The sequence below is a fragment of the Hyperoodon ampullatus genome (genome assembly GCF_949752795.1).
Source record: "Hyperoodon ampullatus genome assembly, chromosome: 1".
NCBI lineage: Eukaryota > Metazoa > Chordata > Mammalia > Artiodactyla > Ziphiidae > Hyperoodon > Hyperoodon ampullatus.
The window spans coordinates 195,202,368-195,346,546 of NC_136914.1; the positions used below are offsets into that span (position 1 = coordinate 195,202,368).

Here is a 144,179-nt window from a genome sequence, read left to right on the forward strand (position 1 = left end):
CAAAAGACAACTGTTTGGACTGCAGCAAATGCCTTTGATACACAACTGGCTTCAAAAACTTTAATTTGGGTTCAACATATATTACTATATTAAAAATGAGTTCCAACCTAACAGCAAGATTAAGATTAAGTAAGCCACTAGGTAGCCTCCATTAAGACCCCCGGCAAGAATGACAGCATTAAAAGGCAACATTAGGGCCTTCCCTGGTGGCGCAGTGGTTAACAATCCACCTCCCAATACAGGGGACACGGGTTTGAGCCCTAGTCCAGGAAGATCCCACATGCCTTGGAGCAACTAAGTCCACATGCCACAACTACTGAGCCTGTGCTCTAGAGCCCGTGAGCCACAACTGCTAAGCCCACATGCCACAGCTACCGAAGCCCGCGCGCCTAGAGCCCGTGCTCTGCAACGAGAAGCCACTGCAATGAGAAGCCCATGCACCACAACGAAGAGTAACTCCTGCTCGCCGGAACTAGAGAAAGCCCGCGCGCAGCAACGAAGACCCAACACAGCCAAAAATAAATAAATAAATATATTATGTTTTTAAAGGCAACAGTAAAAAAAGTTCCATGTGTACCACAGAGGATGCCTAAGCTCCCTCCTGTAAGGCTCTACCAGGAGGGAGGGAGAAGGTTGGAATTCTAGTGATGGATTCCACTAAGTGGGAGCAAAAACCAAAGGCTATTTATTTTGGTTCCGTTGCCATTGCTTATACCCAACTCCCTCTACTGTGTTTGTCCCAGCTAGTTTGATCTAGGGGAACCAAGGGTTACAAATGATTAAAATGCAGTGATGATGATGATGATGATGATGAAGCAAGCTCTAAAACTTCTGTTCAATCCACAACCAGAGTCAGGAAATGAAATACAGCTCGCTTTGGTAGGACAAACCGTCTTATTCTGTGGGAGGTGAAAATTTCATTATAATTAAGATAACCACCCTCAACTATATGTTACATTCTGTACTTTTTTCAGGGTTTAATTTCCCTTGTCCAGATTTTCACTTGCTTAGAGGAAAAAAAAAATGATCACAGTCCATCACAGGCATGTATATAACTCATTTGGACATTGAAGCTATGTCTGTTTAATATTCCTGGTGTGGTTAAGAGAAAAGAGATGGATTTTTTTTCTATGAATCAAACATAAAAATTAACCCAACTACTTTTAGACATCTGTACACCAGATCAAGGACAGCTATAAATTTCTAAGCTGGCAATGCTCCCTAATCAAATATCGTGACTTCCTGAGGAAGTAAAAGCTAAAAGAAACAGTAGAGACGTTTTCAAACAAGACCCATCCTCAGCAATCCATATTCAATAGGTACAGTCTGCCTTTACCTACAGCATATCTATCAATATGTCATATGACAATCTGATTCTCACCTTCTGGAGAACTGAAGGAAATGACCAGGAACTCCTCCTCTGATGATGAATTTCTCAACAGCTTGCCTGTCTGTATCTATACTGATGAGATCACATGTCTATGCATCTCAGCTCCCTCATCAGCATTTTATTTATTGCAAATGTTCTCCAATATGCACCAAAGAGCAAGCAAGCAAGTAGTGACATTTAGATGACAAGCTAGTGCTAACTCAAATGTTTTTCCGGACATCTATTTGATATTTTTAACCTGTCGAAGTCAAAATCTTGGAAGTAATACAGGGACATTATCATACAACTTCATAATAAGGCACAGAATTGTCAGTGTTTCACATTCTGATAAACTGGAGAGATGTTTAGCAATTACAGCATATCTTGTAATTTTGTTCATAATTTAAAACAGTGACTAAAATCACAGAAGGTAAAAGCTGGAAAAGCCATTAGATGTTATCTAGTCCTTTGTAGTTCTTGAACTGGCAGCACTAGCTCTTCTTGTCAGCTTGTTAAAAATGCAAAATATCACAAGCCACTAGAGACCTACTAAACCAGAATTTGCAGTTTTAACAAGATCCCCAGGTGAGCTAGTTCCCTCATCTTACTTATAAGAAAACTGAAGAGCACTTGTCCAAGATTATACAGCAAAAAGTTACAATTCGGACTTAGCTCTTAACTCCCAGTCTTTGTCCACCTCAGCACCCTGATATCCAAACAAACAGTTAAGGTCCAGACACCACACCACACATGTTGGCTACAAAGAGGAATACACCAGAGCCCTTGCTCTGAAGGAACCCACACTTATGACAGAGATGAAAACAAGACATTATTTTTTAAGTGTGGTGACAAAGTTATCCCCAGGGAACTACGGCAGTAATAAAAGGGGCATCTAACTCAGTCCAGGAGGGGAGACAGGAAAGACAGTAGGTGAGTAGAAGCATGCCAAATAAAAGGAAGGGGAGACCTGAGCAAAAGAATGGTGGTGAAGAAAAGAATGTGAGGCATTCAGCGGAAAAACAAGAGCTTGATGTTAACAGAACTACAACCAGAACTTCCACTGAAAGATCATGGACTTTTATCTAGGCCTAAATTGCAGGTCTGCAAAAACAAATTCCCAAATAGATCAATTATAAATTCCTGTACCAAGAGTAAAACTTTTACGCAAATAATCTTTTATTCAGATGACCCTTTGCAGTCTTTTTTCTCAAGTCTCTAAGTGTTTCACAGCTGATTTAATAGAAGATTGAGCAAGTTTACTCTGCTGTTTGCTCCCTACCCACCCCCATAGCCCGAGACATATTTAAAGTTAGACCTGATCCATTTCTAATTTCTAAATGGATGACCTATAAACCTGAACAGGCAAATGATTGGGCTAATAGTCAAATTATAAATCAAAACCTCCCTTCTGTGGAATCCATCCATCCACTACCAAAATCATAGGCGGAAGTGAAGCTTACCCATGGCACTCCTGAATGTGGAGGAGGTACCCAGAGAGAAAATGCCTCAAATCAGAACCACTCCACAAACACCCTTTCTTCCCTGTACAAGGCAGAGGTTAGTAAAACAGAATAGCAAGGCAGTGGTGATATTAGCCCTTGGATGTCTCACTATAAGACCACATATTCCCCAATACTATTCATGTTACTTGACCTAAAAAATGACATGTCTCAGGGAACCATCTACCCCAGCGGGCCCCAACCTTTTTGGAACCAGGGACCAGTTTCGTGGAAAACAATTTTCTATAGACGGGGGTGGGGGTTGTGGGGGTGGGAATGGTTCAGGCGGTAATTCGAGCGATGCGGAGCGATGCAGAGCAATGGGGAGCGATGGGGAGCGATGGGGAGTGGCAGATGAAGCTTTGTTTGCTGGCCCGCTGCTCACCTCCTGCTGTGCGGCCCGGGTCCTAACAGGCCTTGGACTGGTACCGGTCCCCTGATCTACTCCATGGCTCTTCACTTACAGGACCAGTGTATCTCACTTTATGCGCCAGATAGATCATAAAGGTGGGTATAAACTAAAATCCTGTCAATTAAGCCTTACTTACCCACGATGTGATGCTCTGCCTTTGTTCCAGGCAGCATATCAGCTGTTCTAACTCTGTGCCCTCTGGAAAGGAGTTTACAATTAAAAAAAAAACCCTTAAATGAACAAGGGTTATTTTAATTTAAAGGAATCCTACAGCAGTATCATTTTAGAGAAAAGAGCTTTTGCAAATTTTGTTTTAGGTTTGGTACATACATATCAATGGTTGTTCATTCCAAAAGTGACAAGCTTAGCTATGAACAATTTATAGAGACTTTATGAAGGTTTAAACAAATTAACAAAACCTCCATTTTATACCTCTCGCCACAGTTAACTACAGTTTTCTTACAGTTGTAGTTTGGGGGCCGAGGGTGTTTCATAAGCATCGTTCTTCCACAGGTAACTTTCAGGCTGTTAGAAAATGTGAGATAGATGCCACTGTAGAAAACTAATCCTAACAACCACTCATGGAGGGGATATGGAGATATGTGTATATGTATAGCTGATTCACTTTGCTGTACAGCAGAAACTAACACAACATTGTAAAGCAATTATATTCCAATAAAGATATTTTTAAAAAATCGCTCGCATTTTAAAAGTGTCATATGCTTTATAAACTGCTCATTGAATCTTTCCATTCTCCGTAAGTGGCAGGTCACAGAAGCTGTTCGTGGCCATTCTCCTCAATCCCAGATGAGGAAACAAAAGCTCAGTGATTAAGTGACTTGTCCAAGGTCATTCACACAACTGATTTGTGGCAAAGCTGGGATAATGAGGAAGCATGGGAAGGGGAGGAGCAGAAGGTGATGCTTAAGGAAATGACATATGGCTTTCTTCCCCAGCTCCCCGTTATCACCCCCTCAGCCCTTCCCTGACCCCATTCTCCTCCCTTACAATCCCAAATAATAAAAACAAGGAAACAAAAATTAAAATAGGTCAAAATCATGCTCTAAGATTTTTCAGTTTTTCACTCATTCCTCCCTATATAAAATAGAGAGAGGTAGTGGTAGGAGCCTGGAAGAATATTTCCGATCTGCCAAAGTAGTCCCTGGGCTGAGAACTATATTATCTACTTCGCTAATAAAAAATAAAAAGGAAAATATATGGTGGGTTTAAATGTACAGCAGGTTTAAAGAGAGAATTGTCTCTCTGTAAAGAATTGTCTCATGGATGAAAGGGAATACGAAAATAATATTACAGTAGACATGGTAAGATTACATGTGATTTTTCAGAAGCATATATTAAGCCATAGGAATAAGGGAAAAAAGAGAAAGTCATATAATCATCTTGGTATGTGCAGAAAAAGTATTTAAATTCAATAACCATTCATGTCTTTAAAAAAATGTCAGCAAACTAGAAACAGAAGAGAATTCCTTCAACTAGAAAAAACTACAAAAACCACAGTAATTGCCATACACGATGATAAAATAATGCATTCATTCTCCATCCCTACAAAAAAGATGCCACTATCACCTCTTCTATTAAGCACTGTACTGGTAATTATGACCAGTCTGGTAATGCAAGAAAAAAAAAAAGATGAGAAAGGAAGGGGGAAAAAAACTAACATTACTCACAGGTGACATCATTGGGCACATAGAAAATCCCAAGAATCTACCGACAACTTCCACTTCTGCGTAGGATATAATAGGTCGTGGCAACCTGATTCAGCTTCAATAACTAGAGAAAGCCACAAAAAATTTAAAAATCACATTTTCATAGATGTTGGAGAGTTGTGGAAGCAATGAGGAGTGGATAAACTGGAATTCCAGAGGGGAGAGCCCTCTGAGGTGAGTGGATGATCATCACCTATTCTCTTCTCTGGAGGTATCTGCCAATTCTGGGTGCAGACTAAAGATCATACTTGACCCAAGAAGAAGGACTCTACTAAGGGAAGAGAAACAAACAAGGCTCTGGTGGGTGCATGAGCTTGGTTTAACAGATTAAAGCCCCAAGATGCCCCAAATTCACAGCTGATTTTTGCCACAGGAGGTTTTCTGAAATACCAACCAGAATGGTTAAAATGAAAAGAATAAAAAACACCAGTGGGGCTTCCCTGGTGGCACAGTGGTTGAGAGTCTGCCTGCCGATGCAGGGGACACGGGTTCGTGCCCCAGTCCGGGAAGATCCCACATGCCGCGGAGCAGCTGGGCCCGTGAGCCATGGTCACTGAGCCTGCGCATCCGGAGCCTGTGCTCCGCAATGGGAGAGGCCACAGCAGTGAGAGGCCTGCGTACTGCAAAAAAAACAAAAAAACAAAAACACACACCAGTGATAGAGAAGTCAGAGGGCAACCCAAACTCTCATACACTGCCAATGAGGATGCAAACTGGCATAACTATTTTCCAAAACTGGCAGTATATACTAAAGCTGACAATATGACCTAACAGTTCATGTATTAGCTATATACCCCATATAAATGCATTTATATGTTCATAGCAATACTATTCATAATAGCCAAAACTAGAAAAGATCAAATGTCCATGAGCAATGAAAAGGTAAATACACTGTGATATATTCACACAATGGAATAGTATACAACAATGAAAATGAATAATCTAGAACAAAGAACAAAAATAAGGACGAATCTCACTAATGTAAGGTTGAGTGAAAGAAGTCAGATGCTAAAGAGTAAATAGTTTTTCTCCCATTTAAATAAAGTGCAAGAATAAGTAAAATCAAGCTATGCTTTATGTCAGGATGGTGGTTACCCTTGGGGGTAGTGGGTAGTGAACAGAAGAAAACATGAGGGGGGCTTCTGAGATGCTGACCATGTGCTGGTTATACAGGTATGTTCACAGAGGTATGGTCAGTTTGTGAAAATTCATCAAGCTGAACACATGATACATTTCGATTAAAAGTTTTTTAAAATAGAGTTTTTGAAAATATAAAACATAGTAAAATAAAAGAGGAGAGAGATAAATGCATTACTCAAGGCTATAAAGATCATCCATCAAAAGTCATCCTGGAGGGACTTCACTGGTGGCGCAGTGGTTAAGAATCCACCTGCCAACGCAGGGGACACAGGTTCGAGCCCTGGTCCGGGAAGATCCCACATGCTGCAGGAGCAACTAAGCCCGTGCTTCACAACTACTGAGCCTGCTCTCTAGAGCCTGCGAGCCATAACTACTGAGCCTGTGCTCCACAACAAGAGAAGCCACCGCAATGAGAAGACCACACACCGCAAGGAAGAGTGTAGCCCCTGCTCGCCGCAACTAAAGAAAAGGCCACACGTAGCAATGAAGACTCAACACAGCCAAAAATAAATAAGTAAAATAAAAAAATAAATCTATTAAAAACAAAAGTCATCCTGGAAATAGTACCACTTAGACACTGAGAAGTAGCTATCCATATCAAACAGGTGCTAAACTAAGAAGGCTCAGAAGAAATAACAGTCCAATTAACATAATAATTATCTAAACCTTCTCAGGTGTGTCCTGAGACAATTATTTCTTTTTTTTTTTTTTTTTTTTTGCGGTACGCGGGCCTCTCTCTCACTGTTGTGGCCTCTCCCGTTGCGGAGCACAGGCTCCGGACACACAGGCTCAGCGGCCATGGCTCACAGGCCTAGCCGCTCTGCAGCATGTGGGATCTTCCCGGACCAGGGCACAAACCCATGTCCCTTGCATCAACAGGCAGGCTCCCAACCACTGCGCCACCAGGGAAGCCCTGAGACAATTATTTCTGTTGATGTCCTCTTGGCCACAAGAACTAGGAGACCCATGTAATAAGCACAGCATGAGTCAACTGAGTCAATAATATGTTAAATCATTTAACAAGTCTTTACTCACTATGTATGATTTGAAGGCTAGCTTTTAGTAATTACTTTAGACCCCAGTAAAGATTTCAAGATAAAACTTGACACTCCCAGAAACCAATTAAGAGTGACAAGCAATAAATGTGATCCAAATAAAAGCAAAATGATTAAACTTCAAATAAATAAATTCTCCCATCAATAATTTTCAACATTTACATTAAACAACAACTTCTAACCCAGGATTTTTTTTTAACATCTTTATTGGAGTATAATTGCTCTACAATGGTGTGTTAGTTTCTGCTGTATAAGAAAGTGAATCAGCTATATGTATACATATATCCCCATATCCCCTCCCTCTTGCGTCTCCCTCCCACCCTCCCTATCCCACCCCTCTAGGTGGTCACAAAGCACTGAGCTGATCTCCCTGTGCTATGTGGCTGCTTCCCACTAGCTATCTATTTTACATTTGGTAGCGTATAAATGTCCATGCCATTCTCTCACTTTGTCACAGCTTACCCTTCCCCCTCCTGTGTCCTCAAGTCCATTCTCTATGTGTGTCTTTATTCCTGTCCTGCCCCTAGGTTCTTCAGAACCTTTTTTTGTTTTTTTTAGATTCCATATATATGTGTTAGCATATGGTATTTGTTTTTCTCTTTCTCACTTACTTCACTCTGTATGATAGACTCTAGGTCCATCCACCTCACTACAAATAACTCGATTTCATTTCTTTTTATGGCTGAGTAATATTCCATTGTATATATGAGCCACATCTTCTTTATCCATTCATTAGTCGATGGACACTTAGGTTGCTTCCATGTCCTGGTTATTATAAATAGAGCTGCAATGAACATTGTGGTACATGACTCTTTTTGAATTATGGTTTTCTCAGGGTATATGCCCAGTAGTGGGATTGCCGGGTCATATGGTAGTTCTATTTTTAGTTTTTTAAGGAACCTCCATACTGTTCTCCATAGTGGCTGTATCAATTTACATTCCCACCACTAACCCAAGATTTGAATTAGACAGGTTCTTTTATTTTAAAACAAAAAAAGAATACTACATAAAGTGAACATTTCCTCAAACTCAGAATTAATTTTACACATGGGTCATCTTCCTCATAGACTCTCCATGACCTCAGAATAGCAAGGACAGTTCAAAGATCCCTATCATGGTCTCTAAAGATTAATTCGAATCACAGTCTAGGAAGAGTTATCAATCTGTAAATAATTCTCTCAAGACAGCCCTCCAAGGAAAGCAAACCGCAAACACTCATATTCTGTACAGAGTGGTGAATCTCCATGTGAGGGCTCAGTTCCACTGACATGTACACCCAAGTTCTGACAGAAAGAGAATCCTGCCCTCTTCAGATAATGCTGGTTCAGAAAGCTTGACCTGTACTCTGCCTTAGTATGATTCTCCATGCCAGTACTGACTCAATGACCACTTCCAGACAATGTTCAGTAATTATATACCTTCACCTTTACCAAATGACCCCTATGCTGCTCAGATCCTGGATCCTATTGAACTCTTGGTCAAATGGCTTTGGGGCCTCATCTGGTACTGCCAATCAAGAGTCACATGAAGTGTTCATATGGGTGCATTAAACTGACAGAGGTACCTAAAGTTGCATCAGACTTGGACAGCCTTTACAGCTTTTCTCCTGTAAAATAGGTATAAGTAAACTTCACCCAGGCAGTGTCTGGTTCATAGTAGGCACCCACAAATGGTAACCTTATAATCATCACCATTGTTATGTTCCTAGGGTGGCGAGAAGCAAACAGACCACCTCAACAGTCACCATGTTATTACTGGCATTCTTAACATATACTCATGCAAATTCCAGTTGTATAATGTCATCTCCAGGATGGCCTGGTAATAGGATGGTACTTTATAAGACTATCAGAAAAACAGGCAAATAATGATCCCTTTATAATTGCTGTAGGCAAGCCACTGTTTATAGTCAGTGGTTCTCAACAGAACCACGTGCTTCCCAAGGGGACATTTGTCAGTGTGTCACAAATGAATTGTCACAACTGAAAGGTACAACTGGCAACTAGCGAGTAGAAGCCAGGGATGCTGCTAAGCATCCTACAATGCACAGGATAACGTTCATGACAAAATTATCTGGCCAAAAACGTCAACAGTGCTCAGGATGAAAGACCCTAGTTTATAGTTCTGACTTCATCATCCAAAAAATAATGGATAACTGCAACCAGTTTAATCCACTTAAAATAAAACCAGGAGATAGACTCATCAAAACACAGAAAGCTGTTATCTATTAAACTCCCACCTATTTATTTTTATTTTTTAAAATTTATTTATTTTTGGCTGCATTGTGTCTTTGTTGCTGTGCGCGGGCTTTCTCTAGCTGCAGCGAGCGGGGGCTACTCTTCCTTGAGGTGTGCGTGCTTCTCATTTGGTGGCTTCACTTGTTGCAGAGCATGGGCTCTAGGTGTGGGCCTCAGTAGCTGTGGCATGAGGGCTCAGTAGCTGTAGCTCACGAGCTCTGGAGCACAGGCTCAGTAGTTGTGGCGAACGGGCTTAGTTGCTCCGCGGCATGTGGGATCTTCCCGGACCAGGGCTTGAACCCGTGTCCCTGCATTGGCAGGCGGATTCTTAACCACTGCACCACCAGGTAAGTCCTACCTATTTATTTTTAAAAATCTGAACCAGAAAAGGCTTAAATGAAGAGAGGGGGAAAACTGATAATGAAGGAGAAAGAGAGAGGTTTGTAGAAACCTTGTCCTTGAGTAAGCAATCTAGTACACAAGTAAAGGGATCTGCCTTAGAAGGAGCACAGCCAGGGTACTGGGACAGACTCTCACTGAATGCTCAGTCAGCATTTTACACAGCATAAACTCTTCGTAGGGATTATACCTTCAACAAACCCCTTAGGTAGATCCTATTATTCCCGTTTTTCCTGGATGGGGAAATTAAACCTCATAAAGTTATTTGGCTAGGGCCATACACGCATTAAATAAAAGGACTAAGATTTAAACCCAAGTCTTTAGACACCAAAGCACCATGCTCTTCTTAATCATTCCATCAAGTTAAAAAGCTTATCTTATGTACAGAGACTAAATCCCTGGAAGGATACTCACAGAAATGTTCAGTATGGTTATCTATGGATAGTAAACTATTAGTTGGTCTCTATTTGTACTTTTCAGGTCAGTACAGAAAGAATCTTTGAAAAGATAAAACTTAATGGACTTGAACGTACTAGTCTCTGCTTAGTAAACTTATAAGCCCAAAGTGAACTTTTTGTTACTGTTGTTAACTTGCATCAGCAACATCACAATACAACAAGCTGATTAATGAAGAAAAAACCTGAGCTCCATTTCCATTCACTGTTGCTGCTGACAACTTGGTTCCCTTAAGAAACTAGTTTGTTGGCTCACAACTTGGGCAATTTCCAAACAAATTTTTTTGGACGGTTTGTGATGTGAGGTAAAAGCTTTAAGCAGACAATGGAACAGAACCCACAGCCTAATTCCGGAACCTACTTTCTCAATTGCTGACCTAATGTGGTTTGGCCCAATGTTGCTGTCAATTTTAGGATTCATTTGTTTCTTTCTACAAACAGAATAAGAATTTTAGGTAGTTTCATAGGTAAGAGCCTAGATTCTGATGACTTTTTTTTTTTAATTGCAGATGCTGTTCTATTTAGATAAAGACTTTAAAAAAACTTAACCCTCAAGCCCCATCTAGGTGGCTGCCTACAACTTTGAAATAAACCCCTGTTGTTGCATCCAAAAATAAAATACATAACACTTTCTTCTCCTCTTCATAGCAATGGTGGCATTGTTACTGTTATTAGTCCACATTTATTGAACACTTAACTATATGATGGAGACATATACATTACATGCATTTCCTCATTTCATTCTCACCACAAACTTGTAAGGTAGATACTATTATTGTCCCCATTTTGCTGATGAGGGGAAAGGCTTGAACAGGGCAGTAACGATCACCAGGCCACACAGAGGTGAATGGCAGAGTCCAGGCATTGTGGCTCCAGGATCCCAATAGCAATGCGAGCCAAAGAATAATTATCTGCATTCTCGCCTAGTCCCAAAAGGATGTGTATCAGGATGGAATCTTCCCCAATACTATGACCAATCCATAAAAGCAACGTTCAAATATCCAAGACTATTAGGTAAAAGAGCAAACTCACTTTGTGTTGCCTCAGCAGGCAAAACTAAGTTTAATGGTGGAAGGTGGAAGGAGAGCTACTGATGCTCATGTAACCGATGAACAGTTAGAATAGTCGTCACTGACTAGGTCGTGTCAGAAGCACCTGACCACCTAGTATTAAAGTAGAGGCTTGAATACTATTCATAATGTGATTCCCAAACTATTTTTTTTAAAAAGAAAATATGCTTTCCTCTACTGAAATCTTACAGAAGTGTAAATCATAAACTAAACTACTCTGGTTCAAGAGGAGCAGAGGAAGTCAGAGTCCCCACCTCACCATCTCAGGGCCCCTCAGTGGCAGTGATACTGTCAAGCATTCCCAAGACTCCGACAGTACAGTTCAGAAGTTAATACAGAATCCCAGCATGGATGAATCTTGAAGACGTTATGTTAAGTGAAGTAAACTAGTCACCAAAGGACAAAGACTGTTTGATTCCACTTATATGTGATATCTAGAGTAGTCAAATTCAGAGACAGAAAGTAGAAGGGTAGTTGCCAGGGGCTGAGGGGAAGGGGGAATGGGAAATTACTGTTTGCCGGATACAGAGTTTCAGTTTGGGAAAATGAAAAAGTTCTGGAGATGGATGGTGGTGATGGTTGCGCAACAATGTAATTACACTGATGTGATACAGTTAGTGCCACTGAACTGTACACTTAAAAATGGTTAAAATGGTAAACTTTATGTATATTTCACAATTAAAAACAATAAAAAACCATTAAAATCAGTCAGGATCTTAGTGTGCAAAATAAAATAAAAATACTAACAAAAGAAACGAACTGGGGCTTCCCTGGTGGCGCAGTGGTTGAGAGTCCGCCTGCCGGTGCAGGGGACACAGGTTCGTGCCCCAGTCTGGGAGGATCCCACATGCCGCGGAGCGGCTGGGCCCGTGAGCCATGGCCGCTGGGCCTGCGCGTCCGGAGCCTGTGCTTCGCGACGGGAGAGGCCACAGCAGTGAGAGGCCCGCGTACCGCACACAAAAAAAAAAAAAAAAAGAAAAAAAAGAAACGAACTGTATTAGAAATGAACATAATCATACTGAAGAGGGTGGGAAAGAAATGAACTAACTTGAGACTTCCCTGGTGGCTCAGTGGTTAAGAATCTGACTGCCAATGCAGGGGACATGGATTTGAACCCTAGTCCAGGAAGATCCCACATGCCGCGGAGCAACTCAGCCCGTGCGCCACAACTACTGAGCCTGAGCTCTAGAGCTTGTGAGCCATAACTACTGAGCCCACGTGATGCAACTACTGAGGCCCGCGCACCTAGAGCCCGTGCTCCGCAACAAGATAAGCCACCACAAGGAGAAGCCCACGCACCACAATGAAGAGTAGCCCACGCTCACTGCACGTAGAGAAAGCCCGCATGCAGCGACGAAGACCCAATGCAGCCAAAAATAAATAAAGTAATTAAAAAAAAAAGAAATGAACTAACTTTAACTGGAAAATAGTATTTTGACTGGATACAATAAAGACAGAAATTACTGTACATAAATGTTATGATATAGTTATCAAAAGTGTTTCTTACAGAGGTGTAGGCTAGCAATTATGAAAGCACTTTATATGTATACCAGAACTGATCAAATAAGTAAATAAATTGTAGATAATGAAATCCAGTGTACTCGTTGTTAGAGGAAGAAACTATAAATAGGGAAAAAGAAAAGACTAAAATAAGCTTTGTAATAGGAATCAGAGATATCAATACAAACTCATGATTTGGAGTATATCTATCCAGATTTAGAAACATAAATATGTTTATGTGTGGGTATATCTAGACTATCCACTAAACACAATGATACCTCAGTGACCGTAAGTACATCTAGTGTCCAGACTGTGATCCCTAAACATCACTTTCCAATAAAAAGAATCAAGTAGTTGATTTCAGGGCTAGGGCAAAGAAAATACGAAATGAGTCTGAAACACCGTATAGTGCCAGAAGTAAAGAAGTTCTCTAAAAAAGATGGGGGCTTATTGAAAGTACACAGGAGCCAACCCAAAGGCGTTCCTAATGGCCAAAGCTAGAACAATTTGTTCAACACATAAATAATGATAGCAATGAATTTTAACCTGTAGAGTAAAACAAGTATCTGTGAATCCATACTGAAAGAAATAAGTAAATAAGTAAACAAATGAGGGAGAAAAACAGTTCTCCCTCACAGAATTTCAATTAATAAATAAAGAGGGAAATAATCATCACTAAGTGCAGTACTAACTGCTGCAGAGATCTACTGGTGGATGCTAAAAAGTAAGGTAAAAAAGGATTTGCACAGTCCCAAAGTATCTCCTCCAAGATATTTATCAACTACAAAGGTAAAGATACTAATTTATTGTTCTTGATAATTATACAATGATTAAGTATAGGGGAAGTGTACTATTTCTGCAACTTTTCTGTAAGTCTAAAATTATTTCAAAATAAAAAGCTTTTTAAAAATTAAAAATACATCTGTATCCAGACCCTCTGTCCCCACCAAAAAAAAAGAAAAGTTAATGCATTGGGATGTCTACACTACATTATAGATGTGTAAGAGCCAGGATTCTATGCTACTAGAAGGCCAAAGGTAGAAAAAAACAAAACTAAATTAAACTAAATAAATGTTTATCAAAGGTTTTCCTAAGAATATGGGCACATACGTTTTTCGTTTTTCTTCTCCCGTATCCCAGGACCGTCAAGCAAAAGTTCTCAGTACTGGGCATTTAAAGCACTTGTTTTATTTTTATTTCTTTTATTTTATAATTACTCATATAATAAAAGAAACAAAGTTATCTATGCTAGTTATATATAGTTTTTTTTTAAGTATGAGGAAATACAAATTACCTAGATTCCACCATCTAAAGATAAACACATTTTTAATGTACCTCCTTCTAGAAAATGTGCTTATATACTTTTCCCACATAAATGGTTACAAATTTAAGTCCAACAACCCTCTCTGCACCTATGACTTCCTATTCAAACAGCACCTGTTTTACAGCCACCAACCAGAAAACCCCTAGGAAAAAAGACAAGATAGTGTTGTTTTTGAGGACATGGTTACCCAAACCCTTTTCCATCACTTTCTGTTCCCTGAATTTTATAGACAACATACAAAGTTAGGCCTTGTACTCGGCTCTATTTACAAACTTTAGGGTATTTAAAATAAAGGCTAATGCAAATTTCAAAATATCCCCATTCCTGAGTGGGGTGAGGAGAGTAGAATTGCTCTTGGTGGCCCAGCATGGTAGTTGAGGCCCAAGCAGGGTTAAGGAGGCATGCATACTTTTGAGAAAACAGCCTCAAGTGGGGTGTCAAAGCTCTCACAGAATAAAAAGGGCAACGACTCCTGGGGCAGCCCAACACAGGGTGACAGTGCCCAGGAAGCACCTCAAAGGGAAGGGGGCGGCAGCAATGATGAGATGTTGGTTACATCTAGCGGGATGGATTAAATAAGTGTATTTATTAAGAATAATAAGGGGCTTCTCTGGTGGTGCAGTGGTTGAGAATCCGCCTGCCGATGCAGGGGACATGGGTTCGTGCCCTGGTCTGGGAAGATCCCACATGCTGCGGAGCGGCTAGGCCCGTGAGCCATGGCCGCTGAGCCTGCGCGTCCGGAGCCTGTGCTCCGCAACGGGAGAGGCCACAACAGTGAGAGGCCCGCGTTCCGCCAAAAAAAAAAAAAAAAAAAAAAAAAAGAATAATAAGAACCAGGGTCCTCACTATCAGGGCAAAGAATTACAAACACCGAAAGGAAAAAAGCTAAAATGAACTTTGTAGTCTTTGATTGGAATTGGAGGTTATCTGTATGGCTCATGGTTTTCAATATACACATATAGACAGACAGGAAATAAATACAGATGTTAACGTGGGTCTGTGTACAGAATATCTGTCTATATCTATGTATCTGTATCTATATCAAATACCTATTTATGTATATACATGTACCTCTGGCTCTGTCTAATAAGAGGGCCTGGAAGTAGCCATCTTCCTCCTCTTCCTCCCCAAACAGCAGATGAGTACATTTAGCACCTAGAACTTGGTTTCTAAATTTTATTCTCCACTAAAAGGAACCAGGGTTCCTTGGAGAAATGGTTGATTACAGGACTGGGACAGGGAAATGAGATGATGAGCCTGGTATATCTCATTGTGCCAAAAAATAAAAAAATACCAAAAGAAAGATGGATGTTAAATGGATCCAGGAGCCAGCTTGAAAGGGTCCCCACTGCCCATGTGTGGGACAATCTGAGCATCAGATTAAATCACAATAGTAACAGAGTAAAACTCTTTAAATAAAACAGGACAACACAAGTCTATACTGATATAAATAAATAAAATGAATAAGTTGAAAGTTTGACGAGGAAATTACAGTTACATAGTTTTAAAGTATCTCCCCTGAAGATATTTATAGCAAAGGGAAAAGAGTAATTTTACCCTGGAGAAGCCTGGGAGGAACTATCTTAAAGTGATCGAAGTAAATATAGCCAATAAAGGACAAAACTGAGTGTCAACTGATAGGATGCAATGAAAACATACACTGCATCGATTTTGTGATATTTCTGCCAAAGCTGGGTAACCTACATTTGATCATGAGGAATAATCAGAAAAACCCAAATTATGGACATTCTAAAAGTAACCGGTCTATAAATTCTAGAAGAGTCAAGGTCATAAAATGCTTTGGCTGTAGAACTTCCCTTCTGAAGAGACTAAAGAGACACGACAACTAAAGACAATACTAATTCTGAAATGAATCCTTTCATTAAGGTATCCTTCAGCAAAGGATAAAACTGGACAACTGGTGATATTTGAATGGGATCTGCGATTTAAATGGCAGTAATGAATCGATGTTAATTTTCTGATTTTAACGATCATATTGCGGTTATATAGGAGAATGTCCTTGTTTACAGGAAATCACACTAAAGAATTAGGGAGTGACAGGGCATCAAATTGGCAGCTTACTGTCAAATGGTTAAAGAAAAAACTCTGTTTAATATATTTGCAATATTTTCAATGCCAAGTATGAGACTGTTTTTAAAATACATCTCTTTTTTTAAAATTAATTAATTTATTTTTAGCTGCATTGGGTCTTCGTTGCTGTGCGTGGGCTTTCTCTCTAGTTGCGGTGAGTGGGGGCTACTATTCCTTGTGGCGCGCAGGCTTCTCATTGCAGTGGCTTCTGTTGTTGCAGCGCATGTGCTCTAGATGCGTGGGCTTCAGTAGCTGTGGTGTGCGGGCTCTAAAGCGCAGGCTCAATAGTTGTGGTGCATGGGCTTAGTTGCTCTGCGGCATGTGGGATCTTCCCAGACCAGGGCTCGAACCCATGTCCCCTGCATTGGCAGGCGAATTCTTAACCACTGTGCCACCAGGAAAGCCCAAAATACATTTCTTCATACCTATTCATAATGAGGTCAAAAAACTAGGAACAGAAGGGAACTTCCTCAACCTGATAAAAGGTATCTATGAAAGAGCCACAGCTGGCAACATAATTAAAGGTGAAAGACTGTTTTCACACTAAGATCAAGAACAAGACAAGGATGTCCACTCTTGCCATTTCTATTCAACACTGTACTTGAAAGTTCTAGCCAGGCCAATTAGACAAGAAAATGAAATAAAAGGAATCCAAATTGGAAAGGAAGAAGTAAAACTAGCTCTTTTCACAGAAGACATAATCTTGTATATAGAAAACAAAAAATCAACTGTACTTCTCTATAATAGCAATGAACAAACTAAAATTGAAATAAGAAAACAAGTCCCTTTACAATAGCATCAAAAAATGAAACAGAAATAAATTTAACAAGGAAGTAGAAAACATATACAGTGAAAATGCTGTTGTAAGTAATTAAAGGAGATCTAAATAAATGGAAAGAACTCCATATTCATGGATTAGAAGATTTAATATCTTTAAGATAGCAATACTCCCCACAGAGATCAAAATCCCATCTGGTTGCTTCTTTGCAGATATTGACAAGCTCATCCTAAAATTTGTATGGAAATGCAAGGGACCCAGGATAGTCAAAACAATCTTGAAAAATGAGAATGAAGATGGAGGACTCACACCTCCTGACTTCAAAACTTACAATAAAGCTATAGTAATCAAAGTAGTGTGGTCTGGATAAGGACAGACTTACATATTAATAGAATAGATTGAAACCCTCACCCTTACAATCAACTGATTTCTGACAAGGATACCAAAACAATTCAATGGGGGAAAGAACAGTCTTTCCAACAAATGATGCTGGGACAATCAGACATCCACATGCAAAAAGATGAAGCTGGACTCCTACCTTACACCATACACAAAAATTAACTCAAAACAGATCAAAGGCCTAAATGTAAGAGCTAGAACAATAAAACTCTTAGAAGGAAACATAAGGGTAAATCTTTATGACCTTGGATTAGGCAGTGGCTTCTTAGGTATGAACTCAAAAGCATAAGCAGTTTAAAAAATGATAAATTAAACTTGATAAAAATTTTAAACTTTGTGCTTCACGGACTTCCCTGGTGGTCCAGTGTTAAAGAATCCGCCTTCCAATGCAGGGGACGAGGGTTTGATCGTTGGTCAGGGCACTAAGATCCCACATGCCATGGGGCAACTAAGCCCGCGTGCCACATCTACTGAGCCCATGTGCCACAAACTACAGAGCCCACATGCTCTAGAGCCCACACGCCACAACTAGAGAGAGAAAACCCGTACACCACAACTAGAGAGAAGCCTGTGTGCCGCAACAAAGATCCTGCGTGCCACAACTAAGACCCAACGCAGCCAAAACTAAAAAATACATAAGTAAAACTTTGATTTTTCAGTATACGCAATCAATCAATGTGTGATATACCATATTAATAAATTGAAGAATAAAAAACCATATGATCATCTCAATAGATGCAGAAGAAGCTTTTGACAAAATTCAACACCCATTTATGATAAAAACTCTCCAGAAAGTGGGCATAGAGGGAACCTACCTCAACATAATAAAGGCCACATACAACAAACCCACAGCAAACATCATTCTCAATGGTGAAAAACTGAAAGCATTTCCTCTAAGATCAGGAACAAGACAAGGATGTCCACTCTTGCCACTATTATTCATCATAGTTTTGGAAGTCCTAGCCACAGCAATCAGAGAAGAAAAAGAAATAAAAGAAATCCAAATTGGAAAAGAAGAAGTAACACTGTTACTGTTTGCAGATGACATGATACTATACATAGAGAATTCTAAAGATGCCAGCAGGAAACTACTAGAGCTAATCAATGAATGTGGTAAAGTTGCAGGATACAAAATTAATGCACAGAAATCTCTGGCATTCCTATAACAATGAAAGATCAGAAAGAGAAATTAAGGAAACATTCACCACTGCAACAAAAAGAATAAAATACCTGGGAATAAAACCTACCCAAGGAGGTAAAAGACCTGTACTCAGAAAACTGTAAGACACTGATGAAAGAAATCAAAGATGACACAAACAGATGGAGAGATATATCATGTTCTTGGATTGGAAGAATCAATATTGTGAAAATGACTATACTACCCAAAGCAATCTACAGATTCAATGCAATCCCTATCAAATTACCAGTGGCATTTTTTACAAAACTAGAACAAAAAATCTTAAAATTTGTATGGCGATACAAAAGACCCTGAATAGCTAAAGCAATGTTGAGGGAAAAAAACAGAGCTGGAGGAATCAGAATCCCTGACTTCAGACTATACTACAAAGCTACAGTAATCAAGACAATCTGGTACTGACACAAAAACAGAAATATAGATAAATGGAACAGGATAGAAAGCTCAGAGATAAACCCACGCACTTATGGTAAACTAATCTATGACAAAGGAGGCAAGGATATACTATGGAGAAAAGACAGTCTCTTCAATAAGTTGTGCTAGGAAAACTGGACAGCTACATGTAAAAGAAAGAAATTAGAACACTTCCTAACACCATACACAAAAATAAACTCCAAATGGATTAGAGACCTAAATGTAAGACTGGATACTATAAAACTCTTAGAGGAAAACATAGGAAGAGCACCCTTTGACATAAATCACAGCAAGATCTTTTTTGACCCACCTCCTAGAGTAATGGAAATAAGAACAAAAATAAACAAATGGGACCTAATGAAACTTAAAAGCTTTTGCACAGCAAAGGAAACTATAAACAAGACGAAAAGACAACCCTCAGAATGGGAGAAAATATTTGCAAATGAATCAACAGAGAAAGGATTAATCTCCAAAGTATATAAACAGCTCATGCAGCTCAATATTAAAAAAAAAAAAAACCAATCAAAAAATGGGCAGAAGACCGAAATAGACATTTTTCCAAAATAGGCATAAGATGGCTAAGAGGCACATGAAAAGCTGCTCAACATCACTATTAGAGAAATGCAAATCAAAACTACAATGAGGTATCACTTCACACCAGTTAAAATGGGCATCATCAGAAGAGCTACAAACAACAAATGCTGGAGAGGGTGTGGAGAAAAGGGAACCCTTTGCACTGTCAGTGGGAATGTAAATTGATACAGCCACTATGGAGAACAGTATGGAGGTTCCTTAAAAAACTAAAAATAGAATTACCATATGACCCAGCAATCCCACTACTGGGCATATACCCAGGGAAAACCATAATTCAAAAAGACACATGCACCCCAATGTTCACTGCATCACTATTTACAATAGCCAGGTCATGGAAGCAACCTAAATGTCCATCGACAGACAGAATGGATAAAGAAGATGTGGTACATATATACAATGGAATATTACTCAGCCATAAAAAGGAACTAAATTGAGTCATTTGTAGAGATGTGGATGGACCTAGAGACTGTCATACGGAGTGAAGTAAGTCAGAAAGAGAAAAACATATTATATATTAACGCATATATGTGGAATCTAGAAAAATGGTACAGATGAACCAGTTTGCAAGGCAGAAATAGAGACACAGATGCAGAGAACAAACGTATGGACACCAAGGCGGAAAGCACCGGGAGGTGGGGTGGTGGTGGGATGAATTGGGAGATTGGGATTGACATGTATACACTGATGTGTATAAAATGGATGACTAATAAGAACCTTCTATATAAAAAATAAATAAAATTCAAAAAAAAAAACAAAAAAAGACCTTCCCCTACTCGACCCCAGACAAATGGGAAGGGTGGATTTCTCATGTTCATAGTGCTGAGGGGACTCAAAGGGTCACACTGTGCGGCTCTTGATCTCAAGGAGCGTACAATCCACTATGGGCCAGGCACAGTGCCAGGCACTATGGATAGATACACTAAGGCAGGGAGGGGGCTCATGGTCCAGATGGTAACATAAATATCAATTCAAGAGATATCACTAGGGCTTCCCTGGTGGCGCAGTGGTTGAGAGTCCGCCTGCCGATGCAGGGGACACGGGTTCGTGCCCCGGTCCGGGAAGATCCCACATGCCGCGGAGCGGCTGGGCCCGTGAGCCATGGCTGCTGGGCCTGCGCGTCCGGAGTCTGTGCTCCGCAACGGGAGAGGCCACAACAATGAGAGGCCCACGTACCACCAAAAAAAAAAAAAAAAAGAGATATCACTAGGTAGTGAATAATGGCGGCCAAAAGAATGACAGAGATTGAGTTTTCAATCCATGCTCCTTGACTCATTGGTGGATCATGAAAGCAAACTTAGTGAGTGGTGGATGTGATCAGCATCTTTGTTTTAAACAGTAGAATAGAATGAAAAATAATGAAGCTTATGGCATATATTTCAAATACTGCTTTGTGAAACTTTTCTTTTTCAGTTATATATCAAGTTGCGTGTGTTTCAGTCATGATATAAAATATATTTATTACTGTGGATTACAGACATAAAGTTGAAAACAACTGACTTCACAGGAAAGAGTGATCAATGTACTTATGAGTAGCCAGGGAAAAACACCTTAAAAATACAGGACCCACCACTGAGTAGGTGCTCCAAAAATGTTTACTGGCTGGGCTTCCCTGGTGGCGCAGTGGTTGAGAGTCTGCCTGACAATGCAGGGGACACGGGTTCGTGCCCTGATCTGGGAAGATCCCACATGCCACGGAGCGGCTGGGCCCGTGAGCCATGGCCGCTGAGCCTGCACGTCCGGAGCCTGTGCTCCACAACGGGAGAGGCCACAACAGTGAGAGGCCCGCGTATCGCAAAAAAAAAAAAAAAAAAAAAGTTTACTGGCTGTGCATGCTATAGGACCTTAAGGGAAGGCTAAATAAAGCAAACTCAAAGGCCCTAACAAGCGAGGGGAAATTCATGGGATCAAATGTGGAGGCTGCTCAGGCAATGTATCTTTTATCTGGGATCCGTCCACTTTGCTCCAAGGCCATTGCTGCCATTCTAATGTAGGTCCTTGTCATCTCTGGTCTGGACTCTGGCAAAGGCCTCTAAACTGGTATTCCTTCTCCTCTAGCCCTCTGTACCAGGAAGTAGTGTGTTCGGCTGTAACAGGAATCCCTACCTCAGTGGTTTAAATAAGCAGGGATTTATTATTCACATGTAACAAAAAGTCTGGATGTAGACTGACCAGAGCTTATATAGCAGCTCAAGGGTGTGATGTGAAAACCAAGCTCTTCCTATCTGTCTGCTCTATATCCTTAGCATGAAACCTTCATCCTCATGGTTTCAAGATGACTGCTGTACCTCCAAGCATTGTATCCTTTTCCCAGATAGGAAGAAGAAGAAAGAGTGTAGGACAAAGGAACATATCTTTTTTCAGTAAAACAACAGCCTCCCCTGAGACTACTGAAGTCCACTCAGTAGACCTCCCAATTATATCTCATTAGCCACTTATACTGTCACATGGCTTCCCAAGAGGTTCCTTGTGCCAAGGGAACCAGTTTGCATTTTTGACGGAACACACTGAAGCCTTGAACAAAAAACAGGGTTTTGTTAGTAAAAAAAAAAATGATGACTAGAAGCATCGGCTACATCCCCTTTAACATAGCCCTTGTTTCTAATCTTTCGATGGTTTTCCATTGCTCTTAAGAGCAAATCTGAAATCCTTAACGTTGCTGTTATGGACTGAATTGTGCTCCCCCCCCCAATTCATACATTCATATGACTAAAAGATAAACTAAGGCATATTAAAGATTTTAAGAGTTTATTTGAGCAAAAATTAATTAGAATTGGGCAGTAGCCAATGCAGCAGATACAAAGGAGCTCCAATTATACTAGGCAAAAAAGCTGGTTGGTTATTGTAAGGTCACTTTCCTTTAGGGGATGACAGAGGTCTCTCGGGCAGATTATCTAACTAGTGCTGATCAGACAATTCCTGATTGACTGGTTTAAGAGTCCATTTCTGGGAGAGCCAAAACTGTAATTAAGTCTCAGTTTGATGACATGGGGCTTAGTATAAGCAACTCCATTTTGGGCCTGTTGTCTTGTTTTTTAACATCCCACTACTTCAGAATGTAACTGTATTTGGAGATAGAGCCTTTAAAGAGGTAATTAAGTTAAAATGCCTTTAGGGTGGGCCGTAATCAAATCTGACTAGTGCCCTTATAAGAAGAAATTAGGACATACAGAGACACCAGGGATGCATGGGTACAGAGGAAAAGCCATGTGAGGACACAGAAAAGGCAGCCACCTGCAAACCAAGGAGAGAGTCCTCAGGAGAAAGCAAACTGCCAACACCTCAATCTCAGTCTTCCAGCCTCCATTTCTCCACTGTGAGAAAATAAATTTCTGTTGTTTAAGCCAAAAAAAACCCCACAAAACTTTGTGCTTCAAAGAACACCATTAAGACAACCTACAGAATAGGAGAAAATACTTGCAGATCATATATCTGATAAGAGACATATCTAGAATATATAAGGAACACTTACAACTCAATAACAAGACAACCCAATTGAAAAAAATAGGCAAAGGATCTGAATAGACATTTCTCCAAAGAAGATATATAATACAAATGGATAATAAGCACATGAGAAGATACTCAACATCATTAGCCAGCAGGGAAATACAAATCAAAACTGCAGTGAAATACCATCACATGCAGCAGGACGGCTATAACAAAACACATATATAATAACAAGTGTTAGCAAGGATGTGAAGAAATTGGAACTCTAGTGCAGTGTTGGTAAGAATGTAAAGTGGTACAACTGCTTTAAAAAAGTCTGGCAGTCCCTGAAAAGGTTAAACACCGTTTCCATATGACCTAGCATTTCCATTCCTAGGTACACACCAAGAGAAATGAGAACGTATATCTACACAGAACTTGTACCTGAATATTCACAGCTGTCTTATTCATAATATTTCAAGATTGTAAACAACCCAGATGTCCATCAACTGATTAATGGATAAAATGTGGCATATCCATATAATGGAATATTAATCAGCAATAAAAAGGAATGAAGCACTGACACATGCTACAACATGGATAAACTTTGAAAACATGCTAAGTGAAAGAAGCCAAACACAAAAGACCACATATTGCATGATTCCATTTATATGAAATATTCAGAACAGGCAAATCCTTAGAGACAGAAAGCAAATTAATTGTTGCCAGGGGCTAGAGGAAGAGGGAAATGAGAAGTCAATGCTAAAGGGTAAGGGATTTCTTTTTGAGTGGATAAAGATGTTTAAAATTGACTGTGGTCATGGCTGCAAAACTCTGTGAATATACTAAAAGCTACTTAATGGTATACTTTAAATGAGTGAATTGTATGGTATCAATAAAGCTATTATAAATATATACAGCATTTATATTATTACAACCCCTAATTTGTCCATTACTCTGATATTTGTGGAAAGATATTTTGTGTTTTGCTGAGTCATGATAACATTAGTACCAGTTTGGCTGGTCGATTTATAAGTTTAAGTACAAACAAATACCCATTTTACCTTAGAAAAAAAAAGTCTATTGTTTTAACCATGTATCCAACTGGCCAGACAGCCTTGTCTACTCAGCTCCTAGGAATGGTATCTTCCCAGTGTCAGTGTGCACACCTGCCTTATTCACCTGACCTGATCTACCAGAGACCCTAAGGTAGTCATCTTGTTTCTCTTGGCCTTCCCCACTCTGTTACATTAGACTTACCATCTTCTTGACATTCTGTACACTATACTTTTCGCTTTTCCCCCTCTCTTCTTGTTGGGCATCTCTGGAGATGCCTCACAGATTGGGAGAAGAGACTTGCTACTCCTTTTACGTTTGCCCATCTAGCCCAGGTTGACGGCTCTACCTACTTTCCTAGCAACAAGCTTAATGCTCTTCTACACCCACCCACTCTCACTCCTTCAGCCTTGCCCAGGTTCTAGACTATAAGGTGAATTCAGAGGCAGCAGAGCTACCTGAATTAAATTCAACTTCTTAAGAGATGTGGGATTCTTTTATTTCTCTGTCAACTATATTCAGTTGCCATAAGGATCAAATAACATGATGTGACAATTCTTTGTAAACCATAAACAAAGCAGGGGGTAGTCCTGATTACACAATCATTTCTGTAGCTTCAGAGCAATTTATATGTGTATTTTGCTTCTTTTTTACTATTACCAAAAACTATGACTAAAAACTAGTAAGACTTCTAACCACTTCATAGCAAGGCTCATGAATCTACATGCTTACAAGGCCAAACAGGTAACATAAATGAGCAAATTGTGGTGAGAAGGAATACATGTCCCATATGAAAGGGGAGTAAATCTCAGCTCAGGCCAACTACTGCCAGAGAGTAATGTGGGCCCAGTATCACACATCATGCCACTTTCCCTAAAGGGACTGAACTCTTGGGATTTTTATGTGTTTATACACACTTAAAAAATAACAACTGCAGAGACTTCCCTGGTGGCACAGTGGTTAAGAATCCGCCTGTCAATGCAGGGGACACAGGTTCAATCCCTGGTCCAGGCAGATCCCACATGCTGCAGAGCAGCTAAGCCTGTGTGCCACAACTATTGAGACTGCACTCTAGAGCCCACGAGCAACAACTACTTAGCTCGCGTGCCACAACTACTGAAGCCCAAGTGCCTAGAAGCCATGCTCCTCAACAAGAGAAGCCAGTTTAATGAGAAGCCCACGCACCACAACAGAGACCCAACGCAGTCTAAAATAAATTCAAATAAATAAATAATAAAATAAAAAATAACAACTGCAAAACATATTTGCATGCCACATCCCAGCCTACTGGTCCACAGCCACATACTTTATAGTTGGCCAGAATAACTCTCTAAAATAAAAACAACACAAAGTGAGGAGACAGCAACATTTTAGCACAAGAAAACAAAAGGGACTATACATCAGTAGAAGCCAATGCTGTTCAGAAATCAAAACTTATTGGACTCAGGGATTTTGAAGCTACTTAGTCCAATGCCTAGTAAAAAAAAAAAAAAAGGCCCATGCAAAGTAACCCGTTCAAGATAACAAAACCAACCCACGCCAAAGAGGGCTTTAACTCAGGTCCGATTACTAGACAGTGACTTTTCCACTGCATCACACTGGCTCCCAAGGGAAGACACTTATAGAGAGAATAAGACATTTCATCACGGGATGGCAGTTTGGAGTACAAACTCAGAACCAGGAGTCCAGTTCACTGATATCTTCCTGGAACAGACTCTGAGCTCAAGAATATTTTACCCTAAATTAAATGGTGCCCAATACCTAGCCCCTTCAGATAGTGGCTAATGACGTGTACATGGTGACTTGTATCAGCCATCAGCAGAGCACACAAAAACCACCGAGTAGCCCTAGGGAAGAAGGGAAGGTGGGAAAACTTTCACCAACCAAATAAAGAAGGAAAAAAGAAAGCTAATGTTTGTTTTCATTTCTTCTTGTTTGAAAAGCAAAATCTCAAATGCACTTGCTCCATAAAAACAAATCTTTTAAGTTCAATTAAAAACAAAGGAGGGGGGCTTCCCTGGTGGCGCAGTGGTTGGGAGTCCGCCTGCCGATGCAGGGGACACGGGTTCGTGCCCCGGGCCGGGAAGATCCCATATGCCGCGGAGCGGCTAGGCCTGTGAGCCATGGCTGCTGAGCCTGCACGTCCGGAGCCTGTGCTCCGCAACGGGAGAGGCCACAACAGTGGGAGGCCCGCGTACCACAAAAAAATAAAAAAATAAAAATAAAAAAATAAAAAACCTGTCTAAAAACAAAGGAGGGACTGCCCTGGTGGTCCAGTGGTTAAGACTCCACGCTCCCAAGGCAGGGGCCCCGGGTTCGATCCCTGGTCAGGGAACTAGATCCCGCGTGCCACAACTAAGACCCGGCACAGCCAAATAAATAAATATTTGGGCTTCCCTGGTGGCGCAGTGGTTGAGAGTCCGCCTGCCGATGCAGGGGACGCGGGTTCGTGCCCCAGTCTGGGAGGATCCCACATGCCACGGAGCGGCTGGGCCCGTGGGCCATGGCCGCTGAGCCTGTGTGTCCGGAGCCTGTGCTCCGCGGCGGGAGAGGCCACAGCGGTGAGAGGCCCGCGTACCGCAAAAAAAAAAAAAAAAAGGGATTTCATTCTTTTTTTATGGCTGAGTAATACTACATTTTGTGTGTGTGTGTGTGTGTGTGTGTGTGTGTGTGTGTGTACACTACATCTTTATCCACTCATCTACTGATGGGCACTTAGGTTACTTCCACATCTTGGCTATTGTAAATAATGCTGCAATGATCACAGGACTCCATATATCTTTTTTTTTTTTTTTTTCGGTATGTGGGCCTCTCACTGTTGTGGCCTCTCCCGTTGCGGAGCACAGGCTCCGGACGCACAGGCCCAGCGGCCATGGCTCACGGGCCCAGCCGCTCCGTGGCATGTGGGATCTTCCCAGACCGGGGCACGAACCCGTTTCCCCTGCATCGGCAGGCGGACTCTCAACCACTGCGCTACCAGGGGAGCCCTCCGTATATCTTTTTGAATTAATGTTTTCATTTTCTTCAGATACATACCCAGGAGTGGAATTGCTGGATCATATGATAGTTCTATTTTCAATATTTTGAGGAACCTCCATACTGTTTTCCACAGTGGCTGCACCAGTGTACATCCCCACCAACAGTGCACAAGGGTTCTCTTTTCTCCACATCCTCTCTAACACTTCTTCTTTGTCGTCTTTTTGATAACAGCCATCCTGACAGATGTGAGGTGAGATCTCATTGTGGTTTTGATTTATTTCCCTGATGATTAGTGATGACCATCTTTTCATGTGCCTGTTGGTCATCTTTATGTCTTCTTTGGAAAAATATCTATTAGATTCTCTGCCCATTTTTTGTCTTTTAGATTTTTTTTTTGATGTGGACCATTTTTAAACTCTTTATTGAATTTGTTACAATATTGCTTCTCTTTTATGTTTTGGTTTTTTGGCCCCGAGGCATGTGGGATCTTAGCTCCCCAACCAGGGATCGAACCCACACCCCCTGCACTGGACGGTGAAGTCTTAACCACTGGACTGCCAGGGAAGTCCCTCTCTGCCCATTTTTTGATTGGGTTGTTTATTTTGATGTTGAGTTGTATGAGTTCTTTGTATATTTTGGATACTAACCCCTTATTGGATATATCATTTCATTGTAGCATGATTTACAATAGCCAAGTTATAAAATAATCCAAGTGCACATCAATAGATGAATAAAGATGTGAGAGATACATGTGTGTATGTGTGTGTGTGTGTATGTGTGTGTGTATATATATATATATATATATATCTCAAACAATGGAATATTACTCAACCATAAAAAGGAATGGAATCTTGTCATTTGCAACAACATGGATGGACCTAGAGGGTATTATGTTAAGTGAAATAAGTCAGAGAGACAAATACTGTATGATTTCACTTGTATGTGGAATCTAAAAAACAGAACAAATGAACAAACAAACAAAGAGAATCACAGATACAGAGAACAAACAGGTGGTTGTCAGAGGGGAGGGGGCTAGGGGAGGAGAGAAATAGGTGAGGGAGATTAATAAGTACAAACTCCCAGTTACAAAATAAATGAGTGATGGGTATAAAATGTACAGTGTGGGGAATATATTCAATAATTATGTAATATCTTTGTATGATGAGAGATGGTAACTAAACTTATCATGGTGATCATTTTGAAATGTACAGAAATATCAAATTGTTATATTGTGTATCAGGAACTAACATAGTGTTATAGGTCAATTATACTTCCAGAACAAACAGGGACTTCCCTGGTGGTCCAGTGGTTAAGACTCCTCACTCCCAACACAGAGGCCCCAGGTTCAATCCCTGGTTAGGGAACTAGATCCCACATGCCACAACCAAAGATTCCACATACTGCAACTAAAGATCCCGCATGCAGCAACGAAGACCCCGCAGGCTGCAACTAAAGACCCAGCACAGGCAAATAAATAAATAAAATGTTAAAAAAAAAAAAAGAAAAGAAACTCCTAGAAAAAGAGGTCAGATTTGTGGTTACCAGAGGTGGAGAGATAGGGGAAGGGGGAATTGGATGAAGGCAGTCAAAAGGTACAAACTTCCAGTTATGAGATAAGTAAGTACCGGGAATGTAATGTACAACATGATAAATATAATTAACACTGTTCTATGCTATATATGAAAGCTGTTAAGAGAGTAAATCCAAGAGTTCACATCACGAGGAAAAATATTTTTTTCTATTTCTTTAATTTTGTATCTATATAGATGATGGATGTTCAGTAAACTTACTGTAGTAATCATTTCAGGATGTATGTAAGTCAAATCATTATGATGTGCAGCTAAGACTTACACCATGCTGTATGCCAATTAGATCTCAATAAAACTGCAAGAAAAAAATAAATAAAATGGAAATATGCAAAGAACAATCAAAAGAAAGGGGAGAAAAAGAAAAGTTATATGTCCTTTTTTTGTCAAAGTTCTGCAAAGGGTCTCTTCAAAAGTTTGTTGCTTTAACCATTTGCTAAAATAATCTGTAAAATCATTTAATTCTCAAGTATTTAGAATCCTACAACTCTAGAGCTGGATGGAAGAGTGGAAGCCATTAAGATCATCTTTCTCAATTTTGTAGATTTATTCTACAAATATGTAGATTCATACAAAAATCCAAATCTACACTTTTCTGTTTCGGAAATCATTAGAAGATCTTTAAAAAGTTATCTCCCATGTGCTCTCTTTCTCAAGAAGTTACTGGAATACATGTTTCAAATATACCACGTATCTTTTGAATGAAGGAGCAAACCAAGATAGAACAAAATATGAGATTCAGGAAATTCATTATAGGAGAGAAAAAAAGGGAAATTCCAGGCAACCACTTTACAGCAGGCCTGGAGCAAAACTAGTTCAGACTGCAGCTCAGGGTAAAGTGTCTGGAGGGAAAGTCTCCAAGGAAAAAATATGGAATCAATAGATCATTTAATAAGTTTGGTCATGTGAGAAATTGTACTAAATGGCTGTGGAAGCAACTGGGAAGAAGCAGAAATAAGTAAACAGAAAATGACAAAAGGCAAAAACAAAAATATGAACAAGAAAAGGAATGTAATCAGATTACACTACTTAGCCTGGCAGTGAATAATATTTGCAAAGGCATAATAATATAAATACTGAAGACTGCTATATCCAAAATCTGTGATATAACTAGTTAGGTAAGATGGAGCAAAAAGGAAGGATAAGGGAAGAGAATTAAATCTTTATCTACCGTAAAAACAAATCAACAGATAATGCCTAAAATTAAGAAATCAAGGAATAACAGTATTAGCATATTATTTGGAAATATTAAAATAAATTTCAAAATAAATAGCTTAAAAAGTTGAATGTGGGGACTTCCCTGGCGGTCCAGTGGTTAAGACTCTGCCCTTCCACTGAAGGAGACGCAGGTTCCATCCCTGGTTGGGGAACTAAGATCCCTGCATACAGCGCAGTGCAGCCCAAAAAAAAAAAAAGTTGAATGTGGTTGCCTCTGGGAGCAGGGAACTGCTGTTTTTGCTGTAAACCTTTTAGTACTATTTAACTCTTAAAACTCTGCCTGTATTACTTTGGTAAATATAAAAATTAATTTTTAAAATCAGCCATGTATTAAATAGATTCATTTAAGTTTTCCCTTAAAAGGCAGAATGTTTGATTTTTAGCATATATGTAGTAGGTCATGTGTTCTTCAGAAAAAAAAATCACCAGTGCAAGTACTGAATTCAGAATCTCATTCCTTAAGAAAGTCAATTACACATTAGGTTTGCCCTACAAGCCATTTTTTTTGTATTTAATAGACAGAAGAAAACAAAAACAAAAACAAATGAGTTGCAGGGCCCATTATGCTAGTCTCTGAATTGTTGGATATTTTTTATCCAGTTACTATTGCAAGTAAACTTGGATCCTTTGTGACAAAAAGCTCCATAATAAGCAGTATTATCTTCCTCATAAACTGATCTTGAGTGAGACTTTGTTGCTATACTACAAAGGCAACTATACAGCTATTTAAAAAATTAAAACTATTAAGAGCACTGATTACAAACACTGATATGTATCAGATGAACTGCCAAAGGAATATTCTTTATTATATATCACTTCATAAAACAATTATACAATCTCTACTGCCAGCAACTCAATTATACTAGCATCATGACTCCAACTGATTATGAGAAACTGCCTATTCTCAGAGCCAAAGTACAGCTAGAGAGCAAGGCAAAAATCCCTTCTGAGGTTCTAACAGAGATTAGAGCTTTTAAAAATATAAGGTCTCAGATTCATGGAGTTGGGAGGAACTTGAAAGATGATCTGGTCCAGCACCCACAACCACACGGCCAAGCTCATGGCAGACCAAGACCAGAATCCAGTTGAACTGAGTCTTTGTACAATATGTAGAGCCCTTTTCCACCACACTGTCCTGTCCCTTATGTCCTATCCCTTTTCAAACCAACGTAGTTCCTACGAATAACTCAGACCTGCAAGAAATCTTGGAAATACACTACCACCTCTAATTTCTTTATAAGAAACACACACACAAATACTAATTACTGGCTACACTGACAGGAGAATGGAAATGGCAAACTGTAAGCAAAAACTGAATTATGTCTATGATTAGGGCTTCCTAATTCCAGGAGCCCGTGTCCCTGTCAAATTCATCCAACAAATAATGGACTCCTACTATGTGCCAGACACTGTGCTAGGTGCCAGGGATACCATTACATGGACCCTTGCTCCTTCAGAGCTCCTGGCCCCAAAGATAACTCTACACATCCTAAAATAAAATAGCCTGTAACACTGGGCAAAGGATCATGATGATTTTTTAAAAAATAAATTTATTTATTTTATTTTATTTATTTTTGGCTACGTTGGGTCTTTGAAAGCTGCGCAAGGGCTTTCTCTAGTTATGGCAAGCGGGGGCTACTCTTCGTTTCAGTGCACGGGCTTCTCATTGCGGTGGCTTCTCTTGTTGCAGAGCATGGGCTCTAGGCATGCGGGCTTCAGTAGTTGTGGCACGTGGGCTCAGTACTCGTGGCTTGCGGGCCCTAGAGCGCAGGCTCAGTAGTTGTGGCACACGGGCTTAGCTGCTCTGCGGGATGTGGGATCTTCCCGGACCAGGACTCAAACCCGTGTCCCCTGCATTGGCAGGCGGATTCTTAACCACTGCGCCACCGGGAAGTCCCATCATGATTTTTTAATTGAACTCTTCCCTGAGCTACCAATCCACAAACTGGATCATCATTTTGGTTCTCTTTCTGGATGTTTAAGAACTGCTCAGTCTGGTCCACTGTCCTGAGGGGCCTCGAGTCATCCAACTTCCCAATACAGCCAGCTCTTGAAGTGCCAACCTGACTGCATTGCTGTGCTCTACCACTGCACCTGACCAAACTGTTCTCTTGGTATGTGTTTAGAACACCAGCCACCCACCAGGCAGCACTGACATCTCACCTGCCTGGACTTCTTCCCACTGCCTGCAGCTGAATCTCCCCACAAGAGCCTTCTCTACCCTGGTGGTCCCTCCTAGCTAATTTCAAAGTCACGCAGGCCCAAGTCCTTAGGCCTCTTTGATTCTTCCATCTCCCCCCATACCCAGTCAAAGCTGCTAAATCTTCTTTCACACATATCTTCTGCAGACACTCTCCTTTCCTTGTTATTTGCACTACTACTTTATCCTGTCGAAGTCTGACTGCATTTCAACTGTGCTTCCAAAAATAGCCAGATTAATCGTCCACAATCACAGCTTACGTGTCACTACTACTCAAAAGGTATCTGAGGCTCTCTATTTCCTTTACGATAAAATCTCACTGTGCCTTGATTATACTGTGAATTGAACAATATACACATCTAAGCGTTTGCTAATACCATTCCTTCTATCTAAAATATTCTTTCTCTTCCCCTTCTCTGTTGACCCAAATTTTATATTCCCTTCAAAGGCATTTGCCTACCATATTCTCTGTGAAGCCCTCCCTGATCTCACTGCTGGAAGAGCATTCTGAGCAGAGGGACAACAGTGCAAATAATCTGAGCAAGAGTGAATCAAGCAAGACCAGTGCAACTGGATGAGGTGAGAGCATTTTGGAAACAAAATCAGAGAGGTAATGCAAGGCCAGACGCCACAGGGCCTTCTTAACCGTTATAAGGACTTTAAGTCTGAACAAAATGGGGATCAACTGCAAGGTTTTCTATATTCCCTACAAAGATGTATGACTTGGATTTCAAAAAGATCATGTTGCCAGTGGTGACAAGAGCAGGTTATATGTAGAGTGGCAAGTGCAGAAGCGAGGAAACTGGTTAAGAGGCTATTATAGTAATCTGGGTAAAAGGGTGATTAGAACCAGGGTGGTGGCAGTGAGAAGAGTCTGAACCTGGATGTATATGCTGACTGGATGAGGGCTATGAGAACAATAAAGGAGTTAAGGATGATTCCAAGTTGTTAGCCTAAACAAGTGGAAGAGCAGAGGTGTCATTACCTGAGATAAGGGAGAAGACGGTGGCAGGAGCAGGTTTTGAGGTAGAAGATTTGGTGACAGGTTTTGGACATGATCAGTTTAAGATGTATATCAGGGGCTTCCCTGGTGGCGCAGTGGTTGAGAATCCACCTGCCGTTGAAGGGAACATGGGTTCGAACCCTGGTGCGGGAAGATCCCACATGCCGCGGAGCAACTAAGCCTGTGTGCCACACTACTAAAGCCCGTGTGCCACAACTATTGAAGCCTGCACACCTAGAGCCTGTGCTCCGCAACGAAGGGGAGCCCCCACTTGCCGCTAAAGAAAGCTCGTGCCCATCAACGAAGACCCAAAAAAAGGCACACAAAAAAAGGATGTATATCAGACATACAAAGGAAAATGTTGAGTAGGAAGTTTATTACCTAAATCTGAAATTCAGGGGAGAGGTTCTGGCTAGCGATACACATTTGGGAATTGCCCGAATACAGATCAAGCCAGTTTCATAAAACTTCTGTGATGATGGATATATTCTATATCTGCACTGCCCCATTTGGCAGCCACAAGCCACATATGACTTGAAATGTGGACAGGGTGACTGAGGAACTGAATTGTTAATTTTAGTTAATTTACATTTAAATAAGCACATATGGTAAGTGGCTGCAAATTGGACAAAACACATGTATGTGATTGGATGAGAACCCTGGTGAGTGTAGGTAGAGAAGATTGGGTACTGGGGCAAGCCTACCACATGGATTATTTGTGATAGGAAAAAACAAAACAAAACAAAACAACTCAAATCTCCATCAACAACAGAATAAAAAAATAATTAGTGACATTTTCACATAAGATTGTCTTTCAACAGTGAACACATACATCTATGTGAATGAATCTCAAAAACACTGCTAATTGAAAAAAAGTAACTCAGAGAAGAAAATTTTCCATAAAGGTCAACAGCAGACAAAACTAAACTACTGTTTAGGAATATATTAAGATTGATAAAGCAATAAAGAAAAATCAAGGGAATTAATATCCAGATTCAGGATAACATCATCTCTCCAGGGGAGGTGAGCACAAAGGGCTTCAAAGTTACCAGGAATTTCCTAAACTAGATGGTGGGTACACAGGTGTTCATTTTGTTATTCTTCTTTGTCCTATACACTCTGGCATGTATAATATTAAATAATTAAAAGAGTAAAAAATTATGAGGCAGTATATGGTTAAATGTAAAATGGGTATTTCAAAATATCTTAAAATCATTAAGTTCAGAAAAAGGAAAGATAACTGTGTGGCCTGTATAAGGTCTAAAAAGGACAGGTTGAGTCATATAAAGAAAAGAGGAAAGGGCATTCTAGAATGGGAATCAACAGGTCATGTACAAGAATCAGTAAATTAGTGAGTCTGACCAGAGAAGAATGAAGTTAGGTTGAAAAGTTGGGCTAAGACCAGCTTATCAGATGCTTAAATGCTGGGTCAAGAAGTTTGGACTTGATCTTGAAATAGTGCATAACCACTGGTGGTGTCTAAACAAGACAACGGCAATGATAAGCATCAACTAATAGGAAATAGGAGGCTGGAAAAATCAGTTATAAAACTTGAAGGTGTGAGATGTCAGGGAAGATTTATTATGGCCTGAACTAGGATCCTGATGGATAATCAAGCTTACTCCAAGAAACTTTAAGATGAAAGACTGAAGAGAGTTTGGTCTTGGGAACAGGCAGTGAAGGGAAAAGAGAGATTCATAGATTACTCCAATTTTCAAGTTAAATTGAGAAAATGATAACACCAACATATGCAAAACTAGGAAATTCAACAGAGAAAACCAGTGTTGAAGGAAGACCATTAACTTATTCATAGGATAAATATGTCAAGCAGTGTGATATCTTCCCCTCAGGGAACAGCCTGTGAGTCCTACTTTTTTCTTTCTTTCTTTTTTTTTTTTAGTTACATACTTTTAATAGGCAAAGAGAAAGTATACAGTTCTTTGGGAAGAATAAAAGCTTTTATAGTTTTTAACTCTATAAGAATTTTATAAGTACCATTTTATTTATTTATTTAAAAATTTATTTATTTATTTATTTTTGGCTGCGTTGGGTCTTCATTGCTGTGTGTGGGCTTTCTCTAATTGCGGTGAGTGGGGGCTACTCTTTTTTTTTTTTTTTTTTTTTTGCGGTACGCGGGCCTCTCACTGTTGTGGCCTCTCCCGTTGCTGAGCACAGGCTCCTGACGCGCAGGCTCAGCGGCCATGGCTCACAGGGCCAGCCGCTCCGCGGCATGTGGGATCTTCCCGGACTGGGGCACGAACCCATGTCCCCTGCATCGGCAGGTGGACTCTCAACCACTGCGCCACCAGGGAAGCCCAGGGCTACTCTTCATTGCGGTGTGCAGGCTTCTCATTGTGTTGGCTTCTCTTGTCACGGAGCACGGGCTCTAGGCACGCAGGCTTCATTAGTTGTGGCACGCGGGCTCAGTAGTTGTGGCTCACGGGCTCTAGAGCTCAGGCTCACTAGTTGTGGTGCATGGGCTTAGTTGCTCCGTGGCATGTGGGATCTTCCCGGACCAGGGCTCGAACTCGTGTCCATTGCATTAGCAGGTGGATTCTTAACCACTGTGCCACCAGGGAGGCCCAGTACCATTTTAAAAGAAGAGTACTGTGGGGACTTCCCTGGTGGTCCAGTGGCCAAGACTCCACGGTCCCAATGCAGGGGGCCTGGGTTCCATCCCTGGTCAGGGAACTAGATCCCACAGGCGTACCACAACTAAAGACCCCGCGTGCCTCAACGAAGACCTGGCACAGCCAAATAAATAAATAAATAAATATTTTTAAAAAAAGAAAACAGGAAAACATGATCTACTAATTTTTAAAAAAAGGGTACTGTGATAATAATACTGAGTTGCTTTTCAAAATAAATTCAAAGAAGGAACAGAACACAAAAATGGAGATGTTCAGTGAAAGGTCAGAGGTGAAGGAATGGACGAGTCACTACATGACTGAATGCTCCTTGAGGACAGAATTTATAACTGTCTTTGCATCCCCCATAGCAATGAGCACAGTGAGTGATCACTACAGAACAGACATTCAAGTAAGGCTGAATGAACAGACAGAAGAGTGAGGGCAGACTGAAGACAAGCCAGTTAGGAAGACCCTACCCAAGCCTTCAGAACCCAACATACCTTAGAGGATCTAACCCTATGGAAAGAGAGTTTAGCCTTATCACCCTGGCTGAAAGGTAGGCTGAGCCTCTGGTACCTGTTTAGGAGATCTAAAATACCAACAGGAAAACGGAAAGGAAACCCATTCTCAACGAAACATATACTGAACTTCTGCTCCCCACATTACTCTCTAATGAGACCGTGCCCAACTCTAACCTTTAAGGCAGATAGGCAGAATGTAACTTTTTATGTGTGTGGCTAATACTAAAGATATTCAAGGGCATCCGGTCCTTTCAAATTGTTAAAAGACATTGTTCTGGTTAAAAGTGGTTTAAAAGCCTGAATCTTAATAGGTAGCCCCACCTGGCAAACCACTGTTTCTTAAGCTTGTAGAACAGAGACATGCAAAGTAGAGCTACCCGCAAAGTGAGATGACTGATGCTCAGGTGTTTCAAGTGGTTGCCAGGAACTGGGCTATTACCTCCAGGTTCCCCTAGGTTCACATGGTTCTGCAGAGCTCCCGTTTATCCAATATGGCTGAACAGAGAACAATGAGGCTGCTTTTTAAATGAATTGATCTTATACAAATGCTGTAAGACCACTCCTTTCTCAAGAGGTTAGAACAGGAAACGAATGCCCAAACACTGGCAAAGGCAGTATAAAATAACAGTTAAGAGCTCAGGCTCTGGCACCAGACAGACGCAGGTTAAATCCCAGCTCTTCCAGTAAATAGCTACGTAACCATCTCAGTGAACGCATTCTTCCTACTATGTAGAGTAGAATTGAGTACCTACCTTCCTTAAGATCGGAATATATGGTAACTTCCGGTGTTAGTATGTTCCTTCCTAAAACTACACCCTGAACCCTTTGATTGGACCTGCATATTCCTTACTAGCCTCAGCCACTAATTTTTAGTGTAGAGCTTTCTAAATGGTTGATCTCATTTATTACGCTTTGAGTCTTGAATTTCCCTCTCTGAGAACCACCATATTTTGAAGCTCTGGTTTTTCAACCCACGCCCTGGACTTCATCAATGAAAGTGAAGAACAGTGGCAGAAAACCATAGAGAAAAGTGAATTGTAAGTAGAACATATAAAACTTCTGGTTGTATAAAACTTAAAATTGATGCTTTCTTTAAAATCACAAATTCTGTACACTGGAGATAAGGTGGAGCGAAACACAGCCTATTAGCAACAATTTTAAAAAGTGTTATGACATGAAGGAGGCCCAGGGAGGTACCCCGCCTATGCTCAGCACCTCCACTTCACTTTCTAAACTCAGGGATCTTTTTGCATGTTGTAGTGGATTCTGGGGTGTAGTAGGAAACAGAAGAGGGAAAAGAAGTTCCACAGATTCTTCATTTGCATTTGGCCTCCTTTAGTACCATTACTACTATCCTAGTTCAGGCAGTAAAGACTAAGGCCCAACCAGTTTCTCTGCCTCAGGCCTCTCCACTCTTACAATCCTGCACACAGCTACCAAACTAATTTCCTAAACAACCAGTTTTATTAGATCACTTCCCACCTCAAAAACTCCTAATGGCTCCCTACCTATTATTCACCAGAAAAAGCCCAACTAAAATCCAAAGGTCAAGCTAGCATTATCCTACTTTTATAACACAGGACTTGTTTCCTCCTAATTCCCCCAAGGAAATTCTCTAAGGCTCCGACTAATCTGCTCACTGTCCGCCCAACACAGACAGGCTAACCTGCACACCTAGGTAGGATTACACCCACCTTCTGCCTTTCCTTCAAAGGCCAGCCCAAACCCCCTCCTCTATCTTTGTCCCGCACCATTCTCCTAAAACACATCCTGCCCAGCTTCTGACCCTCTCAGATGGCTACGCTCTCGTGGCATCTCAATCCGCTCCAGCATTTATGAAGGCAGACCATATTACACAGAGGGTCATCACTGTACCCTGCACTTATTAGGTCCCAGATATTTGTTAAACCAGACGAAGAGTTCAAATAATGTACCTAAGTAGGGCAAGACAATACTGCCCATCTTTGCCAATTCCCCTTTATTCACAGTAAAGGGTATTCAGCGTTCGCTACAACGCTGAAAATTTCTAGTACACACAGAGCAGCCAAGTGGAGGGAGCACGCCACCGGATGGCAAAAACCTGCGTCCCATTCCTGGTTTCTGCCACAATCTCTCCTGGGCCTCGGTTGTCCCAGGTGTAAAACAAGGGAGCTGCGGTGAAGGATCCCAGGGTATCTTTCGGCTCCCAAATTCCCTCCCACACTAAAGCCAACATTCGGCTCTCGCTAAGGCGGAGGCAGGCAAACTTTTACACTTCCCGAGGCTGGCATTTCCACAGAGGAGTGGAAACTCAGTCCGCAGAGGAAAAAGCGGAGCTGAGAGGAAGGTGAGAAGCGGTCTCCCTGGACTCGGATCCTTTACCCCATAGCAAGGGACAGTCCGCCTCGGCTTCCCAGTCCCTCACAGGAAGACTCTCCCCAGAGTGGCGCGGCACAGGAAGACTCTCCCCAGAGTGGCGCGGCACAGGAAGACTCTCCCCAGAGTGGCGCGGCCCTGCGAGGCTCCCGAGAGCGGGCCGGGGTGACTGTCCGCGCCCGCGCCCCGCGCCCCCCGCACTTGTGACACACGCCCGCTGACCCCGGGTCACAGCCTCCGTCCGCCCTCACCGCCCGAGGGACACCCTCCTCTCCGGGCAAGGGCCTAGCTCCCGCCCCGCGAGCAGCCCTTCCGGGCCCCGGGCGGCCTCAGTGCGGCCGTCCGGGCCGCAGGCCGGCGGGACAGGCGGCGTGAGGGGCGGCGGCGGCGGCTTTAAGTGCTGAATCACCACTTTGCAACCCGAGCTCCAAACCACCGGGACCCAAGGGCCCCGAGGGCCCAGGCGCTCCGCTCGGCTTACCCACAGAGGCGCTCCGGAGGGGGCAGGCGGGCGCCGAGGACCGAGCGGAAGGTGCTGGACAGCGCGGGGTGCAGCAGCCACGTTAGCCGGTACCACATACCCCAGCGCAGCCCCCGGGACCACAGCAAACGCTTCCTTCTTGCGCCGGAGCCGGCCTTGCTCACTGCGCATGCTCAGTCCGCCGCGCCGCGCCGCCTCCCGGGAGCCTCCGAGCGGCCGCCTCCCCGGGTTTTGCCTGGAGCCCGACAGGGCGGGGACGGAGGGCGGCCAGGACTGGAGCTAGCGGGCGGGACGGAGTCTGGCCGGGGAGCTGTGGGAACCCAGCCATCAGGCTTCCCGGGGCGGGGGGAGACCCGGCCGGCTCACGCCAGGCGCACGCGTGAGGGCGGCGATGTGTATCTGGCTCTATGTTAGCAGGGGTCAGGGGGCTCATGAATACTGTGAGGACACAAGGGACCACGTTTGCGGAGGCGCCCTCATTGGCTGTCGGCCCCGGCAGTGCAGGTGTTGGAACAAGGTCAGCGGATTAGGCGGCCTCGCACAAAACCAGTCGGCGGCGGGCGCGCGGCCCGCGGGCTCCCTCTAGAGCGCGGTGGGGACGTGGACCGCGGGGTACCTGGGAGGAGTTTCCATCCTGGGAAACTAGCAGCCCTTCAGAGAGCAAGGTGGAGATGGGACAGGCCCCAGCAAAACAAGGCTTTCGGGGGTTTACAAATCTAGAATAGAAACTACCGCTCTGTACTACTACTATATATTTTTTTAAAAACATTTATATGTAGTACTACTACTATTGTCAGTGTACTTCAGTCACTGTTTGTAAGACAAGACTTTTTTCCTCCCGATGGCTTTCTGCTGTTTTGCATCCGAAAATAATTTAATAGTTGTTATGAATCGTGACTTTCCGTTACGTTATTTTACAGGGGTCTTTAAAGAAAAGCGAAATTAGGGTCAGCAACTCTCTAGCTTAAGTGCTTTTAGGTTCTTGATGTGGCATACCGGAGATTACAGCCGAAGACAGTGCTGTGAATCCTATTATAGCTTCAAATGGGAATTCAGGAGAAGGATTCCTTAATCAAGTGGTTGCTTCATCAAAGAGGTACTCGGGCATCTTTTTTACCAGTTTCTGCTAAAGGCAAACCTTGGATGGATGAAAACTGAGATAGCAGAGAGAAGGAAGCACTCCTAGTGCAGTGTAAGGTAAAATTTCACAATGTTACTTTCTAGTTCCAGCCCATCTGTATTAGTTTCCTGTGGCCGTCATAACAAATTACCACAAATTTAGTGGCTTAAAACAACAGAAATGTATTCTCTCACAGCCTGGATGCCAGAAGTCCAAATCAGGATGTTGGCAGGGCTGCACTCCCTGCAGAGAAGGTCTTAGGGGAGAATCCGTTCTTTGCCTCTTTCAGCTTTCGTGGCTTGAGGCCATATCACTCCAATGTCTGCCTCCGTCTTTATGTTGCCTTCTCTTCTGTTTTTCTTCTTTTGTCTCTTATTAGGACATTTGTCATTGGATTTAGGGCACAATCAGGTAATCCAGGATGATCTCATCTCATCCTTAACTTAATTACATCTGCAAAGACACTTTTTCCAAATAATATAGCACTTACAGGCTACTGGGTTTAGGACGTAGACATATCTTTTGGGGGGCAGTTATTCACCCCACCTTTCTAGCCTCTACACCTGCCATCCACCAACTCCAATTCACACAGCTGTCACAGCTAATTGATGCTTACAACAATACTAACTTGTCAGTGCTCTTTCAAGCCCTGTTGAAAAGGCATTGCCTTTACAAAACTTTCCTTCAATTCCATTCCTCACATACCCCATTGGAAGTAACACTCTCTGATCTGAGCCGACACTCTCTAAAGGCATTTATTTGACTCTTAACCTTCCATATGGGTAAGAAGCAGTAGATTAGGAATGATGTCTTTATCATTTTTGTATATCATCTGTCAGCAAACACAATGCTTAGGCAATGCTTGTCAAGTGCATGTTTGCTGAATCTTTTTTTTTTTTTTTTTTTTTTTTTGTGGTACGCGGGCCTCTCACTGTTGTGGCCTCTCCCGTTGCGGAGCACAGGCTCCGGATGCGCAGGCTCAGCAGCCATGGCTCACGGGCCCAGCCGCTCCGCGGCATATGGGATCCTCCCAGACCGGGGCACGAACCCGTATCCCCTGCATCGGCAGGCGGACTCTCAACCACTGCGCCACCAGGGAGGCCCTGCTGAATCTTATTAAGCCTCTAGATGTAACTACAATTTATAGGAAATACAGGGGACAAATGTGTTAACTTACACCATAAGGATACAATCAGCAAAGTTTAGAATGTTTGGAACATTACACAACAAATGACTCTATTACTTTGACAAATAAATTGCAAAATAAAAAAGAGGAGGGAGAAGCCTATGGATTAAAAGGGACTTAGAATTGTCAAGCTATGACAAGCTGTTATAAAATTTGAATGAAAATGCAAAGGGCCAGGAAGACCCAAGCCAATCTTGAAGCAGAATCTGAAACACTTACGCTACCAAATTTTTTTCTTTTTTCTTCTTTCTTTTTTGCCACATCATGAGGCTTGTGGGATCTTAGTTCCCTGACCAGGGATTGAACCCGTGCCCTCGGCAGTGAGAGCACAGAGTCCTAACCACTGGACTGCCAGTAAATTCCCACCACGAAATATTAAAAGTTACTATTAAGCTATAATAATTGAGATAATATGTTAATGGCATGAGGGCAGACAAATAGGCCATGTAAAACTATTTAGTAGTATCTACTAAAGCTGCACACATGCGTATGTTATGACCCAGCAATTCCACCTTTAGCTGTATACTCAGAAATGTGAACACACATCCACAAAAATACATGCACTAGAATGTTCATAGCAGCATAATTATTAATAGTCCCAAACTGGAAACAGTTCAAATGCCATCAAGAGTAAAATGCACAGGAAAAGTAAACTGGGGAATAGTCACACAATGGAATACTATACAGTGATAAAAATGAACATACAAAAATTACACTGGACAATATGAATGAATCTCACAAACGTGATGAAAGAAGCCAGACCCAAAAGAGTATATATTATATGAGTCCATGCTCTTTCAAGCCCTATTGAAACCAGACCAAACTAATCTATAGTATTAGAAGTCAGGTTAATGAGTACTCTGGGGTCTGCAGTGACTGAAAGAGAATGCAGGAGCTTGTTTTACATGGGTGTGTTCAGTTTTTGAAAATTGAGCTTATGATTTATATATTTTTTGCAGTACTTCAATAAAATCTTCAAAAACAGATTGTCTTCAAAAATGCAAAGCAAGAAAGGAGACATTAACCAAATGAAATGCTTGGTTCTTGTTTAAATCCTGATTTGAACAAACCATTGTGGAAATGAAATGTTTATGAGACAATTAGAAAAGTAAGAACACTGACTAGAATTTTAATATTAAATAATCAGTTTGGGGGTTATGTTAGTGGCTGTTCACAGCAGCTTTTTTTTTTATAGAGTCCTTTGAAATAATATGATGCTTAGGATTTGGTTCAGAATAATTCCATCTTCAGTGGAAGATGAGGGGAGAGGGGGAATATTGGTTATGAACTGATAATTACTGAAACTGGATAGTGGATGTCTGGGGGATTTATAATACTATTCCCTTTGATTTTGTATATGTTTGAAATTTTCCATGATAAAAAGTTTTATAATGTATATTAGTTTTAAGTACAGTACTATGGTAATAAAATACCTAAAAGCAACTTTAATTTTTTAAAATGTTTATAGATAAGTGACTTATTAATTATAAATTTGTTAAAAGTTTACCTAAATGACTCCTACTTGCTAGTCCTTAATGGTAAATTTGAATTACTTTATGGGCAGTTCTTGAAATATTAATGTAAAAATTTATAAATCATATTTTCCACAGTTAAGACTACTCTTGATTTATCCATTCAACAAATATGGGCCCAGGCCTTGCTTTAGATGTTGAGGATACCTCAGAGAAAAGAGCAACCGGGTTTCTATTCTTGTGGGGTTGATACTATAGTGAGAGAGAGTAAGAAATAAATTAATACGTTTATAAAGTAATTATATAATTTGATTAAAATAATGTTAGAGGGGACTTCCCTGGTGGCACAGTGGTTAAGAATCCGCCTGCCAATGCAGGGGATATGGGTTCAAGCCCTGGTCCAGGAAGATCCCACATGCTGCGGAGCAGCTAAGCCCGTGCGCCACAACTACTGAGCCTGCGCTCTAGAGGCCTCGAGCACAACTACTGAAGCCCACATGCCTAGAGCCCGTGCTCCGCAACAAGAGAAGCCGCCGCAGTGAGAAACCCGCACACCGCAACGAAGAGTAACTCCTGCTTGCTGCAGCTAGAGAAAGCCCGCACGCAGCAACAAAGACCCAAAGCAGCCATAAATAAATAAATACATACATACATACATACATACATACATACGTAAGTAAGTAAATAAATAAATAAATAAATAAAATTAGAGTAACCGCGGTGGATTTTCCTGCTGTCAGCATCACCCAAGTAACAGTTCTAGGACTTCCCCTCCATCAACACTACTGCCCCTCTGGGTAGAGGGAGGTGGCAAAGATCTCACCATCTATGCTGAGGGGGCTTATGCACGTCCTGGGCTGTTGACAACAGGAGTGTGCACATGGGACAGTTTAGGTGGATGCACAGCAAAAGTTCAGAGCATAGGGTTCAGGGTTTGGGCTGCATAGGCAGCTGCCAATGGAGAGCCAGCTTCCATGGCCCTTCTCATTTGCTAACTCTCCACCAGTTCCTCTCCTGGGATTTATATGTGTGTTTGTGTGTGTGTGTGTGTGTGTGTGTGTGTGTGTGTGTTTTAACAGCCCCTGACCTCCATTAGCTTCTTCCTTCTACATCCCTTTCTCTCCATCTGATGTACCCAGATGTTTCTCAACTAGAATTTGAAAGTTGTTGAGGGCAGTCATCTGCTTCTCTCTCTGTCACTGCCTTGCTCAGGGTTCTTCTCAGGGCCTTCCCTTAAGAGCGTAGTTTGAAAATTACACACATTGAATATTGTTTTTTCTCTTTGCACTCCTGCTATAAGAACACTAATTCTCCTGGACACCCTCCGTCTCTAGAGAAAAAGTCCTGAGGTACGGCAGATAAAGGAAAACAGAGAAAGTAAAATTTCAACATCTTCTTTTGCTATGTGGAGAAAGAAGGAAATGGGGTTTCATGAGAAAGACTGGGGGTCTCCTTTAGACAGAGTAGTTGGGGAAGGACTCTCCGAGGAAGTGACAATTAAGTTGTGACTTGAAAGGTAAGAGGGAACCAATTACAAGAACAGGTGAGGGAAAGACTAGACAGCAGAAACATCAATCACAAAGGTTAAGGACAAGAGAGAGTCTGGCATGTTCTGGTACTTGACAGAAGTTCAGAGTACTGGAAACCTTATTTCCCTTTCTCTCCCAATGAATCTTTGCTACTGAGATGCTACTATTAGAACACTATAAATAGTAACGAAAATTTGGATTTGGGAAAACTCAATACTTAAGCATTTCAGGATTTTTTTTTTACAGTTATGTACAGTTCATGAACTGTGATTTTTCCTTGGTTTATAAGCACAAGCAGACATGCTTACTACTTTTTCTCTTTGGCATTCATATCCATAGACATACAATAATTAAACCTAACATGATTCTGGCAACTATGGAAAATGATACCTAAAGTCAATTACTCCTTGACTAGTCACTAAAGAATTGCGTAGATGTTGCTCAAGAGCCTTGAAAGGTCATACAGGGGCTTCCCTGGTGGCGCAGTGGTTGAGAGTCCGCCTGCCGATACCGGGGACACGGGTTCGTGCCCTGGTCCGGGAGGATCCCACATGCCGCGGAGCGGCTGGGCCCGTGAGCCATGGCATCTGAGCCTGCGCATCCGGAGCCTGTGTGCCGCAACAGGAGAGGCCGCAACAGGAGAGGCCGCAACAGGAGATGCCACAGCAGTGACAGGCCCGCATACTGCAGAAAAAAAAAAAGGTCATACAGGTAAAAATATTCATGAACACTTTTTTAGTGCTTGGAAGAATGTTTAAGTTATATTAAATAAAAATTCAGGTTCTGAAACTACATATTTAACTATGATTTCAATTATTAAAAATATAGACATTGGAAAGAAATACATCAAAATATTAATAGTAATCACTAGGTAGTGGCAATCTATTTTATATATATATATATATATATATATATATATATATATATATATATATATATATATATATATAGGAGTTTAAGAAAGAACAGAAAAAAAAAGGAAACCAGTAGAAATATTCAATGGATACTTCAAAATTATTTTCCAGAACTGAAGGAAATGAGTTGCCAGAGTGAAATGATTCACCAAATGTCAGCTCAGTGGGTGAAAATAGATGCACACCAAGTCAGATTATTGCAGAGTTTCAGCATGTTGAAGGGAGAGAGAAGATTATTTAAGGTTCCAGAGAGAGAGAGAGAGAAAATAATAAAGAGGCCACAAACAAATGACTGGGAGTCAGAATGGCTATGGACTTCTCAGCAAGAGCAGAACCTAGAAAACACTGTCTTCAAAGTTCTGGGGCAGCAATGCCCTTGTCCTAATGGTGGCACAAAAGCAGCAGAGTTCCCACTCTTCAGGGGCTATATGCAGTTGCACAATAGGCATATCAGAAGTAACTCATATAAATCAAAGCCTGGAGGGCTCTTCCCACGTGTTTTTCTCTGTGTGAAACCCCTGGACCTTTGCACATCCCAGAGTGTGAGTTGTGGGGGGGATCTGCAATAGTAATCAAGGTTGAAGTTTCCAGGTGGAAGAGGAACTCAGGGTCACCTTTAATATCATTTAAATAAAATAAAGTAATGTGATATTTCTTACACCACCCAAGATCGTGGTTGCAAAATCATATCTGCTATAATAGTTATTAGGGTAAAATTTAAGGACATAAAAATTATAGTAATAATCATAGGTATAAACTAATTACTATGGAAAATCAAATGTTGGTGAGTTGGTGGTTTATAGAAAACACTAAGTTTTCCAGACTACTAATAACTTCCAACAGGTTTCACACAGAAGGTCCAAGATAGTAGCAAACGCCTGCCATCCTTAAATTATTCTTCGAAAAGACCTAGCGTCCGCTTGGAAGGAAATACAGTGAGAACAAAACACAGATTTATATTTCAATAAAATATAATTCTGCACTAGGATAGTAGGATGCCTATTTAAAATGCTTTTCTTTATTGTGAAGGTAAAAATAAAGTTCTGTGAAATGAACAGAAGCACTTTTTTTTTTCAAGGTTTTAAAGACTATTTTTTTTAAGACCAGTTTTAGGTTCACAGGAAAAGCGAGAGAAAGTTTCCGAGATAGCCCATACACTCCCCGACCCCGCACTTGCATAGCCTGCCCTACTATCAACATCCTCCACAAGAAAGGTACATTTCCTACAATTGATGAACCCACATTGAAACATCACTACTACCCAAAGTGCATAGTTTACATTAGAGTTCACTCTTGATGTATATTCTACAGGTTTGGACAAATACATAATGACATGTATCCATCACTATAGTATAATACATAGTATTTTCACTGCCCTAAACATCTTCTGTGCTCTGCCTATTCATCCCTACTTCCCCTCTAACTCCTGGCAACCACTGCTCTTTTTACTGACTCCATAGTTTTGCCTTTTCCAGAATGTCATAGTGTTGGAATTATTCAGTATGTAGCTTTTTCAGATTGGCTTCTTTCTTTTAGTAATACACATTTAAGTTTCCTCCATGTGTTTTCATGGCTTGATAGCTCATTGCTTTTCATGGCTGAACAATATTCAATTCTTTGGATATATCACTTACTAAAAGGATATCTTGGCAGCTTTTAAGTTTTGGCAATTATGAATAAAGCTGCTATAAACATCCACAGGCAGGTTTTTGTGTGGACATAAGTTTTCAGTCTCTTTGGGTATACGCAGTGGTCTGTCGGTACCCACAGGCATTGGTTCCAGGACTCTCGTGGATACCAAAATCTGCAGATGCTCAAGTCCCTTATATAACTTGGTATAGTGTAGGTGGTCCTCCATATTAGCAGGTTCCACATCCTTGGATTCAACCAATCACAGATCAAAAATCGATCTACAGGGCTTCCCTGGTGGCACAGTGGTGAAGAATCCGCTTGCCAATGACGGGGACACGGGTTCAAGCCCTGGTCTGGGAAGATTCCACGTGCTGCCGAGCAACTAAGCCGTGCACCTCAACTACTGAGACTGCACTCTAGAGCCCGTGAGCCACAACTACTGAAGCCCGGGCGCCTAGAGCCCATGCTCCGCAACAAGAGAAGCCACTGCAATGAGAGGCCTGCGCACCACAACGAAGAGTAGCCCCCACTCACTGCAACTAGAGAAAAACCTGCGCGCAGAAACAAAGACCCAAGGCAGCCAAACATTAAAAAAAAAAACTTTTTTTAAGATTAAAAATAAAAATCGATCTACAGGGAATTCCCTGGCAGGCCAGTGGTTAAGACTCCCACTTTCACTGCCACAGGCCCAGGTTCGATCCCTGGTTGGGGAACTAGGATTCCATGGGCTGCATGGTGTGGCCAAAAAAACAAAAAAATGAAACAAAAACAAACAAACAAAAATCGATCTACATCTGTGATCCACTACGAGTTAATTTTTGTGAAGGGTGTAAGGTCTGTGTCTAGAGTCATATTTTTTGCCAGAAGCACTTTCTGTGTTTAAAAATTAATCACTGCAGAGAGAAGATGCAGAAGTACTTCTGTTTCAAATACCAAAAATCAAACTGAAGAATTTTTTTACTGAGATATAATTCACTTACCATAACATTTGCCATTTAAAAGTGTACAATTTAGTGGTTTCTAGTATATTAACAAGGTTGTGCAACCATCACCACTAATTTCAGAATATTTTAATCACCCCTAAAAGAAACACAATCACCATCACCCCAATGCCCCACTCCCCCAGACCCTGGTAACCACTAATCTAATTTCTGTCTTTATGGATTTTCTTATTTTGAACATTTTATTTTTTTTAATTAAAATTATTTATTTATTTGGCCATGTCAGGTCTTAGCTGCAGCATGCGGGGTCTAATTCCCTGACCAGGGATTGAACCCAAGCCCCCTGCACTGGGAATGTGGAGTCTTAGCCACTAGACCACCAGGGAAGTCCTCTGAACATTTTATACAAATGGAATCATACAGTATGTGGTCTTTTGTGTCTGGTTTCTTTCACTTAGCATAATCTTTTCAAGGTTTATCCATGTTGTAGCATGTATCAATACTTTATTCCTTTTTATTGTAGAATAGTAAGTAGTCCATTGCTTAGATGTACCACATTTTTAAAACATCCATTCATCAGTTGATGGTCATGTGGGTTGTTTCCACTTTTTTTCCTATTATGAATAATGCTGCAATTGAATATTTGTGTACAGTTTTTATGTGGACATTTGTTTTCATTTCTACTGAGTGTATACCTAGAAGTGGATTTCCTGGGTCATGTGGTACCTCTCTGTTTAAACTTTTGAGGAACTGCGAGACTGTTTTGCAAAGTGGCTGCACCATTTTGCATTCCCACCAGCAATGTGTGTGGATTCCAATTTCTCCACATCCTTACACTTGTTATTATCCACTTCTAAAAAAATATAGCCATCCTAGTGTATGTGAGGTGGTATCTCCACAATGAGATTTTAAAAGTATTTGTGGAACAATTACTGATTGTAGACTAAATACTGATTGTAGAACAAATATTGATTATTTTAATCAGTGAGTTTTTCAAAGCCCAAAGTTCAGTTATTTCTGAAGTGATTAATGAGTGTAATTAATGAATAATCACTATCTCCTACTCTAGCCATGTTTTATGACTTCACACAAGTATCTATATCAAGTTACACAACCCAGACAATTATACAAATATTGGATGATTGTGTTTGTGATGGATATAAACGGGCTATACAATAAAACCACTGGCAGCTAGAGGGTCCCGTATAACAGCTCACAGCAAGAGAAATCTACTTTTGATAGAGAACACAGTATAGCTACATTAAAATTTTTTTTTTTTTTGCTGCATGGCACGGCATGCGGGATCTTAGTTCCCTGACCACGGATCAAACTGGTGAAAGTGGAAGTGCAGAGTCTTAACCACTGGACTGCCAGGGTAGTCCCTTTCTATATTTAATCTTTTTTTTAATACATTTATTTATTTATGGCTGTGTTGGGTCTTCGTTGCTGCTCGCGGGCTTCTCTAGTTGCGGTGAGCGGGGGCTACTCTTCGTTGCAGTGCATGGGCTTCTCATTGTGGTGGCTTCTCTTGTTGCGGAGCACTAGCTCTAGGCACAAGGGCTTCAGTAGTTGCAGCGCGTGGGCTCAGTAGTTGTGGCTTGCAGGCTCTAGAGCGGAGGCTCAGTAGTTGTGGCACACGGGCTTAGTTGCTCTGCGGCATGTGGGATCTTCCCGGACCAGGGCTCAAACCCGTGTCCCCTACACTGGCAGGCAGATTCTTAACCACTGTGCCACCAGGGAAATCCGCTACATTTAATCTTATTTGGGATATTTGTATTGGCTTGTTTAATCAGCTAACCAAAGCTCTTAAAAAAAATCCATTAGAGTATAAATTCAGGTTCCTTATCAGCATTAAGGCATTTAACAGAACAGCATCAAAATAAATAAGGTATTTTTATGATATCCTTCCTGTAGTAGGCTGAATAACAGTCCCCCCAAAGATATTTATATCCTAATCCTTTTGAATGTTACCTTATGAAACAAAAAAGGACTTTGCAGATGTGATTAAATTAAGGATCTTGAGATGGAGGGAGTATTCTGGATGACCCAGGTAGGCCCTAAACGTAATCACATGTATCCTTATAAGAGAGAAACAGAGGAGATTTGACACAGAAGTGAAAGCATGGAGGTAGATTGGAGTGATGTGCCACAAGCAAAGGAATGCTAGCAGCCACCAGAAGGCTGGAAGGCACATGGAACCGATTCTCCCCTAGAGCCTCCAGAGGGAGCCTGGCCCTGCTGACACCTTGATTTTTTTTTTTTAAGGATGCTCTTTTTTTTTAAATTAATTAATTTATTTATTTTTGGCTGTGTTGGGTCTTTGTTGCTGCCCGCGGGCTTTCTCTGGTTGTGGTGAGAGGAGGCTACTCTTCGTTGTGGTGCACAGGCTTCTCATTGCAGTGGCTTCTCTTGTTGCGGAGCACGGGCTCTAGGCATGCTGGGGCTTCAGTAGTTGTGGCCCATGGGCTCTAGAGGGCAGGTTCAGTCGTTGTGGCACACAGGCTTAGTTGCTCCACGTCATGTGGGATCTTCCCAGACCAGGGCTCGAATCTGTGTCCCCTGTATTGGCAGGAGGATTCTTAACCACTGCCCCACCAGGGAGGTCCCTGACACCTTGATTTTGATCCAGTGAAATCGATTTCAGACTTCTAGCCTCCAGAACTGTGAAAGAATAAATTTCTTTTGTTCTAAACCACCAAGTTTGCTGTGATTTGTTACAGCAGTCATAGGAAACTGATACACCTCTCAAAAAAAATCTGAAATAAAAATACTCAGAATCTGGACTCTATGTATAACCTACCTAGCAATCAAGAGTCAGAGTAGAATAAAAACATTTTCAGAGAAGCAAGTTCTCAAGAAATTTATTTCCTCTGCACTGTTTCTCAGGAAGCTACATGAGTAAATAAGGGAGTAAAGCAAGAAAGAGTACACAAATGAGATCCAGAAAACATGATCTCCAACCCAGGAAACTGGCAAAGGGAATTCCAAGATCCTGCATGCCATACAGCATGGCTAATAAATAAATAAATAGGAAAAAACCAAAAACAAGCCAAGGGAAACCCTAGGATGGCAGCTGGTACAGGCCTAGAGAGTAAGCAGTTCAATTACAAACAACTTGAAACTGATAGATGTCTGTTGTGATTGAATTGGTGGAAAGTCTTACTGAGGGGCTGAAGGAAGAATTAGGAAAATAAGGAAAACTAATCAAACAAAACTGGGCAGTTATTAACTTTAGAATAGACAAAAAGTAAAGGAAACATAATCTCACTAGATTGAAATGCTCAGCTATGAGTAGGCATATAACCTAAACACAGGTCTTTGATTTAACAAAAATTGTAATATTGGGGGTATGGGGAAGGGAAAGCAGAGGGGATAGTAAAGTTTGAGAACTAAATCCTCATCTTCCATAAGAGGAAGTCAATAAATGAAGTCTAAAATTGATTAATCAAAAGGTAACAGTACATACAAATTCTTTACAAAAATGAAAATGTGTAAATGCTAGAAAAGTAGCTAAGTTGAATGTAGTTGTTTCTGGTCTGGAGGGATTGGGGTGAGATAAAGCAGGGAAATAGCTTTTTTTTTTATATAAGCCCTTTAGAAACTACTTAACTTTCAAAATGATGTCCACATTTTAATTTAAGAAAAATAAAATTCAATTAAAAATAATTTATACAAGAAATATACATACTCTTGAAAGAGAGAATGCCAGGTCAAACACATGGCCAATGATATCACACTGGTAGAATTTAGGTTAACTATTCCTAGAGTATTAAAAATAATTTCTAAACATGGGTGAACTTTCAAGAGAGAAGTGTTGACTCACTTGAGTAGTTTAAGCTCCACAGAGACAGTGTAAAATAACATATCAATGACAGCCACCTGCCTAGTGGAACAAAACTCTTACAAATTTCCATAAGACCCTGGCCTTCTCCGTTACATTTAGTCTAGTCTTGAGGGCAGGAACTATAATTCAGCCTATTTCTACAATGCCTGGCTTGTAATAAGCAACTCAATAAGGGTATGATGAAAATAGGATGCAGGTGCACTGACCACATGAAAAAATTAGGTGAATTAGGTGAGGGAGATAGCAGTTAACAATCTGGGATTTGGGATCAGAAAGAATTCTGAGTTCCTTCTCTGTTATTTATTAGCTGTACACTACAGACCATATACTTAGTTGGCCTGTTTATTCATAAAAGAGTGAGAAATACTAGTTTCTGTTTCAAAGTGTTGTTCTGAAGATTAAATAAGATGGTGCACACAAAGTCTTTCATAAAGTCTGACACATGGTAGCCCTAGATAAATGGCAGCTATAACTATTAACAAATGGAGACTCTTGAATTTCTTGCATCAACCCAAATGACAGCTAATGTAAATATTGTTTTTTGTTTTTTTTATTTTTTTGGCCGTGCCACGCGTCTTGTGGAACCTTAGTTCCTGGACAGGGATCTAACCTGGGCCCCAGCAGTGAAAGTGCTTAGTCCTAACCACTAGACTGCCAGGGAATTCCCTAAATATAGTTTAGATATTTACTAATGAGAAAGAAAAGGAGAAGAAATTAACATTTCTTGACCTATTATGTGCCAGGTACTTTACACATGTTATTATTTTAATTCTTACAATAATAGTAATAATTATTATCTCCATTTTACAGATAGGGAAACCAAGGTTGAGAAAGGTTAAGTAATTTCCTACAGGTACTCATATATTTTTTTAGTGACTACTTTGTGTAAGGCTCCATTCAAGACACTGGGAGGGACTTCGCTGGCGGTTAAGACTCCGCGATTCCATTGCAGGGGGCACAGGTTTCATCCCTGGTTGGGGAATATTGAGCAAAACAATCACAGTCCCTGAAGAAACTTTCATTCTAGCAAGGTAGATAGACAATACAGTGACAATGTAATTATAGATTATAGTAAGTGTTATGAAGGAAATAATCAGCATCTTGAGACAGAAAATTAAAGGAGGAATATGTTTTAGATAGAATGGTCAAGAAGGGCATTTTTTTTTTTTTTTTGCGGTATGCGGGCCTCTCACTGTTGTGGCCTCTCCCGTTGCGGAGCACAGGCTCCAGACGTGCAAGCTCAGCGGCCATGGCTCACGGGCCCAGCCGCTCCGCGGCATGTGGGATCTTCCCGGACTGGGGAACGAACCCGTGTCCCCTGCATCGGCAGCCGTACGCTCAACCACTGCGCCACCAGGGAAGCCCAAGAACAGCATTTTTAAAGAGAAAGTTGAGTTGAGATCTGAAGGATGAGAATGGGTAAGCCATGCAAGGAGCCAAACTAGAGAGTTGTAGGGAGATGGTACAGCAAATACAAAGGTCTGGCTGCAGAAAAGAGCTTAGGAGTTCTGGAGCATGGTAGTAAGCTGTGTGGATAGAGGCTGGAGTTGTTTGTACAGGCCCAGGCCAGATCATGAGGGTGTTGGAGCCCATGATAGGCTGCCCCAAAAATGTACCTCAGTGGCATATTGGTGATTTGGAAATAAAGTTACTTAAGAAAGGGTCACTGCCACAGGGGCACTTTAACCCTTCTGTCTCCCTGCGAGCAGGAAATAAACCTCTCATGTGAAAGGTGCACTCCCTGCATCTAGAGGTAAAAGGACACCCTTATCGCCAGAGACAGAGAATTCAAGCAAGAAGCCTATATAAACAGATCTTGTGACTTCTTTAATTTGCTACCCCAAGCCTAAACTCTGTTTAGATTATTTGCTAATTGAGCACCCCAAACTAAGTTTCTCTGTCCTGTCAATTTCTCATAAATTTATTGTTTGTCTAAAAATTACAAGCTGCCTGCTTTGGCCACTTCCTAGGTCCCATTTCTATGAGACCTCCTTGTGCTCCAATTAAAATTAGTTTTTTCTGCCTGTTAATCTGTCTTGTGTCAATTTCATTATTAGTCCAGCAACAAGAATTCAGCATGGGTAAAGGGAGAAATTTTTCCCTTCCTGACAAGGGCCTTACAGAACATGGTAAAGAGTTTGGATTTTATCCTAGGTATACAATGAGAAGCTAATGTAAGGTTATAAAGTACATGAAGGGCATAATCTGTTCGTTTTTAAAAATAGCCTTCCCTTTGCTGAGTGAATGCAGTGGGAATGGAAAAGAGCAGAAGTAGCGAGACCTGTTAAGGAGGTTGTTAAGGACAGTTATTCAGGGAAGAGATAAAAAAGACTTGGAATAGACTGGAGGGCAGAGGTGATAAAAGCAACAGGACTGCACTGGACAGGGAGAAGAAAGGAATCAAAGGTCTGGTTAGCACCACGCGTCTAAATGAGAAAGATTAGGGTGGTGGTAAGGGGGGTAAAGAGTTCTGTTTTGGACAGGTCCATTGTGAGATGCTGGTGAGGCATCTAAGAGGAGCTATCAGTAGACACCTGGCTATGCAGGATGGAGAGGACCATCCATCTAAGCTGTAGATGTAGATGTTTCCTTGGGGGAATGTAGGAGGTTAATAAGCAGAGGAACACTTAAAGGGGCCTGAGAGCTTTCCACCCCACCTGGCTGTCACTTAAGAAACTACAACGTATCTTGGGACTTACCTGGTGGTACAGTAGTTAAGAATCCGCCTGCCAATGCAGGGGACACGGGTTCCAGCCCTGGTCTGGGAAGATCCCACATGCCACAGAGCAACTAAGCCCATGCGCCACAACGACTGAGCCTGCGCTCTAGAGCCCATGAGCCACAACTACTGAGCCCGCACGCCACAACTATTGAAGCCCACACACCTAGACCCCGTGCTCCGCAACGAGAAGCCACTGCGATGAGAAGCCCGTGCACCACAACGAATAGTAGCCCCCGCTCAACGCAACTAGATAAAACCCGCACGCAGCAACGAAAACCCAACGCAGGCAAAAATAAAATTAATTTTTAAAAAAAGAAACTACGATATCTAGGTTCCCGTGACCTAAGTGTGGCCCAGAAGCGCAGTTCCCAGAGCCGACTATGGCACAGGCCCATTATTCATTATTTCCTGGGTCCAGAACCCACATCTAAGCTGGTCGAGTCACCCCAAGCACTGCCAAAACGCCCAGAGTACCCTTACGGAAGCCAGCGGTCACTGCGTGTGAGCCGGACCAGGGTGCGCGGGCTGCCGGGATTTGTAGGCTGACTGGGGCGGGCGTTTGCGGAACCTCCTTGAGACCCTGCCCGACGCTGCGCCACGTAGACAGGGGGAAGCGCGCCCTGAGCCTGCAGCAGTTACTGCAGGATGGCTGTCGGAAAGCGCAAAACTAACTTGTTTTCTTTCTTGGAATCATTTGGGGAGGACGATTTCTCATCAGTTAAAGGATAAATTCCTAGTCCTAAAGTAACATTCAGTGTCCTTTTCATCACGATTTCGTACCCGTGGTAGCCTTAACACTTCCTAATTATTCTTCAAGACTAGTCTGGACGTTTCCTCCGAGAAAGGGGCTTGCTTTGGACCTCTCTCTTCTGTGCTTCCACAGCACTCTCTTACAATTCTCTAATAACAATTACAATCACGGCCAGCCTTCCTGAGCGCTTCCATGTTCTAGTCTAAGCTATTTACCCGCACCACCTCATTAACTCTCACACAGCTCTCTGAGACGGTTGCTATTATTCCCATTTTGAAGATGAGAAAATTTTGGTTTAGAGACGCGATGTAATTGACCAAATTGAGCAAGATGAAGTGTGACATTACTAAGTCCGCCGTCTCTCCCACGAGACTACGAGTTCCAGGAGGGCATGGTCGGATCTGCTATTTACTTTCCCGCGGGCCACGCCCCGGGAGCGGAATCTGGCGATGACACCGCATCCCATGGTGCCTTGCGCGCCTGCGCTGCAATTGGCCCGGAGACTCGGCTCCTTTTTCAAATTGAGGCGCCGAGTCGTTGCTTGGTTTCCTGGGCTTCGGGCGGATACTGGGTTGGTGATTCGAAGGCTCGGGCGGGTGGAGGACAGAGGCAGGGGCCAGTCACAGTCCCTGGTGGAGAGCGATTTCCCCGGCCACGCCAGTACCCGACAGGGGAGGAGGGCACCCGGGTCCGCGCCGGCCGCCGAGCCGCTCCACGCCCCACGGCTCCCGAGTCCGCGACCAGGCCTTGATTTTTCGGCGGGGACCGTCATGGCGTCTCAGCCGAATTCATCTGCGAAGAAGAAAGATGAGAAGGGGAAGAACATCCAAGTGGTGGTGAGATGCAGGTAGGCCGAGCTTGGCAGGATTCCGAGCCCCGGGCTTTGCTGCAGGGCTCCTTCCTGCGCGGTCCGAGGAGAGGGCTTTTGTTTGCAATTTCTGAAGGGACCGGACCTTCCTGTTTCATAGTTATCTGCGTTCTGTTTGATAAAATGACACCAGGTTGCTGTGAGGAGTAAATTAGTATTTTTTCTTTTTTTTTCAGAAGAAAGGAATTTATATCTGAGTTTATAGTTTAAACTGCTATTGAGAAGGAGAATTTGGTCGCCGTTCTTTAGTGAAATGTGTTCTTTTCTAAAAAAACTACTGTCGACAAAGATTTAGGTGTCACTCCTTGCAGTTGGTCCGTTTGGAGATGACTGCACACCTACTTTACAGATGTTTTAACACTTACGTTGGGATTACCATCCTCTCCATCACCTCTAAAAACGTAATCAGTCCCCTCTTCTCTTTATTCTAGATGCAGTATTTCCTTAATCCCTACTAAACAAGTAAACATCACTGTATTTAATTTTTAAAAATTAAGTTGTAGAGTGAGTTTATGTTTTTAAGATCAAGGAGAAAACTTAAGTTCTGCTACATTTCCCAGTGGTTTCCATATCACTTCCCAATTTTAAAATGAGCTAGGAGAGGATGAACATACTTGAGGCCCTCCACAGTTTACTGGTATTTGTGTGTTTTGTATGTCTGTTTTTGCTGCTGTTGTTTTAAAAACTACCAACTATCAGAAACTTTTCTGTAAATCCAAACGTATTCTAAAATTAAAAGGTTATTTAAAAAGTGTATTAACAAACTTTCTTAGGTTATTGCCTACACAGCTTTGGTGACTTGAGTTGTAGATATCAAAGGTAATAGCTAACTTTCTAAAGTAGGCACCAGAGAAGACATTTGGTGGTAACCTTAAGTCTAGCCAATTACATTCTAGTTGCACTCTAGGGCTTCTGCTAATAGTTACTTGTTTTGAAGATTAGAAAAACAGCCTATATTCAAATGCAAATTTTTAGATGATTTCAATCGTTTAGTAAAGTCAAGTGGTATTACCTTTTCTGTGTGGCTTTATTTTCTTTGATTTCATTTTTATTGTTAGTTACAGAATATGTCAGACCTATAAAAAGTTAATAGAGAACAATGAAACAGACATCTGCGTATCCATCACCCAGATTAGAAACAACAATCATTACATCTAGAGTCCCAGCGTATCCCTCCGCATCCCTTTTCTCTACCTCAAGAGTTAAACATTATCCTGAACTTCATGTTTATTATCTCCATACATTTCAAGGCTTAACTTAAAAGAGATTTCTTTTACTTTATCACTAATGAAAAGTGCTTAGGTTGTGTCTAATGTTTACAATAACTTTAGTATAAAGAGATGTTTTTCTTTTCAAGTTAGCCTTTTCTTTTTCAAATAGCCTTCCTAATGCAAATATGTCCTTAAACTTTACTAAATAAACAACTTATGAGGCCCTCGGAGGTTGTCAAATCTTTTCTGTAAAGGGCCCAGATAGTAAATATTTTAGGCTTTGCAGGCCATATGTGGTTTCTGTCACATACTATTCTCTGATTTTTTCCCCCGTTTTTTTTTTTTTTTTAATTTATTAAATTTATTTATTTTTGGCTGCGTTGGGTCTTCGCTGCTGAGCCCACAGGCTTTCTCTAGTTGCGGTGAGCGGGGGCTACACTTCATTGCGGTGTGCGGGCTTCTCATTGTGGTGGCTTCTCTTGTTGTGGAGCACGGACTGTAGGTGCGCAGGCTTCAGTAGTTGTGGCTCACGGGCTCCAGAGTGCAGGCTCAGTAGTTGTGGTGCACGGGCTTAGTTGCTCCGTGTCATGTGGGATCTTCCTGGACCAGGGTTCGAAGCTGTGTCTCTTGCATTGGGAGGCAGATTCTTAACCACTGCGCCACCAGGGAAGCCTTTTTCCCCCAGTTTTAAACTTTTAATTGGCACAGTTTATTGTAGCCTAAGAGATCAGCAAAATTTGAAGAGAGATGACTTCATTACTTGATTACAATGAATACAATCTTTACGATGTTCTTTACTTGTACAACAACTACATGTATATTTATGGGATGAATGAATGGATTTAGCAATTCATTCAAAAAGTCTGCTGGACACGACTTTTTTTTTTAAATCCTCAGTCTTTCTTTACCATTTTGGTTGTTTGAATTTTAATATCGAGGCCAACTAAAATTGATGGGTTTGCTAATGTCATCAGCAGAAACCTTGCAATATCTAATTAAAGAAGTCTGGATAGGAAAATAGTTGCTTAGCAACACTCTTTATTGCAGTGCAAACAGTCCCTTAAGCTGCTCTCTGGGAGCTTTGATAACTCTTAGGAATGTGTGATTTGTGTGAATTTCTACTACTCTGCCCTGACAGCTTGAATGGTATTCATTTGGTAACTTAATCACACATCCAGGCAAGAGGTTAGACCAATTGGAAAAGCTTTAACCACATGAGAGGAATTCATTCCACTTGATACTTTTGTCCTACCTCAGTACAAGTTGGCTTTGACTTAATTTTTTTGAACTTTTAATAATACTGCATACTGTGACTTATGTGCATTGTGTAGGTTTCAGTACACTTGACAAATGACAGCATGACTAGATATTACTTGGAAGTTACTGAGTTAAATTTCCCAGGATCACAAATTTGGTCTTCTGACCAGTCAAACATGCTAGGTGGTGGGGCATGCCAGAGGACACTGAGGTATCCTTCTTAAAGTAAATAGCAACTAGGTTCGTCTAGTAACGAGGGGAAAGATAATTTCCTATTTGGTGTTTCCTGTCACAGTATGTGATAATGAATGGGAAAAATGAACTCAGGTCAAGAGTACACCTTTCCCTTTGGCCCAGATGTGCGTTAAGTATATCAATATCTTATGGATGCTATTCTGTGGACTATGGTTCTTTTTAGCTTTCCCATCATTCCCCTTAGGATGACATTTATTAAGCAGTGTAGTATAACAGATATTTGAGTGCCTACTGTGTGCTAAGCATAGTAGTAGACACTGGGGAAACAATAAATTAAACAGGATTTCTTTCCCTACACTGTGAGGTTGGTACTATTACCAACCTTAATTTTCAAATGAGGAGACAGGCACAAGGGGCCACATTGCCCAAGCAGACTGGATGGAGAGTCCTCACTCTACTGAAATGCCTAAGGAGGCATTTATTATCTTAGATTACTTCACAGGGAGTCTTTTCCGTCACCCATGCCTCTCCCCTATCCCACCCTGTCCCAATTAAGGCCACATTAAACTTTTGCTGTATGTTCCTACCTTTTACGTACCCTTTCTAAACATCACCTCTCTTATAATCACTTGTTTTATGTCACTGTTCCCCACTAGACCTCACAGTGCTGTGAGGACAAACAGTTAATACATGTGAAGCACTTGGAACAGTGAGTACCTGGCACCTAGTAAGCACTCAACGTATTAGTCATTATTTTAATCTGTTTTTTATTTTGTGCCATTTATCCACTGGCAGGTTAATATTTTGAACGCAAATCTGTTATGTTATTTCTACTACATCATAACCTAACTTGACTGGATTCTAAGAACATTGGAAATAGAATTCTAAAAAATAAGTTTGGCATTTTTTACAAGTTAATTCTGTTAGCATCTATTCCAAGAAACTGTCAAAATTGTACATGTCTTTCAAAACTTTTAAAAAAACTAATTTTATTTCTGGGAATTGAAACCCTTAAAATTCTGCTGTCTGCCTTAGCAGTGTCATTTACTCCTCATTTAATCTCTATCACCAACAGTATAGTTAAAACTTCACATTGTTCTTGCCTGAGGTATTAACAAAAATGTCATCAGTAACCAGATAACTAAGAGTTCTTGAATAACCTTGTGTGTTTCTTTTTACAGACCATTTAATTTGGCAGAGCGGAAAGCTAATGCCCATTCTGTAGTAGAATGTGATCACATACGGAAAGAAGTTAGTGTACGAACTGCAGGATTGGCCGACAAAAGCTCAAGGAAAACATATACTTTTGATATGGTACTTACTTCCTAAAATGCTTCTACTTCTTTATTATTCACTAATGTAAAGTTATCTTAGTACACATATTTTCTGTAGGTTCTAGTGTACAGTTACAAATTTCAGTTAATCCTTTAAGTTGTCAAATGGTTTCTAGTAGGCTGAATAAGTTAATATATTAAAAACAAAATTATTAAAGTAATTCTGAAGTTTTTTTTTTTTTAAGAAATGCCTTTTTTTTTTTTTTTTTGGATAGGTTTTTGGAGCATCTACTAAACAAATTGACGTTTATCGAAGTGTCGTTTGTCCAATTCTGGATGAAGTTATTATGGGCTATAACTGCACTATTTTTGCGTGAGTGAAACACTATTTTTCAAATTGATGAAAAGGTTTAGATGCGTGTATTTGTTTTTTTGTTTAACACTTTTGTTAATTTTGACAGATATGGCCAAACTGGCACTGGAAAAACCTTTACAATGGAAGGTGAAAGGTCCCCTAATGAAGAATATACTTGGGAGGAGGTATTTATTGTTTATAACAGACTTCTGTCTCTAAAGTGGCTGAATTATAGCCAAATAAAACTTGGTTGAAGGCCTGTCTTGAAATGGAAAAGATCAGAGTACCCATGTCAAACATGAATTTAGGATAAACTACTACTACAGTAAAATTAAAGTATATGGTATGGCTTTTGTTTAAGAAACATACATTCTTATTGGGAGAGAGAGGAGCAATACATATGGCACAGTTAAGCGATAAGAGAAGGGTCTGTTTCGGAGAGAACAGTTGGAGCAGACTATTGTGGGAAAGTGGAATGTGAGTAGGGCTTGAAGGGGAAAACCTTGCAGTGCGGGAGTTAGTATCATAAAGTTAGCGTACGGGGGAAGCGGTATGGTACTTTATTAATGATGGCTTTGAGTGTTCAAGAAATTAAGATAGCTGTATTATTGGATATTATAGAAAGCACATAGTACATTTCACAAAGATTTCTATCAAATGTGTTTAAATGAGTTTAATGACTAAGTTAATTTTCCATATTATCAACATTTAGGTAGATCCTTTTTTCTAGTGGTTACATACCTGAGGTATTAACTTACTTTATGCATGGATAATAAAGTTATGGAACTGTAATCATAGGAGATATGGAACAGGATTAAAGCACAGTTTCAGAGAGTCATAACAGTTTTATTAAGGATACTTAGACATATGAGAAACAACTTTGTTTTATGTCAGAATTAGAGAATATACTGTTAGATGAACCACTTCTGATTAAAATGATGGTGTTATGTACTCATGAGAAAACTTGGAAAGGATTATTGAAATTGGCTTTATAAGTAGCTTGGTTCAATTGGTTTCTGTGTAATGCTCAGGCATAAAGTGGCTGACAGGAATGACAGATTTGTGGAAGGTGTAAGGAAGAATAATTACTATTAAACAGACTGTTGTAAATGGCTTGGCTTCTCCAACAGGTTAGTTTTTGTTTTGTTTTTAAACCTGTTTTGACATACTTATATTTAAATATACTATAAAGGAGGCCCTTGTTATATGTGTTTTAACTATTGCAGTAAATGGCATTCTTTAAAGTCTTTAATGTTACAATTTCAGGATCCTTTGGCTGGTATAATTCCACGTACTCTTCATCAAATTTTTGAGAAACTTACTGATAATGGTACTGAATTTTCAGTCAAAGTGTCACTGTTGGAAATCTATAATGAAGAGCTTTTTGATCTCCTTAATCCATCTTCTGATGTTTCTGAGAGACTACAGATGTTTGATGATCCCCGTAACAAGGTAACTTCAGTCTTTGAGAATGAAATGTCTCCAAACGTTAATGTGTGATACTTTGGGAAGTCTCTCTCTCTCTCTCTCTCTGTATATATATATATATATATATATATATATATATATATATTAAACCAATCTAATGGATGCTTTTTTGATATTTTGTCAGAGGGGAGTGATAATAAAAGGTTTAGAAGAAATTACAGTACACAACAAGGATGAAGTCTATCAAATTTTGGAGAAGGGGGCAGCAAAAAGAACAACTGCAGCAACTTTGATGAATGCCTACTCTAGGTGAGAAAGCCGTTGTTTCCCTCACCGCTCCATTTCCTTTTTAAGGAGAATTATGAACTTGGGGAATCAAAGTGGGGTGAGTTAAGGTATGTGAGTCACACGTCTAGATTGTATGCTAGATTGTATGCCTTAGTAATTGGCTTGAGATTTATAGGGAGAGCACCGATGTTGGGAGAATGTTGAAAGAAGAACAAAGACAAGTTGAACTTGAGCAGAAGTATTAAGTCTTTTAAAGGAGAAGATTTCTTTTCCCAAATGAAATTATACATGGAAGCCCAGATTAAAATGTGGCTGCTGTAGTTGATTTGGCAGTCGGATGCTCAGAGGCTAACCTCCTCAGCCTTAGGAAGTTTTGCCCTGAGCACTTTTCTGGAGCCTCTCAGGATACTGAGAACACAGTTTGAAAACCCCTGATTTGAGTAAGGATTAGAGGAAAATCAAATGACTTTATATTTTTCCAGCTTTATTGAGGTATAAATGACAAAAATTTTATATATTTAGGTTGTGCAACGTGATTTTTTTTTTTTCCAAATGGCTTCATTTTAATGTAGGAAGACAAATGGTCACTAACACTGGCTTTTAAGAGGAGAAAGGGACATATTTGGTAGTACCCCTTATAGGATGCATCCCAAACTCTCCAAATGCAGTTCACCAAGTCAGAGGTGATTTTTTTTTCTGCTAGTCTTTGAAGGAAACATCAGAATGTAATTGAAAGAGCTATGGATTAGGAATTAGATATTTGTGTTTAGTTCCAGTTCTGCAGTTAACTAAATATGTTACTTCAGGTAGTTAAACTTATCTGAATATCATTTTCCCTGAGCTACAAAATGACTTTTAGGGCTAACTCTCATTTCTTTGCTCTCTTATAGTTGGACATTTCTATAATATGCTATAACGATTATAATTGCAACTCTGTAAAAATATGTATGCATTTAAAGAAAGAAGAAAAATAGCATAAGATGAAAGTAATTAAGATCATGGAATTATGGGTGCTTTTACAATTTTAATTAAATTTTCCTATAATAGCTTTCCATTTAAAAACTTAAGTTATAAACCAATCATAGAATGAAATTTCCATTTTCATTAAATGATTGGTTTATAACTTTATTTAGAATTTGGAGGAATGAAACTTAAGAAAATTACTTTTCTCTGAAATATAAAATTCCTATTATTCTATAAATCTGAATAATTAAGGATTCCCTTTTTTGTACATAGACTGGAATAAAGATCTCTTCTTATGAATGTATGTGATAAAGAGAAGGAAAATGTAATTCACTTTTCCAAAATCAGAGTTGACTTTTGTGTTTAATTGCATTAATTCCATAATCTTCAGTTAGGAATGGGTAAATTATGGTAGGAAAACATGAGATGCATATTATAATTCAAATCTATAGTTTATATTTTTCCATGTGCCCTTCCTCTTTTCTGTTATATAAAATAATTCAAATAATTGTGTAAAAATGATACTTACTGTAAAATTTTCCAAGTAACGTGAAAAGTACAAATGAGGAAATTAAAAATTACCATATGCCAACCATCAATGACATTAACAAACATAATGTCATTTACCAAATGTCATTGATGCAGAAAGGAATGATGTCTTTGTTTGTCTATATGATTTTGATATCTCTCAGATAAAAGTTGAATGTCAATATACAGCATAAGACAGACTTTGGAAAACTTTATAGTCTAGCAGTGATTATCTTGTAGTGTTTTGGTAAACACTGCTGTTTACTAATTTCTGCTGTTCAGTGGAAGGAGCTACCCATCTCTGATGACATTCTCAAAGCAGAGCAATGTACTTTTAGAACAATTGACTTTGAAGGGGAGTAATCAGATGGCTTACCTGGTGCTGTTTGAATTTATGGTAATGACATATTTCAAGTGGTTCCTTTTTTTTAAATTTTTTATATTTTTGGCTGCGTTGGGTCTTAATTGTTGTGCGCGGGCTTTTCTCTAGTTGCGAGGGGGGAGCTACTCTTCGTTGCGGTGCGCAGGCTTCTCATTGCAGTGGCTTCTCTTGTTGCAGAGCACGGGCTCTAGGCGCGCGGGCTCAGTAGTTGGGGCTCTAGGGCTCTAGAGCTCAGGCTCAGTAGTTGTGGTGCACGGGCTTAGTTGCTCCGCAGCATGTGGGATTTTCCTGGACCAGGGCTCAAACCCGTATCCCCTGCATTGGCAGGCGGATTCTTAACCACTGCGCCACCATGGAAGCCCCTCAAGTGGTTCTTATAAATAGAAAGATCGATTGCAAGCCTTCCCTTTTGGGATCTCCCCTGTGGGGGGCAGGTACAAGAAAACAAAAACCTAGCATTCTATTCATCCACTGTCTTCCAAAATCTTATTGGTATCTTCTCTGATACTATCTTTTTCTACCCTGGTGGATTTAGATCTTTCTTTGCTGTTTTCAATATTTTATAGAAAGCAAATAATGTTTTGTATTATAATGACTGGGCAACTTGATCTTGTTTTCTAGTCGTTCCCACTCAGTTTTCTCTGTTACCATACATATGAAAGAAACTACAATTGATGGAGAGGAGCTTGTTAAAATTGGAAAGTTGAACTTGGTAAGCATCAACCTTAATACCACTGTTTCATTCTTTCTTTTTTTTTTCTAGTTTTATTGAGGCATGATTGCCAAATAAAATTAAGTATTTAAAATGTACAGCATGGCAGGATATCCTTTCTCATGGCTGAATAATATTCAAGTGTGTATGTGTGTATCACATCACATCTTCTTTATCTGTTCATTCATCAATGGGTACTTAGGCTGTTTCATACCTTGGTTATTGTGAATAATGCAATGAATGTGGGAGTGCAGATATTTCTTTGAGATAGTGATTTCATTTCCTTTGGATACATACCCAGAAGTGGGATTGCTAGGTCAGATGGTAGTTCTATTCCAATGTTTCATTCTTTATCACCTCATAAAGCAGCTTGAAGGTTTGTATTTATAGACAATATTTTTGTAGTCACTGGGTTATTAGGTTTGTAGTGGATTGTTAATTATAGAAAAATTACTGGCTATTTAATATATTTATGTACAATACAAGAATGAAAGTCTTCTATTCCAAATCCAATAGACTGAGAACTTACTTTTATTTTTAAAATTTAAGGTTGATCTTGCAGGAAGTGAAAACATTGGACGTTCTGGAGCAGTTGACAAGAGAGCTCGGGAAGCTGGAAATATCAATCAATCCCTGTTGACTTTGGGAAGGGTTATTACTGCTCTTGTAGAAAGAACACCTCATGTTCCTTATCGAGAATCTAAACTAACTAGAATCCTCCAGGACTCTCTTGGGGGACGTACAAGAACATCTATAATTGCAACAATTTCTCCTGCATCTCTCAATCTTGAGGTAAGCTCTTTGAAAGGTATCTGGAAGTACAGTAGCTATAATTCTTATTTAATATCACATATTTTTTAAGTTCATCAATTGGCTTCATTCATTCTATACTACAGTAAAAAGAATCTGGACATTGCATGTGGACATGTAGAGGACGACAACACAGGAAAAATTGTCTTTCTCCTTTCTGGCAGTTTTTAATCTTAAAAAACTACTTACTGGGACTTCCTGGGCATGGTGGTTAAGAATCCGCCTGCCAATGCAGGGGACATGGGTTTGAGCCCTGGTCTGGGAAGATCCCACATGTCACGGAGCAACTAAGCCTATGCGCCACAACTACTGAGCCTGTGCTCTACAGCCTGCGTGCCACAACTACTGAGCCTGCGTGCCACAACTAATGAAGCCTGCGCACCTAGAGCCCGTGCCCTGCAACAAGGGAAGCCACCGCAACGAGAAGCTCACACACTGCAACGAAGAGTAACCCCCGCTCGCCGCAACTATAGAAAGCCCGCATGTGGCAACGAAGACCCAATGCAGCCAAAAATTAAAAATAAATAAATAAATAAATAGTTACTTAAGGGGGGTGGTGGGATGAATTGGGAGATTGGGATTGGCATATATACACTACTGTGTATAAAATAGATAACTAATGAGAACCTACTGTAAAGCACAGGGAACTCTACTCAGTGCTCTCTGGTGACCTAAATGGGAAGGAAATCCAAAAAAGAGGGGATATATGTATACATATAGCTGATTCACTTTGCTGTACAGCAGAAACTGACACAACTTTGTAAAGCAGTTATACCCCAATTAAAAAAAAATAAACTAGTTACTTAATTGCATTTTTCCACACAGTCTTCAAAGAAAATTGCTGTGGTCATTAGCAGTGGATGGTCTAATTGAGGACTTAGAAGTGGGTTAAGTGAATGCTACTGTTTTAGAGGCTGCTTAGAGAGCACTGAAGATGGGGTTGGATGTGTGGGAACAGGTAGGAAAACCAAGAGAAACAACAAAGATGGTAAAATCTTTTATTGGGTTATGTGCTTTAAATGGAATTAGGAAAAGCTTTTATAAGGTCTCTAACTCCCCTTTCATTTAAAAAAATATCTTTATTGGGATATAATTCACATACCATAAAATTCACCCATTAAAAGTATATAATTCAGTGATTTTACTATATTCACAGAGCTGTGCAACTATCACCAAAATCTAAGTCTAAACATTTTTAAAAATTCATTAATTTTATTTATTTAGTTTTGGCTGCGTTGGGTCTTCGTTGCTGCACGCAGGCTTTCTCTAGTTGCGGTGAGCCGGGACTCCTCTTTGTTGTGGTGCGTGGGCTTCTCATTGCGGTGGCATCCCTTGTTGAAAATTAGTATTTTCAGTAATTGGCCTTTTCTTTTCATCACAGGAAACTCTGAGTACATTGGAATATGCTCACAGAGCAAAGAACATACTCAATAAGCCTGAAGTTAACCAGAAACTCACCAAAAAAGCTCTGATTAAGGTATTTATGAATTTTTGTGGAGTAATGTAATCTTGTTTGACAAATGTGGAAATGAGGAGCTGAAATAGATAATTGTTAAAAAAAATTTATTAAATTGCCTGTGGTAAGGCTTTTCATCTAATGATTTGAACTAAATACCCTATGTGTTAAAATGTTTTTTCTAATGCTAATATGTTGACTTTACCAGCTCTATCAAGTCAGCAAAATTTAAGTATATAATGGTGCTTCAAGGAAGTTTTAATTAGCAGTTCCCTAATGAATAATGATACTGAGCATCTTTTCACATGTTTATTATCCATCTGTATATCTTTTATGTGAAATGTCTACTAAATCCTTTGCCCAATTTTTAATTGGGTTGTCTTTTTATTAAGTTGTAAAGAGTTGTTCATATCTTCTTGGTACAAGCCCTTTATGAGATTCTTTGTAAATATTTCCTCGCAGTCTGGCTTGTCTTTTCCTTTTCTTGGTAATGGTTTTCTTTTTTTTTTAATTGAAGATTTTATTGAGGTAACTGTAGATTCACATGCAGTTGAAAGAAATAATACAGAGAGAGCCTTTGTACATTTTATCAAACAATATAGTAAAAAATCACCACAGGGATATTGACATTAATAACAACTCACTGATCTTATTCCCCAATTTTCCTTGTATTCACGTGTGTGTGTTTAGTTAATGCTATACAGTTTTGTCATGTGTAGGTTCATGGAGCCACCACCACAGTCAAGATACTGAACAGTTCCATCACAATAAGGATTCTTCATTGCCCTTTTATAATCTTTTCCTTCCCACTTTCACCTCCCCTCCCTAATCTCTGCTATCTACTATCTGTACTCTATTTCTAAACCTTTGCCATTTCAAAAGTGTTATTGAATGGAATCATATAGTATGCAAACTTTTGGGATTGCCTTTTTTTCACTCAGCATAATTCCCTGGAGGTTCACCTGACTTGTGCATATCAATAGATTTTCCTTTTTAGTGCTGAGGAATATTCCATGGTATGTGTATACCATACATACGGTTTGTTGTCAGATTCACCTGTTGAAAGACATATGGGCTGATTTCAATTTTTCACAATTATGAATAAAACTGCGTTGATCATTTGTTTACAGTAATTTGTGTACACATAAATTTTCATTTTTCTGGGATGATTGCCCAAGGGTATAATTGTTGTGTTCTATGGTAATTGAATGATAAGTTTTTAAGGAACTGCCAAGCTGTTTTCCAGAGCAGCTATACCATTTTACATTCCCACTAGCAATGTATGAGTCATCTAGTTTCTCCACATCCTTACCAGCATTTGGTGTTGTAACTATTTTTTATTTTAATCATTCTGATGAGTATGATAGGTAATAAATAATATCTCACTGTGGTTTTAACTTACATTTCTGTACTGGCTAATGATGTTGAACGTCTTTTCATGTCCTTATTTGCTGTTTGTTACCCTCTTTGGTGAAATGTCTGTTCATGTTTTTAGGCCCATTTTCTAATTGGATTATTTGTTGTTGTGGTGGTGGTTTGAAAGTTTTTAATATATTCTACATACTAGTCCTTTGTCACAAACATGGTTTGCAATTATTATCCCCCAGGCTGTACTTGTCTTCTCATCCTCTTCTTATGGGCTTTTGCAGAGCAAGTGTTTATAATTTCGATGTGGTCTAATTTGTCAATTATTTTCTTTTATGCATTGTGTTTTTGGTGTCAATTGCAAGAACTCTTTGCCTACCTCTAGATCCTGAAGATTTTTTCCTTTTTTTTTTTAAATGAAGGTTTTGTATTTCTACATCTCACATTTAATTTCATGATCCATTTTGAGTTGATTTTTGTATAAGGCGTAAGACTTAGATCAAGGTACATTTTTTTCACCTATGGGGTGTCTGGATGGCTTTAGCATTCTTTGTTGAAAAAGCTATGTTTTCTCCATTAAACTGATTTTGCACCATTGTGAAAAATCAGTTGGGTATATTTGTGTGGGCATATGTCTGGGCTTTCTATTCTGTTCCATTGATTTATGTCTGTCCCTCCACTAATATACAGTTTTAATTACTGTAGCTTTTTAAAAAAAATTTTTATTGGAGTATAGTTGATTTACAATGTTGTGTTAATTTCAGTTGTACAGCAGTGTAATACCTCTTGGAATCAGGTAGACAGTTTAAAGGAAGTTTATTTGAGAAAACCTCTTTTTTCATAAAGAGCCTCAAAATTGTCAGGACCTGAGAAAAACTACAGATTTTATATTCAGTGTTTTAAAAATGCCAGGCTCTTTTATAAGCATTAATTTTATTTAGACACTTGAATTTTTGAACCCTAATGTTATTATTAAATCTAGAATATTTAACAGTAATTCTTTAAGATGATAAAATATTTGGTCATTTTAAAAATTTCAATTGTTTCAGTGTATATTTTTAATAGTTTGTTTTAGGATCCAATTAAGGTTTACCCTTTGCAACTTTTGGATCTATCTTTAGGTTTCAATACATTGGTCTTCTTCCATCTACTTTCCCTCATATAATGTATTTGTGGAAGTATCTGTATTATTGTCCTGTAGAAGTTTCCTGTACTATCTTGACATGTTCTAATCTTCATATTTTCTATAAATTGGTAGTTGGATTTTGAGGCTTGATAGATTCAGGTTTTATTTATTTATATATTTTTGGCCACACTAGTTCATAGGTGGTGGTATGTTCTCCCACTAGGAAGCACAGAATGTGGTTCTTTCTCTTTTTGAGGGGAATTGATTATATTCAAGTGACTTGATCCCTTAGTTCTTTAACGATCACAAAATGATAATTTTCTAATTCAATTATTCTTTCTTAGTTGATTGCTGGACTACCTCTATAAAGAGGAACTTTCCAAGGGTATAATTCTTATAGGAAAGGCAGGACAAATGCTTGATTCATTTCCTTTGACAGTTTTGAGAGTAACGAGTTGGTTTCCCAGCTTTCTCAATATCATTATAAACTCATGGACTTAAAATATTTGTGCTTACCAATTGTAGTTAATATCCTTACTGATGTTCAAACTGTCCCGTCTTTGGTCAGTGGGTACCTCTTAAGTGGGTTCTTGAGTCCTTTTCACTAGCCTAGGCTTCTTTGGCTTTCTTCCTATTTTGTTTGACAAGATGTTGTAGGTTCATCCTGAATGTTTTTTGCCCCAGTCCTAGAGTCAGACACTTCTCTAAGAAATCCTGGTTCCTTTTAATGTGAGATGCTATTTAGAGACCAACCTGGGTACTGGAGGTTGTGTTTTTTCTTCAGAAGCCTGTATTTTTATAATGAGTGCATTTAAAGGAGTTTTGGAAGCTGTTGAAACACTTTATTCTAAACAGATTAATATTGAATGAAAAGTATGGTTATGACTTTTTATCATACATTTTTATGCTTTAAAAAACATAGGAGGGCTAACTTTGTTTTATTTATTGCATATTCTCCCCAAACTGAAGTGCTAAATTGACATGACATTCTTCTTACATAGGAGTATACAGAAGAGATAGAGCGTCTGAAACGAGATCTTGCTGCAGCCCGTGAAAAAAATGGAGTGTACATTTCTGAAGAAAATTTCAGGTAAGCCCTTGGCTATGGGAATTAATTTCTAAGAGTAAGCACTTTCTGGTAATAGGCTGTTTGAAGTGCCTCCTATAGATGCTTCTTTTCATTTTGACATTAACAAGTAGTTATGAAACAGTTTAAAACTCTTTTTCTGTAACTTTATTTGTAGATAATGATAGATTCATATGAAGTTGTAAGAAGAGTACAGAGGTCCCATGTATTTTTCACCCAGTTTCCCACGTCTTAAGTAACTGTACAGTATCAAAACTGGGAAACTGACACTAGTACAATGTGTGTGTATAATTCTACCTCATTTTATCACATTTGTAGATTTGCTATAGTTCTACAGTTAAGATGCAGATTTATCCTATCATTACAAACATCTTGCTCTTGCTACCCCTCTATAGTCATATTCATTAACCCTTCTTCCCCAATGATTCCTAACCCCTGGCAACCACTAATCTGTTCACTTTTTTAAAAAATATTTATTTATTTATTTATTTGGCTGCGTCGGGTCTTCGTTGCGGCACGCAGGATCTTAGTTGCAGCACATGGGCTTCTCTCTAGTTGTGGCACGCAGGCTCAGTAGTTGTGGCATGCAGGCTTAGTTGCCCTGCAGCATGTGGGATCTTAGTTCCCCAACCAGGGCTCGAACCCGTGTCCCCTGCATTGGAAGGCAGATTCTTAACCACTGGACCACCAGGGAAGTCTCTCTGTTCACTTTTTAACCCTGGAGTAGTTTGTTTCAAGGAAAGCTTCTACTGAAGCTTTATGTAGAAACAACAATAATAACAGAGGCAGAAGACAAGTGGGATGCTAAGGATTATAACTTGAAAATTCCTGAATGCGTTTATCCTTGAAGATACTAAGGAGGGTGACTTTCACAGGGCATTTTTGATAATAACCAAAAGCATTTTAATATAACCTTTTACTCTTTTATAGATGTTACATTACATGATCATTCTAATGGTATATAAATCATTTAATAAACTCATTTTTTCCATTTATTTTCAATTACCATAATGTGCTATATCCTCCTGATTGTTGTTCATATGTTAGTTTTAGAAATGCTCAAATTTATATTGTGTATTGTAGGGTATTAAACAATAATTCTCCTTTTATTCTTCCTATGTGACTTTAGTTTTGTTTGTTCCTTTCATGGCCCATACTCAGTTGGCAAAAACATTTTTGCAAAAATCTTTTGTAAGTTTGCACTTAATTCTTAAACTTGATATTTTAAAATGTTTTCTTTTTTCTGTTTCTCTGGTTTTCAGATATACTCCTCTACCATACACACTAGTGCTGCATTATTTTTTTTCAAGTGTTCACTTTACAGGTGCCCCTATTTCTATCATTTTAATATTTTTTATATGTTATATCTTATTCAATAAAAACATTTTATATTTTAAGTTTGGTATCAGAATGCTAGAAAACCCAACTTAAACTGACTTAAAACAGCAAGGATATTTAGTCCAGTAACTCAAGGATCCTGTTTCCTGTCCTGAGTGGTAACTTTCTTCTAGGGCTAGCCGTTTTCAGGGAAGATGGTCAGCAGCAGAACAGCTACCTTCTGTCGTTCATGTCTCATGTGGATGAGAGGCTGCCTGTCCTTTAACCATCAAAACTGGCCAGGGGAACATCACCTGTTGATTAGTTTAGTCCTCAGTTATGTCCCTGTATGAACCAATACAAAGGCAAAGGAGTTGAATTTCCCTGATTGTCTTGAGCCAGTCAGGCTTATTCCCTGGATTTAGGGATGGATTTAGCGCCCCCCCACCCCCACCCCGCCATACAGGTTGGCTGCTGTACAGTCAGGGGAGAGTAATTTCCCAGAGGAAATCTGGGTGCTGGAAATAGGTGCTTAGTAGGCAACCATTGGATATCTACAAGTGGTTTTGTCTCTTGATTTGCTAATATGGTATCTTCTGCTGTTAATAGTTAAACATTGGACACTGCAGACTAATTTTCTTATCTTCTGTTCATCTCTTTGATGTAGTTTAGATTAAGAAATAACTTTAGTTTGTCCATCACATTATTTTAAGGACAGTGTTTACTCATAATAGGCATGAGGCATGATCTGAAATAAAATTAATTCTGAAAAAGCTCTTAGAATTATTATACCATAAGTCAGAGAAGGATCACAAAAGCTGCAGCCAACGTTTAAACATTTATCCCAAGTTTAATAGACCTTTTAAAACTATATCAAAATTATATCATTCCCTCCAGCCTCTGCCTACTCCAGCTGGCCTGCCATCGCCAGCCAGCACATGCTGTCTGCACAGGGGATGTGTCTATACAAGGCCATCCATGCCTTTAAGCCTGGGAGAGGTAGTATACTAATTTGAAAAGATATATGTTCCCATATGTTCATTGCAGCACCATTTGTAATAGTTAAGATGTGGAATCAACCTAAGTGTCCATTGACAGATGAATAAAGAAGATGTGATACATAAATAATGAAATACTACACAGCCATGAAAAAGAATGAAATCTTGCCATTAATGACACCATGGATAGATCTAGAGGGTATTATGCTAAGTGAAATGAGTCAGATAAAAACAAATTTATGATTTCACTTATATGTCGAATCTAAAAAACCAAACAGGGCTTCCCTGGTGGCGCAGTGGTTGAGAGTCCGCCTGCCGATGCAGGGGATGCGGGTTCGTGCCCCGGTCTGGGAGGATCCCGCGTGCCGCGGAGCGGCTGGGCCCGTGAGCCATGACCGCTGGGCCTGTGCGTCCGGAGCCTGTGCTCCGCAATGGGAGAGGCCACAACAGTGAGAGGTCCACGTAAAAAAAAAAAAAAAACAAAAAAAAAAAAAATAAAAAAAAAAAATAAAAAACCAAACAAATGAACAAACATAATAAAACAGAAACAGACTCATAGATACAGAGGACAAATTGGTGGTTCCCAGTGAGGAGGGTGGTGAGGGAGTGGGCAAAAGAGGTGAAGGGGATTAAGGGGTACAAAATTCCAGTTATATAAGTCAGTCACAGGGATGTAATGTAAAGCATAGGGAATATAGTCAACAATACTGTAATAACTTTATATGATGACAGATGGTAACTAGACTTATTGTGGTGACCATTTTGTGATGTATAAAAATATCAAATCACTATGTTGTACACCTGAAACTAATATAATATTATAAGTCAATTATACGTCAATTAAAAATTATTTATCAAAACTATGTCATTCATTAAATAACAATGTTGCGTCCCTCTTGTATATTCAGTATAGGAAAAGCATTTCAAATATCCCATTCTACTTTAAAGAGCTATTTCCAATAAAGAACTAATATAGTTATCAAAAGACTGTTAGAATTAACTCTCTTCTTATATTTCAGTTCTGTCTTTTCCTTTAATTAACAATATCTCTAGCTAATAATTTGAGGAAATCTACATTCTTAAAATTCTTTGCCATTTAAGCACAGTGTGGAATAGAAAATGATTGGTAGTTATGAGGGAACTAGAAGAAGGCAAAAGAAGATAGCACTGACTTCTGAAACTTGCTAATGCTCAAAAAATCAGAGAGCCCCATTAAAGCAGACCAGATCTGGTCCAAAATGTCAGTAGTGCTAAGGCTGAGGAACTGTGCTTTAGAGAATAATCGTTTATCTCATGAGGACTTTTGCGGTAGTGTGACAGTGATATGTGTGTTGGGGTGTGTATTGGGGTACGGGTGCTGGGGGCAGGGGAGTGTAATTGCTCTATATACATACTTTAGTTTCCCAGGTTTTCGCCCCTTATCTCACCCCTTCCTCCAGTGACACCTGATGCCTTCACATCACAAGCGTCTCCTGGATTCTCTGTGTCTTGTTTATACTTCATATTCCTGATTCCTGATAGACACCTAGCTGTATGTCCCACCTCTACTTTTTTAATGTGGGTTATAATCTTCTGTCATCTTTGTAGCTTCTCAAATTATATATACACACATGATTTTTCCCCCTCATAGGTAGGGATTCTCAGTTTCAAAATGGAGAAAACAAGAAAAAGCCTATTTATAAACCAAGGACAAAGAATACTTTTGTTTTCTGCACTTAGTATCTATCGCTTGACACTTAGGCACATTGTCATGATAGTGATAAATGGTAGAGATTATATGTAACTGCCTCAATTGTGTTAGAATAAATTTTATAAGAATTAGGAAAAAATATTAACTGTCAAACTCCTTTTAAATTTTATTTTAGAGCCATGAGTGGAAAACTAACTGTTCAAGAAGAACAAATTGTAGAATTGCTTGAAAAAATTGCTGCTGTTGAGGAAGAACTAAGTAGGGTAAGCATTCAAAACTGTATTGAATGTCATGCAAAAAGCAAGTATTAAAAGACAATTTCAGAAGGTGAGGGACCTGATATTTTTTCTTTAAGATTTTTTTTTTTTTTTTTTTTTTTTTTTTTTTCGGTACGCGGGCCTCTCACTGTTGTGGCCTCTCCCGTTGCGGAGCACAGGCTCCGGATGCGCAGGCTCAGCGGCCATGGCTCACGGGCCCAGCCGCTCCGCGGCATATGGGATCCTCCCGGACCGGGGCACGAACCCGCATCCCCTGCATCGGCAGGCGGACTCTCAACCACTGCGCCACCAGGGAGGCCCTAAGATTTTTTTTCTTGCTGACCTTTAAACTAAAAGTAAGTTGTATCACAATTTTTTTACTATCATCAATGATAATGAAGAAGCTGACTATTTGACACTTATATTAATGCAACATTTTAAGAAATTAACTGAATTGTACAATTTAATGTTAAAGCTAAATAGTGAATGCTGAGACATTTTCATCAACATGTTTATCAGCTGAGGAAATGCAGATGTTGGGAGAAACCAGATGTTAAATAACTAAGGTAGAAAGACCTGACCCTTCAGTGCCACCCTCACACTGGCAGTGTTGGAAGGAATCTGAAGAATTAACACCACTCTATTATACCTATTACGTGTTTTTTGTCTGTTTGTTTGTTGCATGGCTTGTGCGATCTTAGTTCCCTAACCAGGGATCAAACCTGTGCCCCCTGCACTGGAAGCGCAGAGTCCTAACCCTGGACTGCCAGGGAACTACCCTGTTACTTGTTTTTAATGAATTTATAGGAAGAAACTAGATGCGATATAAAATGTTCTAACCTACCTGGTAACTTGTTACAACTTTTACATGGAAATAATTTGTTTGGTTCTTCTAATATTATATTGTGAACTAGCCAGGTATCTCAAAAACCAGTTCAGCATTTTTTAATTCTTAAAAAAAAATGTTTAATGTGTTATATATAGGTTACAGAATTGTTTATGGATAACAAAAATGAACTTGACCAGTATAAATCTGACCTGCAAAATAAGACACAGGAACTTGAAACCACTCAAAGACATTTACAAGAAACTAAATTACAGCTTGTTGAAGAAGAATATTTCACGTCAGCTTTGGAAAATACTGAGGAGAAACTTCATGATACTGCCAGCAGGGTTTGTCCTTTGTTTTAATTTGTAGTTGCATTAAAGAAAGTAAAGAATGGGTAGAAGTAACTCTTAGCTGAAGCGTTAATTGTGAAATTCTATTTATTCACCCCAAATGATATTCCATCCATTTAAGAAACATTATTTTACTCTTTCGTCTAAATTTTCTTCACTAGAGATGTTAATTTAAGAAAAAACTATTCCTAAAGTTTTGAAAATAGAACATGACTTTAATATACTTTTTGGATGTTTAGAATAATGGTGTTGTAATGCTTTACCTGTGGTCATGGTTGAGATTAATCAGTCTTCAAGAATTTAGTATCTTCTAATGAGTATTCAATTTTTTATTAGGTGTACTTTTTCTAGGAATTAGTAACACATAATGGGGAAAAAAATTTGTAAGGGAGCGTAATTACTAAAATAGATTGGCAAAATCAGTTTTCCTTGTCTAGATGGCTAGGGGAGGGGAAATAAACATTCCTGGATAAATTAGCATAAGTTTAAATTTTTCTTCTGATACAATATATAAAATTTACTAGTTCTTATCAGGAGAAATCCTTATGAAGCACAGATATTTTCATTAGACTGCTTTTGTCATATCCATCTTATCAACACTTATTTTTAAAAATCATATATAGTTGCTTAACACAGTTGAAGAAGCTACAAAAGATGTATCTGGTCTCCATTCTAAACTGGATCGTAAGAAGGCAGTTGATCAGCACAATGCAGAAGCTCAGGATATTTTTGGCAAAAACCTGAATAGTCTGTTTAATAGTATGGAAGAATTAATTAAGGATGGCAGCACAAAACAAAAGGCCATGCTAGAAGTTCATAAAACCTTGTTTGGTAAGTTCAGGCATTTCTAATTCTAATCTTTGTGTGTTTAGTGTGAGACTAATTTCAAAACTGATAATTAAATAACATAAAGACTCAGGTGACAGTGTCGGTAGTCCCCTCCAATGCACACACTATCTATTCAGACTAGGGATTAATGCCTTTGAATTAAAACAAATGTTAGTTGAGTTTTTTCTATAAAACTCATATTACATACCTTGTTACAGATCTTGGGTTTCCTTATTGAAATTTTCTGCGCATAAACATTCTCTAACTTTTTTTTCTTTTGAGAATGTGTATTTTGAACATTTGCTATATTGTCAGAATATGTGGGTATTATTTTTAACCATAACCATTGTTGTTATCTTCAGTTAGGAAAGTAAGTATCCATTCGTTTATTATTATTATTATTTTAAATTTATGTATGTATGTATGTATGTATATATGGCTGCGTTGGGTCTTCATTGCTGCGTGCGGGCTTTCTCTAGTTGTGGTGAGCCGGGGCTACTCTTCATTGCCGTGTGCGGGCTTCTCGTTGCGGTGGCTTTTCTTATTGTGGAGCGTGGGCTCTAGGCTCCTGGGCTTCAGTAGTTGTGGCACACGGGCTCAGTAGTTGTGGCTCGCGGGCTCTAGAGCACAGGCTCAGTAGTTGTGGTGCACAGGCTGAGTTGCTCCCTGGCATGTGGGATCTTCCCGGACAAGGGCTCGAACCTGTGTCCCCTGCGTTGGCAGGCGGATTCTTAACCACTGCGCCACCAGGGAAGTCCCCCATTTGTTTATTATTAAAGTATTGTCTTCACTATAGAAAAGTTGGAAGATGCAGAAATGTAAAAAATTGTAAAAATCACCTAGAGTCTAGTCACTCTAAGCTAACCACTAAAAATTTTGTTTATTGATTTCTAGTTTCTCTTCTTTAACCTCTTTTATCTACAGTAATACTGTGTATTACCTTCAGTTAGAGATTAGTTTTTAGAATATTCTAACTCTTGATTTACACTGAGTTACAGTTTTGGGTCTGATACATCTACAGATGTGCCAAGTGCTTACTGAGTACTGCAGGAACGTATTTAATTTATATTTACAATAATTCCATGCTTATGTAGTGATCCAATTATTTTAAGCTTATTTGTTATTACAAATTTCCACAACAAGGATAGAATTTTGCCAACCTCTTTGAAGGTTGTATTTGTATTTAAATATATTTATTGCCAAGTTTAAATCTTCTTTTTCTTTTTCTTTTTGGTATAGGTAACCTGCTGTCTTCCAGTGTCTCTGCATTAGACACGATTACTACAACAGCACTTGGATCTCTCACATCTATTCCAGAAAATGTGTCTACACTTGTTTCTCAGATTTCTAATGTGATATTAAAAGAACAATCATTAGCAGCAGAAAGTAAAACTGTACTTCAAAAATTGATTGTTAGTAAATCTCTTATTTTTAAAGGGTTACATTTGATAAGTCTTCAAAAACAATGTTAACTGCTATTCTTTCATCTTAAGCTTTATTAGACACAATGGTAAACATATCACTTTAAGAGAGTAGGTTTATATTTTTAAAGGCAAATCTCTTCACTGTTCTTTCTCCCAGAAAGATTAATTTCCAAACACATATATACAACTTTTGAAACTTTTTTCACTTACACCCTATAACATAAAGAGTAGGAGTTAGTAAGCCTTTTAATAACTAGAAAGAGTAGGTTTAGCTCCACATGAATTCAAGGGACCCATGTCTTGTTAGCTGGCTCAGAAATTGGTCATTCTTCTTTTCCTCAAGGGTCCTGGAATAGTCATGCTAATATTACACTGACCCAACCAGGAGATATTAGGTAGTTAATTTTAAAGCTACAGAAATACAGAAAAATTTGCAAGAAAAATGACTTACAGAATTTGGAGAACGTATATAATAATTTGTGGGGTCAGATATGTGTGATAAAGCCCTTCTGGCCTTTAACTGTGAGGCTGTTTTTCATAATTCTATAGAAGCCAGCCATCTAATTACACAATGTTGTTTACCTTTTCCATACTTGATTTGTATATACCCTTTATTTTGTAATTGTATCATTTGTCTAGGAAGTTCTTGGTCATCTCACTTTTTTTTCTTTGTACAGGATCTCTGCCTCCCTTTTTGAGTTTAACAATATTTGTTGAACATTTTCCAAGTGAATACTGCAAATGTTCACTGACACTGCCTCAATTCAGTGCTGTATGACATTATTTGGTAGATTTCTTCAGTCACCCAAATTTAACAAAGTTAAAAGATACTCTGTTGGTACTAACTTTTTGGAAATTGATTCATTTGCTAAATGGTAGTCTGTATTTATTGATGTCTTCCTATCAAGCTATAAGGCAAGCTTGAGTCTGAAGAGATGATTGCTGCTCCCACAGAATGAGTTGAAATTAGTATGCTCACTCTTCTTTCAAAAGAAAACCAGTACCCTTTTAACTATTTACTAATTATTTCTGTTATAGTTCCTCATGCTTGCCCTAGTAAAAGGAGCTTGGTTCAGAATTTTTTCTTTTTATAAAAATTCCCAATCTACAGTACTTTCTCAACTTTTTATGTAACTTGACAAGAACAAGAACCTTGACAAGTTCTTCTGATACAATAGGATATAAGTCGCCAGGTCTTCAAATTTAAATACCTCCAGCCCAAAGCCTACTTTTGAAGACTATTTGGTTTCAGCCTTTTTGACTTAGTAATCTAAGCTTGTTTGAAATTTATTTCGTTAAAATATAGTTGTAGGTGTTTTTTTTTCTTCCTTTGTTTGCAATGCTGAAATCTTATCAAATGACTGTCATTTTCCCCTCATATGAATTCTTCTGACTTCTGTTGCAGTAGACTGTTTAAAAATCTATTGTACATCAAGCGACCATTTTCATAATTACTGTATGCAGGATTAAGTGATTTATGATGAATATAAACTCTAGTAATAAATAGGCTCTGTAGGGTATACAGAATAGAGAATGGATACTTAGGATTTTAATATGCATGTGTTTAGTTAACACAGTATTTAAGATATTATCATTTAACCAGCCAGATTTATGGAAGTGAAAATATTCTTTTTAAAGAGTTGTTTGTTTATTTTCAAAACCAGAATGTACTTAAGAGTGACCTCCTCAGTTCACTGGAAACAGTTTTATCCCCCACTGTGGTATCTATACTGGAAATCAATAGTCAACTAAAGCATATTTTCAAGACTTCATTGATACTGGCTAATAAGGTAACAAATATTCTTATTATCTCAAATTGTTGTTTAAGAAAGAAACTCTATCTGTGGCCACATCTAGAGAGATGTCTACATGTAAAACCCATGGGTTGTGAGAAGGAATCTGGAAGAGGGAGGAGATAGGATGCTCTGCCATTGATGTGGTCAGCAGAATCACGGTGAAGAAAAATGAGAGGGAATGATCTTCAAGATAAATATTTAACTTCACATAGTAACATATATAGTGGACTATCATATGGTGGGTGAGGAAGAAATACATATGAACATATACGCATATATTTTTTGTTCTAGTTCTGTGAAAAATGCCAGTGGTAGTTTGATAGGGATTGCATTGAATCTGTAGATTGCTTTCGGTAGTAGAGTCATTTTCTCAATGTTGATCTTCCAATCCAAGAACATGGTATATCTCTCCATCTATTTGTATCATCTTTAATTTCTTTCATCAGTGTCTTATGGTTTTCTGAGTACATGTCTTTTGTCTCCTTAGGGTTTATTCCTAGGTATTTTATTCTTTTTGCTGCAGTGGTAAATGGGAGTGTTTCCTTAATTTCTCTTTCAGATTTTTCATCATTAGTTTATAGGAATGCAAGGGATTTCTGTGCATTAATTTTGTATCCTGCAACTTTACCAGGTTCATTGATTAGCTCTAGTAGTTTTCTGGTAGCATCTTTAGGATTCTTTATAGTGTCATGTCTCTGCAAACAGTGACAGCTTTGCTTCTTCTTTTCCGATTTATATTCCTTTTATTTCTTTTTCTTCTCTGATTGTTGTGGCTAAAACTTCCAAAACTATGTTGAATAATAGCAGTGAGAGTGGACAGCCTTGTCTTGTTCCTGATCTTAGAGGAAGTGGTTTCAGTTTTTCACCACTGAGAACGATGTTGGCTGTGGGTTTGTCATATATAGCCTTTAGTATGTTGAGGTAATTCCCTCTAGGCCTACCTTCTGGAGGGTTTTTATCATAAATGGGTGTTGAATTTTGTCAAAAGCTTTTTCTACATCTATTGAGATGATCATATGGTCTTTCTCCTTCAATTTGTTAATATGGTTTATCACATTGATTGATTTGCGTATACTGAAGAATCCCTGCATTCCTGGAATAAACCCCACTTGATCATGGTGTATGATCCTTTTAATGTGCTGCTGGATTCTGTTTGCTAGTATTTTGCTAAGGATTTTTGTATCTATGTTCATCAGTGATATTGGCCTGTAGTTTTCTTTCTTTGTGACATCTTTGTCTGGTTTTGGTATCAGGGTGATGGTGGCCTCATAGAATGAGTTTGGGAGTGTTCCTCCCTCTGCTGTATTTTGGAAGAGTTTGAGAAGGATAGATGTTAGCTCTTCTCTAAATGTTTGATAGAATTCACCTGTGAAGCCATCTTGCCTTGGGCTTTCTTTGTTGGAAGATTTTTTTTTTTAACATCTTTATTGGCGTGTTGGAAGATTTTTAATCACAGTCTCAATATCAGTGCTTGTGACTGGTCTGTTGATATTTTCTATTTCTTCCTGGCTCAGTCTCGGAAGGTTGTGCTTTTCTAAGAATTTGTCCATTTCTTCCAGGTTGTCCATTTTATTGGCATAGGGTTGCTCGTAGTAATCTCTCATGATCCTTTGTATTTCTGCAGTGTCAGTTGTTAACTTCTCCTTTTTCATTTCTAATTCTATTGATTTGAGTCTTCTCCCTTTTTTTCTTGATGAGTTTGGCTAATGGTTTATCAATTTTGTTTATCTTCTCAAAGAACCAGCTTTTACTTTTATTGATCTTTGTTATTGTTTCCTTTATTTCTTTTTCATTTATTTCTGATCTTTATGATTTCTTTCCTTTTGCTAACTTTGGGGTTTTTTTGTTCTTCTTTCTTTAATTGCTTTAGGTGTAAGGTTAGGTTGTTTATTTGAGATGTTTCTTGTTTCTTGAGGTAGGCTTGTATTGCTATAAACTTCCCTCTTAGAACTGCTTTTGCTGCATCCCATTGGTTTTGGTCATCGTGTTTTCATTGTCATTTGTTTCTAGGTATTTTTTGATTTCCTCTTTGATTTCTTCAGTGATCTCTTGGTTATTTAGTAGTGTATTGTTTAGCCTCCACATGTTTGTATTTTTTACAGATTTTTTTCCTGTAATTGATATCTAGTCTCATAGTGTTGTGGTCGGAAAAGATACGTGATACGATTTCGATTTTCTTAAAGTTACCAAGGCTTGATTTGTGACCCAAGATATGATCTATCCTGGAGAATGTTCCATGAGCACTTGAGAAGGAAGTGTATTCTGTTGTTTTGGATGCAATGTCCTATAAATATCAGTTAAGTCCATCTTGTTTAATGTATCATTTAAAGCTTGTGTTTCCTTATTTATTTTCATTTTGGATGATCTGTCCATTGGTGAGAGTGGGGTGTTAAAGTCCCCTACTAGATCGTGTCACTGTCGATTCCCGTTTTATGGCTGTTAGTATTTTCCTTATGTATTGAGGTGCTCCTATGTTGGGTGCATAACTATTTACGATTGTTATATCTTCTTCTTGGATTGATCCCTTGATCATTATGTAGTGTCCTTCTATGTCTCTTGTAATAGTCTTTATTTTAAAGTCTATTTTGTCTGATATGAGAATTGCTACTCTAACTTTCATTTGATTTTCATTTGCATGGTATATCGTTTTTCCATCCCCTCACTTTCAGTCTGTATGTGTCCCTAGGTCTGAAATGGGTCTCTTGTAGACAGCATATATACAGGTCTTGTTTCTGTATCCATTCAGCCAGTCTGTGCCTTTTGGTTGGAGCATTTAATCCATTTACATTTAAGGTAGTTATGGATATGTATGTTCCTATTATCATTTTCTTAATTGTCCTGGGTTTGTTATTGTAGGTCTTTTCCTTCTTTTGTGTTTCCTGCCTAGGGAAGTTCCTTTAACATTTGTTGTAAAGCTGGTTTGGTGGTGCTGAATTCTCTTAGCTTTTGCTTGTCTGAAAAAGTTTTAATTTTTCCGTTGAATCTGAATGAGATCCTTGGTGGGTAGAGTATTCTTGGTTGTAGGTTTTTCCCTTTTATCACTTTAAATATGTCCTGCCACTCCCTTCTGGCTTGCAGAATTTCTGCTGAAAGATCAGCTGTTAACCTTATAGAGATTCCCTTGTATGTTATTTGTCGTTTTTCCCTTGCTGCTTTTAATATTTTTTCTTTGTATTTAAGTTTTGATCATTTGATTAATATGTGTCTTGGCATGTTTCTCCTTGGATTTATTCTGTATGGGACCCTCTGTGCTTCCTGGACTTGATTGATTATTTCCTTCCCATATTAGGGAAGTTTTCAACTATAATCTCTTCAAATATTTTCTCTGTCCCTTTCTTTTTCTCTTCTTCTTCTGGGACCCCTATGATTCAAATGTTGGTGTGTTTAGTGTTGTCCCAGATGTCTCTGAGACTGTCTTCGATTCTTTTCATTCTTTTTTCTTTATTCTGCTCCGTAGTAGTTATTTCCACTGTTTTATCTTCCAGGTCACTTATCTGTTCTTCTGCCTCAGTTATTCTGCTACTGATTCCTTCTAGAGAATTTTAAATTTCATTAATTGTGAAATTTCATTTATTGTGTTGTTCATCATTGTTTGTTTGCTTTTTAGTTCTTCTAGGTCCTTGTTAAACGTTTCTTGTATTTTCTCCATTCTATTTCCAAGATTTTGGATCTTCTTTACTATAATTACTCTGAATTCTTTTTCAGGTATACTGGCTACTTCCTCTTCATTTGTTTGGTCTGGTGGGTTTTTACCTTGCTCCTTCATCTGCTGTGTGTTTCTCATTTTGCTTAACTTACTGTGTTTGGAGTCTGCTTTACACAGGCTGCAAGTTCGTAGTTCCCGTTGTTTTTGGTGTCTGCCCCCAGTGGCTAAGATTGGTTCAGTGGGTTGTGTAGGCTTCCTCGTGGCGGGGGACTGGTGCCTGTGTTCTGGTGGATGAGGCTGGATCTCGTCTTCCTGGTGGCTAGGACCACGTCTGGTGGTGTGTTTTGGGGTGTCTGTGAGCTTATTATGATTTTAGGCAGCCTCTCTGCTAATGGGTGGGGTTGTGTTCCTGTCTTGCTAGTTGTTTGGCATAGGGAATCCAGCACTGTAGCTTGCTGGTCGTTGAGTGGACCTGGGTCTTAGCGTCGAGTTGGAGATCTCTGGGAGAGCTTTCGCTGTTTGGTATTACATGGAGCCGGGAGGTCTCTGGTGGTCCAGTGTCCTGAACTCGGCTCTCCCACCTCAGAGGCACAGGCCTGACACCCGGCCGGAGCACCAAGACCCTGTCAGCCACATGGCTTTTGGGAAGTCTGAGGTCTTGTGCCAGCATTCAGTAGGTGTTCTGTAGGAGTTGTTCCACATGTAGATGTATTTCTGATGTATTTGTTGGGAGGAAGGTGATCTCCACATCTTACTCCTCCGCCATCTGGAAGGTCTCCTCGAAATTAATTTTTTTTTTTCTTCAAAGATAGAAGATCAGAAGAAGGAAATGGATGGCTTTCTCAGTACACTGTGTAACAATCTGCACGAACTAAAAGAAGATACAATTTCTTCCTTGGCTGAAACACAGAAGCTATGTGAAAACTTAACTGAAGACCTGAAGACAATAAAGAAAATCCATTCACAGGTATCTTGTTTAGGTGATTTAAGGAGTGTGAAAAGAAAGTATTATGATCTTTAACTTGATAATCCCTGTTACAGACTGAAAGCTATATAACTAAATTAGAATACTGAAAATACCGTAGCCACTTTTGCTTATAACAGTAATTAATGTGAAATAATTGAGGGTACTTCTCTTGATTAGTTAATATTTGATGATTTGCTACATGTAGAGCCCTATTCTAAAGCACAATAAGACATACAGTCCTTTCCTCACATTGAGAAGAAAGATGAACTACAGAAATATACCATCAGGAGTACAATTAGAAGAAAATGGTCATAGCATTTAAAATGAACATGTATCTACATTTTAACTTGATAATTTTTGTTATTTTTGTGTTTAATGTAACATGGATAGTTATTCTCTTTCACAAACTATTCCCTGCTTTCTTTTAATATTTTTGTCTCATCAGTATCAGGCATTTAAATTGCAGTAAAATGATACAATTCTTAATTTTTATTGATAAATGTAATTTATGACTTGCTTCATATAAACTACTCCTCAGTATATGACGCTTTAAATCAAAACCAAACCTTCAAGCCAGGCAAGTCATAATCTATAAATATCAGATATATGGAAAATAATTTCTGGTATTCTTAAGCCTTTAGTAATGAATTCTGAAGTTCTGTTAAATGAGGCTATTACTATATGACGGAACTCTTTGGTCAGTGAAACTGTTGACGTGGTTTAGTGACCAGTAAAGAATTCTTTGTTTTGGAAAGTGAGGGAAAGGGAATTCATATCCATGTCACCTGAAATGAGAAGGGAAACACATCTAAGGTTTTTAGATAAGAATTAAAGCAACTTTAGCTTTCTGCCCATGGACGCCACCGAGCAAGCATTGTTAAAGTCTCCCCCCTCCAGGGCCTTCATGTCTAAGTCAGAGTCACCCGAAGAGCCCGAACAGCTGCGGAAGCTCTTCATCGGAGGTTTGAGCTTTGAAACAACCGATGAGAGCCTGAGGAGCCATCGTGAGCAGTCAGGAGCGCGCACAGACTGTGTAGTAACAAGGGATCCAAGCACCAGGCACTCAGAGGCTTCTGGATTGTCACATATGCCACTGTGGAGGAGGTGGATGCGGCCATGAAGGCAAGGCCACAGGAGGTGGATGGAAGAGTTGGGGAACCAAAGAGGGCCGTCTCAAGAGAAGATTCTCAAACACCTGGTGCCCACTTAACTGTGAAAAAGATTTTTGTTGGTGGCATTAAAGAAGACATTGAAGAACGTCACCTAAGAGATTATTTTGAACAGTATGGAAGTGATTGAAATCATGACTGACCAAGGCAGTGGCAAAAAGAGAGGCTTTGCTTTCGTAACCTTTGATGACCATGACTCCGTAGACAGGATTGTCATTCAGAAATACCACACTGTGAATGGCCACAACTGTGAAGTAAGGAAAGCCCTATCTCAGCAAGAGATGGCTAGTGCCTCATCCAGCCAAAGAGGTCGAAGTGGTTCTGGAAGCTTTGGTGGTGGTCGTGGAGGGAGTTTTGGTGGGAATGACAGCTTTGGTCGTGAAGGAAACTTCAGTGGTCGAGCTGGCTTTGGTGACAGCCATGGTGGTGATGGCTATGGTGGCATTGGGGATGGCTCTAATGGCTTTGGTAATGATGGGAGCACTTTTGGAGGTGGTGAAGGCTACAATGATTTTGGCATTTACAACAATCAGTCTTCAAATTTTGAACCCATAAAAGGAGGAAACTTTGGAGGCAGAAGTGCTGGCCCCTATTGTGGTGGAAGTCAGTACTTTGCCAAACCATGAAACCAAGGTGGCTATGGCTGTTCCAGCAGCAGCAGGAGCTATGGCAGTGGCAGGAGGTTGTAATTACTGCCAGGAAAAAAAGCTTAGCAGGAGAGGAGAGCCAGGGAAGTGACAGGGAAGCTACAGGGTCAACAGATTTGTGAATTCAGCAAAGCACAGTGGTGGCAGGGCCTAACTGCTACAAAGAAGACATGTTTTAGACAATACTCGTATATGGGCAAAAAAAACTCAAGGACTGCATTTGTGACTAATTGTATAACAGGCTGTTTTAGTTTCTGTTCTGTGGAAAGTGTAAAGCATTCCAACAGAGCGTTTTAATGTAGGTTTTTTTTTTTTGCACCCGTGCTGTTGGTTGCTAAATGTAATAGTCTGATCATGACACTGAATATACATGTCTTTTTTAAAATGTGCTGTGTGAAGTTAGTCTACTCTGAAGCCATCTTGGAAAACTACACCAACAGTGTGAAGTTAGAATTTCTTCATGGTGATGGCAGGTTCCAAATTTATTTACAACCTGCTTGGGTGGAGAAGACATTGTCTTCAGAAACCTTAGTGTAGTCGAACTGACAGTTACTGTGTTGTGACCTGGAGTTCACAGTTAAAAGGGTCACCCAGGGCTTCCCTGGTGGCGCAGTGGTTGAGAGTCTGCCTGCCTATGCAGGGGACATGGGTTCGTGCCCTGGTCCGGGAAGATCCGACATGTCGCAGAGCTACTAGGCCCGTGAGCCATGGCCGCTGAGCCTGCGCGTCTGGAGCCTGTGCTCCGCAACGGGAGAGGCCACAACAGTGAGAGGCCCGTGTACGGGGGGAAAAAAAAAAGGGTCACCCAAGCAAAGTAATGGAGTTTTTTGGTTATTAATATGATTGTTGGCACATCCTATGCAATATATCTAAATTGACTTATGGTACCAGATAAAGTTCTAGATGGGAATGAAGCTTGTGTATCATCCATTATCATGTGTAATCAATAAATGATTTAATACCCTCTTGAGGGAATTCCCTGGCATTCCAGTGGTTAGGACTTGGTGATTTCACTGCCATGGCCCAGTTCCATCCCTGGTGGGGAAACTAAGGTTCTGCAAGCTGCACAGCACGGCTGAAAAAACAACAAAACAAAACCCTCTTGAATGGAATGAAAAAGAAAAAAAAGAAAGATAGCAACTTTAAAATAAGATTATTTGTTTCCCTAATTGATAAGCATGAACCTTTTCAGACAAAAGGTTAATATTGGAAATCAGTACAAATGATAGTTAACATTTATTGAGCAACTCCTACGTGTTTATTCCTCCCACCAATATAGATACAGGTTCTATTACTAGCCTAGTTTTCTAATGAGGGAACTGAGGCCTCAAGGGCATCTTACAATAGTTAGATCCCCTTATAGCCGTAGTGGTGATTATACTGCCTGAAAGGCATCCATTTTTGAGGGGCTCTTCTATATGTTTCTAGAACATATTCTTGCTGTTTGAAATTGCAACAAGTTTACCTTAAACCTGCCTAGATCTTTTTAGGTATGTAGATCAGCTTTTTATTAATTAGCTATTTTGAAATGTTTAAAATTGGCAAGCAACTGTTTAAAAACAAACAAAACAGGACTTCCCTGGTGGTCCAGTGGTAAAGAATCCACCTTACAATGCGGGGGACGCGGGTTCAATCCCTGGTCAGGGACCTGGGATCCTGCATGCTGCGGGGCAACTAAGCCCGTGCGCCACAACTACTGAGCCCATGCACCTTAACTAGGGAGCCTGCGTGCCACAAACTACAGAGACCACATGGTCTGGAACTGTCGCACCACAACTAGAGAGAAGCCTGCATGCTGCAAGGAAGAGTCCACACGCCGCAATGAAAGATCCTGCGTACCTCAATGGAGATTCTACATCCCGCAGCTAAGACCCGACACAGCCAAAAAAAAAAAAAAAAAAAGCTCTTAAAAACATCCTAATATTTTTAAAAAAACCCACCTGTGCCGTGAAAAGTATTTTAGCATGAGTGGTTTGACTTCCCTGGCTTAAAGAAAGCAAGTTTACTAACTGAGCTATTTCTGAGATATTCTAGAACTTGAGGTTAGTGCTAACAAACCAATGATGTAAACTCTGAACACCTGGTTACATGTAGCTAAATCTGAAAATACCTGCATTTCCCTCTACTTTGAGATTAGTAAAAATACTGACACTCTATTCATAATCAAAATGTTAGATGTATATTGTCAGCTGATGTGTTATTCAGAAATGTGTTTAAAGATCCCAAGTATGAGAAAAGGTTAAGCTCTATTTATTTATTTATTTGGCCACACCTCGAGGCTTGCGGGATCTTAGTTCCCCAACCAGGGACTGAACCCGCACCCTTGGCAGTGAAAGCAAGAGTCCCGACCACTGAACTGTCAGGGAATTCCCTCTATTTACATCTTATTAATATGATCCAACTAAGTTCTGTAAAATGTTTCAGCTCTATTAACTGATAATATTTTTGGACTTCTTGACCCATTAGATTTTCAGCATTACTTTGTCTTCTAGTAGTGTTATCAGTTAAGAAGCAACTATGTATATCTGTCAAAATGGTTCTCAAACACAATGTGACATTTTGGTGTATTTGGTTAGTTTTGAGGTACTCGGAAAGTAACTTGTTACTTATAGTTAAAAGAAGAAAGTTTGCTAATTATTTACTTTTTTAGAAATGCCTGTAATATTATTATCCATTTAATATCACTTCTAGAAATCTCCTGTATGTGAGAGAGATGGAGTTAAAGATCTCTTGTCAGGAATTTTTATAATTCTCACCTATGGGAAAATACTTTATATCAGTATAGAAAAAAAGTTGAACTGTTATAATTTCAGTCTTTTCCTTCCCCACACCTTTCTTACAGGAACTTTGCCAGTTAATCAATCTTTGGAAGGAGAGATTCTGTGCTTTGGAGGAAAAGTGTGAAAACATGTGGAAACCACTTAGCAGTGTTCAAGAAAATACAGAGCAGTAAGATGTTTTAAAATTCTTTTTAATATATCTTTTCTGAATAAGTTACAGTCTTTATAATCTCCACTTTCCCCCAAATACTTCAGTGTGTATCCTAAAAATATAAGCTACTATCTTATATAATAATTATTTTCTTTAAAAAAATTAAAAAAAAATTTTTTTTTGGAGTATAGTTGATTTACAATGTTGTGTTAGCTTCAGGTGTACAGCAAAGTGAATCACTTATACATATGCATGTATCTGTTCTTTTTTAGATTCTTTTCCCATGCAGGTTATTACAGAATATTGAGTAGAGTTCCCTGTACTATATAGTAGGTCTTTATTAATTATCTATTATAATATTTTAAATTAGAAAATTAATATTGAGAACTACTATTATCTAATATACAGACCTAATTCAAATTTTGCCAATTCTCTCACTAATGTTCTTTATAAGAAAAGAAAAAGATTTTCCTCCTGGTCCAGGATTTAATTCAGGATCACACATTGCATTTAATTGTCATGTCTCTTTTTTTGTTGTTTGTTTTGTTTTGTTTTTTGTTTTGCGGTACGCGGGCCTCTCACTGTTGTGGCCTCTCCCATTGCGGAGCACAGGCTACGGACGCGCAGGCTCAGCAGCCAAGGCTCACGGGCCTAGCTGCTCTGCGGCATGTGGGATCTTCCCAGACCGGGGCACGAACCCGTGTCCCCTGCATCGGCAGGCGGACTCTCAACCACTGCGCCACCAGGGAAGCCCTAATTGTCATGTCTCTTGAGTCTTCTTTAATATGGAGCAGTTCCTTAGTTTTTGTCTTTTATAGCCTTTTTTTTCAAAGAGCATAGAATATTTATTTAGTACAATGTCCCTCAGTTGGGGTTGGCTTTCATGATTAGTTGCAGTTATCAAGAAAACCACAAAGGTGGTATGTTCTTAGTGCATCTCAGATATCAAGAGGTTTAACTTTGATAATTTGGTTGTAATGTTGTCCTCTAGATTTCCTTTGCAATTAATAAAGAACATAGGGGAGATACTTTGAAACTATATAAGTATCCTGTTCCTCTTAGAATCTATTGATATGTATTTCTTTTTTGTGGGGGTGGTACGCGGGCCTCTCACTGCTGCGGCCTCTCCCGTTGTGGAGCACAGGCTCTGGACGCGCAGGCCCAGCGGCCATGGCTCACGGGCCCAGCCGCTCCGCAGCATGTGGAATCCTCCTGGACCAGGGCACGAACCCGTGTCCCCTGCATCGGCAGGAGGACTCCTAACCACTGCGCCACCAGGGGAGCCCTTGATGTGTATTTCTGATCCCATCATTCCTTCAACATTTGTTAGTTGGCATTCTACTGAGAGGAAGAATTTTCCCCTTGTCCTGCCATTTATTCTTTTTTTAAAAAATTTATTTATTTTTGACTGTGTTGGGTCTTTGTTGCTGCATGGAGGCTTTCTCTAGTTGCAGCAAGCGGGGGCTACTCTTCCTTGCAGTGCATGGGCTTCTCATTGCAGTGGCTTCTCTTGTTGCGGAGCACAGGCTCTAGGTGCGCTCGCTTCAGAAGTTGTGGCACACGGGCTCAGTAGCTACAGCTCACGGGCTCTAGAGCGCAGGCTCAGTAGCTGTGGCGCACGGGCTTAGTTGCTCCACGGCATGTGGGATCCTCCCAGACCAGGGCTCAAACCTGTGTTCCCTGTATTGGCAGGTGGATTCTCAACCACTGCACCACCAGGGGAGCCCCTTGCCATTTATTCTTATTCATTTATTTATGTTAGCAAGTACTCATGCATTCTTTTATCCTCTGGGTATAGTCCACTATTATTTATTCTGATGTTCAAATTATCCCAGTTTTGGCTAGTGAGAGCCTCTTCAACTTGTCTCCTGTGTCCTTTTGATATGACCTGTCCTTTTTGAGCATTTTCTTACTTTCTGATATAGCAAGATATTCCAGGTATCTTGTACTTTCTCAGCCCCAGCTCTAAAATCATATTAATATAAACCAAGATCTGGGCACTAGGTGTTCTTATTGCTACTGTGGTGTCATTTCTTCTAAGGTTCCCCAGGTGGACATAGCTAGAAATACATGTGTGAATGTGTATATATACGTGCACTTAAATATCTTTCTTTTCTGTATTTGTGCTCCCTTTTCAGACAGAAACCTGGCTCTCATCCACAATATATCTACCTATTTGCTCAATTTTAGAATACACATTAAGTAATTTCACAATTTCTAACCCATATCCATGATGAAATATATACTTACTAATTAGAGTAGGGTTTGGCAAACTGGCTGCTGGGCCGGATGCCTGCTACTTCAAGTAATTTTATTGGACACAGTCATGTTGGTTTACTCAATCTGCCTGTTTGTTTATGTGTTGCCTTTAGCTATCTTTGACTGCCTTTGCACTGCAAAGGTTACATCAAAGACTATATACCTGTAAACCTAAAATATTTGCTATCTGGATTTCTAAGAAAAAGTTTTTAAGAAAAGCTGATTCCTGCACTAGTGTTTAGTGTTGCTTTATAGCCTCATTGCTTGCCAGTCTCCATCCTTATCATATATTCTGATCAGCCTTATGATTTCTTTTAGAAGAAAGATTTAAAGACATGATCTATTTTTAATTTTTTGTATAAGGTATGGGGTTTCTCAAGATTCATCTATAGATTCATCTATAGAATATCTATAGATATTCTAAACTCATGAGGATAAGGGTATTCTGATATTTACACCTATTTTTGCCCATTAAATTGTTCCTTTCTGAAGTTCCAAACAGGTCTGCTGGCCACAAATGCTATTTTCCTTTGTCTGAGAATATCTTGACTTTCCTTTCATTCCTGAAAAATAATTTCACTGGCTATAGAATTCTGGGTTGACAGGTCTTTTCTTTCAGCACCTGGAATATGTTGTTTCATTTCCTTTTGGTCTCCATGAGATGAGAAATCCAATCATTTGAATCCATGTCATTCAAATGATTGTTCACCTATAGGTAGTTTCTCTGTAGCTGGTTTCAACATTTTTTCTTTGTCCTTAGTTTTTAGAAGTTTGATTATATTGTGTCTTCTTTTTTTTTTTTTTTTTTTTGGCGGTACGCAGGCCTCTCACTGTTGTGGCCTCTCCCATTGCGGACCACAGGCTCCAGACGTGAAGGCTCAGTGGCCATGGTTCATGGGCCCAGCCGCTCCGCGGCATGTGGGATCTTCCCGGACTGGGGCAGGAACCCATGTCCCCTGCATCGGCAGGCGGACTGTCAACCACTGCGCCACCAGGGAAACCCCTATATTGTGTCTTCTTATGTATTTCTTTGAGTTAATCCAATTTGGGTTTGCTCAGCTTCTTGAATCTGTAGACTTATGCCTTTCACCAAACTTGTAAATTTTCATCCATTCTTTCTTTTCTAAACCAAGAATTGTTTGTCTGTTTGTTTGTTTTTTGGTGGCACTGCTTGGCTTGTGGGATCTTAGTTCCCTAACCAGGGATTTAACCCGGGCCACAGCAGTGAAAGCACTGAGTCCTAACCACTGGACCACCAGGGAGCTCCCTTCATTATTTCTTTGAACATTTTTTCTGCCCTATATTTTTCTCCTCTGCTTCTAGAACTATGATGACACAAATGTTAGATCTTTTATTATGGTTCCATAGGTCTCTGAGGCTATAGATACTAGTCTGTTTCTCTTCGTTGATTGATTGAGTATATCCTGTAATCTGTCTTTGTCTTTATGTCCACTGACCCTTCCTTTGTCATCTCTAACCTAATACTGAACGCATTCAGTAAGGTGTTTTATTTCAGTTACCGCTTTTTTCAGTTTATAATTTTCATTTGCTTCTTTTTTCTTAAATCTCTTCTATTTCTTGTTAAGATTCTCCCTTTTTTTTTTTACATGTGTTTTCTTTTTTTTTTTTTGGCTGCACCTCGCAGCCTGTGGGATCTTAGTTCCCCAACCATGGATTGAACCCAGGCCCTTGGCAGTGAGAGCATGGAGTCTTAACCACTGGACCTCCAGGGAATTTCCTTTAGATGTGGTTTTTTTTTTTTTGAATTTTTATTTTATTTATTTTTTCATAGAGCAGGTTCTTATTAGTCATCAATTTTATACACATCAGTGTATACATATCAATGCCAATCGCCCAATTCATCACACCACCATCCCCATCCCCCCACAGCTTTCCCTCCTTGGTGTCCATACATTTGTTCTCTACATCTGTGTCTCAACTTCTGCCCAGCAAACCGGTTCATCTGTACCATTTTTCTAGGTTCCACATACATGCATTAATATATGATATTTGTTTTTCTCTTTCTGACTTACTACACTCTGTATGACAGTCTCTAGATCCATCCACGTCTCAACAAATGACCCAATTTCATTCCTTTCAGTGGCTGAGTAATATTCCATTGTATATATGTACCACAACTTCTTTATCCATTCATCTGTCGATGGGCATTTAGGTTGCTTCCATGACCTGGCTATTGTAAATAGTGCTGCAATGAACATTGGGGTGCATGTGTCTTTTTGAATTATGGGTTTCTCTGTGTATATGCCCAGTAGTGGAATTGCTGGATCATATGGTAATTCTATTTTTAGTTATTTAAGGAACTTCCATACTGTTCTCCATAGTGGCTGTATCAATTTACACTCCCACCAACAGTGCAAGAGGGTTCCCTTTTCTCCACACCCTCTCCAGCATTTGTTGTTTGCAGATTTTCTGATGATGCCCATTCTAACTGGTGTGAGGTGATACCTCATTGTAGTTTTGATTTGCATTTCTCTAATAATTAGTGATGTTGAGCAGCTTTTCATGTGCTTCTTGGCCATCTGTATGTCTTCTTTGGAGAAATGTCTGTTTAGGTCTTCTGCCCATATTTGGATTGGGTTGTTTGTTTCTTTAATATTGAGCTGCATGAGCTGTTTATATATTTTGCAGATTAATCCTTTGTCCATTGATTCATTTGCAAATATTTTCTCCCATTCTGAGTGTTATCTTTCCGTCTTGTTTATGGTTTCCTCTGCTGTGCAAAAGCTTTGAAGTTTCATTAGGTCCCATTTGTTTATTTTTGTTCTTATTTCCATTACTCTAGGAGGTGGGTCAAAAAACATCTTGCTGTGATTTATGTCAAAGGGTGCTCTTCCTATGTTTTCCTCTAAGAGTTTTATAGCATCTGTTCTTACATTTAGGTCTCGAGTCCATTTTGAGTTTATTTTTGTGTATGGTGTTAGGGAGTGTTCTAATTTCATTCTTTTACATGTAGCTGTCCAATTTTCCCAGCACCACTTACTGAAGAGACTGTCTTTTCTCCATTGTATATCCTTGCCTCCTTTGTCATAGATTAATTGACCATAGGTGCGTGGGTTTATCTCTGGGCTTTCTACATTGTTCCATTGATCTTTGTTTCTGTTTTGTGCCAGTACTGTATTGTCTTGATTACTGTAGCTTTGTAGTATAGTCTGAAGTCAGGGAGTCTGATGCCTCCCGGCTCATTTTTTTCCCTCAAGACTGCTTTGGCTATTCAGGGTCTTTTGTGTCTTCATACAAATTTTAAGACTTTTTGTTCTGGTTCCGTAAAAAATGCCATTGGTAATTTGTTTGGGATTGCATTGAATCTGTAGATTGCTTTGGGTAGTATAGTCATTTCCACAATATTGATTCTTCCAATCCAAGAACATGATATATCTCTCCATCTGTTGGTATCATCTTTAATTTCTTTCATCAGTATCTTATAGTTTTCTGCATACAGGTGTTTTGTCTCCCCAGGTAGTTTTATTCCTAGGTATTTTATTCTTTTTGTTGCAATGGTAAATGGGAGTGTTATCTTAATTTCTCTTTCAGATTTTTCATCATTAGTGTATAGGAATGCAAGAGATTTCTGTGCATTAATTTTGTATCCTGCACCTTTACCAAATTCATTGATTAGGTTTAGTATTTTTCTGGTGGCATTTTTAGGATTCTCTATGTATAGTATCATGTCATGTGCAAACAGTGACAATGTTACTTCTTCTTTTACAATTTGTATTCCTTTTCTTCTCTGATTGCCGTGGCTAGGATTTGCAAAACTATGTTGAATAATAGTGGTGAGAGTGGACTTCCTTGTCTTGTTCCTGATCTTAGAGGAAATGCTTTCAGTTTTTCACCATTGAGAATGGTGTTTGCTGTGGTATTGTCATATATGGCCTTTATTATGTTGAGGTAGATTCTCTCTATGCCCACTTTCTGGAGAGTTTTTATCATAAATGGGTGTTGAATTTTGTCAAAAGCTTTTTCTGCATCTATTGCGATGACCATATGGTTTTTATTCTTCAGTTTGTTAATATTGTGTATCACATTGATTGGTTTGTGTATATTGAAGAATCTTTGCATCCGTGGGATAAATTCCACTTGATCATGGTGTATGATCCTTTTAATGTGTTGTTGGATTCTGTTTGCTAGTATTTTGTTGAGGATTTTTGCATCTATATTCATCAGTGATATTGGTCTGTAATTTTGTTTTTTTGTAGTATCTTTGTCTGGTTTTGGTATCAGGGTGATGGTGGCCTCCTAGAATAAGTTTGGGAATGTTTCTTCTTCTGCAATTTTTTGAAGAGTTTGAGAAGGATGGGTGTTAGCTCTTCTCTAAATGTTTGATAGAATTCACCTCTGAAGCCATCTGGTCTTGGACTTTTGTTTGTTGCAAGATTTTTAATCACAGTTTCAATTTCATTACTTATGGTTTGTCTGTTCATATTTTCTATTTCTTCCTGGTTCAGTCTTGGAAGCTTATACCTTTCTAAGAACTTGTCCATTTCTTCCAGGTTGTCCATTTTATTGGCATAGAGTTGCTTGTAGTAATCTCTCATGATCTTTTATATTTCCGCAGTGTCAGTTGTTACTTCTCCTTTCTCATTTCTAATTCTATTGATTTGAGTCTTCTCCCTTTTTTTCTTGATGAGTCTGGCTAATGGTTTATCAATTTTGTTTATCTTCTCAAAGAACCAGCTTTTAGTTTTATTGATCTTTGCTATCGTTTCCTTCATTTCTTTTTCATTTATTTCTGCTCTGATCTTTATGATTTCTTTCCTTCTGCTAACTTTGGGTATTGTTTGTTCTTTCTCTAGTTCCTTTACGTGTAAGGTTAGATTGTTTATTTGAGAATTTTCTTGTTTCTTGAGGTAGGCTTCTATACCTATAAACTTCCCTCTTAGAACCGCTTTTGCTGCATCCTATAGGTTTTGGGTCATCGTGTTTTCATTGTCATTTGTCTCTAGGTATTTTTTGATTTCCTCTTTGATTTCTTCAGTGATCTCTTGGTTATTTAGTAACGTATTGTTTAGCCTCCATGTGTTTGTGTTTTTTACTTTTTTTTTTCCCTGTAATTCATTTGTAATCTCATAGCGTTGCAGTCAGAAAAGATGCTTGATATCATTTCAATTTTCTTAAATTTACTGAGGCTTGATTTGTGACACAAGATGTGATCTATCCTGGAGAATGTCATGCACACTTGAGAAGAAAGTGTAATCTGCTGTTTTTGGATGGAATGTCCTATAAATATCAATTAAATCTATCTGGTCTATTGTGTCATTTAAAGCTTGTTTCCTTATTTATTTTCATTTTGGATGATCTGTCCATTGGTGTAAGTGAGGTGTTAAAGTCCCCCACTATTATTGTGTTACTGTCGGTTTCCTCTTTTATAGCTGTTAGCAGTTGCCTTATGTATTGAGGTGCTCCTATGTTGGGTGCCTATATAATTGTTGTATCTTCTTCTTGGATTGATACCTTCATCATTATGTAGTGTCCTTCCTTGTCTCCTGTAACTAACTTACTTTCTTTCTTTCTTTCTTTCTTTCTTTCTTTCTTTCTTTCTTTCTTTCTTTCTTTCTTTCTTTTTGTCTTTCTTTCTTTCTTTCTTCCTTTCTTCCTTTCTTCCTTTCTTTCTTTCCTTTTCTTTTCATTCTTTTCTTTCTTTCTTAATTTTTGCGGTACACGGGCCTCTCACTGTTGTGGCCTCTCCCATTGCAGAGCACAGGCTCCGGACACGCAGGCCCAGCAGCCATGGCTCACGGGCCCAGCTGCTCGGCGGCATGTGGGATCCTCACGGACTGGGGTATGAACCCGTGTCTCCTGCATCGGCAGGCAGACTCTCAACCACTGTGCCACCAGGGAAGCCCAACATTCTTTATTTTAAATGATATGATTATTTTATCTGATATGAGTATTGCTACTCCAGCTTTCTTTTGATTTCCATTTGCATGGAATATCTTTTTCCATCCCCTCACTTTCAGTCTGTATGTGTCCCTAGGTCTGAAGTGGGTCTCTTGTAGACAGTATATATATGGGTCTTGTTTTTGTATCCATTCAGCCAATCTGTGTCTTTTGGTGGGAGCATTTACTCCATTTACATTTAGGGTATGTTGCTATTGCCATTTTCTTAATTCTTTTGGGGTTTTTTTTGTAGGTCCTTTTCTTCTCTTGTGTTTCCCACTTAGAGAAGTTCCTTTAGCATTTGTTGTAGAGCTGGTTTGGTGGTGCTGAATTCTCTTAGCTTTTGCTTGTCTGTAAAGCTTTTGATTTCTTCATTGAATCTGAATGAGATCCTTGCCGGGTAGAGTAATGTTGGTTGTAGTTTCTTCCCTTTCATCACTTTAAGTATATCATGCCACTCCCTTCTGGCTTGTAGAGTTTCTGCTGAGAAATCAGCTGTTAACCTTATAGGAGTTCCCTTGTATGTTATTTGTCATTTTTCCCTTGCTGCTTTCAATAATTTTTCTTTGTCTTTAATTTTTGCCAATTTGATTACCATGTGTCTCGGCGCGTCTCTCCTTGTGTTTATCTTTCCTGGGACTCTCTGCACTTCCTGGACTTGGATGGCTATTTCCTTTCCCAAAATATTTTCTCGGGTCCTTTCTCTCTCTCTTCTTCTGGGACCCTTATAATGCAAATGTTGTTGCATTTAATGTTGTCCCAGAGGTCTCTTAGGCTGTCTTCATTTCTTTTCATTCGTTTTTCTTTATTCTGTTCCGCAGCAGCGAATTCCACCATTCTGTCTTCCAGGTCACTTATCTGTTCTTCTGCCTCAGTTATTGTGCTATTGATTCTTTCTAGTGTATTTTTCATTTCATTTATTATATTGTTCATCTCTGTTTGTTTGTTCTTTAATTCTTCTAGGTTTTTGTTAAACATTTCTTGCATCTTCTCGATCTTTGCCTCCATTCTTTTTCCGAGGTCCTGGATCATCTTCACTATCATTATTCTGAATTCTTTTTCTGGAAGGTTGCCTATCTCCATTTCATTTAGTTGTTTTTCTGGGGTTTTATCTTGTTCCTTCATCTGGTACATAGCCCTCTGCCTTTTCTTGTCTATGTTTCTGTGAATGTGGTTTTTGTTCCACAGGCTGCAGGATTGTAGTTCTTCTTGCTTCTGCTGTCTGCCCTCTGGTGGATGAGGCTATCTAAGAGGCTTGTGCAAGTTTCCTGATGGGAGGGACTGGTGGTGGGTAGAGCTGACTGTTGCTCTGGTGGGCAGAGCTCAGTAAAACTTTAATCTGCTTGTTTGCTGATGGGTGGGACTGGGTTCCCTCCCTGTTGGTTGTTTCACCTGAGGCAACCCAACACTGGAGCCTACCTGGGCTCTTTGGTGGGGCTAATGACAGACTCTGGGAGGGCTCACGCCAAGGAATGCTTCCCAGAACTTGTACTGCTAGTGTCCTTGTCCCCACGGTGAGCCAAAGCCATCCCCCGCCTCTGCAGGAGACCCTCCAACACTAGCAGGTAGGTCTGGTTCAGTCTCCGCTGGAGTCACTGCTCCTTCCCCTGGGTCCCGATGTGCACACTACTTTGTGTGTGCCCTCCAAGAGTGGAGTCTCTGTTTCCCCCAGTCCTGTCGAAGTCCTGCAATCAAATCCCACTAGCCTTCAAAGTCTGATTCTCTAGGAATTCCTCCTCCCGTTGCTGGATTCCCCAGGTTGGGAAGCCTGACGTGGGGCTCACAACCTTCATTCCAGTGGGTGGACTTCTGTGGTATAAGTGTTCTCCAGTCTGTGAGTCACCCACCCAGCAGTTATGGGATTTTGTTTTACTGTGATTGCACCCCTCCTACCATCTCATTGTGGCTTCTCCTTTGTGTTTGGATATGGGGTATCTTTTTTGGTGAGTTCCAGTGTCTTCCTGTTGATGATTGTCCAGCAGCTAACTGTGATTCTGGTGTTCTCACAAGAGGGAGTGAGAGCACATCCTTCTACTCTGCCATCTTGGTTCCTCCCCTTTAGATGTGTTTTAGTTGCTCATTGAAACATTTTTATGATGGCTACTTAAAATCCTTGCCAAATTGTTCCAACATTTGAATTATCTCAGTGTTGGTACCTGTTATCTTTATTCATTTAAGTTGTGATTTTCCAGAATGTTTTTTAATTGTATCTTGAACATTTTGACTATTATGTTAGGAGGTTCAGAATCCTTTTTAAGTCTTCTTTTTTAAGTAGGCAGGTCCTGGGCCACTTTTTTGGGCTGTGGTTCCAATAACAATTTAATTTCCAGAACATTAGCAGTTTTATTCTGGCATGCTTCATTCCTATGGTATGCATATGTGAAAAATATGTATTTTGCTTTTGTTGGATGAAGTGTTCTAAACACGAGTTAGGTCAAGTTAATTGGTAGTGCTGTTCAGGTCACCTATATCCTTACTGAGTTTCTGTTTACTTATTCTATCAGTTACTTATAGAGGGGTGTTGAGATCTCCCGCTATAATTGTAGATTTCTCTATTTCTCTTCTGAATTCTGTCCGTTTTTGCCTCATAAGTGATGCTCTGTTGTTAGATGTATACACATGAGGATTGATGCATCTCTGATAATTGACCCTTTTATCATTATGTAATGTCCCTTTTTATCCTTGATAATTTTCCTTATTCTGAAGTCTACTTTGTCTGAAATTAATACAAAAACTTCAGTTTTCCCTTGATTGCTATTTGCATAATATAGCTTTCTCCATTCCTTTACTTTTGGCATAAGTCTTTTTTTAAATTTTTGGCTGTGTTGCATCTTTGTTGCTGCACACAGGCTTTCTCTAGTTGTGGTGAGCAGGGGCTTCTCATTGCAGTGGCTTCTCTTGTTGCAGAGCAGGGGCTCTAGGTGCAAGGGCTTCAGTAGTTTTGGCTCGTGGGCTCTAGAGCACAGGCTCAGTAGTTGTGGTGCATGGGCTTAGTTGCTCTGCGGCATGTGGGATCTTCCCAGACCAGGGCTCAAACCCATTTCTCCTGCATTGGCAGGCGGATTCTTAACCACTGTGCCACCAGGGAAGTCCCTTGGTGTAAGTCTTTATATTTAAAGTGGATATCTTGTAGGTAACATATAATTGGGTCTTGGTCTTTTATCAAATTTCACGATGTATGGCTTTTATCTGGTGTGTTTAGGCCATTCTCATTTAAAGTATTGATATAGTTGGGTTAAAGTCTACCATTTTGTTTTCTGTTTGTTGCGTCGTTTGTCCTTTGTTTCCTTTTTTCCTTTCCTAATTTAAGTTGAGCATTTTTATGTTTTCATTTTATCTCTCCCGTTGACTTATTTATACTTTTAGAATTACTTATTTAAACTGTTTTTTTCTAGGATTAATAATATATATTTTGAAATAATTTTAATCCACCTTCAAATAATTTGCTGTTTCATGTGTAATTAAAGGACCTTAACAGTATATTCCCAATTCCTCCTTCTGGTCTCTTATGCATTGTTTTCATGTATTTTACTTCTACATATGCTATATTTACCCAATACATTGTTACTCTGATTATCTATTTTCTTTTTCAGTATGGCTTCTAGAAATTTTTAAATTACATATGTGGCTCACATTATATTTCTACTGAATGATTCTGCTCTAGAATTCTGGCTATCGCCTATCCTACTACCTAACTCCTATCATCTGTTTTTCAATCCTATTGTTGGTCCTATTCATTATATCATGTTTCCACTCTGAATTCTTCTTTCTAGATTCTGAATCTAGATAGTGTTTCCCCACTGTTTATTCCCAGTGGGTTTTGATTCCTTGAGGGGATAGATTTGTGTTGATAGCCTCCAAGCTTACCACTTAATTTTCTTTTCCTTTTTCAATTATTTTCACTTAATTTGTAGTTGATTTTTTCAGCACATTTGCTTCCTCATATGATTTGCTCACATGGTGGACCATCTAGTGGTAGTAGAGGGTAACCTTCATTCCCCAAAGTTTAACTCTGCTCCTGTGAGATGACTTTGAATGCTATTACAGGGAACTTTACTGAGAGAAGGAAGCCATCAATGATTTTTTTTTTTTTTTTTTTTTTTTTTGCGGTACACGTGCCTCTCTCTGTTGTGGCCTCTACCATTGTGGAGCACAGGCTCCAGATGCACAGGTTCAGCGGCCATGGCTCACGGGCCCAGCCACTCCGTGGCATGTGGGATCCTCTCGGACTGGGGCACGAACCCGTGTCCCCTGCATCAGCAGGTGGACTCTCAACCACTGTGCCACCAGGGAAGCCCCATCAATGAATTTTAAATGTATATTTTGATATTAGTTTTGTATCAGGGTTATGTTACATTGTACTATGTGTGCTATATGTAGTTTGTCTCACCCCCATATAATTTTCTTTTAATTATTAGATAGCTTTATAGTTGACTTTGTTTTATAATATTTATAATATTTATGATTTATTTTGTATCATAGGCAAGGCAAAACTGCGTAAGAACAGAATAACTAACTGATTATGGACAGTTTAGGGACTAGTTAAACTAGAGGCTAGAGGCTGTAGGATGTGTCCTTAAGTAACATAATCTAGTAGGAGGAGTAAAACACATGGGCAGAGTTCATTTTAATAACCATATAGTTACTATTCTAAGAGGTACAAAGTAAAGTGTCATATCTGGAAAAGGTTTTATAAGAAAAGAGATATTTTCAAAGGTCATTTAGTTGTAGATGTGATGTCAGTCTGCTGTGAAATGACAATTAAGGGCTTGGGCTCTGGAATTAGACTGCTTAGGTTTGAATGCCATTTTTGAGCATTTTGATCTTGGGCAAGTTATATATCCTTTGAGTCTTAGTTTTTCAAGTTAACAGTGTTATTCTCTTTTCCTATAGGAAATCTAAAGATATAATCAGCAAAACAACTTCTCACAGTGAAAAATTTGGTGCTGATTTTGATGACTTGTCAGCGGAACTCAGACATTTTAACCAGGAAGGTACAAAACTGGTTGAAGAGTCTGAGAAACACTGTGATAAACTCAGTAGCAACCTTGAAATAATATCTCAAGAGACTGAACAGAGATGTGAGGCTCTGAACACAAGCACACTTTATTTTTCTGAACAGTGGGTATCTTGCTTAAATAAAAGGGAAGAGGAACTTCAGAATTTATTGAAGGTAATAACTTTATAACTGGAATATAACGCTATATATAATAGAATAGAATATAGAATAGAATATAACACTATATTCTCTCCTTTGGGGAGAATAGTGATAATCAGAATATTAAATATTCTTGGCTAAGAATTGGTTTCAAAACACATGATATTTTAAAGTATAAGTTGTTTTTTTTTTTTTTTTTGGCTGCATTGAGTCTTCAATGCTGCGTGCAGGCTTTCTCTAGTTGCGGCAAGCGGGGGCTACTCTTTGTTGCGGTGCGCAGGCTTCTCATTGTGGTGGCGTCTCTTGTTGCGGAGCGCGGGCTTCAGTAGTTGTGGCTCGCAGGCTCTAGAGCGCAGGCTCAGTAGTTGTGGCGCAAGGGCTTAGTTGCTCCACGACATGTGGGGTCTTCCTGGCCCAGGGCTCAAACCCGTGTCCCCTGCATTGGCAGGCGGATTCTTAACCACTGCGCCACCAGGGAAGCCCTTAAAATATAATTAATGACTTAAAATTTTAAGTGTAACAGTTGGTATGCTTATATGTGATCTTGTTTAACATATGTTTCCTAGATCTTCAAATTATTTAACATTTATCTGATCTGTCCTATATCTATCTGTGGTTTTTGACTCATTAGTTCTTTCAGCTAAGAGCACCCCATCTTTTGATATATAATACTTTTCACTTATGTATGCTTTTTACTTTTCTCCGGGTACATTCAAACCTGTTATTGCTTTAATTATTTAGGATATTGTTCTGGTTACTCAGAAGATATCTGATAGATTTGTGGGTTTGCTTGAACTTAACATTTGCATGAGCCCTTTGTGGCTTGGTTTTTCTTCTATGCAATAAAAGGATTTTACTAATATTCTCGGGAATTAGGTAAAAGAACTTAAGTATTTTAAGCTATATAAGCTATTTTCACTAAAAGGAACCATGACTAGTGGAGAAATAGGTAGTTTCAGGTTTGGAGCAGGAAGTGTACCAGATGAGCCTACAGATCTTGTCATATCAGAAAGTAAGGAAGCTGTTAAAGAGTAGTGGGGCTGTGTCAAAAAGACTTAGGAGCCAACTTGATGACACTCCCCTGTTTAAAGGTGGTACAATTTGAGCATCAAAAAGAGTAATTGCTACAATAGATTAAGATACGTCAAATATGTTAAAATTGATGAATTCATAAAAATTTCATTAGTCTACTTTGGATCACGCTAGGGAAGCAAGAAATGATTCTGAGAAGTGGTAAATAAAGGGAAACAATTGAGCATCCATCTGTCTTTCCTGAAAGAACTCTATCTTGGTTCAGCAGGGTAATGGATGAAGAAAACTGTTTCAAAGAAGAATCCCAGCTAATAAAATGCAGAAGAAATGACAGAATTGGGATATCACAGTTTTGCAACCCTTAGTGAAATAATCCCTGTGGACATTAATGACTGCTTACACCATTTGATCAAAAGCTGAAGGAGATGTTTATAATTAAGAGGGTGACCACACTCTAACACATGGATTAGTCTTCTTTTTTGGCTGTGCCACGTGGCTTGTGGGATTTTAGTTCCCCGACCCAGGGCCTCGGTAGTGAAAGCGTGGAGTCCTATAACCACTGGACCACCAGGGAGTTCCCCACACTGATTAATCCTAATGTGAGAGACACGACCAGGCATTATGTGCTTTGAGTACTACCTATGAAATATTCTTGCCCAAAAGTTAAAACCTTATTTAGATCAAGCCTTTAGATCTAAATAATTTGTAGAAAATACAGAGGACAGATGAACATGTGAAAATAACAGGTTAGAGGTGCAATCGACAAAATCCAGAAATTGAGATATTCAGTAGAGCACAAAGACCTGGTTTCTTCAATGAAAATTTTTTTCAAGGAGAAAAGTATGAGGAAGGATAACTTATATCAAGAGAGAGTTAAGACTAGAGGGCCTTAAGCCTCGGTTTTCCTGGGATAGTCCTTGTTTATATCTATTGCACTGGGGTTATTACTATTAATGGCCCTTTTTACTCTGAGAATATCTCAGTTTGGATGATAAATTATATAGTCAATTAAGACATATCAACCAAATATAATGATGAATTCTGATTCAAACAAAACAAGTCTGAAAAACAGACAATTGGTAAAATTTGAACACTGACTAGACGTTTGATATAAAGACATCAATGTTAAATTTTGTAGAAGTGAGAGTGGTCTTACGAAGCTCTTAACTCTTAGAGAAGTATGCTGAAGTAAATGGATGAAATGGTGTAGGATTTGCTTCAAAATAATCCTGGTGGAGAGCAGGAGTAAGTGGCCAATCTTGTTTGATCTATATATCCCATGTAGTAATAAATGTTGAGGCTGGGGAGTGAATATAAGGGGGTTATTATTATTATTTCTACTTTTGCAGTTTCTAAAACTTTTATCATGGAAAATTTCAAGGTAAGGAGAAGTTAAATATTGCATAAAGCACTGACAACTTTGATTTTAATAATGAAGTCTTATTTGCATCATTTACAGGTTGTACAACAAGGTTGTGAGGCTTCAAGTTCAGAGATTACTGAAAAATTAATTGGACATAAAGCAGCTAATGAGAACCAGCATAACATTCTTCTTGGTCAGATAACTATTGATGAAGAAGAATTAATGACACAAAGTCAAGAACTTAATAAAACCGTAAAAATTGGTTTGACTAAGCTTAATTGCTTTCTGCAACAGGATCTGAAACTGGATATCCCAACAGGTACTTTATTTTTTTTTTTTTTTTGCGGTAGGCGGGCCTCTCACTGTTGTGGCCTCTCCCCTTGCGGAGCACAGGCTCCGGAGCACAGGCTCAGTGGCCATGGCTCACGGGCCCAGCCGCTCTGCGGCACGTGGGATCTTCCCAGACCGGGGCACGAACCCGTGTCCCCTGCATCGGCAGGCGGACTCTCAACCACTGCGCCACCAGGGAAGCCCACCAACAGGTACTTTAAAAGGGAAATGGAATTGTTAAATTTTTTGAAGTTGAATTCAACTGTATACAGTGCTGGATGTTCAGAAAAGCTAGGTCCTGCCATTGCCTGATAGGAATTTGCCATCCCACTCTGATCAACTCAAATGTGGAAAAATTAGAACCCCAAAATAGCTTTGATCAAGCATTAAATGATGCACATGACATATACTCCCAGACACTTGGGCATCATAATTCAGTAAAAGTTTACAAACATTCAGGGAACTGGCTTTGATTAAGAGAGCACATTTTAAAAGCAAATAAAAAGAAAACCAGGGGCTTCCCTGGTGGCGCAGTGGTAGAGAGTCCGCCTGCCGATGCAGGGGACACGGGTTCGTGCCCCGGTCCAGGAGGATCCCACATGCCGCGGAGCGGCTGGGCCCGTGAGCCACGGCCGCTGAGCCTGCGCGTCCGGAGCCTGTGCTCTGCAACGGGAGAGGTCTCAACAGTGAGAGGCCCGCGTACCGCAAAAAAAAAAAAAAAAAAAAAAAAGAAAACCAACCATCTATCTAGCACTGTTTATAAAAGGACATTTTAATACCAAAAATAGTGGAGGAATGTAATTAAATAAATCTAGTTTAATGCAGAGCTTACCACATTGTGCATTTTCTTATGTGTACCTCTCATTTTGTCATGACTGTTAGATTGGCATTTAGGAATTACCGTTTTGGGAGGTCAAAGATGGCAAGGATCAGTGTAGGTGTAATGATTCAGGGATGCCTTCATGAAAGAAGGTGTAACTGTTTCACACAGGATGAGTAATTGAGTTATTCATTAGATTGTGGTAGGGGTTGCACACCCTGTAAGTTTAGTAAAAATCACTGAGTGGATTTTGTGGTGTGTAAATTACACTTTAAAGCTTTTTTTTTTTTTTTTTAGCAATTATAAAAGAGGATGGCACTAAAGGATGTCAATTTATTTTTTCCCCAAGACTCTTGATATTTATTGTCCACTTTTCAATGAAATTAGGAATATAACCATTAAGTGAAAAGGCAAGTGCCTGTGTAAATTATGAGAGCATGAGTTATTATAAAGAAATTAACTGGTTAATATTTAGCTACCACCAAATTTAGTGAAATGATTATCCCTGTCAAACTGATCATGCTGCCATTCCTCAGAACACTCTGAATCCTTTTAGAGCCTACAAAACCTCTTCTATACATGCTCAGAGATGGAAAATTTCATGTTTTGGTGTAGGTGGAATCTTGAAAATGGTTGAGTCTATTTAAGATCAGCTGTCAAGTTAGGAAATATTTTAAGCAACATATGCCTGACAGATAGCAAGACTGATTCTCATATGTGGCAGTGGTTCTATTTTTGGAAGACAAAGACTTATTGGGAGGTATAAGTTCTAGCATTAAAAAAAGTACCTTACTCATATCCCACACTTCAATTTTTACCACTTATATTATGTCCACTAAAGGTATGACACCACAGAGGAAAAATTATTTATACCCATCAACACTGGTGAGAACTCAGCCACGTGAACAGCTCCTTGATCAGTTGAAAAGGAAACAGCCTGAGCTGTTAATGATGCTAAACTGTTCAGAAAACAACAAAGAAGAGACAAGTCAGGTAAAATTTATTTTAGGCATCATAATTTTAGAACTCTCCCATGAACTCTTTAAAAAATATATATATATATATTTATTTAGGTTGTGCTAGGTCTTAGCTGTGGCAGGCAGCCTCCTTAGTTGCGGCTCGTGGGCTCCTTAGATGCAGCATGCATGTGGGATCTAGTTCCCTGACCAGGGGTCGAACCCTGGCCCCCTGCATTGGGAGCATGGAGTCTTATCCACTGCACCACCAGGGAAGTCCCTCCCATAAACTCTTGATGTCATCTTCTTCACGAGAAGAATTTTATCCTTTGCCCTTCAGTCCTACCCTGTCTCATTATGGATAGTTGACTGCTAAGCCTGCTTCTTTTATTTGGGCCATTTTTTATGATTAGACTTATAGATAATTATAATAGACAATGTTTATGTTATGCTGATTATGTGCCCGACACTGTTCTAAACACTTTACATATATATTTACTCAGTTAATTGTCTCAATAACTCTATAAGGTGAATGCTAGTACTATCCCCATTTTAACAGGTGAGGAAACTAAGAATTACCTTGTCCTAAGTCACAAGGATGGAGCTGGAATTAGAACCTAGCTCCACAATTTGTGCCCTTAACTCTAGTAATTATAGAAAAGTTGGGAAATTGGAAAGTAACAAAGAAGATAAAAAATAAACTGTAATCTCTTTATTCTGAGATTACCATATTTAACATTTTATTATAGGTACTTCTCTATATGAAAACATAATAGGAATTATTTTCATTACTTTGTAGACTTCCTACTGATTTTGTTGAGGTTTACCTTTTATGTAATGGACATTGTGTTATTTTCAAAGAAGAAAACTGCCTTTACTTGTGTGAAGGTTTTTAAGCCCTGGGACTTAATCACTCATCAGCTTCTTATTTTAGGACTTGGATGAAGAAAAGGCGGTTCTGGTGCATACTGTTGAAGAACCTCTAAGTCAAGAGCCATCTGTAGACACTAGTTTGGATTGTTCATCAAGTGGTGGGGTTCCATTTTTCCAGGTACCTGATTATATCCTATCAGATAACCCTTCCACATCTGATGTAAGTCAGTCATTTGCTATTCAATATAAAGACATTACTCTTGGTGGGTGGAATAGAAAAAATATTTTAGTCATTCCTTTGGGATGGCTTGTTAACTTTTCTGATTTAAATTATTTACACAAGTATGATAATCGATTAGGGGTTTTTGGTAGGATAAATAAAGGCAAAATATGACTTAATCCCATCCTTAGCTGGTAATATTCTGCTGTTATATTTATCCCTTTTCTGCCTCCTACATACTCAGAATGATACTAAAAACAGTCATTTCTCTCTTCCCTCCAACTTTGACATGGAAATCCTGGAGCCTGTCTCTGTCTATGATCAGACCTTGAAGGCTAAGAAGTTTAAAAGATTGAGAGACCGAATGCCTCTCTGTTAAATGACTGATTCTCCAACTTGAGGCTTTTCTCCTATTCACTATTCCCCCATGAGTCTCCTGTCTTGATCTTGTGTGTTTAAATCCCATGCCCTCTCCTATCACCTTTTCATCACTGTTGGGAGTATGGCACTGTAAACTATCTACATCTTTCCCTCTAATTTGAAGTCATGAGCCTAGACAGTCTGTGAGGTAAGGATTTCCTTACTTACATAGGACATTGATGTCTACATTTTATAGTTGAAGTACTGCTTCTGATATGTATATGCTTGTACCTGTCTTTAATAGACCTGCAGGTCTTTCCACCAAGATCTAAAGATTCTCCATCCCTGATTTAAGCTGTTAAAACTTCTAGCTCAGATTTTATTAAATTCCTCTCTGTCTGCATCAAGGCAGTTTTATCTCCAAAGTCTTCCTACCTTTTGCTTCATTCTTTACTATTAGAAAACTCTAGATATATTTCTTTCTATTTATCGACCCTCTCTTCTATCTTATAAAGTTAAGAAAAGGGGGAAAGTTAAAGAGAAGAGAACCTTAGTGACTACTTAATCCCTGTTTGGAAATCCTTTCGTTATTAAAGTTTATGATGTTTGAAGACCAGGCTTGGTGGTTCAGCTATGGCAAAGAAGTTCCTATAGTACCAGAAAAGACTTGGGATTGGATTTTAGACCTTTAGCTGAAGTCCAGGAATTATTTTTACTCTGATAGCAGTCTGATATGGGGAAATTTTCTGGGTTAAAAACTTTAAAGTTGGTTTATGATTTGTCTAAGAATTGATGAGTGGGTCTACAATGAAAGTCGTCAGGCAAGTACAAGGATTCCAATGAAATATTTCCAAATGAGAAATATGAAATAAGTTTTTTAAAAGATAAGATACAACTTAAATAAAAAGTGCCTTGAGGTAGCCTGTATATCAGATTCTGTGCTTAAAATAGAATTGCCTTTTTTTTTTTTCACCTGCACTGCACCTCTTGTAGGATCTTAGTTCCCTGACCAGGGATTGAACCCAGGCCCTCAACAGTGAAAGCACGGACTCCTAACCACTGGACCACCAGAGAATTCCCAGAATTGCCAATTTTGTACAATAACAAATCTTTGTTTCCCTAGAGCAAGATTTCTAGCAGCCACACTATTGACATTTTGAGCTGGATAATTCTTTGTTGTGGTGACCTGTCCTATGTATTATGTTTAGCAGCTTCCCTGGCTTTTGTCCACTAGAAGCCAGTAGCAATCCCCTAGTTTTAACAACCAAAAATGTCTCCAGACAGTACCAAATGTCCCCTGGGGTGCAAAATCTCCCTACTGAGAACCATTGCCCTACAGTAAAATATGTAATTATTCCTTGGAAAATCATACAGAAAATTAATACTTCTTTCACCCCCTCTTGGTGATAAAATGAAGAAGGCATTCATTTCTACTTGCCAAATTGTTGGCTCAAATTTGTGCTGAGTGTTTTCTAAAGTTTTCCACACCTAATTTCTTGCCTATAAACCAGAGAACTTTGAAAATAGAATATGATTAATATGTATCAGATGTTACTTTATATTGACTTAATTTTCCCCCTTAAATCCACAGCATAAAAAATCACACGGAAAAGATAAAGAAAACAGAGGCATTAATCCGCTGGAGAGGTCTAAAGTAGAAGAAACTACAGAGCAATCTGTTATGAAGAGCAGATTACCTCTACGAGCCCAGAACAATTTTTAGTTAACTTGAGGACAGGTAATTTTACTTTCTAAGAAAAATGAAAAATAAAACCTGTAACCCCAGAAGTTGAGCCTTGTGTATAGATTAAAAACGAGTAGAAAATATCAAGGCAGTACTGTAAATTTAGTTGAATTTATTATCTACCCATTTTTTCTGTCATTGCTATAGTTTACTGTATATTAAGTTGGGTTTCATTTGGGATTTGCATTGAGTAAATATGTATTTCTAGCTTTTGATATAAAATAGCTCTTTCATAACAAATGAAAAATATTTTTCTAGTATATTACTAAATAGCAGATATATAGAAGCTGCAGTGTTCTTTTAGGCTTGAACTTATATAGGTAAATATCACCAGCGCATGGTTTTAGGAAGGACCTTATCCTTTCTTTTCTTGGTATGATTGAATTATGTTTATTTGCTTACCTCCTTCCCTAGACTGTTTCATTCTGCCTTCTCAGCAAACTTTCTCCCTTTTTTTTGTCACCAAACCATTTGTAGAGCTACAAAATGGTATCCATTATTATTATGAGATAGCCAGAATTTTACCTAGATATCTTTTACACTTTTCTGTGGTTATCTCTAAAATTGCTGTCAACAATAAACACAACCCTAGAAGTATCCCTTCCTTCAATATTTTAATTTGTTTCCTCCTAGATATGAAAGCATTTCATTCCTTTATGAGGCCTAACACATTAGTCCCCACAGAGTTCATAAAAAGCCATCTTCTCCAGAATATAGATTGCTATTATGAGAGAACTACCTGGAGTTCTGATTAACGGCTATGTGACCCTATTTTGAAGCCTGTATCTTGTGCAAAAGGTCAAAGTGTTTAAGCGCTTTTTGAAGCTATTAATTATGACTATCATTTATATTCTTTTGTTTACCTGGTGAAACTTTTTGTTGTTCTTTGTATATAATAAAATATGTGTGTATATATTTTTCGCTATTGAAATCTTAACCCTTATTAGAAGGGCCCTGACAATTTTGATCTGGCAGCCAAATTTCTGGAAGTTGGGATGTTTCAGCATGAAGAACCAGAGCACTTAGAAGGAATATATGTGAAGAATAAATTTTGTGCACACATCAAGTTTAAGTGTATAAATTCAGATTTGATTCTGATAGCTAAGTAAAACCAAACCCTGTTGGAGAATTAGAAAATGTGCTACTTCAAGGAAATAAGTTTGCCTTGCAGAGTACTAATTATCTTAATAAAAATGATCATATAATTTCTCTGCAAAATCAGATGTCAACATAAGCTATGGATAATATCTAAAAAAATAAGCTACCCTCAGTAAATCCATGATTAATAAATGTGGTTTCTACATTAACTTATTTGTCTCATTACTTCTTATTTGGCAATGGGTATGTTTACAGAGTTAAGCCAATTGTGTTAAAATTCCTAAAATAAACTTCTACAGAAGTACCAGCAAGGAAGAAGGGCCTTGGTAAACATCCCGGCTTTCAGTTGCACTCAAAGGGGCTATGATTTAGTGTAAGATTAATGAGAAACAGATTGGGCCTCACAGGGCCTGAAGTCCAGCTTTAAGTCATCTCATTCCCTAAGTTTTAAAGTTATCTAGGAATGCTAATGCAACTGGTTGAACCGCCTGACAGAAGCAAAAATAAATCTGGAGAATTTTAACATCCAGAGCCTTAAATTAGCTCTGTAAATTTTAATATACAATGTCAAGGACTCAAAAAATAACCCTCAGCAAAAACAGAGTAGGTAGCTTCAAGGACCCGTTCCTCCTCAGAGGCAAAAACATTCAGAAACAATTTTGTCAGAACTTGGAAGCAAATGTTGAATCAAGAACGAAATAACTTAAAAACTAGGAAAGCTTTTTGGTGTTTTACTTGCCCTTGTTCCATTCCCCTTCCCAGCTCTGTGGTGGTCTTGAAGACATGCAGAAGCCCATCGTTCTCAGAGTGAGACCCTGTTCCCTGGTCTTGAAGGAGCAGAGGAGATCTTAATCTCAGAAAGTTGTTTGTTGAAACCTGTCTAAGCCAACCTGAAGGACTGAAGCAAGGCACTTTCCTTTGTTTCATCTAACTCAGAACTCAGGGTGGAAAAATGGCAGGTATTTCTCAAAAATACTGTAAGGCAGATGAACAACCTGCTGCCACCTTTGACAAAGGATTACAGTTGAGGTAAATAAAGGAGTGCCTAAAGCCTGAGAGGAAAAAATGGGAGAGAATTTCCTAGGGAAATTAGGCTACTCGAAAACAACAGTGTATACTAGGGAACTGAGAAAGCCATCAGTTAGGCCAAGTTGCATGCTTAGAAAAGACCTGAGAAGACCTAAGTGTTCACTGCTGGCTGAACTCTAGGCTCAGCACAAGCAGGAAGTGAAGGCTAAGCAGACTTAAAATGACCTAGCTAAGCACTTAAAGGAGTGCTCCAACACAGCCAACCTACAAAGACTGGGAGGATTTTTTTTTCCTTTTTATTCTTTTAATTCTTGTTTTATGTATTTATTTTTTGGCTACTAGCGTTCAAGGAAATCTGTCAACACACTAGCTGAACACAAGCAAAAAAATAGTCTTTAGAGACTACGTAAGTCAAAGAATTGAGACTTTACAAAAAAATAGTCTAGAAAAGTCACTAAATAAATTGCTACAGCCCACAGCAAGGAAGAAAAACAAACCCGGAAGCATGAAGAATCTGATTTCCAAAGTTACCCTATTATAATATTCAAATGTTCAGTTTTCAACAAAAACTAGGAATTATGCAAAGAAAGTATGGCTCATTCACAGAAGAAATGAACATAAACCATCCCTGAGGGAGCACAAATTTTGGACTTTAAATCAACTGTCTCATATATGCTCAAAGAGCTAAAGGAATCCATTAGGAAAATGTCTCAACGAATAGAGGATATCCATGAAGAAACCATAAAAAGGAACCATACAAATTTAGAGCTGGAAAGTAAGATAACTGAAATGAAAAAAATCACTAGAGGCTTCGGCTTCCAATAGTAGATATGATCAGGCAATAGAAAGCCAGTGAACTTGAAGCTAGGTCAATTGAAATTGTCCAATTGAAGAAGCAAAAAGGGAAAAGAATGAAGGAAAAAGTAGAACTTAAGAGACATGTGGAGCACAATGAAGCACACCAATATTTACAAAAAGAGAGTACCAAAAGAATAGGAGAGAAAGAAAGAGGCAGACAATACTTGAAGAAATAATGGCTGAAAACTTCTCAGATTTGTTAAAACACTCAAATCTACACATCCAAGATGCTCAATAAATCCAAACAGGATAAACTCAGAGATCACAAGACAATCAAACTGTTAAAACTGAAGACAGAATCTTGAAAGCAGCAAGAGTAGTCTTCAGGAAAATGCAAATCAAAACCACAATGAGGGCTTCCCTGGTGGCGCAGTGGTTGAGAGTCCGCCTGCCGATGCAGGGGACACGGGTTCATGCCCCGATCCCGGAAGATCCCACATGCCGCGGAGCGGCTGGGCCCGCGAGCCATGGCCGCGGAGCCTGTGCGTCCGGAGCCTGTGCTCTGCAACGGGAGAGGCCACAGCAGTGAGAGGCCCGTGTACAGCAAAAAAAAAAAAAAAAAAAAAACCACAATGAGATATCACTTTACATCCACAAGGATAGCTATAGTAAAAACAGAAAATAACAAGTCATGGTGAAGATGTTCAGTGGGAACCCTCATATATTGCTTGTGGGAATGTAAAGTGGTTCAGCCACTGTTTAAAAAGTTTGGTGGTTCATAAACAAGTTAAATGTAGAATTACCATTTCACCCAGCAACTCTACTCCTAGGTATCTACCCAAGAGAAAAGAAAAAATTTATCCACACAAATTTGTACACAAATGTTCATGTTAGCACTATGAGCTAAATGGTATAAACAATCCAAGTGTCCATCAACATATGAATGGATAAATATGTGTTATATACATATAATGGATTATTACTCAGCCATAAAAAAGAATGAAGCACTGATACATGCTACTGTGTGGATAAATCTTGAAAATATAATGCTATGTGAAAAATATCAGATGTATAAATTCATATATTGTATGTTTACATTTGTATGAAATATCCAGAATAGGTAAATTCATAGAAACAGATTGGTGGTTGCCAAGGCTATTTTGAGTTGAGGGAAAGGGCATTACTGCTTAATGAATATCGAGTTCTCTTTTGGGATGTTGGAAATGTTTTGGCACTAGATAGATGTGGTGGTTGTACAACATTGTGAATACACAAAGTGCCACAGAATTATGTACTTTAAAATGATTTATTTTAGGGACTTCCCTGGTGGCACAGTGGTTAAGAATTCTCCTGCCAATGCAGGGGACACGCGTTCGATCCCTGCTCTGGGAAGATTCCACATGCTGCGGAGCAACTAAGCCTGCGTGCCACAACTACTGAAGCCCAAGTGCCTAGAGCCCGTGCTCTGCAACAAGAGAAGCCACCACAATGAGAAGCCCACGCACTGCAACGAAGAGTAGCTCCCACTCACTGCAACTAGAGAAAATGCGCGCAGCAATGAAGACCAAATGCAGCCATAAATAAATTAATTAATTAATTAAAAAAAAATAGCCTAGTATAACAAGAGACAGACCAAAAACCCACAGAAAAGACAACAGAAACAAATTATAGAATTTACAGCTAATTGAGTTGCCAAACAAAATCTTTTATTTATTTATTTTTGACCACACCATGCAGCTTGCAGGATCTTAGTTCCCCGACCAGGGATTGAACCCAGGCTACGGCAGTGAAAGCGCCGAGTCTTAACCACTGGACTGCCAGGGAATTACCGAAATTCTTTAAATGTTTAATTTTATGTAATTCCCAAACAAAATGTGGAATTCCCAAACAGGATCTTTTAAAATTAAAAAAAAAGAATCAGATGGAAATTCTAGAACTGAAATATACAATAAATTATGAATACAGGGGATGGGTTTAGTTGCTGAATAGATAGTTAAAAAGAGTTTCAAAAAGTGGATGATAGGTTAGAAGAAAATTGTTACACTGAAGCATAGCAAGACAAAAGGATGAGAAATATGAAAGAAACAGGATGTAGTGAAGAGATCTAACATCCATATAATTAGTGCCTCATAAGGAAAAAGAGAATGGGACTGAAGCCCTATAATTCCTGAGCAGGATAAATGCAAAATCACACCTAGGTACACCATAGGCAAACTGCTAAAAGGTTAAATGAAATAAGAAAGTAAAAACAATAGAGATAATTAAACTGCTGAAACAAAATAACGGATTGCCATCACAGAACTCTATACCTAATGAAAATATTTTTCAGGAATGATGGTTCATTAAAATGATCTTATGTGTCTAAGAAATGAAAATTGATTTTTGTCATCACCAAACTGGCACTAAAGGAAACACTAAAGAGTGTTCTTTAAGCGAAAAGAAAATGATACCAAATGGCATCTCAGAGATGCAGGAAAGAATAAAGAACAACGGAAAATATAAATGCATCAGAAAGGTAAATAATCACTATAAAACAATAACAATGTTTTATAGGGTCTAAAATATATATGGAGTTAAAACCCTCAAGAATAGCACATAACATGGAAGAAGGATGGGATTTCCCTAGTGGTCCAGTGGGTAAGACTCCATACTCCCAATGCAGGGGGCTGGGGTTTGATCCCTGGTTGGGGAACTATATCCCGCATGCTGCAACTAAGAGTTCACATGCCTCAACTAAGAAGCCTGCATGCCACAACTAAGAAATCTGTATGCCACAGCGAAGATCCTGTGTGCCTGAACTAAGACCCAGAGCAGCCAAAATAAATAAATAAATATTTAAAAAAAAAAAAAAAAAAGATGGAAGAAGGTTAAGAGGAGCTAAAGGATTCAAAGATTCTTTGATTATCTGGGAGGTAGTAAAGGTTCTAATTAATATTAGACTTTGATAAGTAAAGTCTAAGTAAAATGTTAAACTTGAAAAGAATCTATTTTATCATTGGATGGACTTTTCTGTAAATGTCAGACCAAGTTGATTGATAAGGTGGTCAGGTCTTCTGTAACCTTACTGATTTTTCTGTGTAGTTGTTCTATTAATTAAAATGTTGAAGTCTTGAGAATTCCATGGCAGTCCACTGGTTAAGACTCCATACTTCCATTGCCGAGGGCCTGCGTTTGATCCCTGGTTGGGGAACTAAGATCCCACAAGCCGTGCGGTGTGGCAAAAGAAAAAAAAAAAAATTGAAGTCTTTAACTACAACTGTGAATTTTTAAATTTCTCCTTTCAGTTCTTTCCATTTCTAGCACCTGTGTTGTGACGTACATCCTTAGAATTGTTATACTTCTTGATGAATCGACCCCTTTATCAGTATTGTCCCTTTTTTATCCGTTGTGACATTCCTTATTCTAATGTTAACTGTTATATTAATGTAGATACCACAGCTTTCTCTTTTTTTTAATTTCCTTTTTTAAAAATTAATTTTAAAATTGAGGTATAGTTGATTTACAACTCCAGCTTTCTCTTTCTTAGTGTTTGCATGATACAGGCATACCTTGGAAAGCCTGTGGAATCAGTTCCAGGCCACCACAACAAAGTGAATATAATAAAGCAAGTCACAAATATTTTGGTTTCCCAGTGCATATAAAAGTTATGTTTACACTATAGACTGTAGTGAGTTAAATGTGTAATAGCATATGTCTAAAAAAAAAGGGATTTCCCTGGTGGTGCAGTGGTTAAGAATCCGCCTGCCAGTGCAGGGGACATGGGTTCGATCCCTGATCCAGGAAGATCCCACATGCCGTGGAGCAGCTAAGCCCGTGTGCCACAACTACTGAAGCCCACATGTCCTAGAGCCTGCATTCTGCAACTACTGAGCCCGTGTCCTGCAACTACTGAAGCCCATGCGCCTAGAGCTCATGCTTCGCAACAAGAGAAGCCACCGCAAATGAGAAGGTCCCGCACCGCAGTGAAGAGCAGCCCCTGCTCGCCGCAACTAGAGATAGCCTGCGTGCAGCAACGAAGACTCAATGCAGCCAAAAATAAATAAATATAATAATAATAATAATGTACAACCTTAATTTTAAAATACTTTATTGCTAAAAAATGCTAATCATTATCTGGGCCTTCAGAGAGTCATAATCATTTTGCTGGTGGAGGGTATCACCTTGATGGTGGTGGATGCTGACTGTTCAGGGTGGTCTTTGCTGAAGGCTGCGGTGGCTGTCGCAATTTCTTAAAATAAGACAACAGTGAAGTTTGCCACATCTATTGACTCTTTCAGGAACTAGTTCTCTGTAGCATGCAATGCTGTTTGATAGCATTTTACCCACAGAAGTACTTCTTTCAAAATTGAAGTCAATTTTCTCAAACCTCTCAAACAGTAGGCTTAAAATATTTAGTAAATCATGTTGTAAAATGACACGCTGTCATCCAGCCTTTGTTGTTTCATTTGTAGAGCACAGGCAGAATAGATTTAGCATAATTCTTAAAAGCCCTAGGGATTTTGGAATAGTAAATGAGCATTGGCTTCATGTCTTCACCAGCTGCATTAGCCCTAAACAAGAGAATCAGCCCGTCTTTTGAAGCTTTGAAGCCAAGCATTGACTTCTCTCTAGCTATGAAAGTCCTAGCTGGCATCTTCTTCCAACAGAAGGCTGTTTCATCTACATTGCATCTGTTTAGTGTTGCCACCTTCATTCATTATCTTAGCTCGATCTTCTGGGTAACTTGCAGCAGCTTATGCATCAGCACTTGCTGTTTCACCTTGCATGTTTATGTTGTAGAGACAGCTTCTTTTCTTAAACCTCATGAACCAAACTCTGCTAGCTTCAAGCTTTTCGTCTGCAGCTTCCTCACCTCTCTCAGCCTTCATAGAATTGAAAAGAATTAGGCCCTTGCTCTGAATTAAGTTTGGCTGAAGTGACTGTTGTGGCTGGTTTGATCTTCTATCCAGATCACTAAAACTTTCTCCATATCAGCAATAAGGCTGTTTCTCTTTCTTATCATTTGTGTGTTCACTGGAGTAGCACTTTCAATTTCCTTCAAGAACTTTTACTTTGCATCCACAACTTGGCTATTTGGCCGTTTGGTGCAAGAGGCCTAGCTTTTGGCCTCTCTCAGCTTTCGACATGCCTTCCTCACTAGGCTTAATCATTTCTAGCTTTTGATTTAAAGTGAGAGATGTGCAACTCTTTTATTCACTTGAACACTTAGAGGTTATTGTAGAATTATTAGTCAGTCTAACAATTTCAATATTGTTGTGTCTCAGGGAACAGGGGAGCCCAAGGAGAGGGAGAGAGATGGGGGAATGGCTGGTGGGTGGAGCAGTCAACACATGCAACATTTATCAATTAATTTTGCCATCTTACATGGGCATGTTTTGTGGCACTCCAAAACAATTACAATAGCAACTTCAAAGATCACTGATCACAGATCACCATAACAAATATAACAATAATAATGAAAAAGCTTAAAATACTGAGAGAATTACCGAAATGTGACAGAGACATGAAGTGAGCAAATGCTGTTGGAAAAAGGATGCCAATAGATTTGCTCGATGTGGGGTTTACCATGAACTTTCAATTTGGAAAAAATGCAATATCTGTGAAGTGTAATAAAATGAGGTATGCCTATATATCTTTTTCCATTCTTTTTCTTTTAATTGTCTATCTTTTCTATTTGAAGTGAGCTTTTTATAGATAATAATTGCTCTTTATACAGTCTGACAATGTTTTAATTCATTTATTTGGACTACTTATATTTAATGTGATTATTGGGTTTAAATATATAATCTTGCTAGTTGTTTTCTATTTGTTCCCTCTGTTCTTTTTTCCTTTTTGTTTTTTTAGCAGTAAGAATTAATTTTTTTATTTCTTATCTTTTTTTATGGTTTCTTTTTTAAAAAAATTGAAGTATAGTTGACTTACAATGTTGTGTTAGTTTCAAGTGTACAGCAAAGTGATTCAGTTATACAAACATATATTTTTTTCGGATTCATTTTCCTTTCAGCTTATTACAAAATATTGAGTATAGTTCCCTGAGTTATACAGTAGGTCCTTGTTCATTATCTATTTTATATATAGTAGTGTGTATATGTTAATCCCAAACTCCTAATTTATTCCTCCCCACTTTCCCCTTTGGTAACCATAAGTTTGTTTTCTATGTCTGTGGGTCTGTTTCTGTTTTGTATATAAGTTCATTTTTATTTATTTATTTTTTTAGATTCCACATATAAGCAATAGCATATATTTGTCTTTCTCTGTCTGGCTTACTTCACTTAGTATGATAATCTCTAGGTCCATCCATGTTGCTGCAAATGGCATTTTATCATTCTTTTTTAGGGCTGAGTAATATTCCACTGTATAAATATACCACATCTTCTTTATTCATTCATCTGTTGATAAACATTTAGGTTGCTTCCATGTTCTGGCTATTGTAAATAGTGCTGCAATGAACACTGGGGTGCATGTATCTTTTCAAATTATGGTTTTCTCTGGATATATGCCCAAGAGTGGGATTGCAGGATCATATGGTAGCTCTATATTTAGTCTTTAAAGGAACCTCCATACTGTTCTCCATAATGACTCTACCAATTTACATTCCCACCAACAGTGTAGGAAGGTTCCTTTTTCTCCACATCCTCTCCAGCATTTATTATTTGTAGACTTTTTATGATGCCATTCTGACCACTCTGAGGTGATACCTCATTGTAGTTTTGATTTGCATTTCTTTTGTTCTTTTCTTTTTTTCTCTTTTTCTTCCTCCTTTAGAATTAATTGAATGTTTTTATGAATCCATTTTATCTCCATTAAAAATTTTGTTTAGGGACTTCTCTGGTGGTCCAGCAGTTAAGACTCCATGCTCCCAATGCAGGGGGCCCAGTTTCAATCCCTGGTCAGGGAATTAGATCCCACATGCTGCAACCAAAGATCCCACATGCTGCAGCTAAAGACCCAGTGCAGCCAAATAAAAAAAAAGTTTTTTGTTTAGTTTTTGTCCAAAGGCTTACAATATATATATATATATATATATATATTGAATTAATCACAGTCTGCCTTCAAAAAAAATTATACTGAGTCATATATAGCTTTAGAACCTAACAACAGCACACTTCTAATTATTCTCTCTCATCTTCTCTGTGGTTTTCATTTTACTTTCATATTTGCAATAAAACCACAATACACCAGTACTATATTTCTTTTTGAAAGACAATGATCTTTTGGAGAGATTAAAAATAAGAGAAAGAATGTCTTTCTATTTATTTTTATTTTAACCATTTCCAGAGATCTTCATTTATTTTTGTAGATCTATTTCTTTGTGTATGATACCAGATTCTCTGATATACTCCTCTTGCTTGTAGAGCTTCCTTTAATATTTCTTATAGTACAGGCCTGCTGGTAATGAATTCTGTCATTTTTGTTTCCTAAAAATTTCTTCATTTTTGAAAGATATTTCATTGGGTGTAGAATCCTGGGTTGACAGGTATTTTCTCTCAGTACTTTAAAAATGTTGCTCCATTGTCCTCTGGTTTGCACAGTGTCTAATAAGCCTGGTGTGTAATTCTTATCTTTGTTCTTCTGCATTTAATGTCTTCTTTCTCTGGCTGCCTTCAAATTTTTCTCTTTAACTTTGGTTTTCAGTAGTTGGATTAGGGTAGGAGCTAGGTTGCTAGAGGGCTTCTTCAGTGTTCCTACTCCATCCTCAGCTTTCAGCCTTCCCTGTGTGCCTGAACTGGGGAAGGGTCTCTGAGCACACTTTTGCCCTTACGCCATGGGAAGGCTGCTGTTCCCTTCCCTCGTTCTTGGGTCTTGCTGTCCTGGAGTGGGGGATTGGGGAGGGTTTTCTGCTGCCCAGGTCCAGCTTTAGTCCTAGCAGGCCCTGTGTCCTGGGTCTCAGGGGATTTAGGCTTTCTCAGTGATCCTGTCCCTCCCTGGGGTAGCAAAACTCTGCCAGTAATTTTGGCAGGTTCTTTGCAGGAGAGAGTTTCCTGCTCCTCCCCTAGAAGTAGAGGGGTTTTGTTTGTTTTTTTACCTTGATCTCAGTCACAGTGGTTTTCACCTGTTCCCTGGGAGCCACAAGTTTTTCTACTCTTCTCCCTATGGCTTTGGTCTGTAAGGAAGAAGGGTCTGGGCAGAGCTTCATGCCTTTTTTTGTAGTGGTGGCTGCTCTCTTTTCCAAGCATGCATCAAAAATGGCAGCTTTCTCTGGTCTCCTGCCTGGGCTTCTGTTTTTCTTGAGCACCTGGTAAAGTCTGTGAAGAGCCTGTTAGTGTGTGCCAATTCCCATTGTGTCTGCAGCTCCCAGGGGTTCTATACTTTTGTGCTAGCTCACATTAAACCTTTGGCAATTTGTTAAATATTTTAGCTGAATTCTTCTTACCTGCTTGCACGGTATCTGGTGTCTCCTCCTCCCAGGTCAGCTACTGCTCATCCCTGTCTCTCACTGGGAAGTCCTCTCTTTCCTCAGATTGCTTGGCTGTCCTAAGACAGCTCTCTGATTGGTTCAGAAAAGCTATGATTGTGTGGTTTGTCTAGTTTTTTCTTGTTAGAATGGCAACGATGGTCTTTTCAGCTTTCTACATCCTAGGTGGGAGCAGAATCAGTGTACTTTCCTGTTAACAACTTCTAACTTGTTAGATAAATAGTGGGACTGATTTCAAGAGAGGTTTCCTTTTCAAATGTGTGCCTGTTTTGTTCCCATTTCACTCTTTTTAAACAAAATTGTTATATGTTTACTTATTATTTCTTCCAGCCCCTTACCAGCTGAGTCTTTCTCAGTTTTTATGGTCACCACCCGTGCCTTCAAAGATACTTCCCCAATGTGTACTTGAAAAGTCCTGAGCATATAAGAATTTGATCTGGGACTTCCCTGGTTAAGAATTTGCCTGCCAATGCAGGGGACACGGGTTTGATCCCTGGTCCAGGAAGTTCCCAAATGCCACGGAGCAACTAAGCCTGTGAGCCACAACTACTTAGCCTGTGCTCTAGAGCCCTCAAGCCACAACTACTGAGCCCGTGTACTACAACTACTGAAGGCTGCGTGCCTAGAGCTCATGCTCTGCAACAAGAGAAGCCACCGCAATGAGAAGTCTGTGCGCTGCAACGAAGAGTAGCACCCCCTCACCGCAACTAGAGAAAGCCCATGTGCAGAAACGAAGACCCAATGCAGCCAAAAAAAAAGAATTTGATCTGATATCCTGTTAGGTTTAACCTAATCTCCGTACTGAAGAGCTTTTGTTTTGAAGGAAATTGAAAACCTTGCTACTGTACCTTGCGTGGCAAATTATATGCTGGAGCAAGTGGCTTTGGTTCAATAGAAGCATCAGTGGCAGATCTCACTTGGTACTTTTTCCCCCAAAGAGGAAGAGAAAGAAGAGAAACTGGTAAAAACCATTTCGTAGATATTTTATTAAAAATATTATTTTAAATGGCTGTTGTTACTTTCTCACTGAATTATAAATCACTTGGTTGGATAACTCAGAATTAGAAGAGCAAAAACAAAATCAGGCTACACTTTTAGAATCACTCTGATTTTTCTTTTTATCAATGGGAATAGACCATGAATTCATGAACCTAATAATACTTGCTTGAAGTTTCTATAAACATAAATAATGGGCTTATTTTCTATCCTTTATATGAAAAAGTGTCTTTGACTTATTTAAAATACAATATTGGATGATTAAAATGTAATCAAAACAGTTTTAATTTATGGAGTTTGAAATAACCTAGTGCAAATTCGGAGAAGTTCCCGGGCAGCTGCAACACCAGAAACAGATATTCTCGCCCTGGCTACAGTCTCCAGCGCGGGATCCAGCTCCCACTCTGGCTGCAGCTCCAGCTCCAGCTCCTGCTCAGCCCAAAGAGCCTCCACCAGCCTGTGCTTTAGGAAATTCAGCCCCTCCTTACGCTTCAGCCTGCAAGGCCCTGAACCAATATGGCGGAGTAGAAGGATGAGCTCTCACTCCCTCTTGTGAGAACACCAGAATCACAGTTAGCTGCTGGACAATCATTGACAGGAAGACACTGGAACTCACCAAAAAAGATACCCACATCCAAAGACAAAGGAGAAGCCACAATGAGACAGTAGGAGGGGCGCAATCACAGTAAAATAAAATCCCATAACTGCTGGGTGGGTGACTCACAGACTGGAGAACACTTATACCACAGAAGTCCACCCACTGGAGTGAAGGTTCTGAGCCCCACGTCAGGCTTCCCAACCTGGGGATCCAGCAACAGGAGGAGGAATTCCTAGAGAATCAGACTTTGAAGGCTAGTGGGATTTGATTGCAGGACTTTGAGAGGACTGGGGAAAACAGAGACCCCACAATTGGAGGGCACACACAAAGTAGTGTGCACATCGGGACCCACGGAAAGCAGCAGTGACCCCAGAGGAGACTGAACCAGACCTACCTGCTAGTGTTGGAGGGTCTCCTGCAGAGGCGAGGTGTGGCTGTGGCTCACCGTGGGGACAAGGACACTGGCAGCAGAAGTTCTGGGAAGCACTCCTTGGCGTGAGCTCCCAAACTCATTCTATGAGGCCACCATCACCCCGATGCCAAAACCAGAAAAAGATACTGACTGAAAGTGAAGGGATGGAAAAAGATATTCCATGCAAATGGAAATCAAAAGAAAGCTGGAGTAGCAATACTCATATCAGATAAAATAGATTTTAAAATAAAGAATGTTACAGGAGACAAGGAAGGACACTACATAATGATCAAGGTATCAATCCAAGAATTAGATATAACAATTATAATTATATATGCACCCCACATAGGAGCACCTCAATACATAAGGCAACTGCTAACAGCTATAAAAGAGGAAATTGACAGTAACACAATAATAGTGGGGGACATTAACACCTCACTTACATCAATGGACGGATCATCCAAAATGAAAATAAATAAGGAAACAGAAGCTTTTAATGACACAATAGACCAGATAGATTTAATTGATATTTATAGGACATTCCATCCAAAAACAGATTACACTTCTCAGGTGCGCATGGAACGTTCTCCAGAATAGGTCACATCTTGGGTCACAAATCAAGCCTCAGTAAATTTAAGAAAATTGAAATCAAGCATCTTTTCTGACCACAATGCTATGAGATTAGAAATGAATTACAGGGAAAAAAAACATAAAAAACAAAAACACAGGGAGGCTAAACAATACGTTACTAAATAACCAAGAGATCACTGAAGAAATCAAAGAGGAAATCAAAAAATACCTAGAGACAAATGACAATGAAAACACGATGATCCAAAACCTATGGGATGCAGCAAAAGCAGTTCTAAGAGGGAAGTTTATAGGTATACATGCCTACCTCAAGAAACAAGTAAAATCTCAAATAAACAATCTAACCTTACACCTAAAGGCCCTAGAAAAAGAACAACAAACAAAACCCAAAGTTAGCAGAAGGAAAGAAATCATAAAGATCAGAGCAGAAATAAATGCAACAGAAACAAAGAAAACAATAGCAAAGATCAATAAAACTAAAAGCTGGTTCTTTGAGAAGGTAAACAAAATTGATAAAACACTAGCCAGACTCATCAAGAAAAAGAGGGAGAAGACTCAAATCAATAAAATTAGAAATGAAAAAGGAGAAGTTACAACAGACACCGCAGAAATACAAAGCATCCTGAGACTACTACAAGCAACTCTGTGCCAATAAAATGGACAACTTGGAAGAAATGGACAAATTCTTAGGAAGGTATAGCCTTCCAAGACTGAACCAGGAAGAAATAGAAAATATGAACAGACAAACCACAAGTAATGAAATTGAAACTGTGATTAAAAATCTTCCAACAAGGGCTTCCCTGGTGGCGCAGTGGTTGAGAGTCCGCCTGCCGATGCAGGGGACGCGGGTTCGTGCCCCGGTCCGGGAGGATCCCACATGCCGCGGAGCGGCTGGGCCCTGAGCCTGCACGTCCGGAGCCTGTGCTCTGCAACGGGAGAGGCCACAACAGTGAGAGGCCCGCGTACTGCAAAAAAAAAAAAAAAAAAAAAAAAAATCTTCCAACAAGCAAAAGTCCAGGACCAGGGGCTTCCCTGGTGGCGCAGTGGTTGAGAGTCTGCCTGCTAATGCAGGGGACGCGGGTTCGAGCCCTGGTCTGGGAGGATCCCGCATGCCGCGGAGTGACTGGGCCCGTGAGCCACTACTACTGAGCCTGCGCGTCTGGAGCCTGTGCTCCGCAACGAGAGAGGCCACGATAGTGAGAGGCCCGTGCACCGCGATGAAGAGTGGCCCCCGCTTGCCACAACTAGAGAAAACCCTCGCACAGAAATGAAGACCCAACACAGCCAAAATAAATTAAAAAAAAAAAAAAAAAAAGTCCAGGACCAGATGGCATCACAGGTGAATTCTATCAAACATTTAGAGAAAAGCTAACACCCATCCTTCTCAAACTCTTCCAAAAAATTGCAGAGGGAGGAACATTCCCAAACTTATTCTATGAGGCCATTACCCTAATACCAAAACCAGACAAAGATACTACAAAAAAAGAAAATTACAGACCAATATCACTGATGAATATAGATGCAAAAATCCTCAACAAAATACTAGCAAACAGAATCCAACAACACATTAAAAGGATCATACACCATGATCAAGTGGGGTTTATCCCAGGGATGCAAGGATCCTTCATTCTTCAAGGGATGCAAACCAATCAATGTGATACACCATATTAACAAATTGAAGAATAAAAACCATATGGTCATCTCAATAGATGCAGAAAAAAGCTTTTGACAAAATTCAACACCTGTTTATGATAAAAACTCTCCAGAAAGTGGGCATAGAGGGAACCTACCTCAACATAATAGAGGCCATATATGACAAACCCACCACAAACATCATTCTCAATGGTGAAAAACTGAAAGCATTTCCTCTAAGATCAGGAACAAGGCAAGGAAGTCCACTCTCACCACTATTATTCATCATAGTTTTGGAAGTCCTAGCCATGGCAATCAGAGAAGAAAAAGAAATAAAAGGAATACAAATTGGAAAGAAGAAGTAAAACTGCCACTGTTTGCAGATGACATGGTACTATACATAGAGAATCCTAAAGATGCCACCAGAAAACTACTAGAGCTAATCAATGAATTTGGTAAAGTAGCAGGATACAAAATTAATGCACAGAAATCTCTTGCATTCCTATACACTAATGACGAAAAATCTGAAAGAGAAATTAAGGAAACACTCCCATTTACCATTGCAACAAAAAGAATAAAATACCTAGGAATAAACCTACCTAGGGAGACAAAAGACCTGTATGCAGAAAACTATAAGACACTGATGAAAGAAATTAAAGATGACACAAACAAGATGGAGAGATATACCATGTTCTTGGACTGGAAAAATCAATACTGTGAAAATGACTATACTACCCAAAGCAATTTACAGATGTAATGCAATTCCAATCAAATTACCAATGGCATTTTTTACAGAACTAGAACAAAAAATCTTAAAATTTGTATGGAGACACAACAGACCCCGGATAGCAAAAGCAGTCTTGAGGGAAAAAGAAGGAGCTGGAGGAATCAGACTCCCTGACTTCAGACTACACTACAAAGCTACAGGAATCAAGACAATATGGTACTGGCACAAAACCAGAAATATAGATCAATGGAACGGGATAGAAAGCCCAGAGATAAACCCACGCACCTATGTTCAACTAATCTACGACAAAGGAGGCAAGGATATACAATGGAGAAAAGACAGTCTCTTCAATAAGTGGTGCTGGGAAAACTGGACAGCTACATGTAAAAGAATGAAATTAGAACATTCCCTAACACCATACACAAAAATAAACTCAAAATGGATTTGAGACCTAAATGTAAGACCGGACACTATAAAACTCATAGAGGAAAGCATAGGAAGAATACTCTGACATAAATCACAGCAAGATCTTTTTTGATCCACCTCCTAGAGTAATGGAAATAAAAACAAAAATAAAGAAATGGGACCTCATGAAACTTCAAAGCTTTTGCACAGCAAAGGAAACCATAAACAAGAGGAAAAGACAACCCTCAGAATGGGAGAAAATATTTGCAAATGAATCAACGAAGGATTAATCTCCAAAATATATAAACAGCTCATGCAGCTCAATATTAAAGAAACAAACAACCCAATCCAAAAATGGGCAGAAGACCTAAATAGACATTTCTCCAAAGAAGACATACAGATGGCCAAGAAGCACATGAAAAGCTGCTCAACATCACTAATTATTAGAGAAATGCAAATCAAAACTACAATGAGGTATCACCTCACACCAGTTAGAATGGGTATCATCAGAAAATCTACAAACAACAAATGCTGGAGAGGGTGTGGAGAAAAGGGAACCCTCTTGCACTGTTGGTGGGAGTGTAAATTGATACAGCCACTATGGAGAACAGTATGGAAGTTCCTTAAATAACTAAAAATAGAATTACCATATGATCCAGCAATTCCACTACTGGGCATATACACAGAGAAACCCATAATTCAAAAAGACACATGCACCCCAATGTTCATTGCAGCACTATTTACAATAGCCAGGTCATGGAAGCAACCTAAATGCTCATCGACAGACGAATGGATAAAGAAGTTGTGGTACATATATACAAGGGAATATTACTCAGCCATAAAAAGGAACGAAATTGGGTCATTTGTGGTGACGTTGATGGATCTAGAGACTGTCATACAGAGTGAAATAAGTCAGAAAGAGAAAAACAAATATCGTATATTAACGCATATATGTGGAACCTAGAAAAATGGTACAGATGAAGTGGTTTGCAGGGCAGAATTGAGACACAGATGTAGAGAACAAACGTATGGACACCAAGGGGGTAAAGCTGCTGGGGGGCGGGGATGGTGGTGTGCTGAATTGGGCTATTGGGATTGACATGTATACACTGATGTGTATAAAATTGATGACTAATGAAACCTGTTGTATAAAAAAATAAATAAAATTTAAAAATTAAAAAAAAATAACCTAGTACAATTATTATAATTTTAAAAATAAAATGTGGTAGAAATCTAATTTATTTTGAGCATGGTGCTGATTAATAATTTTGTATACACTGCATCTATATATGTATGTACTTATGTACCTGATCATAATAGACAATATATGCTTGCTTATACATTTAGATTAATAAAGAGACTTCCCTGGCAGTCCAGGGGCTAAGACCCCACACTTCCACTGCAGAGGGCACGGGTTCGATCCCTGGTCGCGGAACAAAGATCCTGCATGCTACACTGCATGGCCAAAAAAACCAAAAAAAAACCTTTGCTCTCCATTTTTTTTCTTTCATGGAGACTTCCTGTTTTTCACTTTAATGTCCCAGAATACACAGGAATGGGTGCATACGCAAGGAATAAAGTGATAGGTATGGCCTTCTTGTTTATAAACAGTACTTGCACCTCTTAGAATTGCTTAACCAATAGCACGGCTTTATGGCACCACAGAAAGATCTTGTTCAAGAATCATGTCCAAGATTAAACCCTTGCTTTGCTATTTATTTGCTCTGTGCCTTTGGACAAGTTGTTTAACTTCTCTGGGCCTGTTTCCTCATTTATAACATGGAGTTGTCACCTATCTGCTGGATTACAAAAAGGGAGCAAAAGTTTCTGGGGTTTCCAGCCTTAGAGGGTTAATAAGGTGGAAAGTAATGAGTCTACATTCATTGTGTGGCTAGTTTTCCATCAGCTCGAAGGCTGGAACTCCATGTGTAACGTCCTCCTGCTCTGCTTCCACAGTCATCGCTCCTGATGATCACAAAAGAGGAGGGCCTCACACACTGGCTCAGCGCCATGAGCCACCCGGTTTAGGAGCTGCTGTCACCACAGCAACTGCCCCTGTGACTGCTGCTCTTGTCCATATTCCTTGTCCTCATTCCCTCTGAGACTTCTTAAATATTCTGCTCCATCCAGATGTTCACCTTCTCATTCAGAAAAACAGAATGGCTCGTTCTCCCTAGAAACCCAGCAAGCCCCTTTTGTACTCAGGGTTGGTCTTTCAACCTATATAATCCTGCTCTTTCTCCTAGAAGTACTGGGGTGACACTCAGTGACCCACATTTGATGATGCCATCTTGATGTCAGGGACAGTGCTGGGTGCTGGTGGAGGACAGGGGTGACTAAGACACAGCTCCTGCTCTTCAGGAACCATTAGGCTTCTCCAGTCTTGGGGACTATATGCTATTAAGTTCAGTCCCTCAAATCAACCTGGGCAGTCATCTTCTCTTTTCCTCTTTTCCACTACTCCCACTTCAACTATTCAATCTCCCTTCTCTCTGCTTCCCTCTTCCCCATCTTAAACACGGCTGTTCTCTTTTTAGCTTCAGTGGCTGAGTGGCTGGAGGGACTAATAATCAAGGTCATGAACTCAGAAGGAGAAAGAAATCAGAACCATCTTCCCTAAACTAGCAAAGATGTAGGAAATGTACAGCGCCGCTCCTTTTATCAATTTTGTTTTCCTTCAACATAAGCCATGCAAATACTATTTTGTATAATTTAGGAGGTTAAAAAGTCAAACAACCAAAAATTGTTTGCCTTTCAACTTGGGAGAAGGAAAGACTGGCTAAACTAATTTCTTTATAGCTTATTGCTTGCCACCAAGCAAAACTTATTCTACTCCTTTCAAATAGAAGGAAGTTAAGAACTTACCGGGTCAGGTACATTGCTAAAAATTTTAAAGGCAGTGGTACATTTAATCCTCACAACTGTATAATATAGGTGTGATTATTAGCTTTTTTTTTTTTAGGCTAAAATAAAAAACATAGGCCGAGAAAAAGTAAATGCTTTGCCAAGGTCATAGAGTTAGGAAATGTCAGAGAAAGGTCCATGCTTTTAACCAGTGGGTAATACTACCTTTCATATCTATGCATATATAAAAACAGTATACAAAAAGCCCAGATGCTAAGCAAAGAAGAGGGAAGAAGATCAGAGTGTCATCCATGTGATATCTGGTTCATTGCTACACTAAGAACTGTTATAACTGCAGAATCTTGAGTATTAGCTTCATTGAACTTTCCAGCTCTTGGATCTTCATGCGGTGTGTTCATTTTAATTAATTCACTACAACAACAGTAGCAATCAGATAGTCTAGAGTTTGTTTTTATGAGATTCATTCACCCATAATATTACAACAAAGCTCCTTGAGGGCAGGGACCTTTTCTTATTAATCTTTATATCCTCTACAGTATAATAGACCTCAAGTACATTTCTAATTGAAAAACCTCCCTGTAATAAAAGATCCCCAAATCCAGATGATGCACATTTATTTCAAGCAATATTTACTAGAGCAATGCTCTATTTTCATAAAAGAATTAGTAGATCCTTCTGGTCCGCTTCTCTTCCACTGTCATTGATGTAGTTGTCATCGCTGTAGTTGTCATCATCATCATCATCATCATCAACATTGTGATCATCACAGCAACTACTGTTTATCGACTGTTTAGTGTATGCCAGTGATTTACGTGCAATAACTCATTTAATCCTCATAACAGTATTATGAGAGAGACATTATCACAATCCCTATACTACTTTTGAGGAAACTGGAGCTCCAGATGGTTAAGAAACTAATCAAAGCTTGCAATAAAAATGGTGGAGCTAGCATTAGAAATCACATTTTTTTAATTGAAGTAGAGCTGATTTACAATGTTGTGCCAATCTCTGCTCTACAGCCAAAAATCACATTTGTTTGACTCCATTCACCCTTTCAAAAATATCTATTGAGCACCTACTACATGCCAGACACTGTTTCAGGAACAGTGTTCAAAACTCAAAAAGTACAAAAGGGTATACAGCATAAAGCCACTTCCCATCTCATGCACACTCCCCTCCCCTACATCTGTGCCACCATGCAGTTTCCTTCTAAGCAACTGATGTTATCAGTTTCTTGGGACCTATAACTTCAGGTAGGAATTTACCTTTTAGGTCAAACATTGGCATGATCAATATCCCCACCTCTCCTGATAGTCTCAGACATCTTTGGTGAGTTATCTGAAACAATTCAGTATTTCAGGCCCATTTCACAGCTGGGGGAAAAATGTGTCCTCGGGAAGCCAGATTATGTTTTATCTGAGGTCATTGCCAAGCAAGAGAGTGGGTTCCTGTAGGCAGCTCACAGTGTCTTTACCATGAAGCACTTCACTCAGTTTTCTAGGAGGTGATCATCTCCAGCTCTTATTGATTCCCAAAGTTAGGATTTCCAGAATGTTTCCCCTCTACCTCTCTGAAGATTTCTTTATGACCCCCACAGTCCTGCTGAATAAGACCTGCGACTTCTTTGTGGTTGGGGCATCATGACATTTGTTGCCTTTTCCTTTTCTCAGAATCGAATCTTTTTTTTTTGCCAGCTAAACTATTTTTTAAACATTTTTATTGGAGTAGAGTTGCTTTAAAATGTTGTTAGTTTCTGCTGTATTGTAAAGTGAATCAATTATACATATACATATATCCACTTTTTTTAGATTCTTTTCCCATATAGGTCATTACAGAGTACTGAGTAGAGTTCCCTGTGCTATAGAGTAGGTTCTTATTAGTTATCTATTTTATATATAGTGGCGTGTGTATGTCAATCCCAGTTCATTCCCTCCGCCCCTTTCCCCCTTCGTAACCATGTTTTTAGAATAGAATCTTTAGAGTGCTCCTTAGAGTTAAGGACAGGGGAATTTTATGCCCATAAGATCTCAAATGATTTCATGAAAATTTAAAAATCAGGACCAGAATCTAAACTGGCTTTAAATTTTTCTTCGGACATTCAGTTCCTTGGTAATAAACTTCTTCTTCCTCTCCTTTCTAGGGGGTGATTAGAAAGAAGGACACCTGCCTGGTGAAAAAATGCAAATGAAGGAACACAGGATCCAGGGAAGTAGGTTGGTGTGCTGAATAGAAAGGGCCCATGGTCCAGACAGCAAGAGTCCTGGTTCATCATTTCTGGTTCTTTCTCAAGGATTGTTGCCTGGGAGCTTAGAGGAATATCCACAGATTTGGATTACATGTCAAAATATCACTTCTGACATTGTAGCCTTTGTTAAAATTATTATTCATGTGACGTCCTTTCATCATTAAAAAAATAACATAACAGCTCTACTTAGATATAATTCACACCATATAATTCACCCATTAAACATTTTTCTTTTCTGGATACTCTCAAAGTTGTGTAACCATCACTACAATAACTTCTAGAACATTTTCATTACCTCAAAAAGAAACTCTGTACCCATTAGCAGTCCACCCTTCATTTATCCCCAACTTCCTTAGCCCTAGGCAACCACTAATCTACTTTCTATCTCTATAGATTTGCCTTTTTTGGACATTTCATATCAATGGAATCATCTAATATGTGGCCTTTTGTGTCTGGCTTCTCTCACTTAGCAAAATGTTTAAGTTCACCTATGTTGTAGCACGTGTCAGTACTTCATACCTTTTTATTACCAAATAATATTCCATTGCTTGGATGTACATTTTATTTATTCATTTATCAGTGAATGGACATTCGAACTGTCTCCACTTTTTGGCTATCATGAATAATTCTACTATGAACATTTGTGTACAAGTTTTTGTATGGATAAATGTTTTCATTTCTTGGGTATATACCTAGGAGTGGAATTACTGGGTCATATGGTAACTCTATGTTTAACCTTTTTAGGAACTGCCAGAGTGTTTTCCAAAGCAGCTGCTTCATTTTACATTGCCACCAGCAATGTACAAGGGTTCTAAATCTACACATTCTTACCAACATTCATTATTTTGTTTTTTTATTTATTGTTGGCTGTGGAGCCCTCACCACTGGACCACCAGGGAATTCCCGTTTAGAGTCATTCTTTTCTTTTTTTGTTTTCTTTTTGGCCACACTGCACAGAATGTGGGATCTTAGTTTACCGACCAGGGATTGAACCTGTCCCCCCTGCAGTGGAAGTGCAGAGACCCAACAACTGGGCCGCCATGGAAGTCCCTATTTTGTTTTTTTAAAAAGAAATTATTATAGCTATCCTAGGAGGCATAAAGTGGTATCTACTTACGGTTTTGATTTTCGTTTCCCTGATGTCTAATGGTATTGAACATTTTTTCACATGCTTATTGACCATTTGTGTATCTTCTCTGGAGAAATGTCTATTCAGATCTTTTGCTCATTTAAAAAATAGGGTTCTCTGTCTTTTTTTATTGAGTTCTTCATCACTTTTTTAAATTGAGCAAATAAATATCATAAGCTCCACCCAAAGCTCAGTGGTTGCTAAAATTTACCCACATTACAGTGTTATGTAAAGTACATTACAGTATGTAAAATGTGAACACCGCTGAAGCAACATCATGATGACTACTGCCTGTGTTTTCCAGAGCTCTGATCCCATTCATGACATGGACAAGATATTTCTTTTGATCACAGTAGCATCTTGTAAGTTAATAAAACCCTAAAACACTAATGAATTAGATTTTGTCAAATTTTAAATAAAATACAATACAGTGAAATAGAATTAAATGTTATAATAAAATCAATTCATGCTCTCAAGCTATAGCTCATTTGAAGTTTTACTTCTATGTACATTTAATTACTGAAAATAAGTTGCAAAAAATTTACCTAAACTCCTACTAGATAAACTAGAGGTGAGAGCCACATTCTCTTCTTACAAAGTTTGGTATCTTGCACAATAGTAGTGACTAAAATAAATGGTGCCAAATTTTTAAAGAGAGTCTTCTTTAATTCAGAATATAATTAAAATCTCATGTAGCTTTATTGGTTTTAGTACCCCGCAGAGAAAAAATATTGAAACTCCAAGAGATTCTGAATTAAATAGCTACAACAGTTTTGTTTTATTAGTTCTGACTGGGTGAAAAAAAATTTTAAGGACAACTTTGGGAAAATCTAGTCCTTTTAGAGCCCCAGATGACTTTGAAAACAATAAAACAAACTATAAAACCTACACAAGTGACATTAAAAATTATGTAGTTCAATGAATGCGACCTTCACAAATGTGGTTGTAATTTTTTTTAACTACAGCGAAATGAACATGGATCTGACGATTGGATTTAGAAGAGGTTGTGTTATATAGCTTAACAGAATTAAGTGCTTCAATTTGCTGGTTAGGATTATGTAGCTGAGTTGGAATGTTATACCAATGCCTTATAAGATCCCCATCACCACACAGGGTTTGTGAGGTGATGGGCCTAAATCAAAGAAAGGAATGATGCTTCCTTTTCCTATATTGATTATTTCTCTAGTATTTTAATATATACTTTTGGAATGTTTGTAGACTTAGATCTTTTTGGCTGGTGGCCGAGTCATGCACAGAATAGACTATAAACTCATACTATTTATGAAGATGGGGAATGAAGGCTGGCCAGTGATTTACCGTAAGGGCATTAAATGAGTTGGAGTAATCATCTCAATTACTTGCTAGGTAGAAGGGGCAGGAAAAAGGAGAAGAAGATGAGGGAGAAACATTTTGTGAGAAAATAATAATCACAGTTACCTGCTTAGTTTAAAACAGACATAACTTCTGAAGTCCTTTAACATAACAACTGTCCTTTCTTTGTCCCCAAATCCCGTCTCTGTCCTTGATACACAGAAGAATACCCTTCACTTGCAGTCTCCCAGCACCTTCCTGAATTCTCCATCAGGCCATGTGAGGAGAATTATGGCTGGTGGACGGGGCACGACATCAGACCAGACCCCAGAGAGACCGATGATTCGCAAATGGCCCTCCACAGATGGTTTCCAGGAGGAATGCACTACCTGAACTTGTATGCAGACTTAACAAATAATTCAAATAATTTTTAGCTTTTAAAAAAACCGAAAGTGTTTTTATTTTTTAACATATAGATTCATACTTATTTTTAAAGTTTTTATATTAAAAAATTTCAAACCTACAGAGAAGGTGAAACTAGTACAATGAACATCTGTATACTCTTCACTTAAATTCACAAATAAATAAATTTTCTAATTTTGTTTATCTCCCTCTTCGTGTACATACATATACATATATGTATATATTTGTGTATGTGTATCAATTTGAAAGTAAGTTGCAGATTTCATGACCCTTCACACCCAAATACCTTAGCTTGTACCTCCCAGAATAAGAACATTTTACCCACAATACCAATATCACACCTAAAACAATGAACATTAATATAATAATGTCATCTAACATACAATCCCTATTCAATTTTTCCCTATTATCCCCCTAAACATCTTTTAGAGCTTAAAAAAAATCCAGGATCCAATCAATTGGGGTGATACTATGAGACCCTGTGAAAATCCTCATCCTCAACAATGTTTCACTTGATGGTTTTGGATGATTCTTGAATGAATTAATACATTTTCTGATTTTATCAATTTTTCTACATTTGTTAGCTAGCATTCTTCCAGCCTTACCATCTACCATCCCTTTCTCTCTCTGAGTATCACTATGAACAGTAATACTATGAACTCTTATAGTCCATAGTTTTGATGCTTAAATTACCCCAAATTTGGCCAATGGAAAACCCTTCAAGCCGGTTCCTGTTTTCTGTCTGTGGTTTCTGGCACGAGATACCTGGAGCTCACCTTGTACATGTCCTGCCCCAGACCTAGAATCAGCCACGGCTTCAAGGACCTACTTACACGATGAATAGGTCACACATCCACACAGTTCAATTCTCCAAAGAGTCACAAAGTGTACAGTACATTCTCCCGCCATCTCCACCTCTCCCTTCACAGACAGCCAATGTTATTAGGTTTTTGTGTATCCTTCCAGAGATAGTTTGTATAATAAAGGCACAAATATTCTTACCTTCTCCCAACGTTTTAACTGAAACGTCGTCAGATTTTGAAAGACGCCTATGACCCCAACCCCAAAAGATCAGAAACCTTTAGGTTAAGCCCTAATTGTTTCAGATGAGAAAAGCTCAGGGAGGGTGACTTGAAAAGTTGTACTGAGGACACTCACATGTTATTCCCTGGACTTGAAATGTTAGTTCCTCTCTAGGCTTCTAGACACCTACTCATTTTTCAAACATCACTTCCTTGGGGAACACTTTCTCTTCCTTAACACATCTCCCTCACCCAACTAGGTGGTGTCCGCTTGTTACAAGGTTTCAGGTTATCACGTACTTCTCCTTCCTAGCACATATATAAGTCACTGTATTAAAATTTGTTTCCTGCCACTGCGAGGACAGGAACTACATCTGTTCTGTTCACTGCTGGCACACAGTAGTTGCTCAACAAAAAAAGTGCGGACTGAAACTTGAACTCAGGCCATCCGGCTTCCAGCCCACTCTTCCTACTGCCTTCCCACTGCAGTCGGAGAAATAATCCCAAGATGTAAATAAAAATTCTCAATAGAAAAAGCCGGGACGTTTTTTCATTTCCACGATTAATGGAGGACCTTGGCAGAAACCGCTCACCGCGAGGTGTGACGGCCGCAGGAGGGCGTCAATCAAGAAAATGCCCCCTTGCCCCGTAGGCGAGTGGAGCCGCACAGAGTTGAGGCCACACCGGGTAGCGCGTCACAGCTTCAATAGCAAACACGTGCAAAAAGGGAAAGCGGGGCTGCGCGCAGCTGCGATCCCCCAGGACCCGGGGATAGGGGACAGGGAGCAGCCCCCACTGGGTCAGAGAAGACTGCACAGCTTCTGCCTGGCGCCGTAGGATCCTGGCCTTCCCTTGATTCCTGCCCGAAGGGACTTCTGCCAGCGTCCCCGGGGAAGCGGCTGAATCCCGGAGCCCACAGATGAAACGGGCTAGAGAGCAAGAGTCCGCATCACCTTAAGTCTAATCGTCCTTACCACGCTGGGACGCAGGCAAGGGCCGTGGATCTCTCTCCTTGGAGTTGCTCCAGGAACCCAGGGCACTCTCTCCCGCTACGAGCACTCCCGAGACGCCCGGGGCAACAGCCAATGCTACCGTTACTCCAGGGAGCGCGCTGACCACGGAGGGTGCTCTCAGGCCTGCGAAGGCGCGACCCGACAAGGGGCATCTACGCCTGCGGGGCCCGAGTCCAGTCGCCCCTTGCCTGGGCCGGCTACCGCCTCCCCGGTCCCGGGCCTGGACCAGTGCCCCCGAGTTTCGGCGGAGATGCCTCGCCGCCGGGGCTAAGGCCGCTTGAGGCCGCCTTCCAGGCAGCTGCTTGCCTCGCGCCTCGCCTGACGGACGCGGCCCTGGGCTTCCTTCGAGGGCGTCCCAGGGCAGGGTGCCTGGAGCCCCGAGCGTCGGCGGCGAGGGTACAGGCGGGCGCAGGGTCCTAACAGCCTGGGAGCAAGCGCGTCCCGGGGGCGGGGACCTCGGCCGGCGGGGGCGGGCCAAGGGTGGGGGCGGGGGACGGCTCCGGGGGCTCCGCGCCATTGGCCGCAGGGCCCAGCGGCAGGAAGGGGCCAGAGAGCGCGGCCCCACCCCGCGGTCGGCAGAGCCTATAGCCGGGAGCGCGGAGCGCGGATAAATGTAGCGCCGCGGCGCGGGCGGTAGCTCTCCGAGGGCCCGGAGCGCGGCGGAGCCATGCAGTACCCGCACCCCGGACCGGCGGCAGCGGGCGCCTTGGGGGTGCCGCTGTACGCGCCCACGCCGCTGCTGCAGCCAGCGCACCCGACGCCCTTCTACATCGAGGACATCCTGGGTCGCGGACCCGCCGCGCCCACCCCCACGCCCACGCTGCCGTCCCCCAACTCCTCCTTCACCAGCCTCGTGTCCTCCTACCGGACCCCGGTATACGAGCCCACGCCGATCCACCCCGCCTTCTCGCACCACTCCGCCGCCGCGCTGGCCGCCGCCTACGGACCCGGCGGCTTCGGGGGCCCTCTGTACCCCTTCCCGCGGTCGGTGAACGACTACACGCACGCCCTGCTCCGCCACGACCCCCTGGGTAAGGCGGCCGGGGTCATGGCGGGGCCGAGCCCGGGCGGCGGCGAGAAAGGCGCCACCCGGCAGGTGGCAGCGCCCAGGAGGCGGCGGGGGCGGAGGGGAGGCAACAGAAAGTTGTGGCAAAAGCGATTGAAAAGCGGCTGTCGGGTGCGCGCGGGGGACGGCAGGCGCGGGCCCCGGCGGCGGGCAGCCCAGTCTGCCCGCACCATGACTCAGATTGGTTTTCCTGCACCTTGCAGGCGTCGGGGCGCGCGGGCCCGGGCTGGACCTCGGGCGCTGCCGCTGGGGCCGGCGGCTGGAGGAGTCCTGGGGTCGCGTGTCGCCCGAGTGGGGCTCCCTTAGCTGGAGGGACTGGGAAGGGAGAGCCAAAGCACCCCGGGCCGCCCCTGCGGGGCAGGGATAGCTGCCGGGCCGGGGTGGTTACGGGGCTGGACCTGGTTCAACAAGCTTGTGCAGTGAAAGAGCCTGACCCTTTCCGTTCATACAGGAAATCTTGAGTTCTCGATAGGAGTAAATCTGGTTTCAGAAGCTGTTAAGTGTTTTCCTGGCTGCATGAAGCAGACCCTTCCCCCGGAGTAGTGCACGCTGCTGATTATTTTATCGACATCCTCAATACAGACAAATTCAGGAAACACTCGACTTCTGATAGCCGGGATCCGTTTTTCTGATATTGTTCATTTCCTCTGTGTGGGATGTGACTTTATGGCAGCTAAAATAACCAGTTGCTTCCCTTTTTTTTTTTTTTTTTTTTTTTTTGAGGCTGTTTTGCCCCAGTCTGAATCCTGACGTAAGCAAAATCTCGAAAAAACAACATTGCCAACTTTCAAAGCATTTAGCGCAGGCCTGCAGACCCACAGACAGACGGACGGACTGACCCACACGTCTTTGGAATAGGAAGGGCAGTGCGGACACGTTGGCCGTATAGAGTTTGCGGGACTTGTCCCCTCAGTGCGTGGCCTAAGAAATAAGCCACCCGTGATCTGCGCTCCGGGTGGCCCTTGGTGCTCCCGGGTAAATAAAACGGGGCTCCTTGCCTTGGGCCACCAGGGTTTTAAATCTACTCTGTTATTGGCAGCTTCTGCAGGCACCCTGGAGACAACTAACATATTAATTAATTGACATTTTAATGTCATCAATATTATGGTGTGGCCCCTCAGTTCTCCACCTTCCTTTTTCATCGCTAGAGAGATTTGGGGGGGATTATATTTTAGTTCTTTTTTTTAAAAAAGTTATTATGTTGTGTTTTTGATTCCATTCTTGAGGGTTTGATGGCGCAGGCCCGGTGCGGCTCTGTTTGCCTTCTGGGCCCCGAGGGGGACCCTTAGCCAGGCCGGGCCTGGGGGCAAACGTTTTCACAGAGCGCGCCCTGGGTTTCCTTGGGTTACTGCTGGGACTGTGCAGGAGGAAGCAAAGGGTTTTTCGAGATAGACCAACAGGAAACACATTGACGGAAATGTTGCCATAGCCCACGGGGTGGCTCTAACTGGCCGCCCCCACCGGCCGGGTGTGAAATCAGAGGAGGCCCGGCGCCCTCCAGCCAGGATGGGAAGCTCCACGCGCCCTGAAGCTTGCTCTTGGGCCGGAGGGCTTCCGTTGTAGCCAGGCCGCTGGACCCTGGCAGCAACGCCTTGGCTAGCGTGACAGACCCACTCTTCCCCAACCTAACGGGTATTTGGAAAGTGCAGTTCACCAAGGGAGAGGACTTCCCTGCAGGTCCTCTGGACTAAAAAAGTTGTGTATAAATTTTGAGAGCGACTGATTAAAGCGGATCATGGTATTTTAAGCTCAGCCTAGAGTCGGTGTTCTTTTGGGGATCAAAATGATTGTATCTAGCCATGGGTGTGATGGTGGTGTGTGTCTGTGAGCATACACGTGTGATCTTTGTGCACATGCCGTGTAGGTGTGTGACTTTGGATGTTCCTGTGTCTGTGGGTATGATGTGTATTGGTGGGAGGGTGTTGGGTCCACATCTCAGGGGGCATACGTGAATGTGTCTGCTTGAGTGTCCCGTAGCCTCCCCTCCCATTCTTTGTCATCCCCAGGGCAGGCAGGTCCGGGGTGGGCCACGCCGCTTCAGGGCCCTCACTAACCGTCGCTTTTGCCCGCAGGCAAACCCCTGCTCTGGAGCCCTTTCCTGCAGAGGCCTCTGCATAAAAGGAAAGGCGGCCAGGTTAGGTTCTCCAACGACCAGACCATCGAGCTGGAGAAGAAGTTTGAGACCCAGAAATACCTCTCCCCGCCCGAGAGGAAGCGTCTGGCCAAGATGCTGCAGCTTAGCGAGAGGCAGGTGAGCTCGCTCGCGGGGCGCAGGCAGGCTCCTGGGGCGGGGGTCGCGGGGCAGAAGGGAGACAGTGGAGCCACCGGGAGCTCTGGCGTGCCTGGATCGCTGGTTGGCTCAGCAGCTCCTGAACGGCTTCTCTCTTCCTCCCCAGGTCCCTCGGGATTCTGGGCTCCTGGCAAGTTTTCTTTCTGTCTTTCCTGTAGGTCAAAACCTGGTTTCAGAATCGACGCGCTAAATGGAGAAGACTAAAACAGGTATTGACATGGCTCTGTTTCTATGGAAATATTTTTATCATGTTATCTCAATGCGAGGCCTGTTACAGGTTGTATGCAAAAGTCATTTGAGGGACTATTTAACCTCTTCACCTTGATTAAAAAGGCAAATAGTCCTGCTGAAATTCAGGATGAGTTGTTCAGGCGGCAGTAATGCTAAAAGCACCTAATGCGGTTCCTATATCAATTATGCTTGGGTTTTCACACACTGGCTAGTAAAACTCCCAGCTAATTGTTTTATAAACCCCATATGTTGTTTATCTAATTAACGCAGGAAAGATAAAGTAATTGACAGTAAATGACTTAAGCAGTTATCTTTGGGAGAAAATTGTTTCTTTTATTTACACAGCCACAATAAAACTAGGCAGAGCTCAAGGGTAAATATAAGGAAATAAACACTTTTAAGTCTTGTTTGCACTGTTTTTTAGAAGAATTAAATATCAAAGTGTTAAAAAATTATTTTCCCTCTAATTCTAGCTCTTAAAATGAATATAAAAACAGTAAGAGAATATCCAAGCCTGTTTGAAAGGCAGCTTAAACTTTCTAACAGTCTTTCTTCCAATGACCTTGTTACGCAATATGTGATAAAAAGTAAAGGCTAATTCAGTTTTTAAAGAAGCTCTGTTGACTTAAAGCTAAAGATTTGTTTTTGATGTCCTAATCTGGATGTTTTCTCCAAAGTTATCTGACAAATGCTGAAATTTTCATTTGCCAGTCTATATACGGTTTATAATAAATGAAATATTTTTGAAACAATAATGAGCGGGGAAATTGAAAGCAGTATGCATTTTAAAATTTAGCGATAAATTTCAGATTCCCTCTCAATATCTGACCTTGTGACTTGTTACATAGCTGTAAGCTTGGTAAATCTATTATTCTATAATCTTGCTTTAGAAAAAAAAAAAACCTTAGCAGTGTATCCTAATATTTCCTCATAGTGTCTATGTGCATTTTAGGCAAAAACAGGATTAAAAATTTACTAACTTATTTGGTTCTTGGTCAAAGGTAGTTTACCGGGGACTTTAAAAACAGTGGTTCCTATGTAATATGGGAATATTTTCCAGAAATTTCCTCCAGATTTTAAGTAAATTATATTTGTCTCCCTTTCCAGTTAGCAACATTCTTCAGTTCTGCATTTTTTTCTTTGCCATGATTGTGTAACTTGCTACACATATTTATGTGTGTATATGTTTGTGAACTTACTCCAGAAAATGCATAAAAAAAGGATTCAATCTAATAATTTTGAAACTTTATCCTTAATTCACTATTTAGCATTCATATTTTTTAAATGTCTGAAGACTTTGTTAATTGGCAAGGCTTAAATGTTTGAAGAATAAAGATAGTGTGTATCTGTAGTAATCGAATTTCTTTTTCTCCCTAAACTTTTAAGAACCTTGAGACCATGGGTCTGGGCTGGAGTTAAGCCTTCATTTGACATAACACATATACATTTATATTTGTGATTGGTTGTTCTTATCTGGCAAGAGTATAATCTTTCTCTGAATATGACAGGAACTTTATTTCTTCCAAAGTGAGAAAGAAGCACAAGTATGTATTTTCTGAATAAAAATATTAAACCTGAGAGCAGTTGATAAACTAAAAATTAAAAAGATGGTAGAAGATGAAAAGACATTTGATTTATGTCTCTCACTTCTTCATATCTCATGATCCCACCAATATCCATTTTCCTCCTCTTCATTCAGGAGAACCCTCAAAACAATAAAAAAGAAGAACTGGAAAGTTTGGACAATTCCTGCGACCAGAGGCAAGACAGTGAACAGAATAAAGGTGCTTTAGATAGCTCTCAATGTTCGCCCTCCCCTGTCTCCCAGGAAGACCTTGAATCAGAGATTTCAGAGGATTCTGATCAGGAAGTGGACATCGAGGGTGATAAAGGCTATTTTAATGCTGGATGATGACCACTGACATTGGCATGTTCAGAAAACTGGGCTTTGGAATAACATTTGCTACAGAAAATCTCCATAGATGAACTGGAAAACTATATGAGAAAGGGAATCAATTTTGGGTGTTCTGGAAACCTAAAATGTGTGGTGCACTGGCTAAATAACAAACACATTGGAACCTTAATTTTGACTTAAATAGTTTATGAACTGATTTTAGATTGTATGATAAAGGGACTCTTCACTGATTAAATTCGCCCCCTTTTTAAAAAGTAACTTGTTTTTTCTATTTATAAAAAGTAATTTTGAACTTTTTTGTTAAATTTTTAAGTTATAACTTTAAAGATTTTAATAGGAATTTCTTGTAACCTGTTTCTACATCCCACTTAATGGAAAAGTAAAGGGACATCCCAAATCCAGAGGTATGCCTTGGAAAGGGGGCCCACAATTCAGGCAGCCTTGTAATATTTTAAAGGAAACATTCCTTACTTTTTTGTTACATTCTTACACTGCTGCCTTAAATCCAAAACCATCTCAGAGCTCTTGTCTCGGGGATGTATGTGTTCTTTTCATCAGAGAGATATATAATCAATATAAGTTGATAATCTTAAATGCTTGTTTTGCACTGTCACTTAGAACCTGTTTGACCAAGGTGTTAAGTGGATAGTACAGTCCAGTTCAAGCAGAGAAACTGACTCATCAGTGACTAAAATTAATCACAGATGAACTAGAAGTAGATTAATTAAATGTAAGTAGACTGTAGATATTGTGTTTTATAGTAAACAATGTTTATAATGTGTGTATATATAATTGTTCACTGTAAAAAAGACATGGCCAAAATGGTTTGTTTGTTTTTTTTAAATGAGTAACTTGTATATAAAATAAATCCGTCGGTGGGATGACTGACCTCTTTGGACCTCTCATTCTTCGATTAAAACAAACCCACACCTTTTCTTCCAGCGCCTGGGGTGACTGGCGCGGTGCCGGGCGCTGGGGCCGGGGCTGGGGCGTGGGGTCCGGCGCAGGAGCATCTGGCGGTGCGTCTCGACGGCGCTCCTGCGGCTCGTGGCTCCTGGCGTCCTGGGGGCGCGGTTCTGGGGCTGGCACCTGAAAGGTAGATGTGAGCCTTTCCCCGGGAGTTGCTGGGGGTTGGCGGGGGGCGGGGAGTGGTGTGTGTGTGTGTCTGGAGCAGTGGAGGAGGCTCCTGCCAGCAGACCCCGAGCCCCGGGCGCGCCAGGCGGCGGGAAGGGAAGAGCAGCTGCGCCGCGGCGGAGCGCGGGGGCCGCCGAACGCCATCGATTCACCTTGGCTGGCCGGGCAGCCCGGGCCGCCGTCCTTGACCCGCGTGAGTCAACACTGCGTCATCCTTTGGCTGCCGAGCCCGGGTTGGGGGTCCGCTTAGGGGGAGGGGAGTACTTTGTGCCAGGACAGCGGTTCTCCCTCTTCAGCGAGCTTCAGAATCACCGGCACAGCTTGTTGGAACTCATTGCCCACCCCATCCCCCGAGTTTCTGATTTGGGTAGGTCTGGGGTGGGCCAGGGAATTTACACTTCTAACAAGTGCCCAGGTGTTGCCCAAGCTGCTGGTCTGGGGCTCTAAGGTG

General features: G+C 39.9%; 3 protein-coding genes and 1 pseudogene across 4 annotated transcripts in view; 3 read left to right on the top strand and 1 right to left on the bottom strand.

Moving 5' to 3' along the window:
- The window catches only part of IDE (insulin degrading enzyme), a gene marked incomplete at both ends in the record, with an annotated part of 119,723 nt that extends 80,518 nt beyond the window's left edge, over positions 1-39,205 (bottom strand). The window contains 3 exons of the mRNA XM_079711840.1: positions 3,744-3,805; positions 4,986-5,071; positions 39,112-39,205. Of these exons, the coding sequence (XP_079567966.1) occupies positions 3,744-3,805; positions 4,986-5,071; positions 39,112-39,205 (242 nt within the window). The remainder of the gene's footprint in view (positions 1-3,743; positions 3,806-4,985; positions 5,072-39,111) is intronic.
- A 16,783-nt stretch (positions 39,206-55,988) lies between these two features.
- Positions 55,989-110,364, top strand: KIF11 (kinesin family member 11; the record flags this gene model as incomplete). The annotated part of the gene is made up of 22 exons (XM_079698688.1): positions 55,989-56,065; positions 59,931-60,063; positions 60,299-60,396; positions 60,485-60,563; positions 61,645-61,830; positions 61,991-62,115; positions 64,589-64,679; positions 65,229-65,471; positions 66,871-66,966; positions 70,438-70,526; positions 74,704-74,791; positions 75,770-75,958; positions 76,588-76,795; positions 78,032-78,204; positions 79,881-80,006; positions 84,467-84,625; positions 89,284-89,390; positions 102,423-102,702; positions 105,179-105,401; positions 107,074-107,225; positions 108,123-108,239; positions 110,233-110,364. The coding sequence occupies 22 exons, from the start codon at positions 55,989-55,991 to the stop codon at positions 110,362-110,364; spliced, it is 3,171 nt and encodes a 1,056-aa protein (XP_079554814.1).
- On the top strand, positions 85,479-86,420 carry LOC307070010 (heterogeneous nuclear ribonucleoprotein A1-like; annotated as a pseudogene). The gene has a single exon. The product of its transcript is annotated as a heterogeneous nuclear ribonucleoprotein A1-like (transcript).
- Positions 110,365-137,759: 27,395 nt separating the features above from the next.
- HHEX (hematopoietically expressed homeobox) lies at positions 137,760-142,591 on the top strand (the record flags this gene model as incomplete). The annotated part of the gene is made up of 4 exons (XM_079705568.1): positions 137,760-138,123; positions 140,231-140,409; positions 140,607-140,657; positions 142,379-142,591. 4 exons carry the CDS (start codon positions 137,760-137,762, stop codon positions 142,589-142,591), a joined length of 807 nt encoding a protein of 268 aa, XP_079561694.1.
- Between the last annotated feature and the right edge of the window lie 1,588 nt (positions 142,592-144,179).